Source organism: Manihot esculenta, chromosome 7 (assembly GCF_001659605.2).
Source record: "Manihot esculenta cultivar AM560-2 chromosome 7, M.esculenta_v8, whole genome shotgun sequence".
In the NCBI taxonomy this organism is placed as follows: Eukaryota; Viridiplantae; Streptophyta; class Magnoliopsida; order Malpighiales; family Euphorbiaceae; genus Manihot; species Manihot esculenta.
Genome location: NC_035167.2, coordinates 25,958,056 through 26,098,466, shown reverse-complemented (window position 1 = coordinate 26,098,466; position 140,411 = coordinate 25,958,056). Strand labels below are relative to the sequence as shown.

Below are 140,411 nucleotides of genomic sequence, written 5' to 3'. Positions count from 1 at the left end.
GTTAGTGAAGATTGCCAGGACTGTTCAGTCAGGCAATGACAGTGAGTTCAGATTTGACGGTAAGGGGACCCTCCGCTATGGGAGCAGACTATGTGTACCAGATGACATAGGGCTAAAAGGAGACATTATGAGAGAGGCTCATAATGCAAGATACAGCATTCACCCCGGAGCCACCAAGATGTACCAAGATCTGAAGAAGGTTTATTGGTGGCCAGCTATGAAGAAAGAAGTGGCACAGTTCGTGTCAGCCTGCGAAGTGTGTCAGAGGGTGAAGCTGGAACATCAGAAGCCGGCTGGAATGCTTAACCCGCTACCTATTCCAGAATGGAAATGGGAAAATATAGCTATGGACTTCGTAGTGGGGTTACCGGCAACGTCCAACAGAGTGGACTCCATATGGGTGATTGTGGACAGACTCACCAAATCTGCTCACTTCATTCCTGTCAGGAGTGGCTACTCTGTGGACAAGTTGGCGCAGGTATATGTGGATGAGATCGTCAGGCTGCATGGGGTTCCTGTTTCGATAGTGTCAGATAGAGGGCCCCAGTTCACCTCCAGGTTTTGGCGGAGTCTGCAGAATGCCATGGGTACTAGGTTAGATTTCAGTACTGCCTTCCACCCCCAGACTGACGGACAGTCAGAGAGGACCATCCAGACCATAGAGGATATGCTAAGAATGTGTGTGCTGGACTTTGGCGGTTCTTGGAGGCAGCATCTACCTTTGGTGGAGTTTGCCTACAACAACAGCCATCATGCTAGCATCAGGATGGCTCCATATGAAGCTTTATACGGGAGGAAGTGCAGATCACCTGTTTGCTGGGAAGAGGTTGGAGAAAAGGCCTTAGCAGGGCCTGAGCTAGTAGAGATCACCAGCAGGGTAGTACCTATAATCAGAGAGAGAATCAAGACTGCTGTCAGCAGACAGAAGAGCTATGCAGACGTCCGTAGGAGACAGTTAGAGTTTCAGGAGGGGGATCTGGTATTGCTCAAGGTGTCTCCAATGAAGGGAGTGGTTCGCTTTGGGAAGAAAGGTAAACTAGCCCCATGATACATCGGACCCTTTGAAATCTTGCAAAAGATTGGGAATGTGTCGTACAAGCTGGACTTACCTGCTTCAATGGCAAGAATCCATCCGGTTTTCCATGTTTCCATGTTAAGAAAGTTTGTGTCGGATCCGAGCAAGGTTCTTAGTGAGACTGATGTGGAGGTCCAAGAGGATCTCACCTATGTTGAGCAGCCAGTACGAATCATAGACACCCAGATCAGAAAGCTAAGAAACAAGGAAATCCCGATGGTGAAAGTCCTGTGGAACCACCACAATATGGAAGAGTGCACTTGGGAGACACGGGAGTCCATGCTCCAGCAATACCCTTATCTTTTCTGAGGTTAGTTCCCTGTGAGTTTTATGTGCTATGTATGTATGTTATGTTGTTTTGCTATGCATGTACTAGTTGAGGAACATTCGGGGATGAATGTTCTTAAGGGGGGGAGAATGTAATACCCGGCTAGACTCCGGTATCGGAATTCCTACCGTCCGGTGGAATCTCGGATGTCGGAAGCCTCTAGTAGGGTAGATACATGTTTTCATAAAATGTTTTAAAGCATTTCATGGTTTTAAGTATGTTTTTAAATGAGTTTTTGCATGAAAAGTCTTTGGAGGAAAACCCAGGTTCGGCCGCCGAAAGGCAAGTTCGGCCGCCGAACATGCATGCGTTTTGGAGGCACATTAGGCCCCCGAAAGCATGAGTGAGGGAAGTTCAGGTTCGGCCGCCGAAAGTCAAGTTCGGCCGCCGAACATGGCATGCATGCGGAGGCACTTTCGGCCCCCGAACGTGGCCTGGCCAGCCACCTATAAAAGGGTCCCTTAGGTCCGCACGGGCGAGCTTTTTCTCCCCCGTTGTCGGCCAAGGTGAGTCTCCGCCACCCCTCCCTCGATCTTGAGTGTTTTCCTTAGATCTTCCATGATTTTCACGGGTTTTAACTTCTGTTTTGAAGATCTGTGAGTAAAGAGCAAGTTTTGGGTACTTGGAGGTTCAAAGAGCTCAATCTCTCCATCTCCAAGCTAGGATCGCCTTTCCTCTCGTTTCTTCAAGAGGTAAGCTCGGATCCACCCTTGTTATGTGTTTTAAACAAGCATTAAGTTGTTTTATGGGTAGAGATGCATGTTTAGGCTTGTTGATGAGTTTATGGGTTTTGATGTTTTGATGAACAATGTATGTTGATTTTTGTGTGTTTGAAGTGTTGTAGTTGGGGTATATGATAGTTTGAGACCCCTAGGTGTGATGTATGGTGTGTATGCATGTTTTAGAACAAGTTTATGCATGATTTGAGAGTTGGGAGGCAAATGTGCATAAAGGGGCCAAGTTTCTGCCCTTTGGCAGAAACCAGGTTCGGCAGCCGAAGGAGCTTTCGGCCGCCGAACGTGGCTGGGGAGGCAGGCCTTTCGGCTGCCGAAGTTGCCCCCGAAAAGAGACTTTCGTCTCTGTCTGGGACTTTCGGCCGCCGAAGGTGCCGCCGAACATGCATGAGTTTCGCCTCTGTCTAGGAGTTTCGGTCGCCGAAGGTGCCGCCGAACCTGCCTGACTTTCGGCTCTGGAGGGACTTTCGACCGCCGAACCTGCCGCCGAAAGTGCCCTGCTCAGCCATTCCTTGCATGTTTTTATGTGATGATTTCATGATGTTTTAGGGGGTTTTTGGGGAGTATATTAGAGTTATGTTTATGTATGTTTGGTCCTTCATTGGAGTCCACCTGTGTAGGTTTGGACCCGAGGAACCGAGGACCCCAGCAGTGAGATAGCTGCTACAGAGTTTGTCAGAGCTAGCCAGAGGTGAGTGGAATAAACCTTAAGTTTTAAAATAAATGATATATGAATTTTGAGCATGATCCATGCATCATGAATGCCATGAGATATAGTAGGTTGTTGCATTAGTACTCACGAATATGTTGCATTGCATTTATGATGATGATGTGGATTGGTTATTGGATGATCCTTTAGTCCTCATATGATATGATGATGTTATGGCATGATATGGTATGGAAGTCCAGGTTGTACCCATTCTACGTCCCTGGCACGATGTAAGAGGAAGTCCAGGTTGTACCCATTCTACGTCCCTGGCACAGTTGGACTGTATGATATGTTATGATAAGAGAAAGACCGGTTGTACCCATTCTACGTCCCGGCACAGTTGGACTATGTAGAGGACTATTGGTGACAATACCATCCGAGATGTGATTTGTTGTGATGTGTTGCATTTCATGAAAGCATGAAATTTTAATATATGATTTCACTATTCTGCTCACTGGGCTTTGTAGCTCACCCCTCTCCCCTAACCCCAGATGTGCAGGTACAGGGTAGACCAGGAGGTTAGCCAGAGTTTTGAAGTATGTGTATGAAATAGTTAGATGGTGGACATGACAGTTGTACTATAATGTAATGTAAGAGATTACAGTATGTTATGTAATGAGGTATATTGAGGTTATAGATGTGCTTGACCCTATGAGTATTGTAATCCCTTGTTGATGCATGATCTTAGATATTTGATGATACAGATGTAAGCCAACTCATCTCATGTTGTATCGCCCGTTGGGGCATTGATGAGATCCCACAGAGGGATCATGATTATGATCAGGACTATGTACTTTTATGTTCAGGTTGAGTTGGATGAATGAAAGAAAAGTTTTAAATTTTTATGTATGATTGTTGATCATGTATGGGATTATACAGGTTTTCAGGTTATATGTTTGGCTTGCTACGGGTCCCGGCGGCCTTAAGTCGACCCGGATCCTAGCGCCGGTAACGGTCCGATTTTCGGGTCGTTACAATCATATTTACTTTAGCCGGATGACGGCCCCTTCTTTGAAGCAAGAGATTTTGCAGCTTTTTTATATGCAGGAAATTCACCAAGGTGATAAGTAGTTGGGCTTACCTATCCTTTTGGGCATATCTAAACAACAGGCTTTGAATTGGATTGAGGATCATATTCGTTCTAAAACTCAAGCTTGGAAACAGATGCTTTTATCTCAAGTTGGTTGAGGTATTTTGATTCAGTCAATCCTTATGGTTGTTTCATCTTATTTCTATGTCTCTTTTTTGATATCCTAAACAGTTAATACCAATTTGAATGGAATTTTAGCCAACTTCTAATGGGGAGGAGATGAGGAGACCCGAAAAATGCATTGACTTAACTGGAAATGATCTTGTTTATCTAAATTTCATGGAGGTATGGGGTTCAAGGACTTTGAAAATTTTAATCTTGCATGCTTAGTTAAGCAATGTTGGCGCCTTCTCTTGAATCCATCTAGCTTGTGGGCTTGACTTCTTAAGGGTTTATACTTTCCTCGCTCTTGTATGTGGGATGCACAAGTTAGGAGGCAAAGTTCTTGGATCTGGCAAGGGATTTTGGCTGGTAAGAATGTGTTCAAGGATGGTGTTCGAATGAATATTGGCGATGGTCGTAGTACTCTTATTTGGCATGATCCATGGGTTCTTGATATTGCTAATTTTCATGTAGTCAGACCGCTTCATTGCCTTCTTCATATTAATTTGGTGAATCAAAGTGGTATTTACTGGAATCATCACTTGGTGCATCACCTTTTCCCTTCATCTCTTGCTAGGGCTATTCTCTCTATTCTGGTGACTTCTGTGGATTCTTCAGATTCCTTGGTTTGTCATTTTGAGCAGAATGAACAATATAATGTCAAATCAGGCTATAAGTATCTCATCTAGCAATCCTTTATACAAGCTTCCATCTCATCCCCTTCTCTTCGACTATCCTCACGAAGTCGACTTAGTAAATGACATGGGCTCTTCAAGTGTAGCCTAAGCTTAAGGCTTTTATCTGGCATTTACTTCATAATACGATTCCTGTCATTCATAATTTAGTTTTACATGGCATACAAGCTTCTCCCATGTGTCCCCTTTGTTTTACATAAGTTAAAATGCTAAAGCATGTTTTTTTTTATCCTCATACTAGAGCCACCTAGTTTTTGTACCCTTATACATATAAACCTATGCTTGCTGATTATGCAACTTTTATCTCTTACTCCGTAGCATATATGGAAGGCATGAAACAAGGGAGTCTTTGAATTTATCCTTCTAGATCTTTTACCTACTCCATCTCGCATTACTCTTAGCACTATGGAGCTTAGACAACATAGAGTTTTTGATACTTTTTCATCGAGCAGCTCTTTACGCCAATTTCGAAATAGGGTTTGGTTACCTCCTTCTTATGAGACTCTAAAATATAATATTGATGTTACTTGAAAATATCAGTTTTCTCCAACTGCTAATGCTGTAGTGGTTCGAAATAGTAATGGTATTTTAATAGATGTGGTAGCTAAACGTCTTTGGAGTTATTCTCCATTAGCAACAGTGACTCGTGCCATACATGAAACTGTTCGATTAGGCTTGGTTTGAGGTTCATGATCTATTATTGTGCCATTGAGTCAAAAATTTTATTTATAGATTTAATTAATATAAATTCCTTTATACCTTTTGATATTATGGCTAATATTGTAACTATTTAATTTTTGGGCTTTTAATGAAGTGATATTTCTTTTGAGCATGTCCATCAAAAAGGTAATAGAACTGTTGACGTAATTACTAAATTTTATTTAAAGAATGTTTTGTTGTCTACTCTGCTTGTGACTAGCCATTCAGAACTAAATCTCGATTTTGTAAATTTTACTGCATTTGCAGCCATATAACACATAACTATGCAGGTCAAAAAAGAAAAAAAAAAAAAAAAAAAAAGAAAGAAAGAAAATGAAATATGATTTCTGACCAGTGAGCGACCTTAAATGAGGTGGGAGCGAGTTGGACTTTAATGCAGTCAACAAGAAAACCAAATATGAGACACTGACTGAAGTGGAGCGTAAATGGGTAGGATGTTTATGAAAGTTATTCTATTCAAATCCAAATTCAGTTAATATTGTAAATATTAAATTTATTATAAACTACGTGGAATTTCAAATCTGATTATTATTATTATTAAATAATACTTTGATTTATTTAATTTTATGTATTTTAATTAATAATTTATATAAAATAACTTTCATTAGTAATTCTTATTTTAAAAATTAATATTTTTACAAAAATTTAAAAATTTAAAATATAATTTTTTAAATGAAAATATATAAAAAATTATAAATATTATTATAAAATATAAATATTATATATTAAATTAATTATTTATGTTAATAAATTTAAATAATGGATACTCAACGTATAAAATTCAAATTTAATCTAAATATATCTCAAATATTAATTATGTATTTTAAATTTGTTATAAATCTAATAATATATTATATAAATTATTTTTACTAGAATTCGATTAGAGTGTAAAAATACTCGGTCCGTTGACATTCCAACTCATCAAACTTTTAAAATCATAAGCAACTTATTAGTTTAACCCACTTTGATGCAAGATGTCCAATAGATTGCTCCAAAAAATTGAATCATCTGACTTTCCTTTATCTTCCCTTAGCATAAATACCTTATGAGAGAGACTAGAGGAGAACTAACATAAGAGAACATAAAACCTTGACTTAAATCGGAGAAGGGAGAAGGGAGAAAGGAGAGAAAGAGAGAAAAAGAGAAAGAGGAAGAAGAGTGATGGCTAACACATGTTAGGAAAAAAATTAAAATAACTATAGAAATATAATTGCTTTGTGTTGTGGCTGGATAATGGCAAATTCCTTTCAAATTTAATTAGTTTGGCTATAAACTCAAAATATTTTTCATAAACGTTAGATATCACATTAGATAATTTTTCATTTCATTAAATATTATTTTAGGGTAAATTATTATGGGACCTTGAGTTTTAGTAAAATTAACCGATTAGTCTTTATAATTTTTAGGATCAATTAAAATATCTCTCATTATTTTAAAACATAATTATTTGCTCCTTCTGTTAATAATTATTAACAAATTTCGTTAGTCTTAAATAAAAAGTATAAATTCATTCTTAATTAAGAAATTCAATCAGGATCGAGTAGTTAAATAAAAAATTAAACTGAATGATCAAACCAAATCAAATTGACTCTCTCTATATAGTCTTAAAGAACCCCCATCTCTATTCTACCTCCCAACTTCATACTCATCTCTCTCTCACCCTTCAATTCTTCCTGTCCCTTTCTTCTTCCTAAACCCTTAGTCATGACATGTTTGAAATGCCTCTAGAGTATCGTCTTTATGTTCTCTGCTCTCGATCAACTCTCTTGGATCTCTGATGATCACTCTCTTTACCAATTCTCTCAATCTAATTAACGGTTGATATTCATCCTTGTTGCTATTTTAAATATAAGGTTCTGGGTTTTATAGAGATTTAGGGATGTGGATTTCTTAGCTCGATTGTTTGAATGTGCAGTTTATAAGTTTGTTGTTTGTGGAGATTTCTATATTGATAGATTACTGCTTGAATGGGAGAGATTTTATTATAATTGTTTCTACCTTTAATGTTTGTATGAGTTTATGGATTTAATTTATATTTAATTTATTTATAAAATGAGTTTAATTTTTTAGATTATTATTGGTATTGATATTTAATGCTTGGTTTCTAGACTTGACTTATATCTTTAATTTAAATTTAGATCATTTTCCACCTTTGCATGGCCAAATATTCGTTTGCTTTTGAAGTTCAATTTTCTACACTTAATGTTTATGATTTTGTTTTACCCTTAATATTTATGATTTTTTTTATAATCACAGATATTCAATTTAGTAGAATAGACTGTTTAGTTTAGTTTATAAAATTTAATTTATAAGCATCAAGTTCTTATAAGTTAATTTGAACTTATAAATATTTTTAAATTTTAAACTGTTACGTGTTTGGTATAAGTACTTATAAGGTATAGATAAAAGTTGATGTGTTGAGTTAGAAATAACTTATAAACATGTTTATTATGAAAATGGCTAAAAAGAGTACATGTAATTCTAAATTTTTAATAAGGATATTATAGTAATTTAATTGATCAAATTCTCTTATAAGCAGGGTGCTTATAAGTATCAAAATAAAAAGTTAGGTTGCTTATAAGCTTGTTATTTTGATATAAATAAACTGAGTCATTGAAGTTTTAGCGCTTATAAACCGGTTTGATCAGCTTATAAGTTAGACCAAGCTGTACCCTTTAAATCTTGTTCGCATTGGGTCAGCCACTAAAGGATAAAGTACTCCTAGATTCGCCTATGAAAATTAAAATCTTGATCTTACATAATGGAGAAAAATGTCAAACTATTCATTCCTACCTCATTGACAATTTTTTTTGGATTTTTGTTATTTATTCATGAGATTAATTTTAGTGATTTGAATCCATCCAAATCAAATGGCATAAAGTATAAAGTTATCCTTTATGTTATTTTTAGAATTAATAATTACTCTATTTTGATTACTTTCTCCTTTGATTAGTGAAATTATTAACAGAAAAATTAAATAATTATATTTTAAGATAATGACGGCTATTTTAATTTACTCTCAAAATTATAAGAAATAATTAGTTAAATTTATTAAAATTCATGGGATCCATAATAATTTTTCCTTATCTTTATGCAGTAAAATTAGTATTATTTTAAAATAAACTTAATGTTATGAAAAATTACAAATATACTGAAAAATATAAAATAAAATTATATGTACATATGTAATAAATATTTATTTATATTTTATAATTTATCTTATAATTTTTTTATTTCAATTAGATTGAACGCAATGAAAAAAATTAAAAAATAAAATTTTTTACCAATTACATTTAAACGAAAAAAGCATTATTTAAAGAAAAAATAAATATTCTTTATTTTTCTTGCAGCAAAATATGAGATCGCTCATTTTAGTTAGATTGTTGCAAATCACAAACCGTCCAAATGTCCAGTCTCTAATAATATTCATGCAAAATAGCAATCGAAAAACCTTAAAACAGTTCTAAGGAATTGAGAAAGAGAGAAGTTTTGAGTGTTAGTTTTATACATTTCCTATAAAATTAAGAGGTTCTCAGAAGAGTTTTTCAAAATTTTCGTCAAACTCTCATTAGATGTTCTTTTATACTAAAATCCTAGGATTTCAATATAATAGTATTTATTAGAGAAGAAAATAAATAAAGAAAAATAATAAAAAAAATTATAGATAGAAAAAAAAAGATAGAAGAAAATAAAATGTAAGAAACTAATAGGAATAGAAGTTATAAAGAAATCCAGGAAACGGAAGAAAAATGATGGAAGAAAATAAAATAGAGAAAGTAATAAAAAGGAAAATTATAGAGAAAATAAAGTAAATAAAATAAGGAAAGAATGAAAAGAAAAGGATAATAGAAGAAAAAAATGATAAAAATAATTATGAGATAAGAAAGATAAAAGAAAAAATAATAAAAAATGAGAAAAAGAAAAAGAAAATAGAAGAAAGGAAAATATTAGAATGAATGAATAATAAAAAGAGCTCTTATCCAGCGGGAATAGGAGGTTAAGGTCGTGCAAATATATAGGAAAGCTAATATGATAGCTGATTATCTTGCGAATAGTACGCATGGTGGAGTTTTTAGTATGAGTTTTATTGATTTGCCTTCATCTAGTATTAAGCTCCTCTTGGATGCTGACTGTATGAATATTTTTCATGATCGTATAATAAATTAAAGGGTTCTATCCCTCCTTTTCAAAAAAAAAAAAAGGAGAGAATGTAATGTTATATTTATAAACGTGAATTACTAACTGATTCACAATCTATTACTAATTTTTTTTAAAAAAAAAAAGCTTTTTTTTTCATACAAAAATTATTAACGAATTAGAAATCGGTTAGTAAATCCGTTATAAGTGAAAAATGCGAGTTTTAAAAAAGAAACGTGAGAATTTTACGCGGAATTTTATTCTAAATTTAATAACTAATGAAATATGTTAGTAAAATTTTAATTTTTTTTACTTATTAATTTGATGATGAACTTTAGTAACGGATTTTCAAATCCATTGTGATCTGTTGGTAAATTACTAATGAATTTAGAATTCATTAGTAAATTCAACACTTTTCTAAATTTATCAACGGATTGAATTCCGTTGATGAATTACGAACTGACTTACAACATATTTGGAATTTGTTAGTAAAATTCAATATTAATTATTTTATAAATTATAAATTACCAACCGATTTTGAAACTCATTAATAATACCAACGGATTTCAAAATCCATTAGTAAATCCATTGATATTCATGTTAAGATTTGAGGTTATCTAGCCCACACTAAATGACTGAAGGCTGATAGTAAATTGGAAGCGAAGTTAGTGGTGAGCGATTCATTGGATATCAAAAGAGAGTTTTAGATATTATTTCTATCTTTCTCATGAACAAAGAGTTGTCATTAGCAAAAATATCACTTTCCTAGAGATAGAGATTCTAGAGGAAGGAGGCAAAGGAAGTAAGATAGAATTAGATGGAAAGGTTGAGACCTTTAAGACAAGGCTTGTAGTGAATGGGTTTTGCAAAAGACAAGAAATCGACTATGAAGAGATTTTCTCATCTACAGCTATGCTGAAATCCATTAAGATTCTTCTAGCTATAACTGCACACTACGATTGTGAGATTTGGCAAATGCATGTCAAAACTGTTGTTCTAAACAATCATATTTAGGAAGAAATTTTCATGGAATAACTTAAGAGTTTTGAATCCAAGAAACGTTCCAAAGTGTGTAAGCTTAAGAGATTAATTTATGGACCTAAGCAAGCTTCAAAGAGTTGAAATATAAGATTTGATAAGGCGACTCAATGTTTTGGTTTCATTAAGAATATTGATGAGCCGTGTGTGTACAAGAAGGTTGGTGGAGCATAACCACTTTTCTTATCTTATATGTGGATGATGTACTTTTACTAGAAAATGACACGAGGATGCTCATGAATGTAAAGTATGGTTATCAAATATATTCTCCATGGAAGACTTGAGAGAGGCAATTTATATTCTTGGACTTCGTCTTTATAGAGATAGAGCGAAAAGAGTTACAGGTCTTTCCCAAAGTCTATATTTGAAAAAGGTGTTGAAACGGTTCAACATTATTAGTTCCAAGAAAGAATTATTGCCTATTAGATATGGTATCCATCTCTCTAAAAAAAATGTCTCCAAAGACGTTCGAGGATAGACAGAAAATGGCTAAGATTCCATATGCTTCAGCTATTGAAAGTTTTATGTATGCCCTATTGTGTACATGGCTGGATATTGCCTATGCTATTAGTGTGACTAGTAAATTTCAATCTAATCTCAGTATGGAAATCTAATCTCATTATGGAACAATAGGGTGCAGTTAAGACTATCCTAAAGTACTTGAAAATATTTAAGAATTTGGTTTTGACTTATGGAGGAGGTGCTTTGATAGTTAAAGATTTTACAAATTATAAATTCCAATCAGATGTGAATAATAAAAAGTCTATCTCTAGTTTTATGTTCACTTGTAACAGAGGAGTTGTCCATTGGAAGAGTTCTAAGAAAACAACGATAACAGACTCCATTATAAAAGCTGAATATGTTGCTACATCGGATGCTACAAAGGAAGTAGTTTAGACAAAAAAGTTCATTGTTGAATTGGGTGTGGTTCTTGACACTGAGTCATCTATACCTCTCTTCTATAATAACAATGGTGCTATAGCTCAAGCGAAGAAACCAAAATCTCACCAAAAGTCCAAAAATATTGAGAGGCACTTTCACATTATCAGAAAAATAGTTGGAAGAAGCAATGTAGACATGCAGAAAGTAGCTTCAGCAGACAATGTTGTTGATCCACTTACTGAAGCTATGAACAAGCAATAGCTTGATGGGCAACTACAAAGAATGGGCCTTAGGTAATGTAGAGATTTTCTCTAGTGCAAGTGGGAAATTGTTAGATGTATCTGCAATAGAACTATATATTGCATCATATTTTATAATTTTAGTATTCCTTAAAGGGAATAAAATAATTCCTTTGTTTTAATATTAAATGTGTTTAATTAAATATAAAGTTTTATTCCATTAGTATTTGGCAGATGCTCCATTCCTAAAGAGTTAGGAATAAGTATGACAGAACACCCTTATTCGAATGACAATAAAATAGGATGTCTCACTAGTCATGACTCATCTAGATTGGACTGCCACCTCCGTCTATCTCCATTGATGAGCATGATGATGCTAATAATAGTAGAATGGCGAGTCACTTACTATAGGATAATAGGATATCTAGACAAACGTGTGAGTACTTATGGTGATAAGTAGTCTAAGCGCATGACGATATGATGAGGAACACACGGAGTTTGCTCTTGTCAATATCTGCTTATCAAAATCATAATAGAGCATATCATCCTTAAACCTGAGATAACGCTTATTTATATATAGGTGATTTGAATTTGATATCAATTACATATTTGTACTATATTTGAGTATATGGTGAGTATTGGCTCATATTAATTACATGTAGAGACAAGAGTTAGTCAAGATGACATTCATTACCTTAGGTAAGCATGAGGAATTATAACTAGATTAATTGTTCTTGATAAACAAAGTTACTGGGCAAGACAATTAGACTTGATTTGAAAAGTATTTTCTTATGTAAGTCTTATTAATCAATAACTGAAATTATATATTGGTCATATGATTCAGAGTATTGGGGTTTAACTTAACCGTGACCCTATCTTGAATCAAGATTTTATAACAAAAGTATATGAGTGTATGATAATTTATGATTGAGATCCTAAAAGAATAGCTTATATATATTCATTGTTAATTGGATAGTCATGACATATTATACTAGATACTAACTATGGTTTGTGGGAGATTGGAATTTCTAAGAATGCCATTCCAGATTAATAGAAAATGATTTTCTATATCCATTGTCAATTAGTTAATAAATCCAAGCAGGCCACACACAGAATGGTTAACTTCCACAAGTTAAATTAATTTATTGATCGATTACAGAGTTAATTAGAGATAGTTTAGGGGTTAGGAAACCCTAAAACATGGGTGAGTGACAACTCAAGAGTTAAAGAGTTAAAGTGCACATTTAAGTTGGAACAATGGGAGGAAGACAACTAAAAAAAAATGCCAATGGGTGAGTGACAACTCAAAAGTTAGAATAATGAGTTTTACTTCTCTGTCTTAAAAGTAAGTGGTCTTCTTCTTCCATCCTAAGAGTCTCTTTCATCTTCCATTTTGAAAGAAAGAAAAAGTTCATTGGAGAAATATTTCCACCTTTTGTATTCTATATTAATCTCTCCTAGAAGCAAAAGTGTTTTGGTGATTTGGCCAAAAGTTGATGGAATTTTGAAGATTTGACTTGTTGATCTAAAGCTTGTGGATTATTTTATCGTACAGACCAGATGGAGGACTGACATTTGGAGGTCTAAAAGAATCCATAGAGTTTTCGGGAGCTCCAAAGTAACTATGCCTAAACTTGCTTTAGGATAAATTTGATTGCTTTTTTAATTTCTACCAAATGGTTAATGGGTTTTGATTGAACTAAAAATATATAGAATATATTTAGGTAATAATTTTGTTTTTTTTGTTGGTTGTTCAAATAAAAAATTAGAACATTTGACATTAGTTTAATTATAATAAAATTTTAAAAGAAAAAATAACTATACGGTCTTTATAGTATAAAGAAATTTATAAATTAGTCTCTCAATTTTAAAAAAATATTAAAACGTTAATTTCTTGATTTTAAAAATATATTAAAACGTAGAGTCTATTAACCAGTCTTTTTATTAATTTTATTATTAAATATTTTACTATTTAATCCCTATAATTTTGATAATCTTATTAGTTGATCTCTCAAATTTTTAAAAAATTACTTATTAGTTGATCATTCAAATTTTTAAAAAATTTATTAATTAGTCTCTTCATATTAAAGGTATTTTAGACTTTTTTGCAATATTTTATAGCTAAAACTAACGAGAAAAATTAACTAGTAGACTTTTTAAAAAATTATGGATGTTTTAATGCATTTTTCAAAACTGATAAACCAACTAGTAAATTTCGCCATATTATAGGACTAAGCAGTAATTTTTCTAATTTTAAAAATGTATAATTTTACCCTACACGCGTGGATGAAATTATGTTTGCTTTCAAAGGGCATCCAACACGCAAAGGAGAAGACTGCATGCAGAGGGCAAATGAAAGAGAACACTGTTCTCAATTTCCCCTGATCATAAACTGTTCCAATTGAATCCAGCTTTTATTATATAATACATATATCGGACACCTTCCAATCACAGGGAAAATGAATTATGAACCCAAAATTTTTCCCTCATATTTTCTGGTCTCAAGACAAAAGCTGTCACACACATTTAAAGAGATTTCTAAATGTGTCAAGCCATCTTGAACTTCATCAAGACTTCCCAAATATAATGATGAAAAATAAAATTAAAAAAAAAAAGAGACAAAAGGAGAGAGAAAAACAAAGTGCAACAGTTGTTAATCACAGGGAAATCTCATAACAAATAATTAACTGATCATTAAAACAACTAGGCCATACAAGTTAAGCAGTAAAAAGTTCAGATACTAGATGTGCTAGTTTAACCATCCACATAAGCAGACATGGTTCAGAAGATATGGCACTTTACAAATCAAAACTTCTCCTTGAAGAGATAATGGCGACATAAGAAGAGTTTTGAGTTGATAACTTCACCAGTAATCTCCACAAGAGCAACTGCCATCCTTGAAATGATGAAATCTTTTGTTATCCCTAACAATCAATTCCCTCCCAACAATCCTGGACATGATCTTGATAGCATTGTGACAATCACCACACACACGAAGGTTCTTAATGATCCTCAAGGGTGTTCTTGCAGGCGTACTGATGAGACCATATGCAATTGCCAAACGCTCACTGTGATATAACAGGGCTTGCTCCTTGGCTTCTTGATCAATGTCATGAAGAACATATCTAGTATCTGGCACATAACTCACAGCCTTACTCATTGCCTTCAATTTCTCATCATCTTTGTAAAGGGTAGGATTCCGAAACTCAGGAATTCTATTCTTTCCTTCAAGCATGCTGATTGCAGAATATTTCTTTGGCAGCGGTGTAGGGATCTTGTTAGCAACAGACTTTGATGGGTCAAGAGCAACCATCAACTCCTCAGCACGGTCTTCAAGATCAATATCTCCATGAATTCGAGCATAATTCCTGAATGCATCCCAGATTTCCACTGTGGGCGCAAATGGCAGTTTCTCAATGTACTCTTCAATTTCATTAACATAGCCAGACTTTCCAAGAATATCTATAACCCCCAAATAATGTTGCATCCCTGGATTAATTCCATACTCATTCTTCATTGACTCAAAATGTAAAAATCCTTCCTCCACTGCATCTGCACTGGCACATGCAGACAAAACTGCAAGGAACGTATCCTCAGTAGGCTTCAACCCCAATTTCCTCATCTGCTCAAACAATTGCAACCCTTCATCTCCCAGATTATTATTTGCATACCCGTTTATCATCAGATGCCATGAATCCATATTCCTATCCGGCATATGATCAAAAACTCTCCTAGCATCAGTCATACTTGCACATTTTCCATACATTTCAATCACCTTATTGTTAAACTTGAGATCACCTCTATATGTTGATTGCAAAAAGTAATCATGTACCTTTTTGGCATCCTCAAATTTGCTGCACAACTCGAACAAAGCATAAAAACAATCAGCATCAGCTTTAACCCCTTTATCCATCAACTCTATAGCATCCTTAACCTTTCCCTCCTGACACAAATGCATCAAATCCAACGTTGAAGGGGCTGGAGCTGGAGCCGGAGATGCTCGAGTCTCCAAGGCCCCACGTCCTTCATTTGGATTTTGACCCTGAGGAGCCCACTGAACAGGGTTTCTTGCTTGAGGGTGCCCCTGATTTTGATTGTTCCACCGAGTTGGTTGCCGATAATCCTGTACATTAGGGCGCACCTGACCAGGATTTGGGTATTGAGGATAGTTTTGGGTACCGGAATTCCACTGATTAGGATTTTGTTGTGGTTGCCGCTGCTGATGGGCAAAGTTGTGAGTAGGATAATTCAACCGATTAGGGTTCGCCTGATTTGGGTTTTGGTATTGGGTATAGTTTTGAGCTTCAGGACTCCATTGAGTAAGAGACCGTACCTTGAAGAGTGAAGAAGATGGAGGAGAAGTCAAGTTTCGCAATCCCCGAATAGCCATGAGAGACTCAATTGGTATTTTCCGGCAGAGCTAAAAACCCTAACCTCTTCGCTATGCCCGCCTCGTTTTAATAGGGAGTTTTTTTGGTATGAATTTTTCTTTATATATATAAATAAGATAAGTCGAATCAAACTTTTATAGTTTTACTTAGAGCTGAATACATTTAATTTAAAATTTTTTATTCATTTTTTATTAAATATTAATTAAATTTTAATATAATATAATATTTCTTAATAATAAAATATTTTTTTTATAATTTGAAATATCAAAAATTTAATATTTTAATTAATATAAAAATTAGAAAAAACATAAAACTTTTAAATATTTTTAAAATTACAAAAATGTAATTTATTATATAAAAATAATATTTTATTATTAAAAATTAATATTATATTACATTAAAACTTATTTATTCTTAATAAAAATATATTAACTTAATTAGTAAAAAATTTTGAATTGGACTTATTTTAACCGTGGAGTAAGAGTATGTAAATTTAATTTGACTTATATTTATTATTTTTTTTAGGATGAGTTTCTATTTTTTACTTCACTTAAAATACCTTTGTTATACTTTAAAAATGAACAAAAGTCCAAATCGACCCTTGAAGTATTTGTGGAGGGTTAAATAAGTCCAAAAATCAACTTTCATGCTATATAAGTATTGGAATTTCTAGTAAAGACCAAATAAAATCCTACTCTGACAGAATTAATGTGTGTGGAATATTCACATCATGAGAACAATAAAAAATAAAAATAACTTCCCTCCTTTTAGGTTAATCTCACAATCACATTTTCCATGAGTGAGGCCTCAAATGGAGGCATCCTCTCCAAGAGCATTAATCTCACTTCTCTCTTTATCTACATCTTTTCTTAAAAGTATGTGCTTTGGATCCATTTAGTTAAAAATTCTTAGCAAATGAAGGATTCTACTCTATATCCAAGCTCCAGAATTGAAATCCTTCATAATTGTCCAGTGTTCATAAATAAATATGACTGTGTATATTACTAGAGTTGAAAGCAAAATTGCACTAGTAATCAAGAACGATCCCCATAAACTATCAATACCAAGAATACTACAAAAAACCAATTGAGTTGCTACTATAAAGAGTATTTGCTCTCATCTCTAAATGACACATCTTTAATCCTTCACATTTCATTATCCTCTTGCACTTTCAAAATCACCTTTGAAACATCATCCACTGGTGGAGAGCCTCTACTAAAGACCTGAAAGTTGCAAACCAAAATTCAAACCCATAAGAGAAAATCGATACTAATATTTATTATTACAAATTAAAGCCTTGTGTTAGTTAACAAGAAAAAAGTACTTATAAAGCCATATCTATCGGTACACTTCCTACTCGGCATTTTCAGCTTCAATAGTGGTATAGTTTGAGTAACTCTTTTGTTTTTTAAATAGGGAATAAGGAAATACTCATATGCACTTACTTACCACCAGATTAAACCTTGAGTGTTGAGTAACTCCATTTTAATAATTAAGTTGAGCAAAACTCCATATCTTTAGTACTAATTTAGTCTAATTTTTGAATGCTCTCTTCTCTTCAATTCATTAATAATTAATAAATCTATTAACAACTAAATAGGTCAAGTTTACCTTCTAGAGTTTAGGAATAAGGAAATTATGATGGGTAAAAACCAAGATGGTGAAGGCAAACAATACACTAGTTGCTAGCTTGATGGAAAGGAGGTCCTTAAAGGTCATAATTTATTTTGTGTTCATATGACTGTTGTAGTAGAGTAAACAAGGTCAGACAGAGTAATATTTTAGTAGTTATAGAGCACTAGGGCCCTTTTCTCTCAATAAGAATTTCTAAATAAATATTTGTACTAAAGACACTTTGACTAAGAGTTGAAGCTCCAATTTTATAACCATCTTCATGCTCTAAAAAAAAAATCAAAAAGAGCGAAAGCAATGAAGAAATCAAATGTCCTAAAATATCTCCATTTGAAAGTTAATAAACATAGGCTAAACAAACTAGCTCAAAAAGAATGCTTACTAATTACTTGAGAAAGACAACATCAAACTTGAAAGGGATGAAACTAAGCTCATCATTGACTTTTAAAGGTAAAAGTGTTAGAATTAAGATTTTTCCCATGGCCATAACTTCTTCTAAAAGGTTTTAAGTATGTAATATTTATTAGATATCTAAAAGTCATATTGGATATCTGAAAGTCTTTTTTATTTTCTAAGTATTTTCTTCATTTTGCAAGCCTATAATTAATGTTATACTTCTTCATGAAGTTTTCTATATATATAAATATAGTTTCTATCAATAAAAGTTTAAGAGATTTTCTAGTAAATTTTCTGCAATTCTCTTCATCTTTCATCTATTCTCTATCTATTTTCTATCTATCAAGCTCTATCAATTTGTATTAGAGCATTAATCTTAAAGGATTTGTGAAGGTTATTCAATCAAGGGTTAAAAGTTTTAAAGATTAAAGGAGTACAAGATGTTTTCAAGCAACATCTTTGGACCAGGTCCTCAATTTTCTAAGAAAAATTATCACGTATGGTTAATCAAGATGAAGACCAATCTTTAATCGTTGAATTTATGGGAAGTTGTTGAAATAAGTAATGATGCAGCCACTCTTAGCAGTAATACCACTACTACTCAAAGGAAGAAATTTGAAGAGAACAAGGCAAAGAAACTAAAAACTCTTGATTCTCTCCATTTGGCTTTGTTCAATGTAATTTCCACAAGAATCATGACTTGTGAATCACCAAAGGAGATATAGGATAAGTTAAAAGAAGAATTTGAAGGGAATGTTAGAGTAAAATATGTCAAAGTTTTGAATTTAAAAAGACAATTTGAGGCTTTGAAAATGAATGAAGGGGAAATTGTAAAGGATTTCTCCTCTAAGCTTCTCAAATGTTGTTAATAAAATGAGATTGCTTAGAGAAGATTTTTCAGATGAGAAAGTGACAGAAAATATCTTGATAAGTCTTCCTAAGAGGTTTAAGTCAAAGATTTCTGCAATTAAAGAATCTTGTGACCTTAAAACTATGAGTGTCTCTAAGCTTTTTGAGCAAGATGCAAGTTTAAGAGCAAAGGGTTATTATGAGGGAAGGAGATGTCTCTGAAGGTGCTTTTCAAACAAGGCACAAATGAAAACAGAGCAAGAAAGAAGTAAAGAAGGAAAGCACTGACAAGGGTGATAAAAGCAAAGGCATAACAATAGCTTCAGATTCAAATAGAAAGGGGAACTTGACGTTGTGTGTTCCTTTTTTTAATGCTTCACATACTATCTCATTGTTTAATTCCTCCACTCTATTGCTTCTATATTAAACCGTGAGATAAAACTTCTTAAAGACTCGCTCTCTCCTTGGTGGATCTTCTGCAATCATAGGAGAGCTTTTTAGGAGGTATACAACTAATAAACCTGGATTTAAATAATATAGCAAATTGCATAAAGCTCTTTATTAAACCTAGGCTCAGATATTGGTACTTTCTCTAAGCCAAACCTGTGAGTGTTGATGGAAACACTCGGCATAACACAAAATCGTTAACATTCTGAAACTGCATGGTCACCTAAAGATCGCCAATTGACTTATGGGATCTTCTATTCCTTCATATTTGTCTAAACTTGACAGGTTGAACTTATTTGGAAAAGTTTCTACTAGGATCTCTTCTGATAGGGACGAGGCATTGTCTAGGCCATAATCCTCCTCCTGTTGTTCCTTCTGGTACCTTTGGACAACTCGTACTAGCTTCCAATTAACGTCTTTCAGAGCATCATCTGTTGATTCTTCTTCTTTGAATTTGGCCTTCCCTTTGGATCGCGTCTGGACCGCCTCTGTCTGGATCATTGGGGTATCTACGGAAGCTTCCTTCCTTCTCTTAGGAGCCATGAATGATGTAATACCCGGCTAGACTCCGGTATCGGAATTCCTACCGTCCGGTGGAATCTCGGATGTCGGAGATCTCTAGAAGGGTAGAATCATGTTTTATAAAATGTTTTCATGTTTTGAATAAGTTTAAGTATGTTTTTAAATGAGTTTTTGCATGAAAAGTCTTTGGAGGAAGACCCAGGTTCGGCCGCCGAAAGTCAAGTTCGGCCGCCGAACATGCATGCGTTTTGGAGGCACGTTAGGCCCCCGAAAGCATGAGTGAGGGAAGTTTAGGTTCGGCCGCCGAAAGTCAAGTTCGGCCGCCGAACATGGCAAGCATGCGGAGGCAAGTTCGGCCCCCGAACGTGGTCTGGCCAGCCACTATAAAAGGGGCACTTAGCCGAAATGGGCGAGCTTTCTCCCATTTTCGGCCACAGCTAGTTTCCGACCTCCCTCTTCCAAATCTAGTGTTCTTCCTTCAAATCCCCACCATTTTTCTTGAGTTTTAAGCTTGCATTGAAGGTTTTGAACTTTTGAAACGAGTTTTGGAGCTTTGGGAACTCAGGAGCTCATTTTCTTGGATCTCCAAGTTTAGGTCGTCTCTCTCTCGATCTTCAAGAGGTAAGAGCCGATCTTAAGCTCAATGCATGTTTTAAGTAAGTTTTAAGTGATTTTATGGGGTAGAATGGCATGTATAGGGTTGTATGAGTTTTTAAGTAAAAGTTAAGTTTTATGTGATCTTTGAGCAATGTGGCATGTTTGAGTATGCTTGAAGTGTTGTAGTTGGGGTATTTGTTTGTTTGAGGCCCCTAGGAGCTTGTATGCATGTTTTGGTTGAGTTTATGCATGATTTGAGAGTTGGGAGGCGAAAATGCACAAAGGAGCCAAGTTTCTGCCCTTTGGCAGAAACCAGGTTCGGCAGCCGAAGGCACTTTCGGCCGCCGAACATGGCTGGGGAGGCAGGCCTTTCGGCTGCTGAAGTTGCCCCCGAAAGGAGACTTTCGTCTCTGTCTGGGACTTTCGGCCGCCGAAGGTGCCGCCGAACATGCATGAGTTTCGCCTCTGTCTGGGACTTTCGGCCGCCGAAGGTGCCGCCGAAAGTGCCCTGTTCAGCCATTTCTTGCATGTTTTCATGTGATGATTTCTTGATGTTTTGGGGGGTTTTTGGGGAGTATACTAGAGTTATGTTTATGTGTGTTTGGTCCCTCATTGGAGTCCACCCGTGTAGGTTTGGACCCGAGGAACCGAGGACCCCAGCAGTGAGCCAGCTGCTACAGAGTTTGTCAGAGCTAGCCAGAGGTGAGTGGAATAAACCTTAAGTTTTAAAATGAATGAAATATGAATTTTGAGCATGATCCATGCATCATGAATGCCATGAGATATAGTAGGTTGTTTGCATTAGTATTCACGAATATGTTGCATTGCATTTATGATGTTGATGTGGATTGGTCATTGGATGATCCTTAGTCCTCATATGATATGATGATGCTACGGCATGAGATATGGTATGGAAGTCCAGGTTGTACCCATTCTACGTCCCTGGCACGATGTAAGAGGAAGTCCAGGTTGTACCCATTCTACGTCCCTGGCACAGTTGGACTGTATGATATGTTATGTTAAGGGAAAGACCGGTTGTACCCATTCTACGTCCCGGCACAGTTGGACTATGTAGAGGACTATTGGTGACAATACCATCCGAGATGTGATTTGTTGTGATGTGTTGCATTTCATAATGGCATGAAATTTTAATATATGTTTTTCTCTATTCTGCTCACTGGGCTTTGTAGCTCACCCCTCTCCCCTAACCCCAGATGTGCAGGTACAGGGTAGACCAGGAGGTTAGCCAGAGATATGAAGTATGTTCATGTAATAGTTAGATTGTGGACATGACAATTGTACTATGATGTAATGTAAAGGATTACAGTATGTTGTAATGAGGTATATTGAGGTTATAGATGTGCTTGACCCTATGAGTATTGTTATCCCTTGTTGATACATGATCTTGATGTCTATTGATGTTTATGTTTAAGCCAACTCATCTCATGTTGTATCGCCCGTTGGGGCATTGAGGAGATCCCACAGAGGGATCATGATTATGATCATGACTATGTTCATGTATGTTCAGGTTGAGTTGGATGAATGAAAGAAAAGTTTTAATTTTTATGTATGATTGTCGATCATGTATGGGATTATACAGGTTTACAGGTTATATGTTTGGCTTGCTACGGGTCCCGGCGGCCTTAAGTCGACCCGGATCCTAGCGCCGGTAGCGGTCCGATTTTCGGGTCGTTACAGAATGGTATCAGAGCCCTAGGTTCATAGGATCGGACCTAGAGTGTCGAGCTCATAGATGTTATAGAAGGTCAAGCACAATAGGAAAGGTCATGTCCACTAGGATAGGATGTGGAGTCCTGTCTTACAAGATGATGTGAAATGCCATGATTATATACATGTGCATTGATGCTATGATATGCTATGATATGTTTATGTGATGAGGGTTCATGTGTGCCCACATGAACCATATGATGCTAATGTTTGTATGATGTGTACTGTTTTTCAGAAAATAGGATGAGGGGAACTCGTCGATCGGCAAGATTGACTGGAGTGCCACCTGAGGATGAGGGCACGAGCGCCCGTCCTCCTACATTGCCTAGGGCAATGTCTTGTAGAGCCAACAGAGAAAGAGTGTCAAGGGACCCTAGAAGGTCTTTTGATGCTAGCAGAAGGGGGACAGATAGAGGATGAAGTTCTTCGGATGTGAGGGAGGTTATGGAAGAGGATCAGAGGAGGGATGGGAACCTGGATGTGAGCATGCAGGAAGAAGGGACAGGGGAGTCTCAGGGAGGCGTTCAGGCCTCGGGGTATGGTTTTCCACCCCATTATCCACCCTTTTCCACAGGGTTCAGGGTATCCGATGGGAGGTACATCGGATTACTCCAGCTTTAATCCCTACCCTACCTACATGCCTTATCCACCTTTCTATCCACCCTATACACAGTACCCAGCTTATCCACCCTCACCCTTCTATCCAAACCCGGCAAACCCCACCTCGGGGAATGCTGCACCTCCACCTCCACCTTCACCACCTACAGAACCAGCAGCCCCAGTTACTCAACCTCCTAGACCTAGCTCAGCTGATGGGAGCAAGGTAAAGATGACAGATTACCTCAAGCTAGATGCTCCCAAATACAAGTCAGGGGATGACCCCTTTGAGTATCTGAGAGTAGTGAAGACTATAACTGATGAGCTAGGGACAAGTGACAGCAGGGCCATTCAGATGGCAGGGTTCACTTTAAAGTGCAAGAAGGCACGGGAATGGTTCAAGTGTTATGTGGACCCGAGACTAGACGGTATGACATGGGAGGAATTTGCGAATGAGTTCGCTGGATGGGCTTTTCCAGACAGTTCTAGAGAACTGAAAATGATTGAGTTTGAGCAACTGAGGCAGTCAGAGCACATGAGTGTAGAGGAGTTCACGGATAAATTCTTGGAGCTATTGCCTTTTTCAGGGCAAGCTCTAGATTCAGATACGAAGAAAGCCAAGAAATATGTTATGAAGCTGCATTCCAGGTACTCCTCGTTAGTTCAGTCAGCTGAGAGAGAAAGTTTCCACACTGTGGTGGATATGGCTCGAAGAATGGAGGCAAGTGCTATAGTTGAGGGGTCAGTGAAGCAGTCAGTGACCCAGTCTTCAGGGGTTAAGACCCCAGGTAGAGGAGGACCAGGGTTCTCTTCTCAGAGTTCAGGTAAGAAGAGGTGGGATAACACCACCAGGAAGTCGAAGAAGAATAAGTTTTGGAGCAAGCTGAAATCCGGTCTGGGATTTGGCGGTGGCTCGAGCTCAGGCTCAGATGGTACAGAATGCCAGAGATGTGGAAGACCACACAGGGGAGTGTGTCGAGCTGGGACTAACACATGTTTCAGATGTGGACAGGAGGGACACATGGCTCGGGATTGTCCTAGAGCGCCTTTCATGGGCCAGCCCCAGCAGACAGCTTCTGGTAGTGTGGCACAGCCAGCAGTTCCAGCCACGACTCAGGGCAGTGGCAGAGGTAGAGGGAGAGGGGCAGCCTCTTCTTCTGGTTCCCGAGGTGAAGGTCCATCAGCTCCAGCCAGGATCTTCACCATGACTCAGCAGGAGGCTAACACATCCAACACCGTGGTGTCAGGTAATCTCGTCATTGGGTGTTCTGATGTGTATGCATTAATGGACCCAGGTGCATCTCATTCATTTATTGCTCCGAGAGCCGTTGAGAGGTTGGGTCTGATAGCCTCTAGGTTAGAGTGTCCCCTATGGGTCAGTGGACCCAAGTGTGACCCGTCGGTGGCAGTGTCAGTCTGCCAGTACAGTCCAGTTTTTATTGAGGGAAGATGCCTCTCCGCCGACCTTGTGGTTCTAGATTTGACAGACTTTGACGTCATTCTAGGGATGGATTGGCTATCTACCCATGGTGCTACCTTGGACTGCAGGGACAAGGTAGTCAGGTTCAGAGATCAGAACGGGTCAGAGGTCGTCTTCAGGGGAGACAAGAGGGGCACACCTAGAGGTCTGATATCAGCTCTTCAGGCTCGTAGGTTGCTTAGGAAGGGATGTCAGGGGTACTTAGCTCATGTGAGAGAGCTAGACAGTCAGGTCAGGGAGCCGGCCTCGGTGCCAGTTGTCAGAGAGTTTCAGGATGTCTTTCCTGATGAGCTTCCAGGTTTACCACCTGCTAGGGAGATAGAGTTCGGGATAGAGTTGATGCCTGGAACTAGACCGATCTCTATCCCTCCCTACAGGATGGCTCCAGCCGAGTTAAAGGAGTTGAAAGAGCAATTGCAAGAGCTGGTAGAAAAGGGTTTCATCCGACAGAGTACCTCACCTTGGGGTGCTCCGGTCTTGTTTGTGAGGAAGATGGATGGATCCCTTAGACTTTGTATCGACTACAGGCAGTTGAACAAAGTCACTACCAAGAATAGGTACCCTTTGCCAAGGATCGATGATCTATTCGACCAGCTAGCAGGAGCGAGTTGTTTCTCCAAAATAGATCTGAGATCGGGGTACCATCAGCTAAGGATAAGAGATGAAGATGTACCGAAGACAGCTTTCAGGACCAGATATGGGCATTTTGAGTTCCTTGTAATGCCGTTCGGGTTGACCAACGCCCCTGCAGCATTCATGGATCTCATGAACAGAGTATTTAGCCAATACCTGGATCACTTTGTTATTGTCTTCATAGATGATATCTTAGTGTATTCCAGGAATGCAGAGGAGCATGCCCATCATCTGCGGTTGGTCTTGCAGACTTTGAGGGAACATGGCTTGTATGCCAAGTTCTCCAAATGTGAGTTCTGGCTGAGGAGCATTTCGTTCTTGGGGCATGTAGTGTCAGAGAATGGTATAGAGGTAGACCCCAAGAAGACAGAAACTGTGGCTAACTGGCCTAGACCCACTTCAGTGACAGAGATTAGAAGTTTCTTGGGTTTGGCAGGTTACTACAGGAGGTTCGTTCAGGACTTCTCAAAGATAGCAGCTCCTCTGACCAGGTTAACCAGGAAGAATCAGAAGTTTGTGTGGACCGACCAGTGCGAAGAGAGTTTTGAAGAGCTTAAGAAGAGGTTGACTTCAGCACCAGTTTTAGCTCTGCCATCTAGTGAGGAGGACTTTACAGTCTTTTGTGATGCGTCCCGTGTGGGACTGGGTTGTGTACTGATGCAGAATGAGAGGGTGATTGCTTATGCTTCTAGGCAGCTGAAGAAGCATGAGTTAAATTACCCCACACATGACCTTGAGATGGCAGCAGTAATCTTTGCACTCAAGATGTGGAGGCACTACCTCTATGGGGTAAAATGTGAGATCTTCACAGATCATAAAAGCCTGCAGTACATCCTGAGTCAAAGAGATTTGAACTTGAGACAGAGGAGATGGGTAGAGCTGCTGAGTGACTATGATTGCAAGATTCAGTATCATCCGGGTAAGGCGAATGTCGTGGCAGACGCCCTAAGCCGGAAGTCACTAGGCAGTCTATCCCACATCACGGCAGAAAGAAGACCAGTAGTGAAGGAGTTTTTCAAGCTCATTGAGGAAGGTCTACAGTTGGAGTTGTCTGGTACAGGTGCCTTGGTCGCTCAGATGAAAGTGACACCCGTGTTTCTGGAGCAGGTGGCTCAGAAACAGCATGAGGACCCGGAGTTAGTGAAGATTGCCAGGAATGTTCAGTCAGGCAATGGTAGTGAGTTCAGATTCGACAGCAAGGGGATCCTCCGCTATGGGAGTCGACTTTGTGTACCAGATGACATTGGGCTAAAAGGGGACATTATGAGAGAGGCTCATAATGCAAGATACAGCATTCACCCTGGAGCCACCAAGATGTATCAAGATCTAAAGAAGGTTTATTGGTGGCCAGCGATGAAGAAAGAAGTGGCACAGTTTGTGTCCGCCTGCGAAGTATGTCAGAGGGTGAAGCTGGAACATCAGAAGCCGGCTGGAATGCTTAACCCGCTACCTATTCCAGAGTGGAAATGGGAAAATATAGCTATGGACTTCGTAGTGGGGTTACCGGCGGCGTCCAACAGATTGGACTCCATATGGGTGATTGTGGACAGACTCACCAAATCTGCTCACTTCATTCCTGTTAGGAGTGGCTACTCTGTGGACAAGTTAGCGCAGGTGTATGTAGACGAGATCGTCAGACTGCATGGGGTTCCTGTTTCCATAGTGTCAGATAGAGGGCCCCAGTTCACCTCCAGGTTTTGGCGGAGTCTGCAGAATGCCATGGGTACTAGGTTGGATTTCAGCACTGCCTTCCACCCCCAGACTGATGGACAGTCAGAAAGGACCATCCAGACTATCGAGGATATGCTCAGAATGTGTGTGCTGGACTTTGGCGGTTCTTGGAGGCAGCATCTACCTTTGGTGGAGTTTGCCTACAACAACAGCCATCATGCTAGCATCGGGATGGCTCCATATGAAGCTTTGTATGGAAGGAAGTGCAGATCACCTGTTTGCTGGGAGGAAGTTGGAGAAAAGGCCTTGGCAGGGCCTGAGCTAGTAGAGATTACCAGCAGGGTGGTACCTATAATCAGAGAGAGAATCAAGACTGCTGCAAGCAGACAGAAGAGCTATGCAGACGTCCGCAGAAGACAGTTAGAGTTTCAGGAGGGGGATCTGGTATTGCTCAAGGTGTCTCCAATGAAGGGAGTGGTTCGCTTCGGAAAGAAAGGTAAACTAGCCCCACGATACATCGGACCCTTTGAAATCTTGCAAAAGATTGGGAATGTGTCGTACAAGCTGGATTTACCTGCTTCGATGGAAAGAATCCATCCGGTTTTCCATGTTTCAATGTTGAGGAAATTTGTGTCAGATCCAAGCAAGGTTCTTAGTGAGCCTGATGTGGAGGTCCAAGAGGATCTCACTTATGTTGAACAGCCAGTGCGGATCATAGACACCCAGATCAGAAAGTTAAGAAACAAGGAAATCCCGATGGTGAAAGTCCTGTGGAACCACCACAACTTGGAAGAATGCACTTGGGAGACACGGGAGTCTATGCTCCAGCAGTACCCTCATCTCTTTTAAGGTTAGATCCCTATGTGTTGATGTGTTTATGTGTTATGTTCTTTGCCATGCTATGTGTGCTAGTGAGGAACATTCGGGGACGAATGTTCTTAAGGGGGGGAGAATGTAATACCCGGCTAGACTCCGGTATCGGAATTCCTACCGTCCGGTGGAATCTCGGATGTCGGAGATCTCTAGAAGGGTAGAATCATGTTTTATAAAATGTTTTCATGTTTTGAATAAGTTTAAGTATGTTTTTAAATGAGTTTTTGCATGAAAAGTCTTTGGAGGAAGACCCAGGTTCGGCCGCCGAAAGTCAAGTTCGGCCGCCGAACATGCATGCGTTTTGGAGGCACGTTAGGCCCCCGAAAGCATGAGTGAGGGAAGTTCAGGTTCGGCCGCCGAAAGTCAAGTTCGGCCGCCGAACATGGCATGCATGCGGAGGCAAGTTCGGCCCCCGAACGTGGTCTGGCCAGCCACTATAAAAGGGGCACTTAGCCGAAATGGGCGAGCTTTCTCCCATTTTCGGCCACAGCTAGTTTCCGACCTCCCTCTTCCAAATCTAGTGTTCTTCCTTCAAATCCCCACCATTTTTCTTGAGTTTTAAGCTTGCATTGAAGGTTTTGAACTTTTGAAACGAGTTTTGGAGCTTTGGGAACTCAGGAGCTCATTTTCTTGGATCTCCAAGTTTAGGTCGTCTCTCTCTCGATCTTCAAGAGGTAAGAGCCGATCTTAAGCTCAATGCATGTTTTAAGTAAGTTTTAAGTGATTTTATGGGGTAGAATGGCATGTATAGGGTTGTATGAGTTTTTAAGTAAAAGTTAAGTTTTATGTGATCTTTGAGCAATGTGGCATGTTTGAGTATGCTTGAAGTGTTGTAGTTGGGGTATTTGTTTGTTTGAGGCCCCTAGGAGCTTGTATGCATGTTTTGGTTGAGTTTATGCATGATTTGAGAGTTGGGAGGCGAAAATGCACAAAGGAGCCAAGTTTCTGCCCTTTGGCAGAAACCAGGTTCGGCAGCCGAAGGCACTTTCGGCCGCCGAACATGGCTGGGGAGGCAGGCCTTTCGGCTGCCGAAGTTGCCCCCGAAAGGAGACTTTCGTCTCTGTCTGGGACTTTCGGCCGCCGAAGGTGCCGCCGAACATGCATGAGTTTCGCCTCTGTCTGGGACTTTCGGCCGCCGAAGGTGCCGCCGAAAGTGCCCTGTTCAGCCATTTCTTGCATGTTTTCATGTGATGATTTCTTGATGTTTTGGGGGGTTTTTGGGGAGTATACTAGAGTTATGTTTATGTGTGTTTGGTCCCTCATTGGAGTCCACCCGTGTAGGTTTGGACCCGAGGAACCGAGGACCCCAGCAGTGAGCCAGCTGCTACAGAGTTTGTCAGAGCTAGCCAGAGGTGAGTGGAATAAACCTTAAGTTTTAAAATGAATGAAATATGAATTTTGAGCATGATCCATGCATCATGAATGCCATGAGATATAGTAGGTTGTTTGCATTAGTATTCACGAATATGTTGCATTGCATTTATGATGTTGATGTGGATTGGTCATTGGATGATCCTTAGTCCTCATATGATATGATGATGCTACGGCATGAGATATGGTATGGAAGTCCAGGTTGTACCCATTCTACGTCCCTGGCACGATGTAAGAGGAAGTCCAGGTTGTACCCATTCTACGTCCCTGGCACAGTTGGACTGTATGATATGTTATGTTAAGGGAAAGACCGGTTGTACCCATTCTACGTCCCGGCACAGTTGGACTATGTAGAGGACTATTGGTGACAATACCATCCGAGATGTGATTTGTTGTGATGTGTTGCATTTCATAATGGCATGAAATTTTAATATATGTTTTTCTCTATTCTGCTCACTGGGCTTTGTAGCTCACCCCTCTCCCCTAACCCCAGATGTGCAGGTACAGGGTAGACCAGGAGGTTAGCCAGAGATATGAAGTATGTTCATGTAATAGTTAGATTGTGGACATGACAATTGTACTATGATGTAATGTAAAGGATTACAGTATGTTGTAATGAGGTATATTGAGGTTATAGATGTGCTTGACCCTATGAGTATTGTTATCCCTTGTTGATACATGATCTTGATGTCTATTGATGTTTATGTTTAAGCCAACTCATCTCATGTTGTATTGCCCGTTGGGGCATTGAGGAGATCCCACAGAGGGATCATGATTATGATCATGACTATGTTCATGTATGTTCAGGTTGAGTTGGATGAATGAAAGAAAAGTTTTAATTTTTATGTATGATTGTCGATCATGTATGGGATTATACAGGTTTACAGGTTATATGTTTGGCTTGCTACGGGTCCCGGCGGCCTTAAGTCGACCCGGATCCTAGCGCCGGTAGCGGTCCGATTTTCGGGTCGTTACAAATGATGCCTACTGCCGTGCTTTGTATTGATCAAGAGTAACTTACAACCTTTTGATGTATTGGAGCATTTGCTCATTGTTCAGATTGTTAAGATCTGCTTCGTTTACTATAGGGGATGTGTTTTGTCCATTGCCCAAGAGTGGAAGAGATGATAGCACCCTCATTAGTAACAATCTTAGTAGCAACTTATGAATTGCCGGCCATTTCAAGAGAAAGAAAGAGTTTATTTTGAAGAGAAAGAAAATAAGAGATCGGTTTTAATCCAAATGAACAAAGAGAATTCAATGGAATTCTTAGCAATGGAACCAAATGATATGGTCGAAATAGAGTTGTGCTGCGATTGGTCAACCCTACATAAAAGAGAATGTGAGGTGGTTGGCGTCTACGGTAGCCACTCTAATGCTCAAGTTAGTAAACTAAAGAATAGGACAGGTATAAGGAATTGCTTAGAACTTGAGTAGTCGTGTAAGAATTGCGTACCTCTATCTCTGTGATCATTAGTTTTTTTATTGTAAGAAGATGGAATTAATTATAGTATCCTTTGGAAATCTAGCTAGTGCCGACTAATTGATGGGAGATCCCATTGGCTGACTGATCGGTAATTTCGTAATTATAGGCGTAACGGAAATCTGCTGGATTGTATCTGGTAACAGTAACAGTAACTTTATGTGAAAACTCGACCCTTTCAGGAGAGAGCAAGTCTTAATAAAGAACTGGGTGTCTCGGTGTACGAGTTTTCCTTTTTACGAGTAGGACCACATATTGGCTTATCAAACTCCTGCCACATAACTCTGTCTTATAATAACAGATTGTGACTTATTTTGAGATTATTATATCATATCAATATGATATGTACCAACAATAAAAATAACAGATGTAAATTTTTAAAATAGCATAAAAAAGTATTTGAACATATTTATTTTTAAATCTATTTTTATTATAAAAAATTAAACTAATATGTAATAAAAACTAGTTTTTTATACATGTATTTTGTACGTTGTTTATCCTCGTTGTTTAATTTATAATTTAATTAATTTACATATTCATTATTAACTTTTATATAAAATATAATATTACAAAGTATTTGTGTTATTAAAAATTTGAGAAGAAAATTTTAATTATCAGTATAAAATTACCGAATGTTACATTTAATTTTATATGATTTGTAAAATTTTTTAACATTATTGTTGATTCAGTATTTATATTCACTATACTGTTTAAATTATTGACATTGTTTTTTTACAATATAATTATATCATCAGAAATTTAATAAAGTTTTAGATAATAAAATATTTTATAATAAAATATTATTATATATTATTACTTTTATTTTTTAATTGTTTCAATTTATTTTTTATTAATAATAAATAGTTTTCGTATTTTTCTAATAAATTAATTAAAATAAATTAATTTTATTAAAAATAACTCATAATTAATCTAATCATAAAAAATATAAAAGGAAAAAAAATAAAAAGATAACTTTATTCTTTTTAAGAGAGAAAATATGTAATTTGAATTGTTTTAATTTGTGTATATGCTATTGTAAGAAATAGTGATTTTTTTCTAAAACTTGAGTAGCGAAATTCAACTGAATATTGTAAATTTTTATTAATAATGTATTTAGGGTTGGAAACGAATCGAGTTGAGTTGAGTTTTGAAAAATTTAAATTTAGTTTGTTAAAATTTTTTTAAATTCAAGTCGAATTTGAATTTTATTTATTTTAAACTCAAACTTAATTATTAATAAATTCAAATTTACCTAGTTTAACAAATGAATTTAAATAAATTGAGTTTTTATCGAATTTTTATAAATAATTTAATTTATTTATATTTATGTAAATTTTCATTTAAAATAAAATAATTTTAATTAAATAAATATATATATAAATTAACGTGAATTTTTATCAAATTTAATTTTAAATAATTGAGCTTAATTTATTTATATGTATAATAAATTTTAGTTTAAAATTAAATAATTTTAACTAAATAAATATATATATAAATTAATTCGTAAACTTATAAAGGTGAAGACTTAAATCTTAACCATCTAAATAAATGTAAGTTTTAAAAAAGTAATTAAATTATATAAAACTGAATTTTAAAAATTTTAAATTTGGCTTATAAAATTAAATACACTATTTAAATTTATTTCTCAAGCGATATTAATTAGAGGTGTGGAGTATTCGATTCAAATTGAAAAAACTGACCGAACTAAATTAATTTAAAAATTCGATTCAGTTTTTTATTCAATTCGATTCGGTTTGATTTTTAATTTTATAAATTTCAGTTATTTCAGTTCGATTCGATTTGAATAAAAAAAATTCAAAAACCAAACCGAACCGATTAGTAATAATAATATGTTATTTTCCATAATATTGAGAAATTAAATCATATTAAGATTAAATATTTTAAATAAATTTTAAAATACTAAAATAAAGTATAAAAAATAAAAAATTTATTAAAAATCCAAACCGATTAAACCAAATCGAATCAAACTGAATCAGACCGGTTTGGTTTGATTTAATTTCTGACCAAAGTCGGTTTGATTCGGTTTTTATAAATATTAAAATTTCAAATTTCAATTTATTTGATTCGATTCGATTTTAAACCGAACCGACCGAATACTTACCCTAATATTAATTTCAGTATGTTTGAAAAGTTGAATATGAATGTATTCGTAAATTTTTTTATAAATTTAAAAACGAATTAAACCCACAAATCAAATACTATAATATTTAAATTTGATACATTTACTAAATAAATTTAAAAATTAAATTTAAATTTAACTCATTTGGAATTAAAGTCGTGTTCATCACTGTTCAGTTCAACTTTTATAAAGAGAAAAGTGGTTTGATTCATTTACAGAGGTTTATTGTAAAATAAATAAATAAATAAATAAAAAAGGCCAACTATATTTTCTCTGTATTTACCCGCCAAACACTGGGGTTTTAAAAACGAGCCTCTACTGTCTGAGAATGGCAGTGGCAGTCCCTGAACAGTGAACTACTAAAATGTCTTCATTTGAAAACGGGGAAGAAGAAGAAGAAGAACTAGAAGAGGAAATTCTCTCACCGTCCAATTCGAGCGATTCTGGTGACGATTATGCACTTGATCGCGAAGAAGATTTAGAAGTCGACGACGGGCAACGGCCGGTGGCGCGAAATCCGTCAGATGAAGATCGCAAATCAAAGAATGTGGACGCCCTTGTGAGGTACTTCTAATGATAAATTAGGCAAGTTACCTTAATAATCCTTTTTGAAAATTAGGGCTTGACACATTAGCTGATTTAGGGTTCCTGTTCTTTTTTATAGTTCAATGATTGCGAGTTTTTGTTCTTTTTTTTGATTATTTGTTAATTGCCATTGGACTGGAAGCTTAGCTTTGCTAAAATGGAGGAAATTAGAAGGATTTGATAATTCTCACTGGGTGGATGTTTTGATTTCTCAGCTTGCATATGCTCGAATTTTTATCAATAAACAAGCAACTTAGCACATATGATTGGCTGTGCTGACCTGTATTGATTCATGCAATGCAACTTAGGGATTTTAGGGGATTGTCGTTTGAAGTATTGTTCTTACAGTAATATGGGGTTCTCAAATTTTGGTTTTCATCCAAGTAAAATAGTTTACCCGAATGGAATTTTTATCATTATTCTGAAATTTGTGACTGATTTACCAGAGGCAACCTTATTGTAAGGAGGCAGGCACTGCTTCCTCGGGTTCTTTCAGTAACAGAAGGGGCATCCATTTGTAGGAAACCCTTTAAACCTCCATGTTCTAATGGCTATAAAGATGGAAATGAAAAGCTCACGCGTCGACTTTGTGCACGGAAACGATTTGTTCCATGGGGTTCTTCGAGGCCAGTTTTGGTGGCAATAACTGACAGAATAAATGTGTCAAGTACTGTTGAGAAAGATAAAGTGGAGGAAAGTGTGATTTTGCCACCTGGAATTGATCCTCTGTTGTTGTGGCAACCTGAAGACTCTGAGGATGCAGCTAGTAACTCAGCACCAATAGTGGTGGATCCGTTGCTTGTTCAGTTCCTTCGACCCCATCAAAGGTGTTGATAAAATGAAAGTTTAAAACTGGTTCCAGTATTGTGGATGTGTTGTCTAAAAATTTTCTCAATAGAATTGGAAGTGATCATTTCCAATTTATTTTGGTTTTCCAATTTATCGGTGCTGGCTAATTTGAATAAACTTTCTATCTTTTCCCTCTGTTAATTTGAGTTGTTAAAGTTGTTAGTCTTCTATGCAGAGAGGGAGTTCAGTTCATGTTCGAATGTGTTTCAGGATTACATAGTGCAGCCAATATCAATGGCTGTATTTTGGCTGATGATATGGGGTAAATATCTTTTTTATTGGCTTTCATTGTGAGTTGTGTTTGTTGTTTTATGTAAAGTTTGGTGTTCTTGATCTCCTTGACAGTTTGGGAAAGACATTGCAGTCAATCACATTGCTATACACTCTTCTTGGTCAAGGGTTTGATGGGAAGCCCATGGTTAAAAAAGCCATCATTGTCACTCCAACCAGCCTAGTAAGCAATTGGGAGGCTGAAATAAAAAAATGGGTTGGAGAAAGAGTTAAGCTTATAGCTCTCTGTGAGAACAGTAGAGATGATGTTGTCTCTGGACTTGATAGTTTCACAGGTCCTCGAAGCACTTTGCAGGTAAAAAACATGCGGACTGCTAATCTGAAATTGTCTGGGAAAATATGTATTAATTCAATGAGTTTCTCCCCAGGTCCTGATTGTTTCATATGAGACTTTCCGGATGCATTCATCAAAATTTAGCCATAGTGAGTCGTGTGACCTCCTCATATGTGATGAGGCACACAGGTTGAAAAATGATCAGACATTAACAAACCGGGTATGACATGAATATATTCTCTTTTCTAGCACATTCTGTTTTATGGTTCTCTTTATGAATAAATTAATGAACATTTCACTGGCATAGGCATTGGCTGCTCTCTCATGCAAGCGCCGCATTTTGCTGTCAGGAACTCCAATGCAGGTGAGAGGCATTCATTCAAGATATATTTCCCTTTAGTTTCAATTTTGAAGTTTTTGTTTCCTATATTTGTACTGTCTCCATTTCTACCTTGCAGAATGACCTAGAAGAGTTCTTTGCAATGGTAAACTTTACTAATCCAGGGATTTTGGGTGATGCCATGTATTTTCGTCGTCATTACGAGGTGAGTTTTATTTATACTATCATATTTACAGTTTGTCATTTTGATTTACATTTAATATTGACATTGTCAGAGTCACTTTTTTCTTTACAAAACTAATTTTACTATCATAGATAAAGTCACAAGGTGCAAAAGGGGATTGGGGTCTAGGGACAGTGTTTTGACGTAGGCATAGGCGCTTGCCTAAATGAGGTGAGGTGCAAAAGTAAATAAAATTTTAATAAACAATTAAAACCAAAACAAAGTAATAATAAATATAGCTATATTTAACCAAACTTATCAAAATGACCAATTTACAAAGCATTAATAAGCATAGAAAATATATAAAATTAAAATATAGCTATATTTCAGCATTAGGATCTTGTTTTTTTTCCCTCTTTAAGAGAACACTATAAAATCTTGTTAATAAAGTGAAGGTTTGTGAAATTTGTATTGCTGGAGCTCTTGTGGAATCATTAGGTGGAAAGCTTACTTTTCCTAGTCCAGTTTCAGGAACTACTGTGAATTTAAGTTATAAATTAAAATAAGGAAGAGAGGTTTCTAGGAAGGCATTCACTCACACTGTTTTCCTTCCCCATTTTTTTTCCTAAAAAGCATTGCAGATTATATCTTTTCTTTTCTTTTCTTTTATTTGTTTTTATTTTTATTTTTTTATACATGAAAACTGCTATGCTTGCCATATGCTCCATCTTGCCATCAATGCTTATTAGTATCTTCTTTTTCTCTGCATTTCTATCCTTTAATTGGCAGCCATGGTGAATCTTTGTCCTCCTTTAGTCCTCCCTTCACAATTTTCTTTCTAATTGCAAACCTATAATAGGAAAAAACTGACTAAAAAGAAATCTATTAGGGTTTTGATCCCTAATAGAAGAATTATAGAAGAAAATAAAAGTAAACTAGAGTGAGAATAGGAAGAATATAGATAGAGAAGAGAGAAGGGAGATAAAAGTAGAGAGAAGATGTTATTTCTTGATTGATATGGAATAATCTATCCTCACTCATGCTAATACACTGCCAACCCATCAATCCCAATTCCCAAATCTCTTGTTATTATCAGCTTTGTAGCTTTCGTGATAGGAGAGTAGTGAAGGTGAGAAAAGAATTTAGAGAGGAGATGAGGGGAGAATTGGAGAAAGAATGGGAATGAGGAACAAAGAAAGAGATGGGAAGGTAGGGAGAGATATTATTGTTTATTCTTGAATGAGTAGACAAGTCAAAGTTCTCTCCTTTATGCATGAGTAACTACCTTCTAACTAAAATTTGTTTCCCTCGAATTCTCAATTTAGTTAGAATAGTTATATTCTTTAGCTTGCCCTCCAATTTTCTCTACTTAATCTCTTTTTCTTCCATCTATGATACGTGACATCTCTCAACATAATCATATCTCTTTCTAAATCTGCTTCTATTATATGTAATAATACCCCCTCCACTAACAAATTCTTTTCCCAAGAATGTGAAAAGTCTAGAAATTAAGCTTCAGTCATCATTGTGAAAGGCGTGCCTGAGGTGGAAGGTGCGCCATTCTCAAAGGGTAGCGCCTAAAAGCCCTCCAGGCGGGTGATGTTGCAAAGGCGACGGCAGGCGAACCAAGTGCACCAGGCACACGAAGATCTTCTTAGCCTCCTGTGTTCGATTAGGGTGATTGCTACTGCATATTCTTGCTTCAAATTCTGATGGGTGTCGAAATCACAAAAAATAACCTATTAAAAATCAATAAATATGAATTGTGCACAGAGTGAATAGGTCAAATTCACATGAAATTGATACTAAGAATTTTCAAACAATGAACTAGAAAAATGAACAATAAAAGTAAAGAGGGGGTTTTGATGATGAGTAAAAAACAAAAATCAAAGCAACTAAAGGAAGCGATAATTAAGGGAGAAATAAATCAATGTAAACAAATTCTAGTTAAAGTTTAGGATCCATTTCAGTTTTGGAAATTAATCATAAAAACCAAAATACATTTATTCATTCCAATAAATTAGTTCTAATTATGGAAGACGCTTCTCATAACCAATCTCTCCTTAGGTGTAAATTAATTAGGAAACGTTCGCTAATTAACCTTAATCAACAAAGCGCCTAAAGAACATTTTTAGGATTTTAATTTATCAACTTCCTTAAGAATTAGAGAGACTCAATTCTAATCAGCAAACCAAATCGCGTGGTGAGTTTAAACTAGATCATGCAATTTCTTAGTGGGTTACACTAATTATTACTTGTTGAATAATTTAAGCAATTACGGATTTGAAGCAGTCAAACTAATGGTATATCACTTTAAAAATATAAACAGTGGGTCCTGTTGATCAAATAATAAAGCAATAATAATATTAAGAACTGAAATTGCATAAATGTTGAAAAAATAAAAGATGAACAATTATGTTTAGATCTCACAGTTCATGTATAAACTGAAATTTCAACCTAAATCCAATAGAAATAAAGAGTTTAGCCACTCATGGTTTTGAAAGAAAATACAAAAGGAGAAAAGAGAATCGGTTGAAGAGAGAGATAGATGATGAAAGATGTTGCGGCTGTTCACAAAGATGGGTTAAATAGGTGCTCAATCTTAGTAGAGTCCTTTTGGGAATAAGAAATCTTATTTGTTTCAAATTAGGAATCCTTCTTTTAATATGTTTCCATTCAGGAGGGAACTTCTTGATTTGAGGAGGATATCGTGTCGCACTGAAGGAGAGAAAATCGAGTAGGTCTTGTGGCTTTTGAGCCTCAACTCGAGACTCGGCTTGTGCCACCCTGGCCTCGTTCTGTGCTTGTACCTCCTGCAGAAGTAATTTCAAGTTGTTCCGTGAATGTGTGGAGTCTCCCGTAAAAGTTGGCTCTCATACCAAGTTGTTAAGTTCCCTAGTAATGGATCATGTCATAGGTCTATGGATTAGGGTGTCTTCCTCGACAGCCTTCCCCTTCCCTCTATTTCTTCCCTTACGTACTGAACCTATAGTGACAGAAAAATAGAGCTCGAAGGGAAGTACTGCTTATCTTTATTGTTGTAGATTGTCTATTTAAATAAGAGCTTACAATGAGAAAATTGGATCCAATTGTAAGGCAAATTCCTACTGATAGTAATCCTAATAATAACAACTAAGTTGAAATAATAAATAATAAAATAGCATATCTGTTCTATATTGAAGATAACTCCTAATTAAGGATAATAACTAGCCTTTGCTGAGAGTCCACCATTGCTGAGAGTCCTATCAGTTGCTGGATTCCTTCTTACCTCCACTTCTTCGGTGCTGGTATGGTTTGCCTATAAAGGCATCTATAACACTTATCTTTTAATGCCTTTCTGTAAATGTGCATAAAGACTCAATAGTTTCTTTTTTTGACAAGGTTGTAGTTTCATGGTTTGCTGACTTGATTGTATTTCATATTCTAGTTCTAGTGGAAGAAAAAAAATTTCAAGCATTCCAAGAAACAGGTTCTTGCTGGAAGTGTGGAATTAAAGAAAAAAATAGAAGAAAAACAAAAAGACAAAAGAAAAAGAAAGAATTTGATTCTGGAATTTAACAGCAGAAAGGGCTCAGAGGGAAAAAAGGAGTGCAATAAAACTTGGAATTGATAAGACTCCCATTCATCTGATCATCATTGCAAATACAATAAGAAGGTTTGGAAGTGTAGAAATATAATATTTGTTATTATCTCACAATAGAGATTACAAACTATTTATACATGAGAGACAGTATCTAAACAGGAAGGAAAATCAAACCTATGATTATACAATCCCTAAGATTAAGCAACTGACCCATCTATCAATATTTACTTCCTATATTAACATATTTACTTTCTATAACTTATAACACTCCCCCTTAAGTTGTATTATAAATGTTAATCATGCCCAACTTGTTACATATATAATCAACTCGAGTCCCATTCAGAGCTTTAGTGAAAATATCTCCTAATTGTTCTCCAGTTCGGATGTGTTTAGTCCTCTTGTGAAATACTGGGTTGGAGGCAATGTGGATAGCTGCTTGATTATCACACCACAACTTAGCAGGCACCGAATTTGTGAACCCAACTTCTTCCAACAGTTGACGTACCCACAAGATTTCACAAACGCCTTGTGCCATGGCTCGATATTCAAATTCAGCACTAGAACGGGAGACCACATTTTGCTTCTTACTTTTCCATGAGACCATGTTACCTCCCACAAAAACACAATACCCAGTAGTTGACCTCCTATCAACTTTCGAGCCTGCCCAATCAGCATTAGAAAAGCATTCAATATTTGAGTGCCCATGGTTACCATAGAATAGGCTTCGCCCTGGGGCCCCTTTAAGGTAACAAAGAATCTGTCCCAGAGCATCCCACTGGGCAACAGTAGGAGAAGACATAAACTGACTTACCACACTCACTGAATATGCAATATCAAGACGAGTCACCGTCAAATAATTTAGCTTGCCAACTAATCTTCTATACCTTCCAGGATCTGCAAATGGCTCACTGTCTTCTGTGGTAAGTTGAAGGTTAGGGGTCATTGGGGCACTACAAGGCTTAGCACCCAATTTTCCTGTTTCTGCCAACAAATCAAGAACATATTTTCTTTGAGATAAGAAGATGCCTTTCTTACACCGCATAACTTCGATTCCTAAGAAGTATTTCAAGGAACCCAAATCCTTTGTATGAAATTGTGTTTTAAGAAATTCTTTTAGGGATGTGATGCCAGCAATGTCACTTCCTGTAATAACGATATCATCCACATATACTACAAGCAGAATTATTCCACTATCAGAATTTCTATAAAACACTGAGTGATCACACTTACTCATCTTCATTCCAAACTGTTGAACCACCTCACTAAACCTGCCAAACCATGCCCGAGGACTCTGTTTCAAGCCATAAAGGGATTTTCGAAGTCTACAAACCTTACCTGACTCCCCTTGAGCAACAAAACCAGGTGGTTGCTCAATATAAACCTCCTCCTGAAGATCACCATGAAGAAAAGCATTTTTAATATCCAATTGATGCAAAGGCCAATTATGAGTAGCCGTCAAGGAAATAAACAATCGGACAGATGCGAGATTGGCAACTAGGGAGAATGTATCAGAATAGTCAACTCCATAAGTTTGTGCATAACCTTTGGCCACTAAACGGGTCTTGAGGCGAGCAATAGATCCATCAGGGTTTACTTTCACTGCAAACACCCATTTGCACCCAATAGCCTGCTTTCCTGAGGGCAAGGACATCAACTCCCAAGTACCATTAGTGTCAAGGGCCATCATTTCCTCTTCCATTGCAGCACGCCAACCAGGATGGGACAAAGCCTCAATAACAGTTTTGGGAATTGAAATAGAATCTAAAGCAGTGACAAAACAACGAGAAGAGGATAATTGATCATAAGAGACACAAGATGAAATAGGATAAGTGCAAGTACGTTTACCTTTGCGAAGAGCAATAGGCAAATCCAAATCAGACAGTGAAGGATCAGTGGGAGCAGGATCAGTGGGAGCAGGATCAGTGGGAGCAGGATCGGTCGACGAAGAAGCGGGTAGCGGAACGGAGTCAGAGTCCTCTAAGCGTCTGGAATACACATGAAAGATGGGAGAGCGACCTAGCACATGAGCGAAAGGTGTAGGAGTAGTCTGAGGAGACATAGAGCGAACAGTGTATAACAAGAGGTCATCTTCCTCCTCCTGGGTGTTATAAATAGATGATGGCGGAAAAAACGGAGTGGACTCAAAGAATGTTACATCCGCAGACACAAGATATCGATTCAGATCAGGAGAAAAACAATGATACCCTTTCTGATGTCGAGAGTAGCCAAGGAAGGTACATTTGAGTGATTTGGGATCCAATTTAGTAACCTGTGGACGAACATCACGAACAAAACAAGTATAACCAAAGATACGTGGCTCAATAGGAAACAAAGATTTAGTGGGAAACAAAATGTTATAAGGGATATCACCATGAAGGATGGAGGAAGGCATGCGATTGATAAAAAAACAAGCAGTGGATACAGCATCAGCCCAAAAACATTTAGGTACCTTCATTTGGAATAAGAGGCTCTGGCTACTTCAAGAAGATGTCGATTTTTTCTTTCAGCAACTCCATTTTGTGAAGGAGCGGCAACACAAGTGGACTGATGAAGAATCCCTTTTTATAACAAATAAGATTGAAATTCCCCAGAGAGATACTCTTTAGCATTATCACTTTGCAATATACAGATGGAAGTATTGAATTGGGTTTGGATTTCAGCATAAAATGCACAAAAAATAGAAAATAATTCTGAACGACTCTTCATTAAAAATAACCAAGTAGTGCGAGAGAAATCATCAACAAAAGTAACAAAATACTTAAAGCCAGACTTAGACACAACAGGACAAAGACCCCAAACATCTGAATGGACTAACTCAAAGGGGGACGAAGCCCGTTTATTGACTCGAGACAGTGTAGGTAAACGATGATGTTTGGCAAATTGACAAGACTCACAATCTAGAATAGACAAAGAATGAAACTGTGGGTATAACTTCTTCAAAGCCGAGAGAGAAGGATGCCCCAAACGACAATGAACATCAAAAGGTGTTAAACGCGTGGAGCATACCAGAGATCGAGGAGATCGAGATAGTTGCTGATCCAAGACGTAAAGACCCTCTGACTCACTCCCTTTACCAATATCTGGTTCGTCGAAAGATCCTGAAAAACACAGTGATCAGGAAAGAATGAGACACAACAATTCAATGCACGAGTGAGTTTACTCACGGAAAACAAATTAAATGCGAACTTAGGGAGACATAACACAGAGGATACAGAAAGAGAAGGGGTTAAGTTAACATGACCAGAATCCATGACAGAAGATTTAGTGCCATCAGCAAGAGTAACATAAGAAGGCGATGTATGAGACTCAAGATTGGACAAAAGGGTAGAATTACCTGACATATGATCGGTAGCACCAGAATCAATAACCCATTTGGAGGATGAAGACACAAGACATGCAGTAGAGTTACCTGACTCGGTAATTGCAGCGATAGAGGAGGAATTAGAGGATTTTAGAGATGCCTGGTATTGGATGAATTGTGCATACTCATCTGCAGATATCAAAATTCCCTGATCGGAAGATCCATTCAATTTGTGTTCCGTGATTTTAGTCATCATAGGAATCACATCAGTTACGGTGGTGGTTTTAACTTCAGCCATAAGGACAACCAACCCAAAACGATAGCAACAAAAGAAACACAGAATCAGAAAACAGTACCCGGCGTGAACAGTACCGATGAACAGTACCACGTGAATAGTACCCCGTGAACAGTACCCATAAACAGTACCGATGAACAGTGCCGATGAACAGTACCCGAATATGAATAGTACCTAAAACACCTCCACCCAATACCCGAACGGCAAACAAACTTCAGATCTGACAAGGGGACGGTGTGGCGACTCTAACGACGGTGAGATCCAAATGTTACCCTTTATGGGTAACCCAAATGAACAGAGCCCTAAGTCTCAAAAAAAAAAAAATAAAACTTGACGAGAGAGAGAAAAAATTAAATCTCTACGAGAAAGGCTCTGATACCATGTAGAAATATAATATTTGTTATTATCTCACAATAGAGATTACAAACTATTTATACATGAGAGACAGTATCTAAACAGGAAGGAAAATCAAGCCTATGATTATACAATCCCTAAGATTAAGCAACTGACCCATCTATCAATATTTACTTCCTATATTAACATATTTACTTTCTATAACTTATAATAGGAAGCAATCCCACATCGAAATCAAGCTCTGGTACCAAATATTAGGGTTTTGATATCTAACAGAAGAATTATAGAAGAAATAAAAGATATCTAGAGAGAGATAGGATAATAGAGATAGAGAAAAGAGAAGGCAGATATAAAGAAGATAGAAGTAGAAAGAAGACATTAATTCTTGATTGAGTCTGGAATGATCAGATAAGAGATACCCTCAGGGTTGTATAGTGAACTCAATAAATTCCCTGTAACTACTACAGCTATTATTTAGTATTTTTCTAACAACTCAATGACAGAACTAACTAACTCCTTCTCACCAAATTATTGCCATCTCATTAATCTTATGTATACCAATACACTACCAGCTCATCATCCCAAGTATCTCAACATACTCCATCAGATATTTTTTTCTAAATCTTCTCCTTTTATAAGTAAAAAAATCAAACTAATAATAATTTTTTATTTAATAAAATCTAATTAGGTACTTAGAATAATTAAACCAAGAACTTATAAGATTTGAAAGCCCCAATGAGTCAAATTTGGTTGGTGGTTAGTGAGAAGGAAGAATGAATAACTAGGAGGGTGTTAAAAAGTGAGAATGAGTAGTGAATAAATGAAATAAAAAAGGAGAGAAAATCACACTGGGGAGAGGAGATAGAAAGCTGCTGTAAATGATATTTTGAAAACCATTAAGATGGCTTTTGAAATCTATTTCACATTTCTCACGACGCTGTGAGGAAAGATGGAATAAGTAAAATAAAAAAATCTTTTACTGAACACAGTTTTTGGATTCTAACCTTGACAAAGGCAAAAAACGCAAAACAATACTGATACTGAAAATAGCAATTTTCTTTTTTCCGTCTTAGATATGAAAATAAAACTAAAAGGTGAAAACCAGTCGACTGCAGCAACACAATGAGAAATGAATCACATTGAACTTATTGCATGTTAATTTTAGAAAACATCATAATAACACGTTAAATTCTTCTTGATATTGTGCTTTAACATCTAATATATCATTTTAACTTTAAATTAGTGAGCCATCATTCACAGGACACAGGAGGCTTATTTTTCACTATGGAATCTACCCTAGGAATAGGAAGCCCTTTCATCTTTATTATAAAACATAACAACCCCGCAATAAAATGGTGCAATTTTCTTTAGGGTGCTTGAAGGAATGCATGTTTCTTAGAAATGACTTGTTTGTGAGGTTAATATTGGAATTTTATTAAAAAGAATTATATGCATATTTTGTTGCTAAAATTTGTCACTTGTGAAAAATGAAGACACCAATTATTTCTGGAAGAGAACCAACTGCCACAGAAGAAGAGAAGAGGTTAGGTGTTGAGCGCGCTGGAGAATTAAGTGCAAAAGTGAATCAGGTAATTATAAATTATTTTAATATTTGTGCAATTACAGAAGGTAACATTTTGCAGAATAATGTCACTGTTGTCTGCTAATTGTAAATTCTGATTATGTTCTAGTAATGTTTCCACCCTATAAAACATGTATGGCTAGTTTGTTCTAATGAGAAAGAATTGCTTTTACCATTTCTCATATCTTGCTAAAAAAATGTGCAGTTCATCTTGAGAAGGACTAATGCATTGTTATCCAATCACCTGCCACCAAAGGTAAAACCCTTAATTCTTGATCATGATCTCATAATGCCTTTTGTCAAATGTCATGATAGCTTGATGTGCTGGGCATAGTTGCACACCACTATCTCTAACATTATGAGCATACCTATATTTTAATTATCTCTTTTAACATTCTTAGGCTTCTCATTCTCTTTCAATTAGTTCTTTTGTGGTAGGTATTAGGAAGGGAGATAGGGGTTGGGCTTACTAATGTACAAGAAGCTTTCACATTAGAATACACTATAAAAATGTAATATAATTGTAATTTTGTTAAACCAACTTTCACCTGATTCTACTCCACTTCTTTAGATTCTTGTCCTAATTGTGAGTTATAGTTTTATGGTTTCTCATATAATTTATTGTTAATTTATTTTTAAAATTGTGTGCCTTGCCTTGCTCAGATGTAATGTGAACTTTGGCCTTGTGATTTGCACCTAGGCTCCAAAAGTGTACATGCTGGTTTGAGTTATGCTTAAATATACTTTAAAAGGTCATACATTTTATAATTTGAGATACCATTTGGCAAGCTCCATACTTAGGGCAATGGACAATAAGTTTCTTAAAGAGAACCATATTTCTTAGTGTTCATTTCTAGATAATGGACTTCTACTTAGCCTGTGCTCATATTTTTTCCTATGCACTCATAGATTGTTCTTGCATTACTTTCTAGCAGATTATTTTGCTGATCTCAGATATAATCTTTTAGATTTCTATCACTTTCTAGTTAGTTTGAACATATAAACTAGTGCTTAAAAGTAAAGTTATTATCATATTGTAATGATGCCTCCCTTGCAGATTATTGAAGTTGTTTGTTGCAAATTGACTCCTCTACAGTCAGAGCTATACAACCATTTCATACACTCCAAAAATGTGGGTTTGCATTTTTCATTTAGATAACGTATTTTATTTATACATTAAAAATTTGGTGGTTTTTGACATGAATGTTAGCAACCATCCCATTTGTTTGTGCCATTCCATACAGGTTAAAAGAGCAATCAATGAAGACACGAAGCAGTCAAAGATTTTGGCTTATATTACAGCTCTTAAGAAGCTATGCAATCATCCAAAGGTAAAAAAAGAATTTACAAGCATCAATTGTCTTTGGACATTGCTTTGACATAGGTTGCCCTTATCCATGTCAAGTTTAATACTATTGTTGCAATAGTCAAAGTTTGTGTCATTGTATATATAATATATGTTGCGTATATGTATGTGTTCTATGTTTGAAAACTGAAATAAGTTTTGGTCAGCAGCACCCTTCATTTTGGAATGAAAATTGTTAGCGCATATCTCCTAAATGCTAAAATTTCATTTGGAATCCAATGTTAATGTTTTGACATACATTTTTTTCTCTAAGAATATTTGTCATGAAGAGTGGTCTTTTCTTTTTCTTTTTTCCTTTATAGATATAGAAAAATATTGAGCTCAATGGTGGGATTTCCCATTAATAAAAGAATAAGTCCTGAGTTAATGTCTAATCTAACCCCCACCCGCCCATAGAAAGCCTTAATGGAAGAGTTTTTTTTTAGAAAGTTTGAAGGCCCATTTTAGCACCTTAAAAATACCTTAATAGTCAATTGAGCCCTTCAACAAATTTTGGGATCAGTTGAGGCCTTCGAGTTTTCAAACGAGCTATTTAGGCCCAAAATTGACAGACTTTAGCTTTGGTAAGTCTCTTATTCAGTTGATATCTAAACCCCCAATTTGAAGACAAATAGTGAACACCTTATATGCTTTATCTTTTCCCAAAATTGCCAAAGTAGTCAAGGGAAACCTCTGATGTCACCCTAATTCTGTTGCAATTTGAAACCTTTGATGAAAAGAAGAAAAAGAGAGCAGAAGATTTGAGACTTGATTATTCCCCTCAAGCCAATTAGGGTATATGTACTACTTACAAGTGTACATTCTAGGTAAGAAAATAAATTAATTTCCTAATTATAGCCTAATCATATCCCAATCATATCATACAATCATATCCCTAATTATCAATACAAATCTAGGCTATTTACAGAAATAATCTCAACACTCCCCCTCAAGCTGGAGCGTACATATCATATGCTCCAAGCTTGTTATAAATATACTCGATTCGTGGTCCTCGAAGTGATTTTGTGAAAACATCAGCTAGCTGATCATTTGAGTTGACAAAACTAGTAGAAATGCATCCGGACTCAATCTTTTGCCTAATAAAATGGCAATCCACCTCTATATGCTTCGTCTTCTCATGAAAAACTGGATTTGATGCAATATGGAGGGCAGCTTGATTATCACATATCAACTTCATTTGGCCAGTATCGCTATATTTCAATTCCTGAAGGAGTTGCTTCAACCAGATGAGTTCGCATGTTGATAAAGCCATAGCTCGATACTCTGCTTCTGCATTTGATCTTGCAACCACACTCTGTTTTTTATTTTTCCAGGATATGAGATTCCTTCCAATCATAATACAATATCCTGAAGTAGATCGTCTATCTGAAGGGAACCTGCCCAATCTGCATCAGAATAGCCAACAATTTGTGAGTGACCCTTGTTCTCATAGAGTAGACCTTATCCTGGAGCTCCTTTGATACATCTAAGAATGTGAATGACTGCATCCCAGTGACTACTGTATGGAGTCTAAAGAAATTGACTAACCACAGTTACAGCAAAGGAAATATCTGGTCGTGTGATAGTGAGATAATTGAGTTTGCCGACTAATCTTCTATATCTAGCAGGATCTTTAAGTGACTCCCACTGTTTAGGAACAAGCTTAACATTTGGATCCATGGGAGTGTCCACATGTCTACAGTCTAACCTATCTGTTTCTTCCAATATATCCAAAGCATATTTCCGTTTAGAAATTGCAATACTTGTTTTAGACTGTGCCACTTTAATTCCCAAGAAATATTTCAGTTTCCCCAGATCTTTAGTTTGGAAATGACTAAACAAATGTTGCTTAAGCTGAGAGATTCCATCATGATTGTTGAATCCCACATCGGTTGTGGAAAGGGGTAATGTGCCCCTTATATGGGCTATAGGCACTCCCTTTTGAGCTAGCTTTTGGGGTGAGTTAGGCCTGACCCAAATTTAACATGGTATCAGAGCCTGGGCCTCATGAGTACGGTGTGCTGAGCGAGGACGCTCAGGCCTTATGGGGGGAAGGAATCCCATGTAGGTGGATCAAAGGTATCCCACACCGGAAAGAGGTTAAAAGGGAGAGGGCCTTATAAGCCTATGCCCAAGAGACCCCAGTGGACGTGTTTTGGGAAGACAGGGTAGTAAATCCCTTGACCTAGAAACAAACCCGTGAGGGAAGACAGGGTTTCAATCCCTTGACCCAAAGCGGACAATATTCACTGGTGTGGGCCTAGAGGATGTTACAATTGGTATCAGAGCCTCCCCATCCGATGTTGGGCGCCCCATAAATGTGCCACGCACCAGTAAAAATTCTGGGTGTGAGGGGGTGTGTTGAATCCCACATCGGTTGTGGAAAGGGGTAATGTGCCCTTTATATGGGCTATAGACACTCCTCCCTCTTGAGCTAGCTTTTAGGGTGAGTTAGGCCTGACCCAAATTTAACAATGATCATTTCCTGTAATGACAATATCATCAACATAGACCACCAAGTAGATGCATCTATCACCATTATAACGAAAAAATACGGAATGATCAGAATTACTTCGAGACATTCCAAATTGTTGAACTGCAGTGCTAAATCGTCCAAACCATGCTCTTGGAGACTGTTTTAGCCCATACAAAGAGCGCCGAAGATGACATACTAAGCCTGACTCCCCCTGAGCAACAAACCCTGGAGGTTGCTCCATATAAACTTCTTCAGCGAGCTCTCCATGAAGAAAGGTATTTTTAATGTCCAATTGATGCAGGGTCCAGTGATTAATTGCGGCCAATGAGATAAGGAGGCGAACAAAAGCTATTTTGGCTATGGGAGAGAAAGTATCACTGTAATCAAGCCCAAAAATCTGTGTGTAACCTTTAGCTATAAGGCGAGCTTTAAGGCGATCAATTTTGCCATTAGGTCCCACCTTAACTGTGTAAACCCATCGACAACCAACAATAGACTTACCAGGTGGTAAGGATACCAGTTCCCAAGTTCCATTGTTATGCAGAGCAGTCATTTCCTCAACCATGGCATTACACCAACCAGGATGAACCAATGCTTCTCTAACTGTCTTGGGTATGGAGACAGCAGACATAACAGAGACAAAAGTATAATATGAAGGAGACAAACAATTGTAACTCTCAAAATTATAAATGGGATGAGGATTTCGGGAAGAGCGAATACCTTTTCGAAGAGCAAGAGGAGTAACTGCTGTTGTTGAAGGCATGACCGAAGTAGGTGATGACGGAATGGGAGGTGAGTCATTAGAAGTACCTGCATTAGGGAGAGAAATGTCATTGTTATTAGCAGATGGGTGAGACCGACGTGTATAGACCTGAAGAGGTGGCATAGGAGTGGGAGATGGACACACTTGCGGTAAAGAAGAAATAGGAGTCGGCGGTACAAGCAAAGTGCTAGGGACAAAAGTTGTGTGTTGGACTAGAGGAAAAGTAAGGAGAGGTTTCAAAAAAGGTGACATCTGCAGAAACAAAATATATGTTAGTAGTATGATCATAGCATTTATAATCTTTTTAAAGCCGTGAATAGCCAAGAAAGACACTTTTAACTAATTTGGGTTGGAGTTTGTCTTTGCCAGGAGTATGATAATGAACAAAGCATATACATTCAAAAACACGCAGAGACAACTGGGTGAAATTCTAGTAAGGAAATAGGATAGAATGAGGAATTTGATGCTGCAGAACAGAGGAAGGCATTCGGTTAATCAAGTAACAGGCGGTGAGGACAACTTCCCCCCAAAAACGCAACAGAACATTGTGATGTAGGAGTAAAGTGCGGCTGTTTCAATTAAATGCCGATTTTTCCGCTCGGCAACTCCATTTTGTTGTGGGGTATAAAAGCAAGAAGTTTGGTGAGTAATACCCTGAGTAGACAAGAAATGAGTGAATTAGGAAGACAAATATTCTCTTGCATTATCATTTCACAGTATCTTAATGCGAACACCAAATTAATTATGGATTTCAGCATAAAACTTTTGAAAAATAGGGAATAAATCAGAACAATTCTTCATCAGAAAAAGCCAAGTGCAACGAGAATTGTCATCAATAAAGGTAACAAAATATTGAAATCTCAGAGTTGTACTAACCTGATTTGGACCCCAAATATCTGAATGAACAATGTCAAACATAGAACTGGCTCTATTATTAATTCGCTTGGAAAAAGAAGCTCGAGTTTGCCTTCCGAGTTGACAAGACTCACATTTTAAAGAAGGTAAGGAAGAGAGACTAGGAACCAGTTTTTGTAACTTGTTCAGACTTGGATGTCCCCAACGACTATGAATGAGTTCAGCGGAGGTAGAAGACACAAAAGCAATTGGAGAGTTAGAAGTGGAAAAATAGTACAATCCTTGTGACTCATATCCTGCTCCAATCATCTTTAGTCAATTTGCTAACAGAGATTAGGTTGTATGGACAGTTAGGAGTTTGTGAACCATTAGCTAATGTGACTTTAGATGGTGTGGAAGGTGAAACAAGAGTAGAGAAAAGAGAGGGATTACCAGAGATATGATCAGAAGCACTAGAGTCGAGAATCCATGAACCAATGGGTAAAGATTTGGTTAGATAAGTAAAAGAATTACCAGAATGGGCAATATTTGATTGGGCCATAAGGATCTGCGCTTGTGAACAGTAAATTTGATGTTAGACGGGTTGGGCAAGCGATCGGGCCTACTGGGCTAGAGTCGCCGGTGTCGGGCGATGTTGGAGGAAGAGTTGCCGGCGTGAAACGGTCGTCGGAAGATGGTGCACGCGTCTGTGCGTGGCCGGATGGCGTGTGAAGGCAAGCAGAATAGGCGACCGGACCTGCTGGGATGGAGTCGCCGGCGCCGGGCGATGCTGGAGGAAGAATCGCCGGCGTGAAACGGTCACCGGAAGATGGTGCACGCGCCGGTGCGTGGCTGGAGACAGGATGCTTGGGGTGGCGCGTGCGGGGGGATCTGGAGGTGGTGCTTCACCGGAAAGCAGATCGGAAGCCGGCGTGGGGAATGGAATGGGTGGTGAGACTAACTGATTTCCAGAAAGTCACCAAAGCAAGGTGGGAGATCTGCCACTCAAAGGTGAACCAAGTTTCTTGGCTCTGATACCATGAAACCTCTTATGAAAGAAGAAAAAGAGAGTAGAAGATTTGAGAGAAAATACTTGATTATTCCCTTCAAGCCAATTAGGGTATATATACTACTTACGAGAGTACATACTAGGTAACAAAATAAATTAATTCCCTAATTATAGCCTAATCCTATCCCAATCATATCACACAATCATATCCCTAATTATTAGTACAAATCTAAGCTATTTACAGAAATAATCTCAACACAATTTTTGCCATTAATTGTTATAGTATTATAACAAAGTGGAGATAGTTGTTTTTCATAACTCACCCATAGTATACCAATACACCTTACTAAAAGGATTTTAAACCTTTGGACCCAATTGAGCAAGTGGAATTCATCCATGTTGGCTTATTTAGTTACTGATTTAGAGCTGATTTATTTGCACAAATTAGGGGCTTAATTGTGGGAATTTATCTTGTAATTATGTTTTTTGTCTTTTTTGGGTGCAATTCTTTGTATATAAATAGTTATGTAAATTATTTATAAATATTAAGAGAGAATTACAAATATACACTTTGATATTCTTCAAAAACTTCATGGTATCAAAGCTCTAAACTTGATTATAGGGTTTAAATTTGAATCAATTTTAATTTTAGGGTTTTAGGAACCCTAACCCTTAAAATTGGTACTACCACACCTAAGGGTCTCCTTTCTTCTCATTGGCAGTCCCAACAGTGTCATTGACCCCATGCTGGCTAGCCCTAAAGTTCCGGAAGCCATCCTCCAAACGCGTGGCCCTCACGCGTCACTTGTACCAGCACGTCCCCTTCTGTCTCGGCAGATTTTGCTTGCCTGGACACCGACGACCTCCTCCTCAGCTTATTTCCGGCCTGTTACTGCTTCTTCTTGATCGGATTGGTGTTGGATTGAGTTTCTCCTTGTTGGGAAACCATTTTTTTCCCTCATTCTTCATTGTGTCGATTCCCTTTTACCATGGCAGTAGAAAAGAAAGTCTCTGTTCCAAGTAGTGATAAACCTTCATTGCAAATTAGTCTTATAAAAATTTGATGAAAATAATTATCTTATTTGGTCGAGGTTGTGTTTGTTACTTATCAAGGCTAGAGGATTGCAGGGTTATATCATTAGTAATAAGAGACAACCAAACGTCAAATATCCATGTTATGCTCAATGGGACTCGGAAAATTGTCTAGTTATGACTTGGTTACTTAATTCGATGCAACCCTAGATCTTCAAGTCATGTTTATTGCTCGATATTGCTACAAAAATATGGTGGGCACTGTATTTGACTTATTCCAAGATTGGGAATGATGCCCAAATTTATGATATTCAAAAACAATATTTATGGTATTAAGCAAGAAGAAATGACAGTCTCTCAATTTTATTTCGAGTTATGTGGCTAATGGCATGAGCTTGATTACTATCAATACTTCCCGGTAGATTGTACTGGGGATGCAGACATACAGTCAAATTCCCGAAAATGATTGGGAAGGAGCACGTCTATAATTTTCTTGCAGGCTTGAATAATGAATATGGTTTAATTAGGGTTGAATATGATTTAATTAGGGTTCAAGCATGGTTTGACAGATTTAGCAGTGCTAGGATTTTTTTTTGTTACCAATTGAGCAATGCTGACTTATACCCTATTCATTAAGCATCATGAAAGTAAAATCACTATATTTATTGTGTATATTGATGATACAGTTGTGACAAGAGATGACAGAGGAAATGGCTCAACTAAAAAAGTTATTGGTTCAAAATTTGAAATCAAAGATTTAGAAAAGCTACAATATTTTGTAGGAATTGAGGTTGCTAGATCAGCAAAAGGGATCTTTTATCTCTCAAAGGAAGTACATTCTGGATCTTTTGAAAGAGATTGATGTGTTCAGCTATAAACCAATAGAATCCCCTTTTAGGAGCAATTATAGGATATAAGCAAGAACTGATGAGTTGGTAGATATTAACAGATATAAGAGGTTGGTAGAGAGATTGATTTATCTCTTACATACTCGACCAAACATGGCCTATGCTGTTAGCTTGGTCAGCCAATTCATGCATGATCCCCGTGAATCTCACATGCAAGTGCATTCTAAGATACCTAAAATCTGCACCAGGAAAAGGTCTCCTTACTTCATACATGGTCACTTTCGAGTAGAAGCCTTTGCAAATGCAGATTGGCAGGATCTCCTAAAAACAGAAGATCAACCTCTGGCTATTGCATAAATCTTGTCGCTTGGAAAAGCAAAGTATTGTTGCTCGATCAAGTGTTAAGACTGAATACAGAGTAATAGCTCAAGGTGTGCATGAACTTTTGCAGTTGCAGAAGTTATTAGAGAAACTGAAGTTATTAGAGAAGGACAATAATTTTGTATTGTGACAATAAAACTACCATCAGTTCAGTAAAGCACAAAATCCTGTTTAACATGACTAAACAAAGGACATTGAGATTGATCAACACTTCATTAAAGAAAAACTAACAAATGGTGTCTTGAGCTGAGTTCATGTGACTTCTAACGGGCAGCCAGCTGATGTGTTTATCAAAGGGCTTAACAATATAACCCACCACAATTTGGTTTGCAACTCGAGGTGGAGTGTTGACTTATTTAGTTGCTGATTTAGGGTTGATTTGTTTGCACAAATTAGGGGCTTAATTATGGAAATTTATCTTGTAACTATTTTGTTCCTTTTTCGTGTGCAATTCTTTGTGTATAAATAGACATGTAAATTATTTGTAAAAATTAAGAGAGAAATACAAATATACACTCTGAAATTCTTCAAAATCTTTGATCCATTAGAATTAGAAGAAAAAGAAAAGAGGAACTCATCTTCCATAGTTATCACAAATGCAAAAATAATTCGACATCAAACAAGAAATTGAAGTAAAATTTAAATGACCTATTTTCTCATCTTGAACCCAACATAGGGGTCATTGCCTCATCCATCTTTGACAACAAGATCCATTTTTATGTGGACATAAATTCTAAGAAAATCCAACAACTTTTCCACATCAAGAAATGTTAGGAGATTATGATAAGTTGTAGAAAGAAGAATATATGGACCGGAAAAGAAAAAGGCCTAGAAAACAAGAAATTAGTGGATGATCAAGAACTTATATTCAACAAGAGATCAAAAGAGAACTATAGTTTTTTTTTTCTTGGCCTCTTGTTTAGCTGTGCTGCGAGCTTGGAAAGGAAATTGGCACTTTACTTTCAGGTTTGTATATGTGAATAAAATTTACATTTAACAGAAGTAGTTAATTAAGAAGTCAATAATCACTTGTTGTAAATTTACATATAACAGAAGTAGTTAATTAAGAAGTCAATAATCACTTGTTGCTTGGACTCCTCTGCAATAATTTTCAAACCTATGCCTTGATTACTAGGAAAGAAACTTCAATCTCCTTAGAGAGGAAAGGCTTCTGCTCTCCTTGTGTTTTAGAAATGGTGAAATATCAATTACAGGGAATTTGTTGGCCATTTGGTCACATGCTCATGTATCCTAAAATTAGTTTCAATTGTATTATTTTAGGGGCTTACATAGCAAATTTTCAAAAAATCTTAGAGGGTTATTAATCCCAAAATATTTGTCTGAAGGTTTAATTGACTATTGAGTGTTGATGCATACTTAAGGGTTAAAATAAGCCTTTCGTATTTTATAAAAAAAAGCATACAGGCAGTGAGAGAAGGTTTCAGACGTTTGACTTTCCCAAGAACATTATAGGAATACTTGTGCAGTTGGACATATTTTCTACTATAGTCATAGTGAATATTGAGGCTGCAAAGACAAAACTTAATTTTTGTTTGCCTTCTGTAGTATGGAAGTGTATCATATGATGAGTTTTTCAATACAAATTACCTTGTGCATATGAATGAGTTCTGTTAAATTTGGGTAAGACCTAACTCACCCCAAAAGCTAGCTCAAGGGGGAGGAGTGCCTATGGCCCATATAAGGGGCACATTACCCCTTTCCACAACCGATGTGGGATTCAACACACCCCATCACGCCCAGAATTTTTACTGGTGCGTGACATATTTATGGGAGGCCCAATATCGGATGGGGAGGCTCTGATACCATGTTAAATTTGGGCCCAATATCGGATGGGGAGGCTCTGATACCATGTTAAATTTGGACCAGGCCTAACTCACCCTAAAAGCTAGGTCAAGGGGAAGAGTGCCTATGGCTTATATAAGGGGCACATTACCCTTTTCCATAACCGATGTGGGATTCAACAAGTTCTAAAGAGCTTACGACCTATGTTAATAACAATGCTTAAAAAGTGACATGTGGCATGACTTTTTTAGTTCTTATTGTTAAATTTGGGTCAGACCTAACTCACCCTAAAAGTTAGCTTAAAGGGGAGCAGTGCCTATGGCCCATATAAGGGGCACATTACCCCTTTCCACAACCGATGTGGGATTTAACATACCCCCTCACGTTCAGAATTTTATTGATGCGTGACATATTTATGGGAGACCCAATATCAAATGGGGAGACTCTGATACCATATTAAATTTGGGCCAAGCCTAACTCACCTCAAAAGCTAACTCAAGTGGGAGGAGTGCCTATGGCCCATATAAGGGGCACATTACCCCTCTCCACAACCAATGTTGGATTCAACACCTATTTTCATATTTTATATATAAAAATTAATGTGTCAACTGTTTTCTAAATATTTTTAGATTTTAAATACTAAAATTTTTACCTTACACAAAAATATAATAATATAATTATCTAAAAGTCCTATAAATATATATAAAATTATAAAAATTACTATTTAAAAATTATTCATGAACATTTGAAATAAAACTATAATTAATTAAGAACTTTATAATTAATAAAATTTTATAGTGTGCTTTAAAATACAAAATATACAAAAATATTAAATTATATTATTAAAATAAAATAATAAATAATCCGCACAATGTGCGTGAGTGAAGTCTCCATTCCACAGGAAGTAACTTGTTAAATTGAAGCTATTGAATATCATGACAGTGCATTACATAATCTTCAAACTCTTAACTCAATAATTAAGCTATTTCAACTAAGATCATCACAACTTTAGTTTTTTCTTTGTTAGTTGCTATATTGGCTTCATAAGGCTCTTAGTAAATCTAATTTACTTGCTATAGGATATTATCATGTTCCTTTTGATTCTAATTTGTTCACTGAGTTCTGAACCCATTCTTGCTTAAAGAAGTTAAGTTGCCTATGCAGCTCATATATGATACCATAAGAAGTGGAAGTCCAGGAACTTCGGGTTTTGAGGACTGTATTCGATTTTTCCCTTCAGAGATGTTCTCTGGGAGGTAAGAATTCATTGTGTTTTATATACTACTTCTTTCCTGTTTTCTTTTTAAGTAATTACATTTTTTCCTTTTCCTTGAGTGATGAGTGATTGCTTTCTTTTCTACCTCAACTAGATCTGGTACATGGAGTGGTGGTGATGGGGCATGGGTTGAACTTTCTGGTAAAATGCATGTTTTGGCTCGATTATTGGCCCATTTACGTAGGCAAACTGATGATCGAATTGTTCTCGTCTCAAACTATACTCAGGTAGATTTACATGGTGATTCTTACCAATTAAGGTTTAGAAATGAATCTATTACTTGCAATTTTATTTGTATGTAACCCTTATATTTCCTTTTTGATATAGAGATGGTATGCTTGCTATAATCATGTAAAATTTGATGTTTAATGAATGAAATAGTTAATGACTCCAACATCTTGCCATTATAATCCTGTTAACCAATATAAAAGCTTCCTAATTAGGAGGATTCAGGTCTTTGGAATTCTAATTAGACTTGATTATAGGAATTTTATTCTTATTGTAAATATTCTTAATTTAGATTGATTCTTTGTGTATAAATATTCAAACCTTGTAAAAATCAATTCAATTAGAATAGAATTAAAAATTTCTCTCAAAATTCTTTATGGTATCATAGTCTTGCCACTTTAATTGGCATAGATTCAAGACACTTTAATTGGCATAGATTTCAAATCTGGCACAAAAAGTTAAGGTTAATTAATAGGTCAAGCTTCTAGGCGGCTATATCAAGGGACACCAACCCTCCCGAAGGGAAGCCCATCAAATTTCCGGCCGATCCCCGGTGACGTGACCTCGCTTCGAGCACGCACATGCCCTCACGCGCTGCCACAACATTCTGCGTCTTCTTCCACATGTCAGCACATAAGCCTTTCTCCAAGTCCTTTTTCGTCGACGCTCCTTTCCGGCCCTCTTTCCAGCATGTCGCACCTCTAGTCGGCCTTGTTCCATGACCGGATTCTCCTTTGAGCTTTTCAAGGTGTTTCAACAGTAACTTGGTTGTTCCTGCCTCTTTGTGTTGCTGGCCCCTTTTTACCTTTAAAATGTTAGATAAGAAGGTATTAATGAAAGTGATGTACGTGTTTTTGATACTACTCTATAGATTATTGATTATGGTGTAAATAGATACATAATGGGTTCCTCTAAATGCTTCCTTAATTACTTTCCATGTCTACAAAAGGATACAATCAGGATAACCGATGGTTTTTTTTTGTTTCTGTCTTTGGAACCGGATCGATTGTTTGTACTTCTAATATTAAACTATCTTTTGTTCTCCATATTTCTCATTTCCCTTTTAATCTTTTATCTGTCAAAACTCTTACCAAAGCTCTTAACTGTAAAATTGAGTTTTTTCTTGACCATTGTGTTATTCAGAACTTTCAAACTGAGAATAAGATTGACTATGGTAGACTGCATAATGGCTTATATATGTTGGAAGGGAATCTGAGTTTGAATTCACCTCGGACTCTTTTTGAAAGAAATCAGGATGTCAACAAGGAAACGTATAGTGGCATTGATGGTTAGGACACTCATTCTTCTTTGTTTTAGAGAAATTTTATCATGATTTATTTTCCAAGACTCAATATGGTTTTTTTTAGTTTGTAATACTTGTGAGTGTGCTAAGCATACAAAAACCTCTTATCCCTCCAATAATGATAGAAGTATGATCCCTTTTGTGACCATCCATTTTGAAGTTTGGGGATCTACTCAAACGGTCCCACTATCTGGTAATCGTTGGTTTGTTACTTTTTTTTATTGCTGCACTAAATAGTGATGTGGTTTCTTGCTTTCAATCTTTTTACAAGATTTATACTTGTTAAATTTGGAGTGCCTATGGTCCATATAAGGGGCACATTACCCCCTTCCACAACCGATGTGGGATTCAACCCAGAAGGGATACAAGTGTTATCACCCTCCCTCTAGGAAATACTTAGTCAGTATGGATGTTACCTTCCGAGAAATTGAACCCTACTTCAGTACTACCCACTCACCTCTTCATGGGGAGAATAATGAATAATAAGAGGTGATCCCGAATTCTGTGATTCTGGATGATATGGTTTAACTAGAGAGTTTGAGTTCTAGTAGGTAGGGGGAGATGTCCAATCACGGAGAGAGAATTAGTCGTTTGGACAAGCCAGATTTGAGAAGGTATTCTAGGAGAGATAAGGCAGAAAAAGCCATTATGCAGTCTACTCAGAGTCAAAAATCTTCTTCTGGTGAGTTACCCACGACTCTTTCTTCTGGTGAGTTACCCACAACTCTTTCTTCTGGTGAGTTACTCACAACTCTTAAATACTCCAATGACTTAGATAAATCTATTGCACAAAGAAAAGAGGTTAGATCTTGCACTAAACACACTATTTCTAACTTTGTTTCTTATGAATCCTTGTCTCCTTCCTATAAAGCCTTTGCCTTGCCTATTTCCTATAACACCCCTTATCCTATCAAAGTGTAGACAGAACAAGAAATGTCACAAACTATACCTTTTTAGATATTTTAAAACTAAACAATTTCCTTTAACTGTAATTATCAAGTAAATTTCATTAAGTGGTTAAAGTAAATGTGAGATTTTAAATAAATATTTTGGCAAAGTTTCCTCTATTTCGTCAGCATTTTAACCTGTAGTACATATGAAAATCACACTTATAATTATACTATCAAGTGTCATTTGATATCTTACTATTCTTTAATTTAGCACACATTTCATAACATCACCCTTTATTTTTCCATGGATAGCATCACATGCAAACGCTTAGCTCTTTTTCTTTATCCATACATAATTACATTATTTGTTTTGCATAACCTTCATAACCCACTCTATTTAATATATACATGCCAAAATATAACTGTACAGTGACTCGGAGACTCAAAACAACCAACTATGATAATGACCTTGATGTCTGATGTAGATCTCTGATGACCTCCACTGTGCCTACTTTATCTACAACCTACGTGAGGTAAACCAATAGGCTGAGCTAATGCTCAGTGGGTGATTACAAACAAATAATAAAATAGAGCAAACAAATAATCATGTATATAGATAAACTACTAGGAACCTTTTCACCTCTCACCGCCGCCACTAGGAAGATCGCTGGACCATCGCCGGTCAAACCGTCCAGCTCCAACACCGAAAAGGTAGATCTAGGGGTTTTATAAACCCTAAAGAAAAAAAATAGAATTTAAACCCTAAAATTAGAAAAAAGCTCTGATTCCATGGGGAATTTTGGAGAATTTTAGAGTATTCTTATATTCCACTCTTATATGTACAAGTGATTTACATGATTAGTTATACATGAAGATTTTTGGGAGAATTTAGAAAATTCTTGTATTTCACTCTTAATCTTTACAATTGGTTTATATGACTATTTATAGACAAAGAATTATATCTAAATAGGAAGCAAATAATCAAATAATAATTACAGAGATAATTAAGGATCCTAATCAAATCAAATCAAATCATATCCCTAGAATCAGTTAGGGTTAGCAAATAAGTCAACACTCCCCCTCAAGTTGGTGCAAAGATGTCGCACATGCCCAACTTGCAAATCAGATTATGGTAGATCTTGTTGTTGAGCCCTTTAGTAAACACATCTGCAAGTTGCCCAGTAGAAGTCACATGAACTAGGCTCAAGACGGTCTGTTAATTTTTCTTTAATGAAGTGCCGATCAATTTCAATGTGCTTCGTCCGGTCATGTTGGACTGGATTTTATGCTATACTTATAGCAGCTTTATTGTCACAATATAAAGTTATCTTGTCTCTCTCGAGCAATCTCAACTCCTCCAATAACTTCTGTAACCATAAGAGTTCACACACACCTTGGGCCATTGCTCTGTATTCTGCTTCAGCACTTGATCGAGCAACAACACTTTGTTTTTTGCTCCTCCAAGTGACAAGGTTCTCTCCCATAACTGTGCAGTAGCCAGAGGTGGATCTCCTGTCATCGAGAGATCCTGCCCAATCTGCATCTGTAAAAGTTTCAACTTGGAGGTGACCATGTTTGGAGTAAAGAAGTCCTTTCCCTGAAGCAGACTTTAGGTATCTTAAGATGCGAAGTATAGCTTGCATATGAGTCTCGGGAGGGTCATGCATGAATTGGTTGACTAAGCTAACAGCATAGGCTATATCCGGTCGAGTGTGTGAGAGATAAATCAACCTTTCTACCAATCTTTGGTATCTTCCAATATCCACGGACTCACTAGTTCCTGCTTCCAGCTTGTGATTACTTTCAATGGGAGATTCTGCTGGTTTACACCCCATCATACCAGTTTCTTCCAACAGATCCAGAATGTACTTTCTTTGGGAGATGAAAATTCCTTTTTCTGATCTAGCCACCTCGATACCTAGGAAATATTGCAGTTTTCCTAGATCTTTGATTTCAAATTCCTGGGCTAACAACCTCTTTAGTTGAGTCATTTCCTCTTTGTCATTGCCTGTCACCACTATATCATCAACATAAACAATAAGAAGGGTGATCTTACTCTTGTGATGTTTGATAAACAGAGTGTGATCAGCATTGCTTTGTTGGTAACCAAAGGACATCATGGCTCTGCTAAACCTGTCAAACCAAGCTCTAGGAGATTGTTTTAGCCCATACAAAGCCTTTTTAACCTGCACGCCTTTTTCCTTGTGTCTTCTCATCAGCGAACCCAGGAGGAATTTCCATGAACACTTCTTCCTCTAAATCTCCATGGAGGAAAGCATTCTTCACATCAAACTGTTGCAAGTCCCAGTCCAGGTTGGCTGAGCAGGATAACAAAACTCTGATTGGGTTCATTTTTGCAACTGGGGCAAATGTCTCTTGGTAATCCACTCCATAGGTTTGGGCGAATCCTTTAGCAACCAATCTGGCCTTAAATCGTTCAATTGTACCATCAGCTTTGTGTTTCACTGTGAACACCTATTTACAGCCAACGAGTTTCTTCTCAGGTGGGAGAGTGACAAGCTCCCAAGTCTCATTTTTAGCCAATGCTTTCATCTCTTCAATCATTGCTTTCTTCCATTTAGGATCTGCAAGAGCTTTCTTCCAATCCTGTGGAATAGACACAGAGGAAATAGACAAGGCAAATGCTCTATAGGAAGGAGATAAAGATTCATAAGAAACAAAGTTAGAAATAGGGTGTTTAGTACAAGATCTGACCCCTTTTCTTTGTGTAATAGGTTTATCTAAGTCATTGAAACATTCAAGAGTTATGGGTAACTCACCAGAAGAAAGAGTTATGGGTAACTCACTAGAAGAAGATTCATGACTGGGTAACTCACCAGGAGAAGATTCTTGACTCTGAGTAGACTGCATAATGGCTTCTTCTGCCTTGTCTCTCCTCGAATATCTTCTCAAATCTGGCTTGTCCAAACGACCAGTTCTCTCTCCCTGATTGGACATCTCCCCCTGTCTACTAGAACTCAAACTTTCTAGTTGAACCATATCATTTAGAATCACAGAATTCGGGATCACCTCTTCTTGCTCATTATTCTCCCCCTGAAGAGGTGAGTGGGTGGTACTGAAGTAAGGTTCAGTTTCTCGGAAGGTAACATCCATACTAACTAAGTATTTCCTAGAGGGAGGATGATAACACTTGTATCATTTCTGTGTTGGAGAATACCCAACAAACGCACATTTAAGGGCCTTGGGATCCAGTTTTCCTGCCGTCCTAGTATGGACAAAGCAAACACACCTAAATACTTTTGGTGGAACAACATATGAATTCTTCCCTTGTAGAACCGCCAAAGGACTCATAAAGTCAAGGGTCTTGAGAGGCATTCTATTGATAAGGTAAGCAGATGCAAGAATTGCATCTCCCCAATATGCTTTGGGTAGATTCATGGTGAACATAAGAGATCGAGCTACCTCCAATAGATGCCTATTTTTCCTCTCAGCAATGCCATTCTGAGCACTAGTATAAGGACAACTAGTCTGGTGTATTATCCCATTACTCTCCAAATAAGCAGAAAAGCTACTATCCATGTATTCTCTTCCATTGTCAGTTCTCAAAATTTTCACCTTAGTATCAAATTGAGTACAAACCATCTTATGAAAGGATTGAAAACAAGAAAAGACATCACTTTTAGCTTTAATCAAATAGACCCAAGTCATTCGAGTGCAACAATCAATAAAGGTGACAAACCATCGATTACCAAACAAGGAGACAGTTTGAGTAAGTCCCCAAACATCAGAATAAATAGTCGCAAAAGGAATTTGACTTTTATTATGACTTAAAGGATAGGATGTTCTAGTGTGTTTAGCATACTCACAAGCATCACAAAATAGAGAATCAAACTGAGTTCTAGCAAACAAATTAGGATAAAGTTTTTCTAAGGCAAAAAATGATGGATGCCCTAACCGTCTGTGCCACTATATTATTTCCTGATTGACATCTTTATTTTCTCCAAAACAGGCTTGAGATATCGAAGAACCTGGATCACCTTCCAACATATATAAGCCATCATGCAGCCTACCATTGCCAATCCTCTTTCCTGTGTGAAGATCCTGAATAACACAATGATCAGGAAAGAATTCAATTTTACAATTAAGGGCATTGGTAATAGCACTGACAGATAAAAAGTTGACAGGAAAGTGGGGAACATGAAGGACAGATGATAATTTAATGTTGGATGTGCAAATAACAGAACCTGTTCCGGATATGGGAGCAAAAGAGCCATCAGCAATTCTGACACTATCTTTGGTTAGAGAAGGAAAATAATTGAGAAAGCTTTTAGAAGAGCCTGTCATGTGTCTATTCACACCAGAATCGATAATTCATGGAATATTATTAAGAGAGGAAGCATTACTTGATTTTACAAAGTTAGATGTGACACCAGAGGACGAGGAATCAGAGTTAGGAATCGAGATCCTTTTACCTTCTGCCATGGTAAAGATTTGTGAACCGTGAAAGAATAGGAGGTATCCAAGGTTGTACACACAAGAGAGCCCAATCGATTCACCAAAGGACCGGGTAGTGGCACGGGAAGGCCGGAAAGATGGTCGGAATCATCGCCGAAGTGATCGGAGCCACGAAGCAGCGTCAGGCGATTGGTCACGCGCTGGGAAAGGGAGGCGCGTGAGCCTCACGTGCGGCTTTTTCGGCGTCGGAGCTGGGCGATCGGCCGGCGACAGTTTTGGTGCCGGCGGTGAGAGGAGAAAAGGCTCCTAGATGGGTTAGTACCAAAAAAGGTAGTGTTATAAGTTATAGAAAGTAAATATGTTAATATAGGAAGTAAATATTGATAGATGGGTCAGTTGCTTAATCTTAGGGATTGTATAATCATAGGCTTGATTTTCCTTCCTGTTTAGTTACCGTCTCTCATGTATAAATAGGTTGTAATCTCTATTGTGATATACAATAAATATTATCCTACTACATGGTATCAGAGCCTTTTTCATAGAGATTTTTTTTCTCTTTTTTCTCTCGTAAAATTTTAAAATTTTTTTTTGGAGACTTAGGGCTCCGTTCATTTGGGTTATCCATAAAGGGTAACATTTGGATCTCACCATCGCTGGAGTCACCACACCGACTCCTTGTCAGATTTGAGGTTTGTTTGTCGTTCGAGTGTTGGGTGGAGGTGTTTTAGTTGGTACTGTTCACCGGCACTGTTCACGGTACTGTTCATCGGCACTGTTCACGTGGTACTGTTCATGCCGGGTACTGTTTTCTGATTCTGTGTTTCTTTTGTTGCTATCGTTTTTGGGTTGGTTGTCCTTATGGCTGAAGTTAAAACCACCACTGTAACTGATGTGATTCCTATGATGACTAAAATCACGGAACACAAATTGAATGGATCTTCCGATCAGGGAATTTTGATATCTGCAGATGAGTGTGCACAATTCATCCAATACCAGGCATCTATAAAATCTTCTAATTACTCCTCTATCACTGCAATTGCCGAGTCAGGTAACTCTACTGCATGTCTTGTATCTTCATCCTCCAAATGGGTTATTGATTCTGGTGCTACCGATCATATGTCAGGTAATTCTACCCTTTTGTCCAATCTTGAGTCTCATACATCGCCTTCTTATGTTACTCTTGCTGATGGCACTAAATCGTCTGTCATGGGTTCTGGTCATGTCAACTTAACCCCTTCTCTTTCTGTATCCTCTGTGTTATGTCTCCCTAAGTTCGTATTTAATTTGCTTTCCGTGAGTAAACTCACTCGTGCATTGAATTGTTGTGTCTCATTCTTTCCTGATCACTGTGTTTTTCAAGATCTTTCGACGAAGCAGATTATTGGTAGAGGAAGTGAGTCAGAGGGTCTTTACGTCTTGGATCAGCAACTACCTCGATCTCCTCGATCTCTGGTATGCTCCACGCGTTTAACACCTTTTGATGTTCATTGTCGTTTAAGGCATCCTTCTCTCTCGGTTTTGAAGAAGTTATATCCACAGTTTCATTCTTTGTCTATTCTAGATTGTGAGTCTTGTCAATTTGCCAAACATCATTGTTTATCTACTCTGTCTCGAGTCAATAAACGGGCTTCGTCTCCCTTTGAGTTAGTCCATTCAGATGTTTGGGGTCCTTGTCCTGTTGTGTCTAAGTCTGACTTTAAGTATTTTGTTACCTTTGTTGATGATTTCTCTCGTACTACTTGGTTATTTTTAATGAAGAGTCGTTCAAAATTATTTTCTATTTTTTGTGCATTTTATGCTGAAATCCAAACCCAATTCAATACTTCCATCCGTATATTGCAAAGTGATAATGCTAAAGAGTATCTCTCTGGGGAATTTCAATCTTATTTGTTACAAAAAGGGATTCTTCATCAGTCCTCTTGTGTTGCCACTCCTTCACAAAATGGAGTTGCTGAAAAAAAAATCGACATTTTCTTGAAGTAGCCAGAGCCCTCTTATTCCAAATGAAGGTACCTAAATGTTTTTGGGCTGATGCTGTATCCACTGCTTGTTTTTTTATCAATCGCATGCCTTCCTCCGTCCTTCATGGTGATATCCCTTATAACATTTTATTTCCCACTAAATCTTTGTTTCCTATTGAGCCGCGTCTCTTTGGTTGTACTTGTTTTGTTCGTGATGTTCGTCCACAGGTTACTAAATTGGATCCCAAATCACTCAAATGTGTCTTCCTTGGCTACTCTCGACGTCAGAAAGGGTATCGTTGTTTTTCTCCTGATCTGAATCGGTATCTTGTGTCTGCGGATGTAACATTCTTTGAGTCCACTCCGTTTTTTCCGCCATCATCTGTTTATAACACCCAGGAGGAGGAAGATGACCTCTTGTTATACACTGTTCGCTCTTCGTCTCCTCAGCCTACTCCTACACCTTTTGCTCATGTGCCAGGTCGCCCTCCCATCTTTCATGTGTATTCCAGACGCTTAGAGGAATCTGACTCCGTTCCGCTACCCGCTTCTTCGTCGACCGATCCTGCTCCTACTGATCCTTCATTGTTTGATTTGGATTTGCCCATTGCTCTTCGCAAAGGTAAACGTACTTGCACTTATCCTATTTCATCTTGTGTCTCTTATGATCAATTATCCTCCTCTTCTCGTTGTTTTGTCACTGCTTTAGATTCTATTTCAATTCCCAAAACTGTTATTGAGGCTTTGTCCCATCCTGGTTGGCGTGCTGCAATGGAAGAGGAAATGATGGCCCTTGACACTAATAGTACTTGGGAGTTGATGTCCTTGCCCCCAGGAAAGCGGGCTATTGGGTGCAAATGGGTGTTTGCAGTGAAAGTAAATCCTGATGGATCTATTGCTCGCCTCAAGGCCCGTTTAGTGGCCAAAGGTTATGCACAAACTTATGGAGTTGACTATTCTGATACATTCTCCCCAGTTGCCAAGCTCGCATCTGTCCGATTGTTTATTTCCTTGGCGGCTACTCATGATTGGCCTTTGCATCAACTGGATATTAAAAATGCTTTTCTTCATGGTGATCTTCAAGAGGAGGTTTATATTGAGCAACCACCTGGTTTTGTTGCTCAGGGGGAGTCAGGTAAAGTTTGTAGACTTCGAAAATCGCTTTATGGCTTGAAACAGAGTCCTCGGGCATGGTTTGGCAGGTTTAGTGAGGTGGTCCAACAGTTTGGAATGAAGATGAGTAAGTGTGATCACTCAGTGTTTTATAGAAATTCTGATAGTGGAGTAATTCTGCTTGTAGTATATGTGGATGATATCGTTATCACAGGAAGTGACATTGCTGGCATCACATCCTTAAAAGAATTTCTTAAAACACAGTTTCATACAAAGGATTTGGGTTCCTTGAAATATTTCTTGGGAATCGAAGTTATGCGGTGTAAGAAAGGCATCTTCTTGTCTCAAAGAAAATATGTTCTTGATTTGTTGGCAGAAACAGGAAAATTGGGTGCTAAGCCTTATAGTGCCCCAATGACCCCTAACCTTCAACTTACCACAGAAGACAGTGAGCCATTTGCAGATCCTGGAAGGTATAGAAGATTAGTTGGCAAGCTAAATTATTTGACGGTGACTCGTCTTGATATTGCATATTCAGTGAGTGTGGTAAGTCAGTTTATGTCTTCTCCTACTGTTGCCCAGTGGGATGCTCTGGGACAGATTCTTTGTTACCTTAAAGGGGCCCCAGGGAGAGGCCTATTCTATGGTAACCATGGGCACTCAAATATTTAATGCTTTTGTGATGCTGATTGGGCAGGCTCGAAAGTTGATAGGAGGTCAATTACTGGATATTGTGTTTTTGTGGGAGGTAACTTGGTCTCATGGAAAAGTAAGAAGCAAAATGTGGTCTCCCGTTCTAGTGCTGAATCTGAATATCGAGCTATGGCACAAGCCGTTTGTGAAATCTTGTGGGTACGTCAACTGTTGGAAGAAGTTGGGTTCACAAATTCGGTGCCTGCTAAGTTGTGGTGTGATAATCAAGCAGCTATCCACATTGCCTCCAATCCAGTATTTCACGAGAGGACTAAACACATCGAGATTGATTGTCATTTTGTTCGTGAAAAGGTCCAACAAAAGATAATATCAACATGACATATCCGAACTAGAGAACAATTAGGAGATATTTTCACTAAAGCTCTAAATGGGACTCGAGTTGATTATATATGTAACAAGTTGGGCATGATTAACATTTATGATCCAACTTGAGGGGGAGTGTTATAAGTTATAGAAAGTAAATATGTTAACATAGGAAGTAAATATTGATAGATGGGTCAGTTGCTTAATCTTAGGGATTGTATAATCATAGGCTTGATTTTCCTTCCTGTTTAGTTACCGTCTCTCATGTATAAATAGGTTGTAATCTCTATTGTGATATACAATAAATATTATCCTACTACAGGTAGATTTAGGGTTTTGAAACCCTAAAGAGGAAAAAATTAAATTTGAACTCTAAAATCAGGAAAAGGCTCTGATACCATGATGATTTTTGGGAGAATTCTTGTATTTCACTCTTAATCTTTACAATTGGTTTATATGACTATTTATAAACAAAGAATTATATCTAAACAGGAAGCAAATAATCAAATAATAATTACAGAGATAATTAAGGATCCTAATCAAATCAAATCATATCCCTAGAATCAGTTAGGGTTAGCAAATAAGTCAACAATACACAAAGAAATACAACTAAACAGGAAGCAAATAATCAAAGAATAATTATAGAGATAATTAAGGATCCTAATTTATTCCTAGAATCCGTAATCAAATCATTTCACCAGAATCAGCAAATAAATCAACACTCTACTATACCATTACAATTGCATGGTTAATAGTATAATTCTATTACAAAGGACACAATACAACTTCTTCCTATTTGCTTCTAGTGCTAATAAAATTTGTAATAAATCTCATATCTATTGATTTATTCCGTTCTAAATATCTTGTCAGGTATCTATCGCGATAAATTTCACTATATTCATTATAACAACATTATCAGAAATAATAATTGTGGTATTAATCTTATAAATTTTAGCCCTCCTAATACTGCTCAATAGTATAAGCCACCGCTTGGTGACACAAATATAAATATTGTGTCAAGAGCATACATAGTTAAAATCTAAAGAAATTAAGAGACCCAGAACTATAAAATAGAAAAAAGCCTTGTTGTGATCCCTTACACCACACTAGATGTGGAAGAAAAATAGAAATGGGGTTTTTGGAATTTAGTGGTGAATGATGATAAATTTAGGGATTTTGAATTGAATTATCTCAATTTTTAAAGATTTGGATTAAATTGTAAAATAATAAAAAGTTTTGCATTTTTTTGTATCAATGGTTTTTATCCACGTACCATTGAGTATAATAAAATAATACATGTGGCATTGCCAACTCAGCAAGACAACGCTTCCTCCAATTTAAGTTTTAAAATTGGACGCAATTGCAATAAAATTTATAATTTTGGACAATTTTACTAACTTTTAAGATTTAGATTAAATCGGAAAAACAATGAAAAGTTTTGGATCTTTTATACCAATTGGCCTAAATTATATTTAACTAGTTTTCAATGTTGCAACTTAGTAATATATTATATAGCATTGTTAAATCCCTTAAAAGGGGCACATTACCTCTATGATGTGAGATTCTAACATGCCTCTTCATGTTCAGAACTATATTGGAGTATAAAATATTTACGAGAGATCCAACATCGATGGGAACTCTGAAACCATGTTAAATTTGGGACAGATTTAACTGACCCCAAAAACTAGTTTAAGGAGGAGTGTTTAAAACGTGTATAAGGGGCACATTACCTCTGTGATGTGAGATTCTAACACGCCCCTTTATGTTCAGAACTATATTGGAGCATAAAATATTTACGGGAGATCCAACATTGATGGGAACTCTGAAACTATGTTAAATTTGGGCCAGATTTAACTGACCCCAATAACTAGTTTAAGGAGGAGTGTTTAAAATGTTTATAAGGGGTACATTACCCCTATTCCAAACCGATGTGAGATTCAATAATAATTTTATCTAAAAGTTTTTTTTTTTGGAAAGGTTTTTCATTAACAAGTTATTTTGTAAACACATGGAGCCCAAGTGATGCTGTCTGTGATCTAAAAATCATTGGTAATGAAATATTTCATTAGGCATTTATAACAACTGTTTTAGTGGAAGGGATTCGCTTTTCATTTCACACTTCAAAATGTCTTCCACTCATCAGACCCTGGACCTTTTTGCTCAATTATGCCGGGAAAGAAGGTATCCGTACGTAAGGCTTGATGGAACAACATCAATTGGTAAAAGACAAAAGCTAGTTAATCGCTTCAATGATCCAGCAAAGGTATTATCTCTCCTTATTTGAAATATGTCAGACTTTATTGTCTGTTCAAAGGGAGCCAGGGTGTGAATCAGCTGAATTACTGACAAAGCCATTTCAACTCATCCTACAGGATGAATTTGTATTTCTCTTGAGCAGCAAGGCTGGTGGTTGCGGCCTTAATCTGATAGGTGGTAATCGGCTTGTCTTGTTTGATCCTGACTGGAATCCTGCCAATGACAAACAGGTAGTTTCTTATAATAACCCCTCATATATGGCTTTTTTGACTTTAGGAGGCATGTATATCTCCATTTCTTTATGTCTTGCATAATTATGTCCTTCCCTAATTAGGCTGCTGCAAGAGTTTGGCGGGACGGACAGAAGAAAAGAGTCTACATCTATAGGTTTCTGAGTACTGGAACAATTGAAGAAAAGGTTTGATTAGCAGAAACTTAGTTGATGTGGTTACAATATTCCATTTTCCTTGTCTTTGATTTCAATAAGTGAGGTGACAACATTGTAAGTCTTGCAGGTTTACCAGCGCCAAATGTCAAAAGAAGGGCTTCAAAAAGTTATTCAGCATGAGCAAAATGATAGCCTTGTTTCGCAGGTTCTTTCATCTTGCTGTTTTTCATGCCATGCGATTGAAGTTCTGCATTCATGATATTGATGTGCTTGAATTGCAGGGAAACTTTCTTTCAACTGAAGATTTACGAGATCTGTTCTCATTTCATGAGAATGTCAGGTAATTATCTCCCTATCATAAGTATAAATTCCATTAATTAGCCTGTTGGAACTTTGAAAAATTCCATTTTTTTGTGACCACCAGTCTTGTGGTAAAACTATAGTACGCTGCTAATACAAGACTGGTACATTGTGAAACTATAGTCTGGCCTGCATAATTTTTGGCTTAAGCTCAGGTTATATATTAGGGCGTGTGCCTTTATGGTTGAATTTATGTTAGGACTAGAGCAGGAAGTAAAAATTGACAATGAAAAGGAAAGGTCACCTTGTCATCTGCAGCAAATCAAGCATAAGTGAAGAAGCATGTGAATTATCACATTTAAGTTGTCCTTTTGTATTGAGCATTGGATATGCCATAAAAAATGTGCTTGCCATCATCAAAGAAGGTAAGATAAGAATAGTAATTACAAGTTTCTTCCAAGTGTCAATTTCAGTTGTATGAAAGAGATATAGCTATGGTTGTTCTGTTTTTCCTTAAATAAACTCCAAATAGTTACTTCTTGGAATGGTAATAATGTGTCTTTTAGATATTGCAGTTAAGCTGCTTACTGTCGCAAACATGGAATTTTTTTTATTTGTTTCTTTTTCCAAATTATCTACCTAGGTCTGAAATACATGAAAACATGGACTGTGCTCGCTGCCTTTTTCATGATGATGGCCCTAGGAACATAATAGAGGGAGAAGGGTCAATAAGTCGGTGTCAGTCAGAACAAGATGTCTCTGATATTGGTGGATTTGCTGGAATTGCTGGAGTATTGCGTAAGTTAAGGAGTTCAGAGAAGCAGGTTAGTCATGAGCTAGTCATAATATATCTGTTGCCTTTTCAAGCGTGTGATTGGTTTCCTATCATATCTGTCATGCTCAATTTTCAGGTAGGAACTCCTCTAGAAGAGGATTTGGTCAGTTGGGGTCATCATTTTAATGCATCATCAGTGCCAGATGCTATACTACAAGTTTCAGCTGGTGATGAGGTGCTAATGTTTGAACTTCTATATTTAATTGATTGTCTCCGTGGAGAGAGAATCAAGTAGCACTGCAGTGCCTTTTTTTTTTGGGCTTGCTAAATTTCTTCATCCGTAAAATCTTGGTTTAACTAAAATGGATAAACCAACTGGAGAAAAAAAAAAACTGAATACTTAAAAGACTCTGTTTGTTTCAGGGAAAATATTTTGGGCCAAAATATTTTCCGCTTTCATTGACTTTTGGTGTGCTCAGGGAAATTGGTCATGAAAAATATGTTATGGAGCAAAAGGAAAATTAAGGCATTTTTCAAATGAAAATGTTATTTTGTGAATTTTGAGAATTTTATTAGTACTAAAACTTTTTAGATATTAATGTATAACATGCTTTAATTTTTAGAATCACAACCAAACATAAGTTATTTTTCTTGAAAAGTATTTTTCTATCAAAATAAATTTTTGTACAAAGGTTATTTTTCACAAGACAAATGGAGTCTAAGTCAAGTATCTCCTTGAAATGATGGTGAAAATTTTCAGAGTTTTAAGAGCCACACTGAAGTTATAAAAGTTTGTATTTGATTTTCTTTATTTTTGCTCATTTGTCCAAAAAATAAAAAAAAAAAAAAAAAAAAAGAATGAATACAAACTATTCTGTAGTGTGAATCTACCCGTTTCAATGGAAAGGGTCCAAGGTTTAGGAGTTCAATTTTCCATAATGCAATAGTTATGTTTTGGTTCCTTGCGCTTGCTTCACAAGACCCTAAGAGAATCAAATTAACTATCTTGCCAAATCTGTTGAAGTTTCAACTATAGATTCACACAGAAGCTGACAGAAAGCCATGATCTGCAACTAATTCAGTTCATGCTTTGACTTGCATTTTGCATGTAAATTACTGTAATTTTCATTATCCTCTTTTGGGAAGTCTTATATGTGCTAATATATATATTCTTTTAACATTGCAGGTCACGTTTGTATTCACAAACCAGGTAGATGGGAAGCTTGTACCAATTGAATCAACACCAACTCCAAAGATGCAGGAGATAGAAGGAAATCAGAAGGAGCATGATAATAAGGAAAATCTGGACAGAAATTTGAATTTGTTTCAACACCAGAAATCACCACAACCTCCTCTTCCCAATGGAGATTCTGTGAGAGTTCCATTGTCTGCCTCTTTAAAGCCTTTGCTAAGAACAACTGTGAAACGAATGAGAACTCCTTTAAAAGAAGCAGAGAATGCTGCCCTTAAATCCAAACGAACTTTAGGAAATCAATTACCATTGAAAAGGTTATCCCCTTACACTGTAGAATTTGACAACGATTTTGAGTGAAATTAGTAAAGTTTTGGCAGCTGAAATAGATTTCATTTTATTTAACTATTATCAGCTTTTTCAACCATTTTTGTGGTAAAAACTTTTGAGTGACTATTTTAGAATTGAAAAAATATCAAATAAGTTTTTAATCGGTAAACTTTTTCCAGAATTACGAAATTGGTAAACTTTAACGTCATTTCAAAAATATAAATTTAGGACCAAAATAATTAGACTAAAGTAAAATCGTAAGCCTTTTGGTGCATGCATTGGTAAAACGATTTGATAAAATTAAAATTGTCAGAGACAAGTGATTATCCTTTTAAGGCTGGAAGGGTAGCTTTTGATTTGTTGTTATATCTTACAATGCCTTCACATTTCTACAGTCTAGGTTTTTTTTTTTATGTTTTAAAAATATACGGGAAACTATTTTTTAGCCCATTTTTATGCGAAATTTTAAATTTATTTTATTTCAAAATGAAAATTTTAGTTAAATTTTAATTAGAGAATGTAAAAAGGAATAAAATATGATGACATGGCCGCTTAAGGAGCAAAGGAAATATTTTTTAATGTGAGATCCACATTTCTAAAAATAAATTATATATTTTAACCAATTTTTTTATGGGATTTCATAATTTTATGTAAATTATTCTTTCAATCTTAACTAAAATTTTCAGAATCATTTGAATCAACCCATATTTACACAACAATTTACTTTAAAAAAAAATTAGCTCAATGAAACTATTTTTGGGTGACACTATAATGTTAAAAGGCTAAAATTGATAGGTACTTATTTATAAATTAAGAGAAGTTCAAGAAGGGGTAAAAAAAAAGATAAAAATTACTCTTACACTAAAATATTTTGTAATAGAAGACTTGTTTATAATATCTGTAAGTAGTCAATTTTAAATAGGAGAATTATTTATAAAAATAATTTATAAAGTTTTGTCAATTTTAGTTTAGGGTGAAAAGAGAGTTTGTTTAAAGTTTCGAAAAATATTTTTTTATATTTTTTAATCTTTGAAACACTTGAAAAATTTAAGTAACAAAAAAATATTTTTCTTGTTAAAGAAAAAATTAAGTAATTTTAAAGAAAATAACTTTCCCTCATAAATAGATTGAAGTCATTTTCTGCACCTTTAGATCTACCTTTATATATTAATGTATTTTATTTTTTAAATTAAAATTAAGAAAAAAAATAAATTATTTTAAAATATAAAAAATATTTTTTAAATACAGGTTATTGTCTGTATACAAATAGAGTATTAATATAATAATAAAATACTCCCTATCATATTTTTGGATGTAAAATTAGTGTAAATTGTTGTGAGTAAATTATGGAAAGAGGCAGAGATTAGATATTCCAATATTGAAAAAGTCGCGCTAGCACTATTCCTAGTGGTCCAAAAGTTTAAAGTATACTTAGAAAACCACCAAAAAATCATAGTAATAAATCAGGACGAATGTTAGCTTGGTCAAATGAAATGAGACCTTATTGCTTGCAATATAAACCTCACATGCGATGAAGACTCAGGTGTTAATAGATTTCATAGCCAAATGCTCGTTTAGCAAGAAAAGAACCTCGGAGAGCTGAATTAGTGTATAGAGAAGAATGAAGGACGGGCGAAAGGAAAGGATAAAGATGGCTGAATATGAAGCTCTACAAGGGCCAAATGGCTTGATCATCTCGTACGCGCTACGTTTCGACTTTTTAGTGACCAATAACATGGTCGAATATGAAACTCTAATCAATTGGATGTAATTGGCGATGGAAATTAGAGTAAGCAACCTAAAGGTCCTCAGCGACTCACAGTTGGTCGTCAATTAGATCCAAGGCATGTACAAAGCATGGGATAAAATGATGAAATTGTACCTGGCTAGGGTACGAGAGATCCAACATGAGTTCAAGCCAAAAGACGTCCCTCTTCGAGTGGACCTCATTTCACGACCTCAAAATGAGAAGTCAACCTAACGAGTCGGTTGACCCAAGAAGAGCTAGGGCAATTACTATTAGGAAATCCAGAGATTATCGCAACCCAAAACACGTAGCAGAAAATAAAAATCTATGTTTTTCTTCCAGGATCCAAGTGCTTCGTTTATTTCGAAAGGAAGGATAAGAGACTAACCTTTTTAACTTGAAGATAAAAGACAGCTCTGGACTGATGGTGCTGCTTCTGAAATGAACACCCTCAATGGTATCCATACGAACGCTTTCGTCTAGAGTGCTAGCTCTCTCAACAGATGGATAAGCTATGTGCTCTCCAATCTGCAGCCCAGAAAAACGATTACTCCAAAAACCCTCTTCCAGCAATTCGCAAAAGATGTTTTATTCGTTTTTCAGTCTTTTTGTTTTTCCACACTTCTTTTCGTAAAAGAGTTGTGTTCATAACCAACTATCACAATCTCGCAGATACTCAAATATCTATGTGATAAGTCCATCTTGAAAATCGCAGAAGATATTTTATTCATTTTTCAGTCTTTTTGTTTTTCCACACTTCTTTTTGTAAAAAAGTTGTGTTCATAACCAATTATCACAATCTCGCAGATACTCAAATATCTATGTGATAAGTCTATCTTGAAAATCGCAGAAGATATTTTATTTGTTTTTCAGTCAGAAGATATTTTATTCGTTTTTCAGTCTTTTTGTTTTTCCACACTTCTTTTCGTAAAAGAATTGTGTTCATAACCAATTATCACAATCTCGCAGATACTCAAATATCTATGTGAGGTCACCCATCTTAGTACTGCTCTCGCACAAGCACGTTTAGCTTCAGAGTTCTGATGGGATCCGGTGCATTAGCGCTGGTATGATCACACACGTTGTGTCCCTCGCCATCAAATCACACATACCTTCCCCCCACCTCGGCGCGGCGCGGCGCCCCTCCCCTCTCCATCCGGCGCGTAGGCCCCACGTCTCGTACCGTACCTTCCCCCTGTCCCCTCTTCGCCTCCCGTCCCGGTGCCTTCTCCCCTCCCCACACTACTCCGTCATTGCGGGACTCCCTCCCCCGCCTATTTTTCTGTCTCGTGGCCCTATCTTCTTGCTCGTTCCCCCGCTTTCGGCGATCTTCATTTTTCTTTTTTCATTCCCATTTAACTTTTTGAGATGCACATGTATTTAAATCGATAGCCATACAGAGGGAGAAAAATAGAAACCCAAAATAGCACCGCCGACGGTGAGGAGCGCTGCGGAGGAAAAGAAAAAAGTCACCCATCTTAGTACTGCTCTTGCCCAAGCACGTTTAACTTCGGAGTTCTGATGGGATCCGGTGCATTAGTGCTGGTATGATCACACCCGTTGTGTCCCTCGCCATCAACTCACGGATACCTTCCCCCCACCTCGGCGGGGCGCGGCGCCCCTCCCCTCTCCATCCGGTGCGTGGGCTCTGCGTCCCGTACCGTGCCTTCCCCCTGCCCCCTCTTCGTCTCCTGTCCTGGTGCCTTCTCCCCTCCCAGCGCTGCTCCGTCGCTGTGAGACTCCCTCCCCCACCTGTCTTTCTGTCTCGTGGCCATATCTTCTTGCTCGTTCCCCCGCTTTCAGCGATCTTCATTTTTCTTTTTTCATTCCCATTTAACTTTTCGAGATGCACATGTATTTAAATCGATAGCGATACAGAGGGAGAGAATAAAAACCCAAAATAGCACCGCCGACGGTGAGGAGCGCTGTGGAGGAAAAGAAAAAGAAAAAGAAAAAGAAAAGGGGTGTAGTAACATGAGGACTTCCTAAGAGGTCACCCATCTTAGTACTGCTCTCATCCAAGCACGTTTAATTTTGGAGTTCTGATGGGATCCGGTGCATTAGTGCTAGTATGATCGCACCTGTTGTGTCCCTCGCCATCAAATCACACATGCCTTCCCCCCACCTCGGCGCGGCACAACACTCCTTGACTGTGCGGTTGTCGAAGCCGGTCAAAAATAACCTTTCTGGTTATCAACAATCTTACAACTGCAGATAGTGGTGAAAGGATCGAATCCACAGTAAATTGATACTTACCTATCTTTCTTATCAAGACCAAGAAAATAAACTGAAAGCAAGTGAATAGAAAGTAAATTAAACTGAAAGCAAAGTAAAAAAGGAAGGGGGTTTTGAGATTGATTCAGTTAAACTAATGATGATAGTAATAAAGTAAAGCGAATAATTAAAGTAAAAGAATTCAAATATGAGAAAGGTCTAGTTGAAGAATTGGATGCACTTCAGTTGTTGGGATTGATCATTGATACTTAGGTTCTTTTGTTTGATTCAATAAATTAGTTATGGAGATGGAAGACGCTTCTCACCACCATGTCTCTCCTTAAGCATAAATTAATTAGGGAACGTCCTCTAACCAATCACTAATCAACAAGTTGCCAAGGAATGTTTGTAACGACCCGAAATCGGACCGCTACCAGCGCTAGGATCCAGATCGACTTAAGATCACCGGGACCCGTAGCAAGCCTAACATACAACTTGTCATACCTGATAAATCCCATACATGATCATACATTTACATAAAAATTTTAAACTTTTCATCTACCAAGCTTGACCTGTGCATACACTGATACTGAATACATAAAAACCCCACACTAGAGCCCTCATCAAATGCTCTAGTTGGGTCAACATTACATACATCAAGCTTGGTTTACATTTCTCAACATTAAAACATTTCATAATGATCATGAACAAAAGGGATTAACCAAACATTCTAGGGTCAAGCACAATACTAATCCTCAATACAAAACTGTACAATATCTTACATTACATTACATTATCTTTCATGTCCACAACTAACTATTACATACATAAAACTTTTACTCTTGCTGACTTCCTGGTCTATCCCGAATCTGCAAACCTGGGGGTTAAGGGAAAGGGGTGAGCTACTAGAGCCCAGTGAGCAGAATTGTAAAACAATATATTAAAATCTATACTTTCATGAAATGCATCACATCATAGACAAATCACATCAAGGATGGACTTGTCACCAATAGCCCTCTACACATTCCAATGGTGCCAGGGGCGTAGAATGGGCCTCGCTGGTCTTTCTTTTAACATAACATAACATTCCAATGTGTCAGGGGCGTAGAATGGGCCTCACTGGTCTTTCTCTTACTCTGTGCCAGGGGCATAGAATGGGCCTCACTGGACTTCCGTACCGTATCATCGTCATCATATCATATCGAGGGCCAATGGGTCATCCAACATCCATCCATATCAACATCATAGCATGCAATGCAATATATTCGTGAATTCTAATGCAAACAACCTAGTATATATAATGGCATTCGTGATGCATGAACATGCTCAAAATTTATTTACTTTGAAACATAAAGATCCATTCTACTCACCTCAGGCTGACTCTGAACAGACTCTGTAGTAGCTATCTCACTGCTGAGGTCCTCGGTTTCACGGGTCCGAACCTACACAGGTGGACTCAAATAAGGGACCAAACATACTCTAATATAACTCTAAACATCTCCCCAAAAACCCCATAAAACATCATAAAACATTCATAGAAAACATGCAAAGGAAGGCTGAACAGGGCACTTTCGGCGGCCGAAAGTCCCTCCAGAGCCGAAAGTCATGCACTTTCGGGGGCAGGGTTCGGCGGTCGAAAGTCTGTCCAGAGCCGAAAGTCACCAACCTTCGGCGGCAGGTTCGGCGGCCGAAACTTTCCTCCAGAGCCAAAAGTCCAAACTTTCGGAGGTGAGTTTATGCGGCCAAACTGCCTCCACAGGCAGGTTCGGCGGCCGAACATGGCTTCGGCAGCCGAACCTGAGTCTGAGAGGTTTTTAATAAGTTCATTAAGGGCATTTTTGGAAAAAATTTTCACCTCTCACCTTTGACTCTTTGACCAAACGGCTATTTTGGACGGAAGGACTACGAATTTGGACGGAAGAGAAAGTGAGGGACTTAAGTGTTGGGTCGCCCAAATAGAGGGACAGAAGTGTTAATTACGTTAAACCTCAATAACTAAAAAGTAATTTTCCCATAAGAATTACACTCCACTGAATCACTCACCTCCCCCGCCTGTCTTTCCGTCTCGTGGCCCTATCTTCTTGCTCGTTCCCCTGCTTTCGGCGATTTTCATTTTTCTTTTTTCATTTCCATTTAACTTTTCGACATGCACATGTATCTAAATCGATAGCAATAAAGAGCGAGAAAATAAAAACCCAAAATGGCACCCCCGGCGGTGAGGAGCGCTGCGGAGGAAAAGAAAAAGAAAAAGAAAAGGGGTGCAACACGAGGACTTCCCAAGAAGTTACCCATCTTAGTACTGCTCTCGCCCAACCACGTTTAACTTCGGAGTTTTGATGGGATCCGGTGCACTAGTGCTGGTATGATCGCACCCGTTGTGTCCCTCGCCATCAAATCACACATACCTTTCCCCCACCTCGGCGCGGCGCGGCGCCCCTCCCCTCTCCATCCGGCGCGTGGGCCCCACGTCCCGTACCGTGCCTTCCCCCTGCCCCCTCTTCGTCTCCCATCCCGGTTCCTTCTCCCCTCCCCGCGCTGCTCTGTCGCTGCGGGACTCCCTCCCTCGCCTGTCTTTCCGTCTCGAGGCCCTATCTTCTTGCTCGTTCCCCCGCTTTCGGCGATCTTCATTTTTCTTTTTTCATTCCCATTTAACTTTTCGACATGCACATGTATCTAAACCGATAGCGATACAGAGCCAGAAAATAAAAACCCGAAATGGCACCGCCAGCGGTGAGGAGCGCTGCGGAGGAAAAGAAAAAGAAAAGGGGTGCAACACGAGGACTTCCCAAGAGGTCGCCCATCTTAGTACTGCTCTCGCCCAAGCACGTTTAGCTTCTGAGTTTTGTTGGGATCCGGTGCATTAGTGCTGGTATGATCGCACCCGTTGTGTCCCTCGCCATCAAATCACACATACCTTTCCCCCACCTCCGCGCGGCACCCCTCTCCTCTCCCTCCAGCGCGTGGGCCCCGCGTCCCGTACCTTGCCTTCCCCCTGCCCCCTCTTCGCCTCCCGTCCCGGTTCCTTCTCCCCTCCCCGCGCTGCTCCGTCGCTGCGGAACTCCCTCCCCCGCCTGTCTTTCCGTCTCGTGGCCCTATCTTCTTGCACGTTCCCCCGCTTTCGGCGATCTTCATTTTTCTTTTTTCATTCCCATTTAACTTTTCGACATGCACATGTATCTAAACCGATAGCGATACAGAGCGAGAAAATAAAAACCCGAAATGGCACCGCCGGCGGTGAGGAGCGCTGCAGAGGAAAAGAAAAAGAAAAGGGGTGCAACACGAGGACTTCTGAAGAGGTCACCCATCTTAGTACTGCTCTCGCCCAAGCACGTTTAACTTCGGAGTTCAGATGGGATCCAGTGCATTAGTGCTGGTATGATCGCACCCCTTGTGTCCCTCGCCATCAAATCACACATACCTTTCCCCCACCTCCGCGCGGCGCCCCTCCCCTCTCCATCCGGCGCGTGGGCCCCGCGTCCCGTACCGTGCCTTCCCCCTACCCCCTCTTCGCCTCCCGTCCCGGTTCCTTCTCTCCTCCCCGCGCTGCTCCGTCGCTGCGGGACTCCCTCCCCCGCCTGTCTTTTCGTCTCGTGGCCCTATCTTCTTGCTCGTTCCCCCGCTTTTCGGCCATCTTCATTTTTCTTTTTTCATTCCCATTTAACTTTTCGACATTCACATGTATCTAAACCGATAGCGATACGAGGAGTTCCCAAGAGGTCACCCATCTTAGTACTGCTCTCGCCCAAGCACGTTTAACTTCGGAGTTCTGATGGGATCCGGTGCATTAGTGCTGGTATGATCGCACCCGTTGTGTCCCTCGCCATGAAATCACACATACCTTTCCCCCACCTCCGCGCGGCGCCCCTCCCCTCTCCATCCGGCGCGTGGGCTCCGCGTCCCATACCGTGCCTTCCCCCTGCCCCCTCTTCACCTCCCGTCCCGGTTCCTTCTCCCCTCCCCGCGCTGCTCCGTCGCTGCGGGACTCCCTCCCCCGCCTGTCTTTCCGTCTCGTGGCCCTATCTTCTTGCTCGTTCCCCCGCTTTCGGCGATCTTCATTTTTCTTTTTTCATTCCCATTTAAATTTTCGACATGCACATGTATCTAAATCGATAGCGATACAGAGCGAGAAAATAAAAACCCGAAATGGCACCGCCGGCGGTGAGGAGCGCTGCGGAGGAAAAGAAAAAGAAAAGGGGTGCAACACGAGGACTTCCCAAGAGGTCATCCATCTTAGTACTGCTCTCGCCCAAGCACGTTAAACTTCGGAGTTCTGATGGGATCCGGTGCATTAGTGCCGGTATGATCGCACCCGTTGTGTCCCTCGCCATCAAATCACAAATACCTTTCCCCCACCTCCGCGTGGCGCCCTTCCCCTCTCCATCCGGCGTGTGGGCCCCGCGTCCCGTACCGTGCCTTCCTCCTGCCCCCTCTTCGCCTCCTGTCCCGGTTCCTTCTCAACTCCCCGCGCTGCTCCGTCCCTGCGGAACTCCCTCCCCCGCCTGTCTTTTCGTCTCGTGGCCCTATCTTCTTGCTCGTTCCCCCGCTTTCGGCGATCTTCATTTTTCTTTTTTCATTCCCATTTAACTTTTCGACATTCACATGTATCTAAACCGATAGCGATACGAGGAGTTCCCAAGAGGTCACCCATCTTAGTACTGCTCTCGCCCAAGCACGTTTAACTTCGGAGTTCTGATGGGATCCGGTGCATTAGTGCTGGTATGATCGCACCCGTTGTGTCCCTCGCCATCAAATCACACATACCTTTCCCCCACCTCCGCGCGGCGCCCCTCCCCTCTCCATTCCGCGCGTGGGCCCCCGTCCCGTACCGTGCCTTCCCCCTGCCCCCTCTTCGCCTCCCGTCCCGGTTCCTTCTCCCCTCCCCGCGCTGCTCCGTCGCTGCGGGACTCCCTCCCCTGCCTGTCTTTCCGTCTCGTGGCCCTATCTGCTTGCTCGTTCCCCTGCTTTCGGCGATCTTCATTTTTCTTTTTTCATTCCCATTTAACTTTTCGACATGCACATGTATCTAAACCGATAGCGATACAGAGCGAGAAAATAAAAACCCGAAATGGCACCGCCGGCGGTGAGGAGCGCTGCGGAGGAAAAGAAAAAGAAAAGGGGTGCAACACGAGGACTTCCCAAGAGGTCACCCATCTTAGTACTGCTCTCGCCCAAGCACGTTTAACTTCGGAGTTCTGATGGGATCCGGTGCATTAGTGCTGGTATGATCGCACCCGTTGTGTCCCTCGCCATCAAATCACACATACCTTTCCCCCACCTCCGCGCGGCGCCCCTCCCCTCTCCATCCGGCGCATGGGCCCCGCGTCCCATACCGTGCCTTCCCCCTGCCCCCTCTTCGCCTCCCGTCCCGGTTCCTTCTCCCCTCCCCGCGCTGCTCCGTCGCTGCGGGACTCCCTCCCCCGCCTGTCTTTCCGTCTCGTGGCCCTATCTTCTTGCTCGTTCCCCCGCTTTCAGCGATCTTCATTTTTCTTTTTTCATTCCCATTTAACTTTTCGACATGCACATGTATCTAAATCGATAGCGATACAGAGCGAGAAAATAAAAACCCGAAATGGCACCGCCGGCGGTGAGGAGCGCTGCGGAGGAAAAGAAAAAGAAAAGGGGTGCAACACGAGGACTTCCCAAGAGGTCACCCATCTTAGTACTGCTCTCGCCCAAGCACTTTTAACTTCCGAGTTCTGATGGGATCCGGTGGATTAGTGCTGGTATGATCGCACCCGTTGTGTCCCTCGCCATCAAATCACACATACCTTTCCCCCACATCCGCGCGGCGCCCCTCCCCTCTCCATCCGGCGCGTGGGACCCGCGTCCCGTACCGTGCCTTCCCCCTGCCCCCTCTTCGCCTCCCGTCTCAGTTCCTTCTCCCCTCCCCGCGCTGCTCCGTCGCTGCGGGACTCCCTCCCCCGCCTGTCTTTCCGTCTCGTGGCCCTATCTTCTTGCTCGTTCCCCCGCTTTCGGCGATCTTCATTTTTCTTTTTTCATTCCCATTTAACTTTTCGACATGCACATGTATCTAAATCGATAGCGATACAGAGCGAGAAAATAAAAACCCGAAATGTCACCGCCGGCGGTGAGGAGCGCTGTGGAGGAAAAGAAAAAGAAAATGGGTGCAACACGAGGACTTCCCAAGAGGTCACCCATCTTAGTACTGTTCTCACCCAAGCACGTTTAACTTCCGAGTTCTGATGGGATTCGGTGCATTAGTGCTGGTATGATCGCACCCGTTGTGTCCCTCGCCATCAAATCACACATACCTTTCCCCCACCTCCGCGCGGCGCCCCTGCCCTCTCCATCCGGCGCGTGGGCCCCGCGTCCCGTACCGTGCCTTCCCCATGCCCCCTCTTCGCCTCCCGTCCCGGTTCCTTCTCCCCTCCCCGCGCTACTCTGTCGCTGCGGGACTCCCTCCCCCGCCTGTCTTTCCGTCTCGTGGCCCTATCTTCTTGCTCGTTCCCCTGCTTTCGGCGATCTTCATTTTTCTTTTTTCATTCCCATTTAACTTTTTGACATGCACATGTATCTAAACCGATAGCGATACAGAGCGAGAAAATAAAAACCCGAAATGGCACCGCCAGCGGTGAGGAGCGCTGCAGAGGAAAAGAAAAAGAAAAGGGGTGCAACACGAGGACTTCCCAAGAGGTCACCCATCTTAGTACTGCTCTCGCCCAAGCAAGTTTAACTTCGGAGTTCTGATGGGATCCGGTGCATTAGTGCTGGTATGATCGCATCCGTTGTGTCCCTCGCCATGAAATCACACATACCGTTCCCCCACCTCCTCGCGGCGCCCCTCCCCTATCCATCCGGCGCGTGGGCCCCGCGTCCCGTTCCGTGCCTTCCCCCTGCCCCCTCTTCGCCTTCCGTCCCGGTTCCTTCTCCCCTCCCCGCGCTGCTCCGTCGCTGCGGGACTCCCTCCCCCGCCTGTCTTTCCATCTCGTGGCCCTATCTTCTTGCTCGTTCCCCCGCTTTCGGCGATCTTCATTTTTCTTTTTTCATTCCCATTTAACTTTTCGACATGCACATGTATCTAAATCTATAGCGATACAGAGCGAGAAAATAAAAACCTGAAATGGCACCGCCAGCGGTGAGAAGCGCTGCGGAGGAAAAGAAAAAGAAAAGGGGTGGAACACGAGGACTTCCCAAAAGGTCACCCATCTTAGTACTGCTCTCGCCCAAGCACGTTTAACTTCGGAGTTCTGATGGTATCCTGTGCATTAGTGCTGGTATGATAGCACCTGTTGTGTCCCTCGCCATCAAATCACACATACCTTTCCCCCACCTCTGCGCGGCGCCCCTACCCTCTCTATCCGGCGCGTGGGCACCGCGTCCCGTACCGTGCCTTCCCCCTGCCCCCTCTTCGCCTCCCGTCCCGGTTCCTTCTCCCCTCCCTGCGCTGCTCCGTCGCTGCGGGACTCCCTCCCCCGCCTGTCTTTCCGTCTCGTGGCCCTATCTTCTTGCTCGTTCCCACGCTTTCGGCGATCTTCATTTTTCTTTTTTCATTCCCATTTAACTTTTCGACATGCACATGTATCTAAATTGATAGCGATACAGAGCGAGAAAATAAAAACCCGAAACGTCACCGCCGGCGGTGAGGAGCGCTGCGGAGGAAAAGAAAAAGAAAAGGGGTGCAATACGAGGACTTCCCAAGAGGTCACCCATCTTAGTACTGCTCTCGCCCAAGCACGTTTAACTTCGGCGTTCTGATGGGATACGATTCTTTAGTGCTGGTATGATCGCACCCGTTGTGTCCCTCGCCATCAAATCACACATACCTTTCCCCCACCTCTGCGCGGCGCCCCTCCCCTCTATATCCGGCGCGTGGGCCTCGCGTCCCGTACCGTGCCTTCCCCCTGCCCCCTCTTCGCCTCCCGTCCCGGTTCCTTGTCCCCTCCCCGCGCTGCTCCGTCGCTGCGGGACTCTCTCGTGGCCCTATCTTCTTGCTCGTTCCCCTGCTTTCGGCGATCTTCATTTTTGTTTTTTCATTCCCATTTAACTTTTCAACATGCACATGTATCTAAACCGATAGCGATACAGAGCGAGAAAATAAAAACCCGAAATGGCACCGCCGGCGGTGAGGAGCGCTGCGGAGGAAAAGAAAAAGAAAATGGGTGCAACACGAGGACTTCCCAAGAGGTCACCCATCTTAGTACTGCTCTCGCCCAAGCACGTTTAACTTCGGAGTTCTGATAGGATCCGGTGCATTAGTGCTGTTATGATCGCACCCGTTTTGTCCCTCGCCATCAAATCACACAAACCTTTCCCCCACCTCCGCGCGGCGCCCCTCCCCTCTCTATCCGGCGCGTGGGCCCCGCATCCCGTACCGTGCCTTGCCCCTGCCCCCTCTTCTCCTCCCGTCCCGGTTCCTTCTCCCCTCCCCGCGCTGCTCCGTCGCTGCGGGACTCCCTCCCCCGCCTGCTTTCCGTCTCGTGGCCCTATCTTCTTGCTCGTTCCCCCGCTTTCGGCGATCTTCATTTTTATTTTTTCTTTCCCATTTAACTTTTCGACATGCACATGTATCTAAACCACTTTTCGACATGCACATGTATCTAAACCGATAGCGATACGAGGACTTTCCAAGAGGTCACCCATCTTAGTACTGCTCTCGCCCAAGCACGTTTAACTTCGGAGTTCTAATGGGATCCGGTGCATTAGTGCTGGTATGATCGCACCCGTTGTGTCCCCCGCCATCAAATCACACATACCTTTCCCCCACCTCCGCGCGGCGCCCCTCCCCTCTCCATCCGGCGCGTGGGCCCCGCGTCCCGTACCGTGCTTTCCCCTTGCCCCCTCTTCGCCTTCAGTCCCGGTTCCTTCTCCCTTCCCCGCGCTGCTCCGTCGCTGCGGGACTCCTTCCCCCGCCTGTCTTTCCGTCTCGTGGCCCTATCTTTTTGCTCGTTCCCCCGCTTTCGGCGATCTTCATTTTTCTTTTTTCATTCCCATTTAACTTTTCGACATTCACATGTATCTAAACCGATAGCGAGACGAGGAGTTCCCAAGAGGTCACCCATCTTAGTACTGCTCTCGCCCAAGCACGTTTAACTTCGGAGTTCTGATGGGATCCGGTGCATTAGTGCTGGTATGATCGTGTCCTCTGAACCTGACTACCTTGTCCCTGCAGTCCAAGGTAGCACCATGGGTAGATAGCCAGTCCATCCCTAGAATGAAGACGAAATCTGTCAAATCTAGAACCACTAGGTCGGCGGACATGCATCTCCCCTCAACAAACACAGGACTACACTGGCAGACTGACTCTGCCACAGATGGATCACACTTGGGTCCACTGACCCAGAGAGGACACTCTAACCCAGAAGTCATCAGACCTAACCTCCCCATGGCTCTCGGAGCGATAAAAGAATGAGATGCACCAGGGTCCATCAAGGCATATACATCTGAACAACCAATAATTAGGTTACCTGCCACCACGGTGTTAGATGCATCTGCCTCCTGCTGAGTCATTGTGAAGATCCGTGCTGGAGCTGATGGACCTTCACCTCTGAAACCCGCTGAGGAAGAGGCTGCCCCTCTCCCTCTGCCCCTGCCACTGGCCTGAGTCATGGCTGGAGCTGCTGGTTGCGCTACACTGCCTGAAGCTGTCTGCTGGGACTGAGCCATCGGGGCCGCTCTTGGACAATCTCTAGCTATATGCCCCTCCTGACCACATCTGAAACAGACGTTCGCCCCAAACCGACATACTCCCTTGTGTGGTCTACCACACCTCGCACAAACTGCATTATCCGCACCAGAGCTTGAGCCACTCCCAAATCCCAGACTAGACTTGACTTTGTTCCAGAACTTGTTCTTCTTACCCTTGGGTTTACTCCATCTCTTACTGCCTGAAGTTGCCGCACTCAAGGTAGAGGGATCTACCCTTCCCCCACCCGGAGTTTTAGAACCAGAAGCTTGTGCCACTGTCTGCTTAACTGTCCCCTGAATGATGGCACTAGCCTCCATTCTCCTAGCCATGTCTACTATGGCGTGAAAACTCTCTCTATCTGCTGACTGTACCAAGGAGGAATACCTGGGATGGAGCTTCATGATATACCTCCTCGACTTCTTCTGGTCTGTGCTAAGGTCCTGCCCAGCAAATGGCAGCAACTCCATAAACCTGTCAGTATATTCGTCTACACTCATGTCATCAGTCTGTCTCAACTGCTCGAATTCTATCATCTTCAATTCCCTTGAACTATCAGGGAAAGCCCATCCTGCAAACTCGTTTGCAAACTCTTCCCAAGTCATGCTGTCCACTCTCGGGTTCACATAATTCTTGTACCACTCCCGTGCCTTCTTGCACTTAAGCGTGAACCCGGCCATCTGAATGGCTCTACTGTCATCCGCCCCTATCTCATCTGTAATTGCCTTGACCCGCTCCAAGTACACGAACGGATCATCACCGGTCTCAAACTGGGGAGCACCCAGCTTCATATAGTCTGTCATCTTGACCTTGCTCCCACTGGCTGAGCTAGGTCTAGATGGCTGAGCAACTGGGGCTGCTGGTTCTGTAGGTGGTGGAGGTGGTGCAACATTTTCTGAGGTAGGGTTTGCTGGACTTGGATAGTAGGGTGGAGGTGGATACATTGGGTACTGGGAGTACGGTGGGTAGTATGGTGGGTATGGCATCTGTGTGGGATAAGGGGTGAAACTAGGGTAATCCGATGTACCTCCCATCGAATACCCGGGATGTTGTGAGAAATGTGGGTAGTGAGGTGGCTGTACAAATCCCGAGGCCTGAGTGCCTCCTTGGGACTCTCCCACTCCTTCTTCTGACATACTGACCCCCAAACTGCCATCCCTCCTCTGTTCCACGTCCATATCATCCCCCATATCCTCTGACGCTCCTCCCTGAACTGTCCCTCTGACTGATCTGCTCCTACCCAGATCCAGAGACCTTCTAGGGTCTCTTGCTACTCTGTCCCTGTTGGACCTGCTAGACATTGCCCTAGGCAATGCTGGAGGACGGGCGCTCATGCCCTCATCCTCAGGTGGTACTCCTGTCAATCTTGCTGATCGACGAGTTCCTCTCATCCTGTTTTCTGAAAAACAGTACACATAGCACAAACATTAGCATCATATGGTTCATGTGGGCACACATGAACCCGCATCACATACATCACATATCATAGCATATCATTAATGCACATGCATAAAATCATGGCATTTCACATCATCATGTAAGACAGGACTCCACATCCTATCCTAGTGGACATGATCTTTTCCTATTGTGCTTGACCTTCTATAACATCTATGAGCCCGACACTCTAGGTCCGACCATATGAACCTAGGGCTCTGATATCAGCTCTTCAGGCTCGTAGGTTGCTCAGGAGGGGATGTCAGGGGTATTTGGCTCATGTGAGAGAGCTAAATAGTCAGGTTAGAGAGCCCGCCTCGGTGCCAGTGGTTAGAGAGTTCTTAGATGTGTTCCCAGACGAACTGCCAGGTTTACCACCTGCTAGGGAGATAGAGTTCGAGATAGAACTAATGCCTGGAACCCGGCCGATCTCTATCCCTCCCTACAGGATGGCGCCAGCAGAATTGAAAGAGTTGAAGGAGCAGTTGCAGGAGCTAGTAGACAAGGGCTTCATCCGACCGAGTACCTCACCCTGGGGTGCTCCAGTTTTGTTTGTGAGAAAGAAGGATGGATCCCTTAGACTTTGTATCGACTACAGACAGTTGAACAAAGTCACTACTAAGAACAAGTACCCATTGCCAAGGATCGACGATCTATTCGACCAGCTAGCAGGAGCAGGTTGTTTCTCCAAAATAGATCTGAGATCGGGGTACCATCAGTTGAGGATCAGGGAAGAGGACGTACCTAAGACAGCTTTCAGGACCAGATATGGGCATTTTGAGTTCCTTGTAATGCCGTTCGGGTTAACTAACGCCCCTGCAGCATTCATGGACCTCATGAACAGAGTGTTTAGCCAGTACCTGGATCACTTCGTTATTGTCTTCATAGATGATATCTTGGTGTATTCCAGGAATGCAGAGGAGCATGCCCATCATCTGAGGTTGGTTCTACAGACCTTGAGGGAACATGGCTTGTATGCCAAGTTCTCCAAATGTGAGTTCTAGCTAAGGAGCATTTCGTTCTTAGGGCATGTAGTGTCAGAGAATGGTATAGAGGTAGACCCCAAGAAGATAGAAACTGTGGCTAACTGGCCTCGACCCACTTCAGTGACAGAGATCAGGAGTTTCTTGGGTTTGGCGGGTTACTACAGGAGGTTCGTTCAGGACTTCTCAAAGATAGCAGCTCCTCTGACCAGACTAACCAGGAAGAATCAGAAGTTTCTGTGGACCGACCAGTGCGAGGAGAGTTTTGAAGAGCTCAAGAAGAGGTTGACTTCAGCACCAGTTTTAGCTCTGCCATCTAGTGGAGAGGACTTTACAGTCTTTTGTGATGCGTCCCGTGTGGGACTGGGTTGTGTGCTTATGCAGAATGAGAAGGTGATTGCTTATGCTTCTAGGCAGCTAAAGAAGCATGAGTTGAATTACCCCACACATGACCTTGAGATGGCAGCAGTAATCTTTGCACTCAAGATGTGGAGGCATTACCTCTATGGGGTAAAATGTGAGATCTTCACAGATCATAAAAGCTTACAGTACATCTTGAGTCAGAGGGATTTGAATTTGAGGCAGAGGAGATGGGTAGAGCTGCTGAGTGACTATGATTGCAAGATTCAGTATCATCCGGGTAAGGCGAATGTCGTGGCAGACGCCCTAAGCCGGAAGTCACTAGGCAGTCTATCCCACATCACGGCAGAAAGAAGACCAGTAGTGAAGGAGTTTTTCAAGCTCATTGAGGAAGGTCTACAGTTGGAGTTGTCTGGTACAGGTGCCTTGGTCGCTCAGATGAAAGTGACACCCGTGTTTCTGGAGCAGGTGGCTCAGAAACAACATGAGGACCCAGAGTTAGTGAAGATTGCCAGGACTGTTCAGTCAGGCAAGGACAGTGAGTTCAGATTCGACAATAAGGGGATCCTCCGCTATGGGAGTCGACTTTGTGTACCAGATGACATTGGGCTAAAAGGAGACATTATGAGAGAGGCTCATAATGCAAGATACAGCATTCACCCCGGAGCTACCAAGATGTATCAAGATCTGAAGAAAGTTTATTGGTGGCCAGCTATGAAGAGAGAAGTGGCACAGTTTGTGTCAGCCTGCGACGTATGTCAGAGGGTGAAGCTGGAACATCAGAAGCCGGCTGGAATGCTTAACCCGCTACCTATCCCAGAGTGGAAATGGGAGAATATAGCTATGGACTTCGTAGTGGGGTTACCGGCGACGTCAAATAGATTGGACTCCATATGGGTGATTGTGGACAGACTCACCAAATCTGCTCACTTTATCCCTGTCAGGAGTGGCTACTCTGTGGACAAGTTGGCGCAGGTGTATGTAGATGAGATAGTCAGACTGCATGGGGTTCCTGTTTCTATAGTGTCAGATAGAGGGCCCCAGTTCACCTCCAGGTTTTGGCGGAGTCTGCAGAATGCCATGGGTACTAGGTTGGATTTCAGCACTGCCTTCCACCCCCAGACGGACGGACAGTCGGAGAGGACCATCCAGACTATCGAGGATATGCTTAGAATGTGTGTGCTGGACTTTGGCGGTTCTTGGAGGCAACACCTACCTTTGGTGGAGTTTGCCTACAATAACAGCCATCATGCTAGCATTGGGATGGCTCCATATGAAGCTTTATATGGAAGGAAGTGCAGGTCACCTGTTTGCTGGGAGGAAGTTGGAGAAAAGGCCTTGGCAGGGCCTGAACTAGTAGAGATCACCAGCAGGGTGGTACCCTTAATCAGAGAAAGAATCAAGACAGCTGCAAGCAGACAGAAGAGTTATGCAGACATCCGCAGAAAACTAGTAGAGTTTCAGGAGGGGGATCTGGTATTGCTTAAGGTGTCTCCAATGAAAGGAGTGGTTCGGTTCGGGAAGAAGGGTAAGCTGGCTCCACGGTACATCGGACCCTTTGAGGTCTTGCAAAAGATTGGGAATGTATCGTACAAGCTGGACTTACCTGCTTCTATGGCAAGAATCCATCCGGTCTTCCATGTTTCTATGTTGAGAAAATTCGTGTCAGATCCGGGCAAGGTTCTTAGTGAGCCTGATGTAGAGATCCAAGAGGATCTAACCTATGTAGAGCAGCCAGTACGGATTCTTGACACACAGATCAGAAAGTTGAGGAACAAGGAAATCCCGATGGTGAAAGTCCTTTGGAACCACCACAATATGGAAGAGTGCACCTGGGAGACACGGGAGTCCATGCTCCAGCAATATCCCCATCTCTTTTAGAGGTTGGTATCTATGTGTTCTATGTGTTTAGTATGTATGTTACGTTTCATGATATGTACGTACTAGTTGAGGAACATTCGGGGACGAATGTTCTTAAGGGGGGGAGAATGTAATACCCGGCTAGACTCCGATATCGGAATTCCTACCGTCCGGTGGAATTTGGATGTCGGAAACCTCTAGAAAGGGAAAAGCATGTCTTTATGAAATGTTTTCATGTTTTTAATGATTTTAAGTATGATTTTAAATGAGTTTTTGCATGAAAAGTCCTTGGAGGAAAACCCAGGTTCGGCCGCCGAAAGTCAAGTTCGGCCGCCGAACATGCATGCATTTTGGAGGCACGTTAGGCCCCCGAAAGCTCGAGTGAGGGAAGTGCAGGTTCGGCTGCCGAACCTCATGTTCGGCCGCCGAACATTGCATGGATGCGGAGGCACATTCGGCCCCCGAACGTGGCCTGGCCAGCCACCTATAAATGGGGCACTTAGCCGAAATGGGCGAGCTTTCTCCCATTTTCGGCCACAGCAGGCTTCTGACCTTCCCTTTTGCAACTCTAGTGTTCATCCTCCAAATCTCTTCCATTTTTCTTGAGTTTTAAGCTTGCATTGAAAGTTTTGAGCATTTAAACCAAGTTTTGGAGCTTTAGGAACTCAGGAGCTCATTTTCGTGGATCTCCAAGTTTAGGTCGTCTCCCTCTCGATCTTCAAGAGGTAAGGGCCGATCTTAAGCTCCTTATGTGTTTTAAGTAAGTTTTATGCAAGATCTATGGGTAGAAATGCATGTTAGGGTATATGTTGATGTTATGGGTATATATTGATGTTTTGAACAATGTGGCTTGTTTGAATATGTTTGAAGTGTTGTAGTTGGGGTATTTGATGTTTTGAGGCCCCTAGGAACTTGTATGCATGTGATGGTTGAGATGTATGCATGATTGGAGGTTTTGGGAGGCAAGAGGTTCATGTGAACCAAGTTTTTGCCCTTCTGGCAGAAACCAGGTTCGGCCGCCGAAGGGAGTTTCGGCCGCCGAACCCCCTTTGTGGAGGCAGCATTCGGCTGCCGAAGTTGCCCCCGAAAAGAGACTTTCGTCTCTGTCTGGGACTTTCGGCCGCCGAAGGTGCCGCCGAAAGTGCCCTGTTCAGCCACTTCATGCATATCTCTATGTGATATTTTCAGGATGTTTTAGGGGGTTTTTGGGGAATACTTTAGAGTTATGTTCAAGTATGTTTGGTCCCTCATTTGAGTCCACCTGTGTAGGTTCGGACCCGAGGAACCGAGGACCCCAGCAGTGAGTTCAGCTGCTTCGGTATTGTCAGAGTCAGCCAAAGGAGAGTGGAACTAAACTCAATCTTTTAAATTAAATGTTTTATCATGTTTCATGCATCATGATTATGCAATAGGATGATTGCATTAGTTTTCACGAATATGCCGCATTGCATAAATTGTTGTTGATGTGGGTGAATGTCGGATGACCCAATTAGTCCAAGACAGGAAGACCAGGACCCCATGCTACGGCCTGGCACAGAGTAAGGAAAGACCAGGACCCCATTCTACGGCCTGGCACAGAGTAAGGTACGGTTATGGGACTCGAAGACCAGGAGCCCAGAGGAGGCCCTGGGAAAATGGTGAGTAATGTATGTATGACAGGAAGACCAGGACCCCATGCTACGGCCTGGCACAGAGTTAACTTGGACTTTTTGGTGACAAGTTCACCCAACCCTTATGTGAATTGTTTGTGTTATGATGCATTTCATAGAGCATAGTGTTAATGTGTTTTAATAGCTCTACTCACTGGGCTTTTAGCTCACCCCTCTCCCTTTACCCCCCAGGCTTGCAGGTACAGTATAGAGCGGGAGTCCGGATAGAGTAAAGAAGTCATGTTATGTAATAGCTAGTAATGGACATGATCAAATTGTAATGTAAAAGTACAGTATAGTTATGTAATGAGTTTTATGGATGTTAGTGTGTGCTTGACCATAGAATGTTGTATCCCTTTTTATACATGATCTTAGAGATTTTGATGATGTTTATGTAAACCAGCTCAACACAGGTTATGTTACCCCTTGAGGGCACAGATGAGATCCCACAGAGGGATCAAAGTTATGTTCATATTTACGCACAGGTTGAGTTTGGTTGATGTTTATGAAAAGAAAAGTTTTAATTTTTACGCATGTTGTTGATCATGTATGGGATTATACAGGTTCACAGGTTTTATGTCAGGCTTCCTACGGGTCCCGGCGGCCTTAAGTCGACCCGGATCCTAGCGCCGGTAGCGGTCCGATTTTCGGGTCGTTACAATCGCACCCGTTTTGTCCCTCGCCATCAAATCACACATACCTTTCCCCCACCTCCGCGCGGTGCCCCTCCCCACTCCATCCGGCGCGTGGGCCCCGCGTCCCGTACCGTGCCTTTCCCCTGCCCCCTCTTTGCCTCCCGTCCCGGTTCCTTCTCCCCTCCCCGCGCTGCTCCGTCGCTGCGGGACTCCCTCCCCTGCCTGTCTTTCCGTCTCGTGGACCTATCTTCTTGCTCATTCCCCTGCTTTCGGCGATCTTCATTTTTCTTTTTTCATTCCCATTTAACTTTTCGACATGCACATGTATCTAAACCGATAGTGATACAGAGCGAGAAAATAAAAACCCGAAATGGCACCGCCGGCGGTGAGGAGCGCTGCGGAGGAAAAGAAAAAGAAAAGGGGTGCAACACGAGGACTTCCCAAGAGGTCACCCATCTTAGTACTGCTCTCGCCTAACCACGTTTAACTTCGGAGTTCTGATGGGATCCGGTGCATTAGTGATGGTATGATCGCATCCGTTGTGTCCCTCGCCATCAAATCACACATACCTTTCCCCCACCTCCGCGCGGCGCCCCTCCCCTCTCCATCCGGCGCGTGGGCCTCGCGTCCCGTACCCTGCCTTCCCCCTGCCCCCTCTTCGCCTCCCGTCCCGGTTCCTTCTCCCCTCCCCGCGCTGCTCCGTCGCTGCGGGACTCCCTCCCCCGCCTGTCTTTCCGTCTCGTGGCCCTATCTTCTTGCTCGTTCCCCCGCTTTCGGCGATCTTCATTTTTCTTTTTTCATTCCCATTTAACTTTTCGACATGCACATGTATCTAAATCTATAGCGATACAGAGCGAGAAAATAAAAACCTGAAATGGCACCGCCGGCGGTGAGAAGCGCTGCGGAGGAAAAGAAAAAGAAAAGGGGTGGAACACGAGGACTTCCCAAGAGGTCACCCATCTTAGTACTGCTCTCGCCCAAGCACGTTTAACTTCGGAGTTCTAATGTGATCCAGTGCATTAGAGCTGGTATGATCGCACCCGTTGTGTCCCTCGCCATCAAATCACACAAACCTTTCCCCCACCTCCGCGCGGCGCCCCTACCCTCTCTATCCGGCGCGTGGGCCCCGCGTCCCGTACCGTGCCTTCCCCCTGCCCCCTCTTCGCCTCCCGTCCCGGTTCCTTCTCCCCTCCCCGCGCTGCTCCGTCGCTGCGGGACTCCCTCCACCGCCTGTCTTTCCGTCTCGTGGCCCTATCTTCTTGCTCGTTCCCCCGCTGCTCCGTCGTTGCGGGACTCCCTCCCCCGCCTGTCTTTCCGTCTCGTGGCCCTATCTTCTTGCTCGTTCCCCCGCTTTCGGCGATCTTCATTTTTCTTTTTTCATTCCCATTTAACTTTTCGACATGCACATGTATCTAAACCACTTTTCGACATGCACATGTATCTAAACCAATAGCGATACGAGGACTTCCCAAGAGGTCACCCATCTTAGTACTGCTCTCGCCCAAGCACGTTTAACTTCGGAGTTCTGATGGGATCCGGTGCATTAGTGCAGGTATGATCGCTCCCGTTGTGTCCCTCGCCATCAAATCACACATACCTTTCCCCCACCTCCGCGCGGCGTCCCTCCCCTCTCCGTCCGGCGCGTGGGCCCTGCGTCCCGTACCGTGCCTTCCCCTTGCCCCCTCTTCGCCTCCCATCCCGGTTCCTTCTCCTCTCCCCGCGCTGCTCCATCGCCGCGGGACTCCCTCCCCCGCCTGTCTTTCCGTCTCGTGGCCCTATCTTCTTGCTCGTTCCCCCGCTTTCGGCGATCCTCATTTTTCTTTTTTCATTCCCATTTAACTTTTTGACATGCACATGTATCTAAACCGATAGCGATACAGAGCGAGAAAATAAAAACCCGAAATGGCACCGCCGGCGGTGAGGAGCGCTGCAGAGGAAAAGAAAAAGAAAAGGGGTGCAACACGAGGACTTCCCAAGAGGTCACCCGTCTTAGTACTGCTCTCGCCCAAGCAAGTTTAACTTCGGAGTTCTGATGGGATCCGGTGCATTAGTGCTGGTATGATCGCATCCGTTGTGTCCTTCGCCATGAAATCACACATACCGTTCCCCCACCTCCTCGCGGTGCCCCTCCCCTATCCATCCGGCGCGTGGGCCCCGCGTCCCGTACCGTGCCTTCCCCCTGCCCCCTCTTCGCCTCCCGTCCCGGTTCCTTCTCCCCTCCCCGCGCTGCTCCGTCGCTGCGGGACTCCCTCCCCCGCCTGTCTTTCCATCTCGTGGCCCTATCTTCTTGCTCGTTCCCCCGCTTTCGGCGATCTTCATTTTTCTTTTTTCATTCCCATTTAACTTTTCGACATGCACATGTATCTAAATCTATAGCGATACAGAGCGAGAAAATAAAAACCTGAAATGGCACCGCCAGCGGTGAGAAGCGCAGCGGAGGAAAAGAAAAAGAAAAGGGGTGGAACACGAGGACTTCCCAAAAGGTCACCCATCTTAGTACTGCTCTCGCCCAAGCACGTTTAACTTCGGAGTTCAGATGGGATCCAGTGCATTAGTGCTGGTATGATCGCACCCGTTGTGTCCCTCGCCATCAAATCACACATACCTTTCCCCCACCTCCGCGCGGCGCCCCTCCCCTCTCCATCCGGCGCGTGGGCCCCGCGTTCCGTTCCGTGCCTTCCCCCTGCCCCCTCTTCGCCTCCCGTCCCGGTTCCTTCTACCCTCCCCGCGCTGCTCCGTCGCTGCGGGACTCCTTCCCCCGCCTGTCTTTCCGTCTCGTGGCCCTATCTTCTTGCTCGTTCCCCCGCTTTCGGCGATCTTCATTTTTCTTTTTTCATTCCCATTTAACTTTTCGACATGCACATGTATCTAAATCTATAGCGATACAGAGCGAGAAAATAAAAACCCGAAATGTCACCGCCGGCGGTGAGGAGCGCTGCGGAGGAAAAGAAAAGGAAAAGGGGTGCAATACGAGGACTTCCCAAGAGGTCACGCATCTTAGTACTGCTCTCGCCCAAGCACGTTTAACTTCGGAGTTCTGATGGGATCCGGTGCATTAGTGCTGGTATGATCGCACCCGTTGTGTCCCTCGCCATCAAATCACACATACCTTTCCCCCATCTCCGCACGGCGCCCCTCCCCTCTCCATCCGGCGCATGGGCCCCGCGTCCCGTACCGTGCCTTCCCCCTGCCCCCTCTTCGCCTCCCGTTCCGGTTCCTTCTCCCCTCCTCGCGCTGCTCCGTCGCTGCGGGACTCCCTCCCCCGCCTGTCTTTCCGTCTCGTGGCCCTATCTTCTTGCTTGTTCCCCCGCTTTCGGCGATCTTCATTTTTCTTTTTTCATTCCCATTTAACTTTTCGACATGCACATGTATCTAAATCGATAGCGATACAGAGCGAGAAAATAAAAACCCGAAATGTCACCGCCGGCGGTGAGGAGCGATGCGGAGGAAAAGAAAAAGAAAAGGGGTGCAATACGAGGACTTCCCAAGAGGTCACCCATTTTAGTACTGCTCTCGCCAAAGCACGTTTAACTTCGGAGTTCTGATGGGATCCGGTGCATTAGTGCTGGTATGATCGCACCCGTTGTGTCCCTCGCCATCAAATCACACATACCTTTCCCCCACCTCCGCGCGGCGCCCCTCTCCTCTCCATCCGGCGCGTGGGCCCCACGTCCCGTACCGTGCCTTCCCCCTGCCCCCTCTTCGCTTCCCGTCCCGATTCCTTGTCCCCTCTCCGCGCTGCTCCGTCGCTGCGGGACTCTCTCGTGGCCCTATCTTCTTGCTCGTTCCCCGGCTTTCGGCGATCTTCATTTTTCTTTTTTCATTCCCATTTAACTTTTCAACATGCACATGTATCTAAACCGATAGCGATACAGAGCAAGAAAATAAAAACCCGAAATGGCACCGCCGGCGGTGAGGAGCGCTGCGGAGGAAAAGAAAAAGAAAATGGGTGCAACACGAGGACTTCCCAAGAGGTCACCCATCTTAGTACTGCTCTCGCCCAAGCACGTTTAACTTCAGAGTTCTGATAGGATCTGGTTTCCCCTGCTTTCGGCGATCTTCATTTTTCTTTTTTCATTCCCATTTAACTTTTCAACATGCACATGTATCTAAACCGATAGCGATACAGAGCGAGAAAATAAAAACCCGAAATGGCACCGCCGGCGGTGAGGAGCGCTGCGGAGGAAAAGAAAAAGAAAATGGGTGCAACACGAGGACTTCCCAAGAGGTAACCCATCTTAGTACTGCTCTCGCCCAAGCACGTTTAACTTCGGAGTTCTGATAGGATCTGGGGCATTAGTGCTGGTATGATCGCACCCGTTTTGTCCATCGCCATCAAATCACACAAACCTTTCCCCACCTCCGCGCGGCGCTCCTCTCCTCTCTATCCGGCACGTGGGCCCCGCGTCCCGTACCGTGCCTCCCCCCTGCCCCCTCTTCGCCCCCCGTCCCGGTTCCTTCTCCCCTCCCCGCGCTGCTCCGTCGCTGCGGGACTCCCTCCCCCGCCTGTCTTTCCGTCTCGTGGCCCTATCTTCTTGCTCGTTCCCCCGCTGCTCCGTCGCTGCGGGACTCCCTCCCCCGCCTGTCTTTCCGTCTCGTGGCCCTATCTTCTTGCTCGTTCCCCCGCTTTCGGCGATCTTCATTTTTCTTTTTTCATTCCCATTTAACTTTTCGACATGCACATGTATCTAAACCACTTTTCGACATGCACATGTATCTAAACTGATAGCGATACGAGGACTTCCCAAGAGGTCACCCATCTTAGTACTGCTCTCGCCAAAGCACGTTTAACTTCGGAGTTCTGATGGGATCCGGTGCATTAGTGCTGGTATGATCGCACCCGTTGTGTCCCTCGCCATCAAATCACACATACCTTTCCCCCACCTCCGCGCGGCGCCCCTCCCCTCTCCATCCGGCGCGTGGGCCCCACGTCCCGTACCGTGCCTTCCCCCTGCCCCCTCTTCGCTTCCCGTCCCGGTTCCTTGTCCCCTCTCCGCGCTGCTCCGTCGCTGCGGGACTCTCTCGTGGCCCTATCTTCTTGCTCGTTCCCCGGCTTTCGGCGATCTTCATTTTTCTTTTTTCATTCCCATTTAACTTTTCAACATGCACATGTATATAAACCGATTGCGATACAGAGCAAGAAAATAAAAACCCGAAATGGCACCGCCGGCGGTGAGGAGCGCTGCGGAGGAAAAGAAAAAGAAAATGGGTGCAACACGAGGACTTCCCAAGAGGTCACCCATCTTAGTACTGCTCTCGCCCAAGCACGTTTAACTTCAGAGTTCTGATAGGATCTGGTTTCCCCTGCTTTCGGCGATCTTCATTTTTCTTTTTTCATTCCCATTTAACTTTTCAACATGCACATGTATCTAAACCGATAGCGATACAGAGCGAGAAAATAAAAACCCGAAATGGCACCGCCGGCGGTGAGGAGCGCTGCGGAGGAAAAGAAAAAGAAAATGGGTGCAACACGAGGACTTCCCAAGAGGTAACCCATCTTAGTACTGCTCTCGCCCAAGCACGTTTAACTTCGGAGTTCTGATAGGATCTGGGGCATTAGTGCTGGTATGATCGCACCCGTTTTGTCCATCGCCATCAAATCACACAAACCTTTCCCCCACCTCCGTGCGGCGCCCCTCCCCTCTCTATCCGGCACGTGGGCCCCGCGTCCCGTACCGTGCCTTCCCCCTGCCCCCTCTTCGCCCCCCGTCCCGGTTCCTTCTCCCCTCCCCGCGCTGCTCCGTCGCAGCGGGACTCCCTCCCCCGCCTGTCTTTCCGTCTCGTGGCCCTATCTTCTTGCTCGTTCCCCCGCTGCTCCGTCGCTGCGGGACTCCCTCCCCCGCCTGTCTTTCCGTCTCGTGGCCCTATCTTCTTGCTCGTTCCCCCGCTTTCGGCGATCTTCATTTTTCTTTTTTCATTCCCATTTAACTTTTCGACATGCACATGTATCTAAACCACTTTTCGACATGCACATGTATCTAAACTGATAGCGATACGAGGACTTCCCAAGAGGTCACCCATCTTAGTACTGCTCTCGCCCAAGCACGTTTAACTTCGGAGTTCTGACGGGATCCGGTGCATTAGTGCTGGTGTGATCGCTCCCGTTGTGACCCTCGCCATCAAATCACACATACCTTTCCCCCACCTCCGCGCGGCGTCCCTCCCCTCTCCGTCCGGCGCGTGGGCCCCGCGTCCCGTACCGTGCCTTCCCCTTGCCCCCTCTTCGCCTCCCATCCCGGTTCCTTCTCCCCTCCCCGCGCTGGTCCATCGCTGCGGGACTCCCTCCCCCGCCTGTCTTTCCGTCTCGTGGCCCTATCTTCTTGCTCGTTCCCCTGCTTTCGGCGATCCTCATTTTTCTTTTTTCATTCCCATTTAACTTTTCGACATGCACATGTATCTAAACCGATAGCGATACTGAGCGAGAAAATAAAAACCCGAAATGGCACCGCCGGCGGTGAGGAGCGCTGCGGAGGAAAAGAAAAAGAAAAGGGGTACAACACGAGGACTTCCCAAGAGGTCCCATCTTAGTACTGCTCTCGCCCAAGCACGTTTAACTTCGGAGTTCTGATGGGATCCGGTGCATTAGTGCTGGTATGATCGCACCCGTTGTGTCCCTCGCCATCAAATCACACATACCTTTCCCCCACCTCCGCGCGGCGCCCCTCCCCTCTCCATCCGGCGCGTGGGCCCCGCGTCCCGTACCGTGCCTTCCCCCTGCCCCCTCTTCGCCTCCCGTCCCGGTTCTTTGTCCCCTCCCCGCACTGCTCCGTCGTTGCGGGACTCTCTCGTGGCCCTATCTTCTTGCTCGTTCCCCTGCTTTCGGCGATCTTCATTGTTCTTTTTTCATTCCCATTTAACTTTTCAACATGCACATGTATCAAAACCGATAGCGATACAGAGCGAGAAAATAAAAACCCGAAATGGCACCACCGGCGGTGAGGAGCGCTGCGGAGGAAAAGAAAAAGAAAATGGGTGCAACACGAGGACTTCCCAAGAGGTCACCCATCTTAGTACTGCTCTCGTCCAAGCACGTGTAACTTCGTAGTTCTGATGGGATCTGGTGCATTAGTGCTGGTATGATCGCACCCGTTTTGTCCCTCGCCATCAAATCACACATACCTTTCCCCCACCTCCGCGCGGCGCCCCTCCCCTCTCTATCCGGCGCGTGGGCCCCGCGACCCGTACCGTGCCTTCCCCCTGCCCCCTCTTTGCCTCCCGTCCCGGTTCCTTCTCCCCTCCCTGCGCTGCTCCGTCGCTGCGGGACTCCCTCCCCCGCCTGTCTTTCTGTCTCGTGGCCCTATCTTCTTGCTCGTTCCCCCGCTTTCGGCGATCTTCATTTTTCTTTTTTCATTCCCATTTAACTTTTCGACATGCACATGTATCTAAACCACTTTTCGACATGCACATGTATCTAAACCGATAGCGATACGAGGACTTCCCAAGATGGGTGTAACCACTTTTCGACATGCACATGTATCTAAACCGATAGCGATACGAGGACTTCCCAAGAGGTCATCCATCTTAGTACTGCTCTCGCCCAAGCACGTTTAATTTCGGAGTTCTGATGGGATCCGGTGCATTAGTGCTGGTATGATCGCACCCGTTGTGTCCCTCGCCATCAAATCACACATACCTTTCCCCCACCTCCGCGCGGCGCCCCTCCCCTCTCCATCCGGCGCGTGGGCCCCGCGTCCCGTACCGTGCCTTCCCCCTGCCCCCTCTTCGCCTCCTGTCCCGGTTCCTTCTCGCCTCCCCGCGCTGCTCCGTCGCTGCGGGACTCCCTCCCCCGCCTGTCTTTCCGTCTCGTGGCCCTATCTTCTTGCTCGTTCCCCCGCTTTCGGCGATCTTCATTTTTCTTTTTTCATTCCCATTTAACTTTTCGAAATGCACATGTATCTAAATCGATTGCGATACAGAGCGAGAAAATAAAAACCCGAAATGGCACCGCCGGCGGTGAGGAGCGCTGCGGAGGAAAAGAAAAAGAAAAGGGGTGCAACACGAGGACTTCCCAAGAGGTCACCCATGTTAGTACTGCTCTCGCCCAAGCACGTTTAGCTTCGGAGTTCTGATGGGATCCAGTGCATTAGTGCTGGTATTGTAACGACCCGAAAACCGGACCGCTACCGGCGCTAGGGTTCAGGTCGGCTTAAGGCCGCCAGAACCCGTAGCAAGCCAAACATACATCCTGTGAACCTGTTTAATCCCATACATGGTCAACAACATACATAAAAATTTAAAACTTTTCTTTCATTCAAACATTTCTTTGCCAAGCCTAGCATGTGCATGCACAAACATAACATAAATCTCTCATTGGAGTCCTCATCAAATGCTCCAATGGGATAACGTAACATAACATAGGCTTGGATTACATAGGCATCATAAAAACATCATATCTCATACAAGACCATGTGTACAGGGAATACAACAGACTCTAGTCAAGCACATAATCAAACTTATATTACATTACATCTCATACTTTTACATTACCAACAAACCATGTCCACAGCTAAGCTATTACATAAACTTCTCTTACTCTGCTGACTTCTCTATCTACTCTGCACCTGCAAGACTGGGGTTAGGGGAGAGGGGGTGAGCTATAAAGCCCAATGAGCAGAAACTAAAAACATTTGCTTTAATTCCTCCATTTTTAGGTATATTATTATTCATTTTATTATTATTATTATTATTATTATTATTTTATCATATTATTTAACTTTTTCTTTCTTTCTCTTATTCATGCTTTCATGAAATGCAACACATCACAGCTAATCACATAAAGGATGGTATTGTCACCATTAGTCCTCAACATCTCCAAATGCCAGGGGCGTAGAATGGGCCTCACTGGTCTTTCTCTTACATAACATAACATTCTAAAGTGCCAGGGGCATAGAATTGGCCTCGCTGGTCTTTCTCTTACATAGTGCCAGGGGCGTAGAATGGGCCTCGCTGGTCTTCCATAACATATCATCATAACATAACATCAGAGGACTATGGATCACCCAACAACCATCCACATCAACATCAATTTATGCAATGCAGCATATTCGTGAATTCTAATGCAAACATCCTGAAATATTGCATGGCATAATGATGCATGGGCAATGCTTTATGATTCATTCATTTATTCATTTATTTTACTTTAAAACTTAAGGGGATTGTTCCACTCACCTGGTGACTGAAGCTTTAACAACGAACTCTGAACGACTATCTCACAACCGGGGGTCTCGGTTCCTCGGGTCCGAACCTACACAGGTGGACTCAAATGAGGCACCAAACAACAAGAACATAACTCTAAACATACCCCCAAAAACCTCCTAGGAAGCATGCAAGAAAAGGCTGGACAGGGCACTTTCGGCGGCACCTTCGGCGGCCGGAAGTCCCTCCAGATCCGAAAGTCAGGCAGGTTCGGCGGCACCTTCGGCGGCCGAAACTCCCAGACAGAGGCGAAACTCATGCATGTTCGGCGGCACCTTCGGCGGCCGAAAGTCTCGGACAGAGCCGAAACTCCAACTTTCGGGGGCAAGCTTCGGCAGCCTAAAGCTGCCTCTCAAGCCATGTTCGGCGGCCGAAACTTCCTTCGGCTGCCGAACCTGGTTTCTGCCAAAGGGCAGAAACTTGGCTCCCTTAAGCATTTTTGCCTTTAAACTCACCAATCATGCATAAACTCAACCAAAACATGCATACAAGCTCCTAGGGGCCTCAAACAAACAAATACCCCAACTACAACACTTCAAGCATACTCAACCAACATACATTGTTCATCAAAACATAAAAACCCATAAACTCATCAACAAGCCTAAACATGCATCTCTACCCATAAAACAACTTAAAACTTACTTAAAACACATGAGGAGCTTAAGATCGGCTCTTACCTCTTGAAGATCGAGAGGGAGACGACCTAAACTTGGAGATCCACGAAAATGAGCTCTTGAGTTTCCAAAGCTCCAAAACTTGGTTTAAATGCTCAAAACTTGCAATGTGAGTTTAAAACTCAAGGAAAATGGAAGAGGTTTGGAGGAAGAACACAAGATTTGCAAAGGGAAGGTCAGAAGCTTGCTGTGGCCGAAAATGGGAGAAAGCTCGCCCATTTCGGCTAAGTGCCCCTTTTATAGGTGGCTGGCCAGGCCACGTTCGGGGGCCGAATGTGCCTCCGCATCCATGCAATGTTCGGCGGCCGAACTTGACTTTCGGCGGCCGAACCTGAACTTCCCTAACTCATGCTTTCGGGGGCCTAACGTGCCTCCAAAGCGCATGCATGTTCGGCGGCCGAACCTGACTTTCGGCGGCCGAACCTGGGTTTTCCTCCAAAGACTTTTCATGCAAAACTCATTTAAATTTTTATACTTAAAATCATGAAACATCTTAAAACATTTTATGAAAACATGTTTCTACCCTACTAGAGGCTTCCGACATCTGAGATTCCACCGGACGGTAGGAATTCCGATACCGGAGTCTAGTCGGGTATTACATTCTCCCCCCCTTAAGAACATTCGTCCCCGAATGTTCCTCACTAGCACACATAGCATGGCAAAGAACATAACACACATACAAGGCACATAAACACATAGGGATCTAACCTTAAAAGAGATGAGGGTACTGCTGGAGCATAGACTCCCGTGTCTCCCAAGTGCATTCTTCCAAGTTGTGGTGGTTCCACAGGACTTTCACCATCGGGATTTCCTTGTTTCTTAACTTTCTGATCTGGGTGTCTATGATCCGCACTGGCTGTTCAACATAGGTGAGATCCTCTTGGACCTCCACATCAGGCTCACTAAGAACCTTGCTCGGATCTGACACAAACTTCCTCAACATTGAAACATGGAAAACCGGATGGATTCTCTCCATCGAAGCAGGTAAATCCAGCTTGTACGACACATTCCCAATCTTTTGCAAGATTTCAAAGGGTCCAATGTATCGTGGGGCTAGTTTACCTTTCTTCCCGAAGCGAACCACTCCCTTCATTGGAGACACCTTGAGCAATACCAGGTCCCCCTCCTGAAACTCTAACTGCCTTCTGCGGATGTCTGCATAACTCTTCTGTCTGCTTGCAGCAGTCTTGATTCTCTCTCTGATTATGGGTACCACCCTGCTGGTAATCTCTACTAGCTCAGGCCCTGCCAAGGCCTTCTCTCCAACTTCTTCCCAGCAAACAGGTGACCTGCACTTCCTCCCATATAAAGCTTCATATGGAGCCATCCCGATGCTAGCATGATGGCTGTTGTTGTAGGCAAACTCCACCAAAGGTAGATGCTGCCTCCAAGAACCGCCAAAGTCCAGCACACACATCCTAAGCATATCCTCTATAGTCTGGATGGTCCTTTCTGACTGTCCATCAGTCTGGGGGTGGAAGGCAGTACTGAAATCCAACCTAGTACCCATGGCATTCTGCAGACTCCGCCAGAACCTGGAGGTGAACTGGGGCCCTCTATCAGACACTATAGACACTGGAACCCCGTGCAGCCTGACAATCTCATCCACATACACCTGCGCCAACTTGTCCACAGAGTAGCCACTCCTGACAGGGATGAAGTGAGCAGATTTGGTGAGTCTGTCCACAATCACCCATATGGAGTCCACTCTGTTGGACGTCGCCGGTAACCCTACTACGAAGTCCATAGCTATGTTTTCCCATTTCCATTCTGGAATCGGTAGCGGGTTAAGCATTCCAGCTGGCTTCTGATGTTCCAGCTTCACCCTCTGACACACTTCGCAGGCTGACACGAACTGTGCCACTTCTTTCTTCATCGCTGGCCACCAATAAACTTTCTTCAAATCTTGATACATCTTGGTGGCTCCGGGGTGAATGCTGTATCTTGCATTATGAGCCTCTCTCATAATGTCTCCTTTTAGCCCTATGTCATCTGGTACACATAATCGACTCCCATAGCGGAGGATCCCCTTGTTGTCAAATCTGAACTCATCATTCTGGCCTGACTGAACAGTCCTGGCAATCTTCACTAACTCGGGGTCCTCATGCTATTTTTGAGCGACTTGCTCAAGGAACACGGGTGTCACTTTCATCTGAGCCAACAAGACACCTGTACCCGACAACTCTAACTGTAGCCCTTCTTCGATGAGCTTGTAGAACTCCTTTACTACTGGTCTTCGTTCTGCTGTGATGTGGGATAGACTGCCGAGTGATTTCCGGCTTAAGGCATCAGCTACAACATTAGCCTTACCCGGATGATACTGGATTTTGCAATCGTAGTCACTGAGCAGTTCTACCCATCTTCTCTGTCTCAAATTCAAATCTCTTTGACTCAGGATGTACTGCAGGCTCTTATGATCTGTAAAGATCTCACATTTTACCCCATAGAGGTAGTGCCTCCACATCTTGAGTGCAAAGATTACTGCTGCCATCTCCAGGTCGTGTGTGGGGTAATTCAACTCATGCTTCTTCAGCTGCCTAGAAGCATAAGCAATCACCCTCTCATTCTGCATCAGTACACAACCCAGTCCCACACGGGACGCATCACAAAAGACTGTAAAGTCCTCATCACTAGATGGCAGAGCTAAAACTGGTGCTGAAGTCAACCTCTTCTTAATCTCTTCAAAACTCTCTTCGCACTGGTCGGTCCACAGGAACTTCTGATCCTTCCTGGTTAACCTGGTTAGAGGAGCTGCTATCTTTGAGAAGTCCTGAACGAACCTCCTGTAGTAACCTGCCAAACCCAAGAAACTTCTAATCTCTGTCACTGAAGTGGGTCTAGGCCAGTTAGCCACAGTTTCTGTCTTCTTGGGGTCCACCTCAATACCATTCTCTGACACTACATGCCCCAAGAACGAAATGCTCCTCAGCCAGAATTCACATTTAGAGAACTTGGCATACAAGCCATGTTCCCTCAAAGTCTGCAAGACCAACCGCAGATGATGGGCATGCTCTTCTGCATTCCTGGAATACACTAAGATATCATCTATGAAGACAATAACGAAGTGATCCAGGTATTGGCTAAATACTCTATTCATGAGATCCATGAATGCTGCAGGGGCGTTTGTTAACCCGAACGGCATCACTAGGAATTCAAAATGCCCATATCTGGTCCTGAATGCTGTCTTTGGCACATCTTCATCTCTGATCCTCAGCTGATGATACCCAGATCTCAGATCTATTTTGGAGAAACAACCTGCTCCTGCTAGCTGGTCGAATAGATCATCGATCCTAGGCAACGGGTACTTGTTCTTGGTAGTAACCTTGTTCAACTGTCTATAGTCGATACAAAGTCTGAGGGATCCATCCTTCTTTCTCACGAACAACACTGGAGCACCCCAAGGCGAGGCACTCGGTCGGATGAAACCCTTGTCTACCAGCTCTTGCAACTGTTCTTTAAGCTCTTTCAGCTCTGCTGGCGCCATCCTGTAGGGAGGGATAGAGATCGGTCTGGTTCCTGGCATCAATTCTATTTCGAACTCTATCTCCCTAGGAGGCGGTAAACCTGGCAGCTCGTCTGGGAAAACATCTAAGAACTCTCTAACCACAGGCACCGAGGCGGGCTCTCTGACATCTCTGTCTAGCTCTCTCACATGAGCTAGATAACCCTGACAACCCCTCCTGAGCAGCCTACGAGCCTGTAGGGCTGATATCAAACCTCTAGGTGTACTCCCCCTGTCTCCTCTAAAGACAACCTCTGACCCATCCTGACATCTGAACTTAACTACCTTGTCTCTGCAATCCAAGGTAGCACCATGGGTAGATAGCCAATCCATCCCTAGAATGACGTCAAAATCTGTCAAGTCTAGAACCACCAGGTCGGCGGATAGGCATCTTCCCTCTATGAAAACCGGACTGTACTGGCAGACTGACTCTGCCACTGACGGGTCACATTTGGGTCCACTGACCCATAGGGGACACTCTAACCCAGAGACCATCAAACCCAACCTCTCGACCGCTCTCGGAGAAACAAAAGAATGGGATGCACCCGGGTCCATTAAGGCATAAACATCTGAACAACCAATGATGATATTACCTGACACCACGGTGTTGGATGCGTTTGCCTCCTGCTGCGTCATTGTGAAGATCCGTGCTGGAGCCGACGGACCTTCCCCTCTGTAAACTGATGAAGAAGAGGCTGACCCTCTCCCTCGGCCTCTGCCACTAGCCTGTGTTGCGGCTGAAGCTGCTGGCTGTGCTACGCTACCCGAAGTTGTCTGCTGGGGCTGTGCCGTAGGAACTGCTCTCGGACATTCCCATGACATGTGTCCCTCTTGCCCACACCTGTAGCAGGCTGTCGTCCCAAACCGGCATACCCCCCTGTGTAGCTTACCACACCTTGCACACACTGCATTATCAGCACCAGAGCTTGAGCCACCTCCTAATCCCAAACCTGATTTGATCTTGCTCCAGAATTTATTCTTCTTTGGTTTCTTAGTGGTACTGCCCCACTTCTTACTAGCTGAACTCAAGGATGAAGGGTCTATCCTTCCCCCACCTGGGGTCTTTGAACCAGAAGGCTGTGCCACTTACTGCTTGACTTTTCCCTCTATTACGGCACTAGCCTCCATTCTCCTGGCCATATCTATAATGGCATGGAAACTTTCTCTATCAGCTGACTGAATCAAAGAGGAATACCTGGAATTGAGCCTCATGATATACCTCCTCGACTTCTTCGGATCTGTGTCCAGATGTTGCCCAGCAAACGGCAACAACTCTAAGAATCTATCGGTGTACTCATCGACACCCATCTCATCTGTCTGCTTCAGCTGTTCAAACTCAATCACCTTCAGCTCCCTGGAACTGTCAGGGAAAGCCCATCCTGCGAACTCATTCGCAAACTCCTCCCATGACAAACTGTCCACCCTTGGTTTCACGTAGTTCTTGAACCACTCTCGAGCCTTCTTGCATTTCAGAGTGAAACCAGCCATCTGAATGGCTCTACTGTCATCAGCCCCTATCTCATCTGTAATTGTTTTGACCTTTTCCAGGTACACAAACGGATCATCACCGGTATCAAACTGGGGAGCACCCAACTTCATATAGTCGGTCATCTTGGCCTTGCTCCCTCCAGATGAGGTAGGTTGAGGTCTTTGGGTTTCTGTAACTGCGGTTTCTGCTGGTGGTGGAGGTGCGGCATCCCCTGGGATAGGGTTTGCTGTGCCTGGATGGAAGGATGAAGGTGGGTACATAGGGTACTGTGGATACTGTGGGTAGAAAGGTGGGTATGGCATGTGAGAAGGGTAAGGATTAAAACTGGGGAAATCCGATGTACCTCCCATCGAATACCCGGGGTATGGTGAAAAAGGTGGGTACTGGGGTGGCGAAACAAACCCCGAGGCCTGAGTGCCTCCCTGAGACTCACCCATGCCCTCTTCTGGCATGCTCACACCAAGACTACTATCCCTTCTCTGGTCCACATCCATCTCTTCTCCCACATCCACTGACCTGCCTCCTTGAACCGTTCCTCTTACTGATCTGTTTCTACCCAGATCCAGAGATCTTCTAGGGTCTCCCACTGCTCTGTCCCTGTTGGACCTACTTGACATTGCCCTTGGCAATGCTGGAGGACGGACGCTCGTGCCCTTATCCTCCGGTGGTACTCTAGTCAATCTAGCTGATCGACGAGTTCCTCGCATTCTGTTTACTGAAAAACAGCACAGATAACAAAACATTAGCATCCAATGGTTCATGTGGAAACACATGAACCCACATCATATACATAGCATATCTCATGGCATATCATACTTTCATTCTAGACAGGACTCTACATCCTATCCTAGTGGACATGATTTCCTATTGTGCTTGACTTTCTATCACATCTATGAGCCCGACACTCTAGGTCCGACCATATGAACCTAGGGCTTTGATACCACTCTGTAACGACCCGAAAACCGGACCGCTACCGGCGCTAGGGTTCAGGTCGGCTTAAGGCCGCCAGAACCCGTAGCAAGCCAAACATACATCCTGTGAACCTGTTTAATCCCATACATGGTCAACAACATACATAAAAATTTAAAACTTTTCTTTCATTCAAACATTTCTTTGCCAAGCCTAGCATGTGCATGCACAAACATAACATAAATCTCTCATTGGAGTCCTCATCAAATGCTCCAATGGGATAACGTAACATAACATAGGCTTGGATTACATAGGCATCATAAAAACATCATATCTCATACAAGACCATGTGTACAGGGAATACAACAGACTCTAGTCAAGCACATAATCAAACTTATATTACATTACATCTCATACTTTTACATTACCAACAAACCATGTCCACAGCTAAGCTATTACATAAACTTCTCTTACTCTGCTGACTTCTCTATCTACTCTGCACCTGCAAGACTGGGGTTAGGGGAGAGGGGGTGAGCTATAAAGCCCAATGAGCAGAAACTAAAAACATTTGCTTTAATTCCTCCATTTTTAGGTATATTATTATTCATTTTATTATTATTATTATTATTATTATTATTTTATCATATTATTTAACTTTTTCTTTCTTTCTCTTATTCATGCTTTCATGAAATGCAACACATCACAGCTAATCACATAAAGGATGGTATTGTCACCATTAGTCCTCAACATCTCCAAATGCCAGGGGCGTAGAATGGGCCTCACTGGTCTTTCTCTTACATAACATAACATTCTAAAGTGCCAGGGGCGTAGAATGGGCCTCGCTGGTCTTTCTCTTACATAGTGCCAGGGGCGTAGAATGGGCCTCGCTGGTCTTCCATAACATATCATCATAACATAACATCAGAGGACTATGGATCACCCAACAACCATCCACATCAACATCAATTTATGCAATGCAGCATATTCGTGAATTCTAATGCAAACATCCTGAAATATTGCATGGCATAATGATGCATGGGCAATGCTTTATGATTCATTCATTTATTTTACTTTAAAACTTAAGGGGATTGTTCCACTCACCTGGTGACTGAAACTTTAACAACGAACTCTGAACGACTATCTCACAACCGGGGGTCTCGGTTCCTCGGGTCCGAACCTACACAGGTGGACTCAAATGAGGCACCAAACAACAAGAACATAACTCTAAACATACCCCCAAAAACCTCCTAGGAAGCATGCAAGAAAAGGCTGGACAGGGCACTTTCGGCGGCACCTTCGGCGGCCGGAAGTCCCTCCAGATCCGAAAGTCAGGCAGGTTCGGCGGCACCTTCGGCGGCCGAAACTCCCAGACAGAGGCGAAACTCATGCATGTTCGGCGGCACCTTCGGCGGCCGAAAGTCTCGGACAGAGCCGAAACTCCAACTTTCGGGGGCAAGCTTCGGCAGCCTAAAGCTGCCTCTCAAGCCATGTTCGGCGGCCGAAACTTCCTTCGGCTGCCGAACCTGGTTTCTGCCAAAGGGCAGAAACTTGGCTCCCTTAAGCATTTTTGCCTTTAAACTCACCAATCATGCATAAACTCAACCAAAACATGCATACAAGCTCCTAGGGGCCTCAAACAAACAAATACCCCAACTACAACACTTCAAGCATACTCAACCAACATACATTATTCATCAAAACATAAAAACCCATAAACTCATCAACAAGCCTAAACATGCATCTCTACCCATAAAACAACTTAAAACTTACTTAAAACACATGAGGAGCTTAAGATCGGCTCTTACCTCTTGAAGATCGAGAGGGAGACGACCTAAACTTGGAGATCCACGAAAATGAGCTCCTGAGTTCCCAAAGCTCCAAAACTTGGTTTAAATGCTCAAAACTTGCAATGTGAGTTTAAAACTCAAGGAAAATGGAAGAGGTTTGGAGGAAGAACACAAGATTTGCAAAGGGAAGGTCGGAAGCTTGCTGTGGCCGAAAATGGGAGAAAGCTCGCCCATTTCGGCTAAGTGCCCCTTTTATAGGTGGCTGGCCAGGCCACGTTCGGGGGCCGAATGTGCCTCCGCATCCATGCAATGTTCGGCGGTCGAACTTGACTTTCGGCGGCCGAACCTAAACTTCCCTAACTCATGCTTTCGGGGGCCTAACGTGCCTCCAAAGCGCATGCATGTTCGGCGGCCGAACCTGACTTTCGGCAGCCGAACCTGGGTTTTCCTCCAAAGACTTTTCATGCAAAACTCATTTAAATTTTTATACTTAAAATCATGAAACATCTTAAAACATTTTATGAAAACATGTTTCTACCCTACTAGAGGCTTCCGACATCTGAGATTCCACCGGACGGTAGGAATTCCGATACCGGAGTCTAGTCGGGTATTACAGGTATGATCGCACCCGTTGTGTCCCTCGCCATCAAATCACACATACCTTTCCCCCACCTCCGCGCGGCGCCCCTCCCCTCTCAATCCGGCGCGTGGGCCCCGCGTCCCGTACCGTGACTTCCCCCTGCCCCTTCTTCGCCTCCCGTCCCGGTTCCTTCTCCCCTCCCCGCGCTGCTCCGTCGCTGCGGGACTCCCTCCCCCGCCTGTCTTTCCGTCTCGTGGCCCTATCTTCTTGCTCGTTCCCCCGCATTCGGCGATTTTCATTTTTCTTTTTTCATTCCCATTTAACTTTTCGACATGCACATGTATCTAAATCGATAGCGATACAGAGCGAGAAAATAAAAACTTGAAATGGCACCGCCGGCGGCGAGGAGCGCTGCGGAGGAAAAGAAAAAGAAAATGGGTGCAACACGAGGACTTCCCAAGAGGTCACCCATCTTAGTACTGCTCTCGCCCACGCACGTTTAACTTTTGAGTTCTGATGGGATCCGATGCATTAGTGCTGGTACGATCGCACCCGTTGTGTCCCTCGCCATCAAATCACACATACCTTTCCCCCACCTCCGCGCGACGCCCCTCCCCTCTCCATCCGGCGCGTGGACCCCGCGTGACGCCCCTCCCCTCTCCATCCGGCGCGTGGGCCCCGCGTCCCGTAGCGTGCCTTCCCCCTGCCCCCTCTTCGTCTCCTGTCCCGGTTCCTTCTACCCTCCCCGCGCTGCTCCGTCGATGCGGGACACCCTTTCCCGCCTGTCTTTCCGTCTCGTGGCCCTATCTTCTTGCTCGTTCCCCCGCTTTCGGCGATCTTCATTTTTCTTTTTTCATTCCCATTTAACTTTTCGACATGCACATGTATCTAAATCGAAAGCGATACAGAGCGAGAAAATAAAAACCCGAAATGGCACCGTCGGCGGCGAGGAGCGCTGCGGAGGAAAAGAAAAAGAAAAGGGGTGCAACACGAGGACTTCCCAAGAGGTCACCCATCTTAGTACTGCTCTCGCCCAAGCATGTTTAACTTCGGAGTTCTGATGGGATCCGGTGCATCAGTGCTGGTATGATCGCACCCGTTGTGTCCCTCGCCATCAAATCACACATACCTTTCCCCCACCTCCGCGCGGCGCCCCACCCCTCTCCATCCGGCGCGTGAGCCCCGCGTCCCGTATCGTGCCTTCCCTCTGCCCCCTCTTCGCCTCCCGTCCCGGTTCCTTCTCCCCTCCCCGCGCTGCTCCGTCGCTGCGGGACTCCCTCCCCCGCCTGTCTTTCCGTCTCGTGGCCCTATCTTCTTGCTCGTTCCCCCGCATTCGGCGATTTTCATTTTTCTTTTTTCATTCCCATTTAACTTTTCGACATGCACATGTATCTAAATCGATAGCGATACAGAGCGAGAAAATAAAAACCTGAAATGGCACCGCCGGCGGCGAGGAGCGCTGCGGAGGAAAAGAAAAAGAAAAGGGGTGCAACACGAGGACTTCCCAAGAGGTCACCCATCTTAGTACTGCTCTCGCCCACGCACGTTTAACTTTTGAGTTCTGATGGGATCCGATGCATTAGTGCTGGTATGATCGCACCCGTTGTGTCCCTCGCCATCAAATCACACATACCTTTCCCCCACCTCCGCGCGACGCCCCTCCCCTCTCCATCCGGCGCGTGGGCCCCGCGTGACGCCCCTCCCCTCTCCATCCGGCGCGTGGGCCCCGCGTCCCGTACCGTGCCTTCCCCCTGCCCCCTCTTCGCCTCCTGTCCCGGTTCCTTCTACCCTCCCCGCGCTGCTCCGTCGCTGCGGGACACCCTCCCCCGCCTGTCTTTCCGTCTCGTGGCCCTATCTTCTTGCTCGTTCCCCCGCTTTCAGCGATCTTCATTTTTCTTTTTTCATTCCCATTTAACTTTTCGACATGCACATGTATCTAAATCGAAAGCGATACAGAGCGAGAAAATAAAAACCCGAAATGGCACCGTCGGCGGCGAGGAGCGCTGCGGAGGAAAAGAAAAAGAAAAGGGGTGCAACACGAGGACTTCCCAAGAGGTCACCCATCTTAGTACTGCTCTCGCCCAAGCATGTTTAACTTCGGAGTTCTGATGGGATCCGGTGCATCAGTGCTGGTATGATCGCACCCGTTGTGTCCCTCGCCATCAAATCACACATACCTTTCCCCCACCTCCGCGCGGCGCCCCTCCCCTCTCCATCCGGCGCGTGGGCCCCGCGTCCCGTATCGTGCCTTCCCTCTGCCCCCTCTTCGCCTCCCGTCCCGGTTCCTTCTCCCCTCCCCGCGCTGCTCCGTCGCTGCGGGACACCCTCCCCCGCCTGTCTTTCCGTCTCGTGGCCCTATCTTCTTGCTCGTTCCCCCGCATTCGGCGATTTTCATTTTTCTTTTTTCATTCCCATTTAACTTTTCGACATACACATGTATCTAAATCGATAGCGATACAGAGCGAGAAAATAAAAACCTGAAATGGCACCGCCGGCGGCGAGGAGCGCTGCGGAGGAAAAGAAAAAGAAAAGGGGTGCAACACGAGGACTTCCCAAGAGGTCACCCATCTTAGTACTGCTCTCGCCCACGCACGTTTAACTTTTGAGTTCTGATGGGATCCGATGCATTAGTGCTGGTATGATCGCACCCATTGTGTCCCTCGCCATCAAATCACACATACCTTTCCCCCACCTCCGCGCGACGCCCCTCCCCTCTCCATCCGGCGCGTGGGCCCTGCGTGACGCCCTTCCCCTCTCCATCCGGTGCGTGGGCCCCGCGTCCCGTACCGTGCCTTCCCCCTGCCCCCTCTTCGCCTCCTGTCCCGGTTCCTTCTACCCTGCCCGCGCTGCTCCGTCGCTGCGGGACACCCTCCCCCGCCTGTCTTTCCGTCTCGTGGCCCTATCTTCTTGCTCGTTCCCCCGCTTTCGGCGATCTTCATTTTTCTTTTTTCATTCCCATTTAACTTTTCGACATGCACATGTATCTAAATCGAAAGCGATACAGAACGAGAAAATAAAAACCCGAAATGGCACCGTCAGCGGCGAGGAGCGCTGCGGAGGAAAAGAAAAAGAAAAGGGGTGCAACACGAGGACTTCCCAAGAGGTCACCTATCTTAGTACTGCTCTCGCCCAAGCATGTTTAACTTCGGAGTTCTGATAAGATCCGGTGCATCAGTGCTTGTATGATCGCACCCGTTGTGTCCCTCGCCATCAAATCACACATACCTTTCCCCCACCTCCGCGCGGCGCCCCTCAATCCGGCGCGTGGGCCCCGCGTCCCGTACCGTGCCTTCCCCCTGCCCCCTCTTCGCCTCCCGTCCCGGTTCCTTCTCCCCTCCCCGCGCTGCTCCGTCGCTGCGGGACTCCCTCCCCTGCCTGTCTTTCCGTCTCGTGGCCCTATCTTCTTGCTCGTTCCCCCGCATTCGGCGATTTTCATTTTTCTTTTTTCATTCCCATTTAACTTTTCGACATGCACATGTATCTAAATCGATAGCGATACAGAGCGAGAAAATAAAAACCCGAAATGGCACCGCCGGCGGCGAGGAGCGCTGCGGAGGAAAAGAAAAAGAAAAGGGGTGCAACACGAGGACTTCCCAAGAGGTCACCCATCTTAGTACTGCTCTCGCCCAAGCACGTTTAACTTTTGAGTTCTGATGGGATCCGATGCATTAGTGTTGGTATGATCGCACCCGTTGTGTCCCTCGCCATCAAATTGCACATACCTTTCCCCCACCTCCGCGCGACGCCCCTCCCCTCTTTATCCGGCGCGTGGGCCCCGCGTCCCGTACCGTGCCTTCCCCCTGCCCCCTCTTCGCCTCCTGTCCCGGTTCCTTCTCCCCTCCCCGCGCTGCTCCGTCGCTGCGGGACACCATCCCCCGCCTGTCTTTCCGTCTCGTGGCCCTATCTTCTTGCTCGTTCCCCCGCTTTCGGCGATCTTCATTTTCTTTTTTCATTCCCATTTAACTTTTCGACATGCACATGTATCTAAATCGAAAGCGATACAGAGCGAGAAAATAAAAACGCGAAATGGCACCGTCGGCGGCGAGGAGCGCTGCGGAGGAAAAGAAAGAGAAAAGGGGTGCAACACGAGGACTTCCCAAGAGGTCACCCATCTTAGTATTGCTCTCGCCTAAGCACATTTAACTTCGGAGTTCTGATGGGATCCGGTGCATCAGTGCTGGTATGATCGCACCCGTTTTGTCCCTCGCCATCAAATGACACATACCTTTCCCCCACCTCCGCGCCGCGCCCCTCCCCTCTCCATCCGGCGCGTGGGCCCCGCGTCCCGTACCGTACCTTCCCTCTGCCCCCTCTTCGCCTCCCGTCCCAGTTCCTTCTCCCCTCCCTGCGCTGCTCCGTCGCTGCGGGACTCCCTTCCCCGCCTGTCTTTCCGTCTCGTGGCCCTATCTTCTTGCTCGTTCCCCCGCTTTCGGCTATCTTCATTTTTCTTTTTTCATTCCCATTTAACTTTTCGACATGCACATGTATCTAAATCGATAGCGATACAGAGCGAGAAAATAAAAACTCGAAATGGCACTGCCGACGGCGAGGAGCGCTGCGGAGGAAAAGAAAAAGAAAAGGGGTGCAACACGAGGACTTCCCAAGAGGTCACCCATCTTAGTACTGCTCTCGCCCAAGCACGTTTAACTTTGGAGTTCTAATGGGATCCGGTGCATTAGTGCTCGTATAATCGCACCCGTTGTGTCCCTCGTCATCAAATCACACATACCTTTCCCCCACCTCCGCACGGCGCCTCTCCCCTCTCCATCCCGCGCGTGGGCCCCGCGTCCCGTACCGTGCCTTCCCCCTGCCCCCTCTTCGCCTCCCGTCCCGGTTCCTTCTCCCCTCCCCGCGCTGCTCCGTCGCTGCGGGACTCCCTCCCCCGCCTGTCTTTCCGTCTCGTGGCCCTATCTTCTTGCTCGTTCCCCCGCTTTTGGCGATCTTCATTTTTCTTTTTTCATTCCCATTTAACTTTTCGACATGCACATGTATCTAAATCGATAGCGATACAGAGCGAGAAGATAAAAATCCGAAACGGCACCGCCGGCGGCGAGGAGCGCTGCGGAGGAAAAGAAAAAGAAAAGGGGTGCAACACGAGGACTTTCCAAGAGGTCACCCATCTTAGTACTGCTCTCGCCCAAGCATGTTTAACTTTGGAGTTCTGATGGGATCCGGTGCATTAGTGCTGGTATGATCGCACCCGTTGTGTCCCTTGCATCAAATAACACATACCTTTCCCCCACCTCCGCGCGGCGCCCCTCCCCTCTTTATCCGGCGCGTGGGCCCCGCGTCCCGTACCGTGCCTTCCCCCTGCCCCCTCTTCGCCTCCCGTCCCGGTTCCTTCTTCCCTCCCCGCGCTGCTCCGTCGCTGCGGGACTCCCTCCCCCGCCTGTCTTTCCGTCTCGTGGCCCTATCTTCTTGCTCGTTCCCCCGCTTTCGGCGATCTTCATTTTTCTTTTTTCATTCCCATTTAACTTTTCGACATACACATGTGATGACCGCTGGATTTCCCTACCCCCACTCCTGGGCCTAGATTAAGGCCATGGCCCATGAAAGGAAGGCCCGCAGGCTCTCTTAAGTAAAACAGGCCCGGATCTTCAGACCCCTGAGGCCGGACTCCACCAGATTCTTCCTAATCGAGATCGGCCCGGCCCGTATAACCTCCCCACAGATTCTTTCTCCTCCTGGGTTCCGCGTCCAGCCCAGTTCTCGGCCCAGCCCAGGATCCAGAACGAGACTCGTCATACAGCCTGGCAGATCCGCTCGAACGTAAGCACGGGGAAGAATTAGAAGCTGTTACGCATGGAGCAGGCGCCTGATATCCTCGTACGTCCATATCTGAATGGCAGAGACGCGTGGCCCTATCATAGGAGAGCCGTAGTACGTCATCAGCAAGCAAACAGAAAGCATAAAAGGGATACCCCTCGAGAAAGATAAAAAAAGCTTTATTCTTCTATACCAAAACCCTTGTAAAACCCTATTCTATTGGATCTCAGATCATCAATTGGCGCCGTCTGTGGGAAAACGACGGAGGTCTTCTCATCACCGGAGTTTTCACTCTTAACGAAACCCACTGAGATCCACGATGGCTAATCACCAAGAAAGTAACCTTAACGTCCCGAATGACCTAAGCTCTGCCCAAGAGGGGCAACAATTCTCTTTTTCTAGCCCTACGACATTAAACAACCAAACACCTGTTCCTCTTAATCCCTCGCCAAGTTTGGCAGGGAATACTCCCGCCGTTACCTTATCTAACCAGGATCTCCAAAACATGGCCTTCCAGTTACAAAATACCGCCCACTGGTTGGGGCAGATAATGCAACACAGAGGCATCAACACCCCAGTAAATACACTCCCAGTTGTAGAGGAACCTCAAACCAATGACCCCCGACCTGCACCTGACCACCTTCCAACTAGCAGCCACGATACTGAAGAAAGAGGAAGAAAGGCCGGCGAAGAGGAAGGACCGGAGGCCCGAATCCATGCGAGGAGGGCGAGAGAGATGATAGAAAATGAGGAGGTGGATAACTATTCCGCCGAAATAACCGGGTGGACGGGAACTGAAGTAGAGGAGGAGGAGTACCACCTGGAGAAAAAACCCAGTCCAGAAGACGAGAAGGTGGACCAAAAGTTGAAGAAATTGAGAGAACAGCTCCTCGTCGAGCTAGGTAAGAAAGACCAAAGCCAAACCTCTTTGCCTACTTCTTCCCCTTTCTCAAAGTGGGTGCAGCAAGAAACCGTCCCTAAGAAGTTCATGATGCCATCAATGGTGGCTTATGATGGAACTGGTAACCCAAGGGAGCACGTCATGAACTATAAGACTTTCATGGAGTTGCAAACTCTGTCTGATGCCTTAATGTGTAAAGTATTTCCAACAACGCTCTCGGGACCAGCGCGGGCGTGGTTCAACAGCCTTGAGGCCGGAAGTATCAGGAGTTTCGGAGACCTAGCCATTCGCTTCATCAGTCGATTCATAGCAGGGGTGCCAGCAGAAAGGAAGACGAGCTACTTGGAGACAGTAAGGCAGAGAGAGGGTGAATCACTCAGAGAGTATGTCGCTCGTTTTAATACGGAGGCCCTGCAGATTCCTGATCTTGATGAAGGAAGGGCGGTAGAAGTGATGCAAAAGGGAACGACCTCTGCCGAGTTCTTCGGTTCCTTAAGCAGGAAGCCTCCGACCTCCCTGGCCGAGCTGATGTAGAGAGCGGAGAAGTATATAAGGCAGGACGACGCCTTAGTAACAAGCCGATTTGCCAAAAGGATGACAGGAAAAGAAAAAGCCTCAGAAGAAAGGAGGCCGGAGAAACATGAAAAGAAACACAGCAAAAGACCCGAGCCGTACAAGCAGGCCTGGGAGCGGAGGGACCAAAGGCCTCCCCCTCCACGGGCCCCTGAATCAAGATTGCCTCCCCCTTGGGTCCCCGAGAAGCCAACCCCACTAAATGCGTCCAGAGCCGAGGTGCTCATGGCTGTCCAAGATAAGGAATTCTTCCAGTGGCCCAAACCTATGAAGTCGGAAGCAGACCAACGGAATCCTGACAAATATTGTCAGTATCATCGGACGCATGGCCACGATACTAACAACTGCTTCCAGTTGATAGCAGAGATCGAGAGGTTAATAAAGAGGGGGCACCTCAAGAACTTTATAAAGAAATCAGAGGGACAAAGGTGTAATACCCGGCTAGAGTCCGGCACCGGAATTCTTGTCGTCCGGTGGACTCCGGGATGTCGGAATCCTCTAGAGGGTAGGAGATATGAGTTTCTCACGAATGTTGTGTGGTTTATTGTGTTACAGGTAAATGGAACCAAGTTTTGAGTTGAAATGAACCAAGGCAGAGGAGCCAAGTTCGGCCGCCGAAGGTAAGTTCGGCCGCCGAAAGTGCCCAATGTTCGGCTTTCGAATTCAGGTTCGGCCCCCGAATGTTGCATGGTTTTGCATGCGATTCGGCAGCCGAAGCTGAGTTGCTTAGCCAGCAGTTTTGTATCCCTTAGTCAGCATTTTGGACAGGTGTTATCACCATATCATGTCCAGAAGTTGGTCACATCTCCCATGCTTTATCTGCATGCTTTTAGCTGCTCAGGCTAAGGGTTTCACAGGTGTGGAAAGTGTTGAAGTGAAAACAAACTTAGTTTTGAATGTTTTGAAGCAAAAAGCTCCGTTTGTGCGAGTTTGAGAGTGTGAGGAGAGTTGGTCCGTTTTCCTTAGTTCAGAGTGGTCAGCTTCTTGTTACAGGAGGTACGTAATGCTCTTGAACCTGTTTATGTGTTTTCTGAAGGTTTTATGGAAGTTCAGGGAGAGAGATGCATGTTTAAGTGAGAAGTAGTGGTTTTGATGAGTTATGCATGTATACATGTTTCTGTGTTATGTGTGATTTGTTGTTTGGGGTTATTCGATAGTTTTGGACCCCTGTGATCATATACGTGAGTATATGTGTGTTGAGGAGTTGGAGTATATATGGTTTGAGTGGTTGAAGGGAAGGAGAAGATGGTTTGCCGTTGAAGCTGAGTTCTGGATGAACTCAGGTTCGGCAGCCGAAGGTTCATTCGGCCGCCGAACCTCTTGCATGGTGGCTTAGGCTGCCACAGCTTGCCCCCGCGAGTTTTGCATGTTCGGCTCTATTTGGGGGATTCGGCCGTCGAAGGTGCCGCCGAAGGTGCTTGAGTTTCGTCTCTGGAGAGGACATTCGGCCGCCGAACCTGCCGCCGAAAGTGTCCTGTCCAGCTTTCTTTTGCATGCTTTGCATGGATAGTTGAGTGAGTTTTCTTGGGGAGTTTAAGAGAGTTATTTCTACGCTTGTTTGGTCCCTCATTTGAGTCCATCTGTATAGGTACAGACCAAAGGAACCAGAGAGAGCAGCAGTGAGTACTGCTCCAGAGGTTCAGAGCCTGCAGAGTCAGTCAGTCCAGATAGCCAGAGGTGAGTGGAATTAAACTTATGACTTTTAATTGAACCACAAACTGCTTTTAGCATATCTCATGCATCATGTTTATGCCATAGGTTGATTGCATTAGTATTCACGAATATGTTGCATTGCATCGTTATTTGGTGATGTGAGTGAATACTGAATGATCCAATAGTCTCAGACAGGAAGTCCAGGAGCCTTTGACTACGCCCTGGCAGGTATAGCGAAGTCCAGGAGCCTTTGACTATGCCCTGGCAGGTATAGCAAAGTCCAGGAGCCTTTGACTACGCCCTGGCAATGGTAAGTACAGAGGTGTTATATACACATATACATATATAACAGGAAGACCAGGTGCTCGATTCTACGCCCTGGCACAGAGTTACTGGGACTATGTGGTGACAGGTTTACTCTTGATGTGGCTTGTCTGTGATATGGTGCATTCCATGAGATCATATTTTACTAAGATGTTTTACTGTTCTACTCACTGGGCTATAGAGCTCATCCCACTCCCTTAACCCCAGTTTTGCAGGTGCAGTGTACAGTGTACAGGGACAGTCCAGCAGAGTACAGGAAAAGTAAAGAGATCTGTAATAGCTTAGAGTGGACATGTAATATTAAAGAGATGTAATAGTTGTTGCTTGACCTAGTGATGTATGTTTTGTACATGATCTGTATATGTATATATGTTTTCCTGTATGTGAAAACCAGGCTTAACAGGTATGAGTTAACCCATCTAGAGCAAGCTCTAGTCAGGGATACAGAGTACAGAGTACATGAGTACAGAGTACAGAGATAGTGCATGCACAGGTTAAGCCTTGGTTCAGAAAAGAGTTTTATTTTCACAGAATATGTATGATCATGTATGAGGTTTACAGGTACACAGAGAGTATAGCAGGCTTGCTACGGGTTCTGGCGGCCTTAAGCCGACCTGAATCCTAGCGCCGGTGACGGTCCATTTTGGGGTCGTTACAGATTGGTATCAGAGCCCTAGGTTCACATGATCGGACCTATAGAGACAGTATTGGGCTCAGACAGGTTAGAAGTGGTCAAGCACAATAGGAAATCATGTCCACTAGGATAGGGTCTTGAGTCCTATCTGAGCAGATATGCCATGAGTGTTGTATGTGTATGCTTGATATGTGATGTTTATGTGCTAAAGTGGTCTGTTATATGTTGTGTTTCCAGAGTAAAGATGCGAGGAACTCGTCGATCAGCTCGATTGACTGGAGTCCCACTAGAAAATGAGAGACCAGCTGCTCGTCCTCCTGCATTGCCAAGGGCAAGGTCTCAGAGATCTAGCAGGGAAGGTACGTCAATAGACCCTAGAAGGTCTGTCGACGAGAGCAGAAGAGGAACAGCTAGGGGAGGAAGATCAGAGGAAAGGAGGGAAGCTATGGAGATTGATCAGTCTAGAGATGACAGTATGGGTATAGGCAGTTTTGAGGAAGGTATGGGAGAGTCGCAGGGAGGTGCTCAGACTGGCTATCCAGAGTATCCGATGGGAGATATGTCGGAGTACTCGAGTTTTGTGCCATATCCTCCTTATATGCCTTATATGCCTTATCCTTACTATCCACCATATCCTATGTATCCCTCTTCCCCTATCCATCCAAGTGCAGCACACCTAGAGCCAAATGAACCAGTACTACCACCAGAACCAGTAGCCCCTGTTGTTGACAGACATGAACCTAGTTCATCTGGAGGTAAAGTCCAAATGACGGAGTACTTGAAATTGGATTCTCCTAAATACAACACGGGAGATGATCCATTTGATTATCTCAGAGCAGTTAGGATGATAACCAGTGAATTGGGAGCAGATGATAGGAGAGCCATTGAGATGGCAGGTTTCACAGTAAAATGCAAGAAAGCCAGAGAATGGTTTAAGAATTATGTGGAGCCTAGAATGGACCGCATATCATGGGGAGAGTTCGCCAATGAGTTTGCAGGGTGGGCTTTTCCTGACAGTTCGAGGGAGATGAAAGTAATTGAATTTGAACAGTTGCGACAGACAGATGAGATGAGTGTTGATGAATTCACAGATAAGTTCCTGGATCTGCTTCAGTACGTGGGTCAAGCCTATGATACTGATCAGAAGAAAGCAAGGAGATATACTATGAGACTGCATCCCAGGTATGCTTCCTTGATTCTTCCAGCAGAAAAGGAGAGTTTCCATACCATAGTAGACGCAGCCAGGAAAATGGAAGCTAGTGCCAATATTCAGAAACAGTCAAAGGCACAGGCTTCGGGTTCTAAAGCCCCCACACCAAGCAGTAAAAGATGGGATAGAGCAAAAGGAACAAAGAGTAAGTTCTGGAGTAAAGTCAAGTCAGGTCTGGGAATAGGTAGTGGCTCAAGCTCTGGCACAGCTCCAGTCTGCAGAAGATGCGGAAAACCACATGGAGGAGTTTGTCGGTTGGGATCTACAGCTTGTTTTCGATGTGGACAGGAAGGGCATATTGCTCGGGATTGTCCGCAGATGACTTTTGCACCATCCCAGCAGATGAGTTCAGGCAGTGTGGTACAGCCAGTTGTACGGCCAGCAGCTCCAGTCATGCCTCAGACTAGTGGTAGAGGTAGAGGGAGAGGGGTAGCCTCTACTTCAGCAGCAGGTTCCCGAGGTGGAAATCCGGTAGCCCCAGCACGGATTTTCACAGTGACACAGGAGGAGGCTAACACGTCGAACACAGTGGTATCAGGTAAGCTCATCATTGGGTGTTCAGATGTGTATGCTTTGATGGACCCCGGTGCTTCTCATTCCTTTATTGCTTCGAGAGCCATAGAGCGATTGGGTTTGATCAGTTCTGAGTTAGAGTATCCTCTCTGGGCCAGTGGACCCAAATGTGACCCATCAGTGGCAGTGTCAGTCTGTCGTTTCAGTCCAGTGTTTATAGAGGGTAGATACCTTCCAGCTGACCTTGTGGTTCTAGATTTGACGGATTTTGATGTCATTCTAGGGATGGATTGGTTATCTACATATAGTGCTACGTTGGACTGTCGAGAGAAGCTAGTGAGTCTCAGAGACCAGGATGGGTCAGAGTGTGTCTTCAGAGGAGACAGGAGAGGTACACCCAGAGGTATGATTTCAGCCCTTCAGGCTCGTCGTTTGCTTAGGAGGGGTTGTCAGGGGTTTCTAGCTCATGTGAGAGAGCTAGACAGTCAGGTGAGGGAACCAGCCACAGTACCAGTAGTCAGAGAGTTTCTCGATGTGTTCCCAGACGATTTGCCAGGACTACCACCTGATAGGGAGATAGGGTTTGAAATTGAATTACTACCAGGTACCAGACCTATCTCTATTCCTCCCTACAGGATGGCGCCAGCTGAGTTAACAGAGTTGAAAGAACAGTTGCAGGACTTGGTAGATAAGGGTTTCATCCGCCCTAGTACCTCACCTTGGGGTGCTCCAGTGCTCTTTGTCAGAAAGAAGGATGGATCCCTCAGACTTTGTATCGACTACAGACAGTTGAACAAGGTCACTATCAAGAATAGGTATCCTTTACCTCGGATTGATGATCTATTTGACCAGCTAGCTGGAGCAGGTTGTTTCTCGAAAATAGATCTGAGATCTGGGTATCATCAGTTGAGAGTCAGAGAGGCCGATGTGCCTAAGACAGCTTTCCGGACCAGATATGGGCATTATGAGTTCTTAGTGATGCCGTTCGGGTTGACTAACGCCCCTGCAGCATTTATGGATCTCATGAACAGGGTATTCAGTGAGTTTCTGGATCACTTTGTCATTGTGTTTATCGATGATATCTTAGTGTATTCCAGAGATGCAGAGGAGCATGCCCAGCATCTGAGGATCGTTCTGCAGACACTGAGAGAGCATGGTTTATATGCCAAGTTCTCGAAGTGTGAGTTTTGGTTACGGAGCATTGCCTTCTTGGGACATGTGGTATCAGCAGAGGGTATTGAGGTAGACCCCAAGAAGATAGAGGCTGTAGCTAACTGGCCCAGACCCACGACAGTGACTGAGATTAAAAGCTTTCTGGGACTGGCAGGTTACTACAGGAGGTTCGTTCAGAACTTCTCAAAGATAGCAGCTCCTATGACCAAATTGACTCAGAAGAACCAGAAGTTTATCTGGTCAGACCAGTGTGACGAGAGCTTTGAGGAGCTCAAGAGGAGATTGACAACAGCACCAGTGTTAGCTCTGCCTGTCAGTAATGAAGAGTTCACAGTGTTCTGTTGTAACGACCCCAAAAAGGACTGTCACCGGCGCTAGGATTCAGGTCGGCTTAAGGCCGCCAGAACCCATAGCAAGCCTGCTATACTCTCTGTGTACCTGTAAACCTCATACATGATCATACATTTTCTGTGAAAATAAAACTCTTTTCTGAACCAAGGCTTAACCTGTGCATGCACTATCTCTGTACTCTGTACTCGTGTACTCTGTACTCTGTATCCCTGACTAGAGCTTGCTCTAGATGGGTTATCTCATACCTGTTAAGCCTGGTTGTCACATACAGGAAAACATATATACATATACAGATCATGTATAAAACATACATCACTAGGTCAAGCTACAACTATTACATCTCTTTAATATTACATGTCCACTCTAAGCTATTACAGATCTCTTTTCTTTTCCTGTACTCTGCTGGACTGTCCCTGTACACTGACCACTGAACCTGCAAAACTGGGGTTAAGGGAGTGGGATGAGCTCTATAGCCCAGTGAGTAGAACAGTAAAACATCTCAGTAAAATATGATCTCATGGAATGCATCATATCACAGACAAGCCACATCAAGAGTAAACCTGTCACCACATAGTCCCAGTAACTCTGTGCCAGGGCGTAGAATCGAGCACCTGGTCTTCCTGTTATATATGTATATGTGTATATAACACCTCTGTACTTACCATTGCCAGGGCGTAGTCAAAGGCTCCTGGACTTTGCTATACCTGCCAGGGCGTAGTCAAAGGCTCCTGGACTTCCTGTCTGAGACTATTGGATCATTCAGCATTCACTCACATCACCAAATAACGATGCAATGCAACATATTCGTGAATACTAATGCAATCAACCTATGGCATAAACATGATGCATGAGATATGCTAAAAGCAGTTATGGTTCAATTAAAAGTCATACGTTTAGTTCCACTCACCTTTGGCTATCTGGACTGACTGACTCTGCAGGCTCTGAACCTCTGGAGCAGTACTCACTGCTGCTCTCTCTGGTTCCTCTGGTCTGTACCTAAACAGATGGACTCAAATGAGGGACCAAACAAGCGTAGCAATAACTCTCTTAAACTCCCCAAGAATCCCCTTAAACTCACTCAACTATCCATGCAAAGCATGCAAAAGAAAGCTGGACAGGACACTTTCGGCGGCAGGTTCGGCGGCCGAAAGTCCTCTCCAGAGACGAAACTCAAGCACCTTCGGCGGCACCTTCGGCGGCCGAATCCCCCAAACAGAGCCGAACATGCAAAACAGGCTGTGGCAGCCAAGCCACCATGCAAGAGGTTCGGCGGCCGAATGAGCCTTCGGCTGCCGAACCTGAGTTCATCCAGAACTCAGCTTTAACGGCAAACCATCTCCTTCTTCCCTTCAACTTCTCCAGCCATGCCTACTTCAACTAGCCAACACACATATACTCACGTATATGGTCACAGGGGTCCAAAACTGTCTAATACCCCCAAACAACAAATCAAACATAACACATAATCATGTATACATGCATAACTCATCAAAACTCCCATTTAAAACCTAAACATGCATCTCTCTCTCCACAACTCCCATAAAACCTTCAGAAAACACATAAACAAGTTCAAGAGCATTACTTACCTCCTGTAACAAGAAGCTGAACACTCTGAACTAAGGAAAACGGACCAACTTTCCTCAACTCTCAAACTCGCACAAACGGAGCTTTTGCTTCAAAACATTCAAAACCTTGTGAACTATCAAAACACTCTGCATGAGCTGCTCAAACTCAGCAAATAAACCAGGGGAGACGTGGCCAACTTCTGGACATGATCTGGTGATCACACCTGTCCAAAACGCTGACTCAGGGATACCAAACTGCTGGCTAAGCAACTCAGCTTCGGCTGCCGAATCGCATGCAAAACCATGCAACATTCGGGGGCCGAAACCTGAATTCGGAAGCCGCATCTTGAACACTTTCGGCGGCCGAACTTATCTTCGGCGGCCGAACTTGGCTCCTCTGCCTTGGTTCATTTCAACTCAAAACTCCCTTCCATTAACCTTAACACAAAACTATACACCATAAACACATCATAACACTTAGAAAACATAACTCCTACCCTTATAAGAATCCCAACACCCCGGATTCCACCAGACAACAGGAATTCCGGTGCCGGATTCTAGCCGGGTATTACATTCTCCCCTCCTTAAGAACATTCGTCCTCGGATGTTCCTAAAACACACAATTAACACATGAAATGGAGAAAACTAACCTCAAAACAAATATGGATACTGCTGGAGTATAGACTCCCGCGTCTCCCAGGTGCACTCTTCTAGATTATGGTGGTTCCATAGAACTTTCACCATCGGAATTTCCTTGTTCCTTAGCTGTCTGATCTGCGTGTCCAGAATCCGCACTGGCTGCTCTATATAGGTGAGATCTGTATGAATTTCCACCTCAGGCTCACTCAGAACCTGATTCGGATCTGACACAAACTGTCGTAGCATAGAAACATGAAATACCGGGTGAATTCTCTCTGTAGAAACAGGTAAATCCAGCTTATACGACACATTTCCGATCCTCTGCAACACCTCAAAGGGTCCAATGTACCGTGGAGCCAATTTACCTTTCTTTCCAAAACGAACCACGCCTTTCATTGGAGACACTTTCAGCAATACCCAAGTACCCTCCTGGAACTCTAATTGCTTTCTGCGAACGTCTGCATAACTTTTCTGTCTACTCTAAGCTGTTCTAATTCTCTCTCTGATCATGGGCACCATTCTACTGGTAATGTCTACTAACTCTGGCCCTGCAAGAGCCTTCTCTCCTACCTCTTCCCAGCAAACAGGGGATCTGCACTTCCTCCCATACAAAGCTTCATAAGGAGCCATCCCGATGCTCGCATGATGGCTGTTATTGTAGGCAAACTCCACCAAAGGTAGATGCTGCCTCCAAGAACCGCCAAAGTCTAACACACATAGTCGAAGCATATCCTCTATGGTCTGGATGGTCCTTTCTGATTGTCCATCAGTCTGTGGGTGGAAAGCAGTACTAAAATCCAATCTCGTGCCCATTGCACTTTGCAGACTCCTCCAAAAGCGGGAGGTAAACTGAGGTCCTCTGTCTGAAACTATAGACACTGGAACTCCATGTAATCGCACTATCTCATCCAAATAGACCTGTGCCAACTTATCCACAGAATAGTTACTCCGTACTGGAAGAAAATGAGCAGATTTCGTGAGTCTGTCCACAATCACCCATATCGAGTCTATCCTATTGGACGCTACTGGTAAACCCACTACAAAATCCATGGCGATGTTCTCCCATTTCCACTCTGGAATCGGTAATGGGTTAAGCATTCCGGCTGGTTTCTGATGCTCTAATTTCACCTTCTGACAAACCTCACAGGCTGTCACGAACTGCGCCACTTCCTTCTTCATGGCTGGCCACCAATAGACCCTTTTCAGATCCTGATACATCTTGGTGGCTCCTGGGTGAACACTATACCTTGCATTATGAGCGTCCCTCATAATGTCTTCCTTCACACTGCCCCTATCTGGTACACAAAGTCGACTCCCATAGCGAAGGATCCCTTTGCTGTCAAAACGAAACTCTGCACTGTTGCCTGACTGAACAGTCCTGGCAATTTTCATCAACTCAGGGTCCTCATGCTGTCTCTGAGCTATCTGCTCCAGAAACACAGGTGTCACTCTCATCTGTGCTATCAACGCACCTGTACCAGACAACTCTAGCTGTAATCCCTCGTCAAAGAGCTTATAAAGCTCCATCACAACTGGTCTCCGCTCTGCTGCTATATGGGATAAACTGCCTAGTGACTTCCGGCTTAGGGCGTCTGCGACAACATTCGCCTTACCCGGATGATACTGGATCTTACAATCATAATCACTGAGCAATTCTACCCATCTCCTCTGCCTCAAATTCAGCTCTCTCTGACTTAAGATGTACTGTAAACTCTTGTGATCAGTGAAGATCTCGCATTTAACCCCGTAGAGGTAATGCCGCCACATCTTAAGTGCAAAGATAACTGCTGCCATCTCTAGGTCATGGGTAGGGTAATTCAACTCGTGCTTCTTCAACTGTCTAGAAGCATAAGCTATGACTCTATCACTCTGCATCAATACACAACCCAATCCCACCCGAGATGCATCACAAAACACTGTGAACTCTTCATTACTGACAGGCAGAGCTAACACTGGTGCTGATGTCAATCTCCTCTTGAGCTCCTCAAAGCTCTCTTTACACTGGTCTGACCAGATAAACTTCTGGTTCTTCTGAGTCAATTTGGTCATAGGAGCTGCTATCTTTGAGAAGTTCTGAACGAACCTCCTGTAGTAACCTGCCAGTCCCAGAAAGCTTTTAATCTCAGTCACTGTCGTGGGTCTGGGCCAGTTAGCTACAGCCTCTATCTTCTTGGGGTCTACCTCAATACCCTCTGCTGTTACCACATGTCCCAAGAAGGCAATGCTCCGTAACCAAAACTCACACTTCGAGAACTTGGCATATAAACCATGCTCTCTCAGTGTCTGCAGTACTATCCTCAGATGCTGGGCATGCTCCTCTGCATCTCTGGAATACACTAAGATATCATCGATAAACACAATGACAAAGTGATCCAGAAACTCACTGAATACCCTGTTCATGAGATCCATAAATGCTGCAGGGGCGTTAGTCAACCCGAACGGCATCACTAAGAACTCATAATGCCCATATCTGGTCCGGAAAGCTGTCTTAGGCACATCTGCCTCTCTGACTCTCAACTGATGATACCCAGATCTCAGATCTATTTTCGAGAAACAACCTGCTCCAGCTAGCTGGTCAAATAGATCATCAATCCGAGGTAAAGGATACCTATTCTTGATAGTGACCTTGTTCAACTGTCTGTAGTCGATACAAAGTCTGAGGGATCCATCCTTCTTTCTGACAAAGAGCACTGGAGCACCCCAAGGTGAGGTACTAGGGCGGATGAAACCCTTATCTACCAAGTCCTGCAACTGTTCTTTCAACTCTGTTAACTCAGCTGGCGCCATCCTGTAGGGAGGAATAGAGATAGGTCTGGTACCTGGTAGCAATTCAATTTCAAACCCTATCTCCCTATCAGGTGGTAGTCCTGGCAAATCGTCTGGGAACACATCGAGAAACTCTCGGACTACTGGTACTGTGGCTGGTTCCCTCACCTGACTGTCTAGCTCTCTCACATGAGCTAGAAACCCCTGACAACCCCTCCTAAGCAAACGACGAGCCTGAAGGGCTGAAATCATACCTCTGAGTGTACCTCTCCTGTCTCCTCTGAAGACACACTTTGACCCATCCTGATCTCTGAGACTCACTAGCTTCTCTCTACAGTCCAAAGTAGCACTATATGCAGATAGCCAATCCATCCCTAGAATGACATCAAAATCTGTCAAATCTAGAACCACAAGGTCAGTTGGAAGGCATCTACCCTCTATGAACACTGGACTGAAACGACAGACTGACACTGCCACTGATGGGTCACATTTGGGTCCACTGACCCAGAGAGGATACTCTAACTCAGAACTGATCAAACCCAATCTCTCTATGGCTCTCGAAGCAATAAAGGAATGAGAAGCACCGGGGTCCATCAAAGCATACACATCTGAACACCCAATGATGAGATTACCTGACACCACTGTGTTCGACGTGTTAGCCTCCTCCTGTGTCACTGTGAAAATCCGTGCTGGGGCTACCGGATTTCCACCTCGGGAACCTGCTGCTGAAGTAGAGGCTACCCCTCTCCCTCTACCTCTGCCACTAGTCTGAGGCATGACTGGAGCTGCTGGCCATACAACTGGCTGTACCACACTGCCTGAACTCATCTGCTGGGATGGTGCAAAAGTCATCTGCGGACAATCCCGAGCAATATGCCCTTCCTGTCCACATCGAAAACAAGCTGTAGATCCCAACCGACAAACTCCTCCATGTGGTTTTCCGCATCGTCTGCAGACTGGAGCTGTGCCAGAGCTTGAGCCACTACCTATTCCCAGACCTGACTTGACTTTACTCCAGAACTTACTCTTTGTTCCTTTTGCTCTATCCCATCTTTTACTGCTTGGTGTGGGGGCTTTAGAACCCGAAGCCTGTGCCTTTGACTATTTCTGAATATTGGCACTAGCTTCCATTTTCCTGGCTGCGTCTACTATGGTATGGAAACTCTCCTTTTCTGCTGGAAGAATCAAGGAAGCATACCTGGGATGCAGTCTCATAGTATATCTCCTTGCTTTCTTCTGATCAGTATCATAGGCTTGACCCACGTACTGAAGCAGATCCAGAACTTATCTGTGAATTCATCAACACTCATCTCATCTGTCTGTCGCAACTGTTCAAATTCAATTACTTTCATCTCCCTCGAACTGTCAGGAAAAGCCCACCCTGCAAACTCATTGGCGAACTCTCCCCATGACATGCTGTCCATTCTAGGCTCCACATAATTCTTAAACCATTCTCTGGCTTTCTTGCATTTGAATGTGAAACCTGCCATCTCAATGGCTCTCCTATCATCTGCTCCCAATTCACTGGTTATCATCCTAACTGCTCTGAGGTAATCAAATGGATCATCTCCCGTGTTGTATTTAGGAGCATCCAATTTCAAGTACTCCGTCATTTGGACTTTACCTCCAGATGAGCTAGGTTCATGTCTGTCAACAACAGGGGCTACTGGTTCTGGTGGTAGTACTGGTTCATTTGGCTCTAGGTGTGTTGCACTTGGATGGATAGGAGAAGAGGGATACATAGGATATGGTGGATATGATGGGTAATAATGAGGATATGGCATATATGGCATGTATGTAGGATATGGGTCAAAGCGAGAGTACTCCGACATACCCTCCATCGGATACTCTGGAAAAACAGCTGGATACTCAAATCCTGAGGCCTGACCACCTCCCAAAGATTCTCCCATACCTTCATCCATAGACGGATCAGTCTCCATAGCCTCCCTCCTTTCCTCTGATCTTCCTCCCCTCGCTGTTCCTCTTCTGCTCTCATCGACAGACCTTCTAGGGTCTATTGACGTACCTTCCCTGCTAGATCTCTGAGACCTTGCCCTTGGCAATGCAGGAGGACGAGCAGCTGGTCTCTCACTCTCTGGTGGGACTCCAGTCAATCGAGCTGATCGACGAGTTCCTCGCATCGTTACTCTGGAAACACAACAGATAACATACCACTTTAGCACATAAACATCACACATCAATCATACACATACAATACTCATGGCATATCATAGCAGATAGGACTCAAGACCCTATCCTAGTGGACATGATTTCCTACTTGTGCTTGACCACGTCTAACCTGTCTGAGCCCAACACTGTCTCTATAGGTCCGATCATGTGAACCTAGGGCTCTGATACCAATCTGTAACGACCCCAAAAAGGACCGTCACCGGCGCTAGGATTCAGGTCGGCTTAAGGCCGCCAGAACCCGTAGCAAGCCTGCTATACTCTCTGTGTACCTGTAAACCTCATACATGATCATACATTTTCTGTGAAAATAAAACTCTTTTCTGAACCAAGGCTTAACCTGTGCATGCACTATCTCTGTACTCTGTACTCGTGTACTCTGTACTCTGTATCCCTGACTAGAGCTTGCTCTAGATGGGTTATCTCATACCTGTTAAGCCTGGTTGTCACATACAGGAAAACATATATACATATACAGATCATGTATAAAACATACATCACTAGGTCAAGCTACAACTATTACATCTCTTTAATATTACATGTCCACTCTAAGCTATTACAGATCTCTTTTCTTTTCCTGTACTCTGCTGGACTGTCCCTGTACACTGACCACTGAACCTGCAAAACTGGGGTTAAGGGAGTGGGATGAGCTCTATAGCCCAGTGAGTAGAACAGTAAAACATCTCAGTAAAATATGATCTCATGGAATGCATCATATCACAGACAAGCCACATCAAGAGTAAACCTGTCACCACATAGTCCCAGTAACTCTGTGCCAGGGCATAGAATCGAGCACCTGGTCTTCCTGTTATATATGTATATGTGTATATAACACCTCTGTACTTACCATTGCCAGGGCGTAGTCAAAGGCTCCTGGACTTTGCTATACCTGCCAGGGCATAGTCAAAGGCTCCTGGACTTCCTGTCTGAGACTATTGGATCATTCAGCATTCACTCACATCACCAAATAACGATGCAATGCAACATATTCGTGAATACTAATGCAATCAACCTATGGCATAAACATGATGCATGAGATATGCTAAAAGCAGTTATGGTTCAATTAAAAGTCATACGTTTAGTTCCACTCACCTCTGGCTATCTGGACTGACTGACTCTGCAGGCTCTGAACCTCTGGAGCAGTACTCACTGCTGCTCTCTCTGGTTCCTCTGGTCTGTACCTAAACAGATGGACTCAAATGAGGGACCAAACAAGCGTAGCAATAACTCTCTTAAACTCCCCAAGAATCCCCTTAAACTCACTCAACTATCCATGCAAAGCATGCAAAAGAAAGCTGGACAGGACACTTTCGGCGGCAGGTTCGGCGGCCGAAAGTCCTCTCCAGAGACGAAACTCAAGCACCTTCGGCGGCCGAATCCCCCAAACAGAGCCGAACATGCAAAACAGGCTGTGGCAGCCAAGCCACCATGCAAGAGGTTCGGCGGCCGAATGAGCCTTCGGCTGCCGAACCTGAGTTCATCCAGAACTCAGCTTTAACGGCAAACCATCTCCTTCTTCCCTTCAACTTCTCCAGCCATGCCTACTTCAACTAGCCAACACACATATACTCACGTATATGGTCACAGGGGTCCAAAACTGTCTAATACCCCCAAACAACAAATCAAACATAACACATAATCATGTATACATGCATAACTCATCAAAACTCCCATTTAAAACCTAAACATGCATCTCTCTCTCCACAACTCCCATAAAACCTTCAGAAAACACATAAACAAGTTCAAGAGCATTACTTACCTCCTGTAACAAGAAGCTGAACACTCTGAACTAAGGAAAACGGACCAACTTTCCTCAACTCTCAAACTCGCACAAACGGAGCTTTTGCTTCAAAACATTCAAAACCTTGTGAACTATCAAAACACTCTGCATGAGCTGCTCAAACTCAGCAAATAAACCAGGGGAGACGTGGCCAACTTCTGGACATGATCTGGTGATCACACCTGTCCAAAACGCTGACTCAGGGATACCAAACTGCTGGCTAAGCAACTCAGCTTCGGCTGCCGAATCGCATGCAAAACCATGCAACATTCGGGGGCCGAACCTGAATTCGGAAGCCGCATCTTGAACACTTTCGGCGGCCGAACTTATCTTCGGCGGCCGAACTTGGCTCCTCTGCCTTGGTTCATTTCAACTCAAAACTCCCTTCCATTAACCTTAACACAAAACTATACACCATAAACACATCATAACACTTAGAAAACATAACTCGTACCCTTATAAGAATCCCAACACCCCGGATTCCACCAGACAACAGGAATTCCGGTGCCGGATTCTAGCCGGGTATTACATCTGTGATGCATCTCGAGTGGGATTGGGTTGTGTATTGATGCAGAGTGATAGAGTAATAGCTTATGCTTCTAGACAGTTGAAGAAGCACGAGTTGAATTACCCTACCCATGACCTAGAGATGGCAGCAGTTATCTTTGCACTTAAGATGTGGCGGCATTACCTCTACGGGGTTAAATGCGAGATCTTCACTGATCACAAGAGTTTACAGTACATCTTGAGTCAGAGAGAGCTAAATTTGAGGCAGAGGAGATGGGTAGAATTGCTCAGTGATTATGATTGTAAAATCCAGTATCATCCGGGTAAGGCGAATGTTGTCGCAGACGCCCTAAGCCGGAAGTCACTAGGCAGTTTATCCCATATAGCAGCAGAGCGGAGACCAGTTGTGATGGAGCTTTATAAGCTCTTTGACGAGGGATTACAGCTAGAGTTGTCTGGTACAGGTGCGTTGATAGCACATATGAGAGTGACACCTGTGTTTCTGGAGCAGATAGCTCAGAGACAGCATGAGGACCCTGAGTTGATGAAAATTGCCAGGACTGTTCAGTCAGGCAATAGTGTAGAGTTCAGATTTGACAGCAAAGGGATCCTTCGCTATGGGAGTCGACTTTGTGTACCAGATAGGGGCAGTGTGAAGGAAGACATTATGAGGGAAGCTCATAATGCGAGGTATAGTGTTCACCCAGGAGCCACCAAGATGTATCAGGATCTGAAAAGGGTCTATTGGTGGCCAGCCATGAAGAAAGAGATGGCGCAGTTCGTGACAGCCTGTGAGGTTTGTCAGAGGGTGAAATTAGAGCATCAGAAACCAGCCGGAATGCTTAACCCATTACCGATTCCAGAGTGGAAATGGGAGAACATAGCCATGGATTTTGTAGTGGGTTTACCAGTAGCGTCCAACAGAATAGACTCGATATGGGTGATTGTGGACAGACTCACGAAATCTGCTCATTTTCTGCCAGTACGGAGTAACTATTCTGTGGATAAGTTGGCACAGGTCTATCTGGATGAGATAGTGAGATTACATGGAGTTCCAGTGTCTATAGTTTCAGACAGAGGACCTCAGTTTACCTCCCGCTTTTGGCAAAGTCTGCAAAGTGCGATGGGCACGAGATTGGATTTTAGTACTGCTTTCCACCCACAGACTGATGGACAGTCAGAAAGGACCATCCAGACCATAGAGGATATGCTTCGACTATGTGTGTTAGACTTTGGCGGTTCTTGGAGGCAGCATCTAACTTTGGTGGAGTTTGCCTACAATAACAGCCATCATGCGAGCATCAGGATGGCTCCTTATGAAGCTTTGTATGGGAGGAAGTGCAGATCCCCTGTTTGCTGGGAAGAGGTAGGCGAGAAGGCTCTTGCAGGGCCAGAGTTAGTAGACATTACCAGTAGAATGGTGCCCATGATCAGAGAGAGAATCAGAATAGCTCAGAGTAGACAGAAAAGTTATGCAGACGTTCGCAGAAAGCAGTTAGAGTTTCAAGAGGGTAATTGGGTATTGCTAAAAGTGTCTCCAATGAAAGGAGTGGTTCGGTTTGGAAAGAAAGGTAAATTGGCTCCACGGTACATTGGACCCTTTGAGGTGTTGCAGAGGATCGGAAATGTGTTGTATAAGCTGGATTTACCTGCTTCTATGGAGAGAATTCACCCGGTATTTCATGTTTCTATGCTCCGACAGTTTGTGTCAGATCCGAATCAGGTTCTGAGTGAGCCTGAGGTGGAGATTCATCCGGATCTCACCTATATCGAGCAGCCAGTGCGGATTCTGGACACGCAGATCAGACAGCTAAGGAACAAGGAGATTCCGATGGTGAAAGTTCTATGGAACCACCATAATCTAGAAGAGTGCACCTGGGAGACGCGGGAATCTATGCTCCAGCAGTATCCATATTTGTTTTGAGGTTAGTTTTCTCCATTTCATGTGTTAATTGTGTGTTTTAGGAACCTTCGAGGACGAATGTTCTTAAGGGGGAGAGAATGTAATACCCGGCTAGAGTCCGGCACCGGAATTCTTGTCGTCCGGTGGACTCCGGGATGTCGGAATCCTCTAGAGGGTAGGAGATATGAGTTTCTCATGAATGTTGTGTGGTTTATTGTGTTACAGGTAAATGGAACCAAGTTTTGAGTTGAAATGAACCAAGGCAGAGGAGCCAAGTTCGGCCGCCGAAGGTAAGTTCGGCCGCCGAAAGTGCCCAATGTTCGGCTTCCGAATTCAGGTTCGGCCCCCGAATGTTGCATGGTTTTGCATGCGATTCGGCAGCCGAAGCTGAGTTGCTTAGCCAGCAGTTTTGTATCCCTTAGTCAGCATTTTGGACAGGTGTTATCACCATATCATGTCCAGAAGTTGGTCACATCTCCCATGCTTTATCTGCATGCTTTTAGCTGCTCAGGCTAAGGGTTTCACAGGTGTGGAAAGTGTTGAAGTGAAAACAAACTTAGTTTTGAATGTTTTGAAGCAAAAAGCTCCGTTTGTGCGAGTTTGAGAGTGTGAGGAGAGTTGGTCCGTTTTCCTTAGTTCAGAGTGGTCAGCTTCTTGTTACAGGAGGTACGTAATGCTCTTGAACCTGTTTATGTGTTTTCTGAAGGTTTTATGGAAGTTCAGGGAGAGAGATGCATGTTTAAGTGAGAAGTAGTGGTTTTGATGAGTTATGCATGTATACATGTTTCTGTGTTATGTGTGATTTGTTGTTTGGGGTTATTCGATAGTTTTGGACCCCTGTGATCATATACGTGAGTATATGTGTGTTGAGGAGTTGGAGTATATATGGTTTGAGTGGTTGAAGGGAAGGAGAAGATGGTTTGCCGTTGAAGCTGAGTTCTGGATGAACTCAGGTTCGGCAGCCGAAGGTTCATTCGGCCGCCGAACCTCTTGCATGGTGGCTTAGGCTGCCACAGCTTGCCCCCGCGAGTTTTGCATGTTCGGCTCTGTTTGGGGGATTCGGCCGCCGAAGGTGCCGCCGAAGGTGCTTGAGTTTCGTCTCTGGAGAGGACATTCGGCCGCCGAACCTGCCGCCGAAAGTGTCCTGTCTAGCTTTCTTTTGCATGCTTTGCATGGATAGTTGAGTGAGTTTTCTTGGGGAGTTTAAGAGAGTTATTTCTACGCTTGTTTGGTCCCTCATTTGAGTCCATCTGTATAGGTACAGACCAGAGGAACCAGAGAGAGCAGCAGTGAGTACTGCTCCAGAGGTTCAGAGCCTGCAGAGTCAGTCAGTCCAGATAGCCAGAGGTGAGTGGAATTAAACTTATGACTTTTAATTGAACCACAAACTGCTTTTAGCATATCTCATGCATCATGTTTATGCCATAGGTTGATTGCATTAGTATTCACGAATATGTTGCATTGCATCGTTATTTGGTGATGTGAGTGAATACTGAATGATCCAATAGTCTCAGACAGGAAGTCCAGGAGCCTTTGACTACGCCCTGGCAGGTATAGCGAAGTCCAGGAGCCTTTGACTACGCCCTGGCAGGTATAGCAAAGTCCAGGAGCCTTTGACTACGCCCTGGCAATGGTAAGTACAGAGGTGTTATATACACATATACATATATAACAGGAAGACCAGGTGCTCGATTCTACGCCCTGGCACAGAGTTACTGGGACTATGTGGTGACAGGTTTACTCTTGATGTGGCTTGTCTGTGATATGGTGCATTCCATGAGATCATATTTTACTGAGATGTTTTACTGTTCTACTCATTGGGCTATAGAGCTCATCCCACTCCCTTAACCCCAGTTTTGCAGGTGCAGTGTACAGTGTACAGGGACAATCCAGCAGAGTACAGGAAAAGTAAAGAGATCTGTAATAGCTTAGAGTGGACATGTAATATTAAAGAGATGTAATAGTTGTTGCTTGACCTAGTGATGTATGTTTTGTACATGATCTGTATATGTATATATGTTTTCCTGTATGTGAAAACCAGGCTTAACAGGTATGAGTTAACCCATCTAGAGCAAGCTCTAGTCAGGGATACAGAGTACAGAGTACATGAGTACAGAGTACAGAGATAGTGCATGCACAGGTTAAGCCTTGGTTCAGAAAAGAGTTTTATTTTCACAGAATATGTATGATCATGTATGAGGTTTACAGGTACACAGAGAGTATAGCAGGCTTGCTACGGGTTCTGGCGGCCTTAAGCCGACCTGAATCCTAGCGCCGGTGACGGTCCATTTTGGGGTTGTTACAAAAGGCCTCAACCCAGTCCGGCGGTCCAGGCGCCAAGGAGAACAGGAACGGGACCAGTGAATGATGGATCTAGTGGGACCATCCACATGATTGTTGGAGGAACCGGAGGTCGGATGAGCCGCCGAGGGAAGAAGAGAAATCGGGAAGGAGAGAGCAGCAGTACCGAGGTCATGCAAATCGTTGACCACTCTCCCATGACCATCACCTTCTCTTCAGAAGATGCTCAGGGTATTCAGATGCCCCATGATGACGCGCTCCTCATTGAGGCCGTCATTCACAATTATCGGGTGAAGAAGGTCTTAGTGGATGACAGGAGTAAAGTCAACTTGCTACCGTACCGGGTATTTCAGCAGATGGGAATTCCGGAACAACAGTTGGTTGGGAGACCGAGCACCAATCAAGGGAATCGGAGGAGTACCAGTGCTCGTAGAAGGGAAGGTGAAGCTGGCTCTCACCTTAGGTGAAGCACCCAGGACTCGCACTCACCACGAGGTATTCTCAGTGGTCAAACTTCCGTTGAGCTATAATGTGATCTTGGGGAGGCCTGCGCTGTTCAATTTCGAAGCTATCACCAGTATCAGGTATTTGGCACTTAAATTTCCAACGGAAGAAGGAGTGGGAATAGTCCGGGGCAGCCAGGAAGAGGCAAGAGCAGTATACTTGGCCACAGTAGCAGAACCGGGCTTCACTGGAGAAGCTCTTGACTCGGAAGTTCTAGAGGTTCGGGATGAGAAAACAGAAGCCAGGACAGAACTGGTGGGGGAGCTGGAGATCTTCCCTTTATCAGAAGCAGAGGCAGAAAAAGTTTTCAGTCTCAATGCTGGCCTCACCAAAGAACAAAAAGCTGAAGTCATGGCCCTGATCCGAGGTCATGCGTCTAGTTTCGCTTGGAAGCCCTCTGACATGCCTGAAATTGACCCTAAGGTCATGACACACAAACTGAATGTACTCCCCGAAGTCAAGCCAGTAAAACAGAAGAAGAGAGTAGTGGGAAGAGAGAAACAGCAGGCCACCAGGGAAGAGGTGCAGAAACTCGAGGAGGCAGGCTTTATTAGGGAGGTTATGTACCCACAGTGGTTAGCAAATCCTGTATTAGTCAAAAAAGCCAATGGAAAATATAGGATGTGCATAGATTTTACCGACCTAAATAAGGCCTGCCCTAAAGATTGTTATCCACTACCTGATATTAATAAAATGGTCGACTCTACGGCCGGTTTTGATTATATGTCTTCTTTGGATGCTATGTCTGGTTATCATCAAATCCCAATGGAAAGGTCGGATGAGGAAAAGACCTCGTTTATAACTGAAGATGGGACTTATTGCTACAGAGCTATGCCATTCGGATTGAGGAATGCCGGGGCAACGTATCAAAGATTGATGAATAAAATCTTCAAAAATCAGATTGGCAGGAATGTAGAGGTTTATGTAGATGATATGGTGGTCAAAAGCCCAAATTTCCAGCAACACATAGCAGACTTGAAGGAGGTATTCGGGGTTTTAGATCAGTACAGAATGAAGTTGAACCCAGCAAAATGTGCCTTCTTCATTAGAGGAGGAAAATTCTTGGGATTCATGGTGAGCGGAAAAGGCATTGAGCCCAACCCGGAGAAAGTGGAAGCCATATTGAATATGCCAGAGCCGACCTGTGTAAGGGACGTCCAGAGACTAACTGGGAGAGTAGTGGCGCTCAACCGATTCATGTCAAGATCGGCGGAAAAGTGCTTACCATTCTTCAAAACGTTGAGGAAGGTACCGAACTTCGAATGGACGGAAGACTGCAAAAAAGCCTTCACAGAGCTTAAGCAATATCTTAGCTCGCCCCATGTACTTAGCAGCCCGGTAAAAGGAGAGGAACTTTTGATATACTTGGCGGCCTCGGAACAAGCAGTCAGCGCAGTGTTAGTAAGGGTGGAAGAGGGGGAGCAGAAACCCGTCTTTTACGTTAGCAAGGTACTTAGAGATACTGAGGTCAGATACTCGAACATTGAAAAAATGGCTTACGCCCTATTGCTAGCAGTTCGGAAATTCAAAGTTTATTTGGAGGGCCACCAAGGAGTTGTGATGACAGACCAGCCCTTAAAGAAGATTCTACACAGGCCGAAAACTTCAGGTCGGATGTTGGCTTGGTCCGTAGAGATCAGCCCCTACTGTCTAGAATATCGACCCAGGACAACTATAAAATCTCAAGCTTTGGCCGACTTCATAGCAGAGTGCTCATTCAATGAGGAGCAGGGAGGATCATCCTCAGGGATAGCAAGACAGCAATGTGAGGAGGAGCCTCATCCAGAATTTAACTGGAAGCTGTATGTAGACGGAGCATCAAGCACTGAGGGCAGTGGTGCCGGAATAATACTTAAGGGGCCAGAGGATTTTAAGGTGTGTTACGCCCTACGTCTAGAGTTCAAAGCCTCGAATAATGTGGCAGAATATGAAGCCCTGATAAATGGGATGTTAGTGGCACTGGAAGTGGGAGTAACTGATCTCGAGGTGAACAACGATTCTCAGCTGGTGATCAACCAAGTAACAGGGATGTATCAGGCTAGAGATCCCCTTATGCAAAGTTACCTGGCTAAAGTAAAAACTTTAGAAGCCGAGCTCACCAGTCGAGGAATAACCATCAAGTTTCAAAGAATACCCCGAGAGGAAAATGAAGAAGCAGATCTGCTTAGCCGATTATCCAAGGAAGAACTGGAACAGCTTCCCGATGAAGTGTACATACAACAGGTCCATACACCTGCTTTTAATAAAACTGACACAATATTGCAGGTGGAACAGAACCCGACTTGGATGACTCCTTACTTAGAGTACCTGGAGAAAGGTAAACTCCCCGAGGATAAAAATGAAGCCAAAAAGATAGCAGCTCGTGCCGCTAACTACCAAGCGATAAGA

At 42.8% G+C, this 140,411-nt stretch overlaps 2 protein-coding genes, 40 non-coding genes and 2 pseudogenes across 44 annotated transcripts; 1 reads left to right on the top strand and 43 right to left on the bottom strand.

Annotated features, from left to right (window-relative positions):
- Positions 1 to 14,419: 14,419 nt before the first annotated feature.
- On the bottom strand, positions 14,420 to 16,228 carry LOC122724075 (pentatricopeptide repeat-containing protein At2g15690, mitochondrial-like). Its single transcript, XM_043958594.1, has one exon. The coding sequence runs from the start codon at positions 16,137 to 16,139 to the stop codon at positions 14,613 to 14,615; it is 1,527 nt and encodes a 508-aa protein (XP_043814529.1). The 5' UTR covers positions 16,140 to 16,228; the 3' UTR covers positions 14,420 to 14,612.
- Positions 16,229 to 32,835: 16,607 nt separating this feature from the next.
- On the top strand, positions 32,836 to 72,204 carry LOC110618504 (protein CHROMATIN REMODELING 25). 3 transcript variants are annotated; one of them, XM_021761643.2, is made up of 21 exons: positions 32,837 to 33,123; positions 33,591 to 33,971; positions 34,169 to 34,255; positions 34,339 to 34,579; positions 34,653 to 34,778; positions 34,866 to 34,922; positions 35,017 to 35,103; positions 44,088 to 44,183; positions 44,382 to 44,432; positions 45,234 to 45,308; positions 45,421 to 45,507; positions 55,832 to 55,923; positions 56,038 to 56,170; positions 69,015 to 69,134; positions 69,244 to 69,357; positions 69,462 to 69,545; positions 69,643 to 69,720; positions 69,797 to 69,855; positions 70,459 to 70,639; positions 70,727 to 70,825; positions 71,777 to 72,204. In XM_021761643.2, exons 1-21 carry the CDS (start codon positions 32,924 to 32,926, stop codon positions 72,140 to 72,142), a joined length of 2,814 nt encoding a protein of 937 aa, XP_021617335.1. In that variant the 5' UTR covers positions 32,837 to 32,923; the 3' UTR covers positions 72,143 to 72,204. The 3 variants fall into 3 exon arrangements, with proteins under 3 accessions (XP_021617337.1, XP_021617335.1, XP_021617338.1); XM_021761646.2 differs by lacking the exon at positions 33,591 to 33,971; XM_021761645.2 differs by lacking the exons at positions 55,832 to 55,923; positions 56,038 to 56,170 and having other exon boundaries at positions 32,836 to 33,123.
- Positions 72,205 to 75,299: 3,095 nt separating this feature from the next.
- On the bottom strand, positions 75,300 to 75,418 carry LOC122724264 (annotated as a pseudogene).
- A 405-nt stretch (positions 75,419 to 75,823) lies between these two features.
- On the bottom strand, positions 75,824 to 75,942 carry LOC122724262 (annotated as a pseudogene).
- Positions 75,943 to 78,328: 2,386 nt separating this feature from the next.
- Positions 78,329 to 78,447, bottom strand: LOC122724257. The gene has a single exon (XR_006351525.1). It is a non-coding gene; the product is annotated as a 5S ribosomal RNA (ribosomal RNA).
- Positions 78,448 to 78,837: 390 nt separating this feature from the next.
- On the bottom strand, positions 78,838 to 78,956 carry LOC122724247. The gene has a single exon (XR_006351515.1). It is a non-coding gene; the product is annotated as a 5S ribosomal RNA (ribosomal RNA).
- A 385-nt stretch (positions 78,957 to 79,341) lies between these two features.
- LOC122724208 lies at positions 79,342 to 79,460 on the bottom strand. Its single transcript, XR_006351477.1, has one exon. It is a non-coding gene; the product is annotated as a 5S ribosomal RNA (ribosomal RNA).
- Positions 79,461 to 79,761: 301 nt separating this feature from the next.
- LOC122724218 lies at positions 79,762 to 79,880 on the bottom strand. The gene has a single exon (XR_006351487.1). It is a non-coding gene; the product is annotated as a 5S ribosomal RNA (ribosomal RNA).
- A 385-nt stretch (positions 79,881 to 80,265) lies between these two features.
- Positions 80,266 to 80,384, bottom strand: LOC122724212. The gene has a single exon (XR_006351481.1). It is a non-coding gene; the product is annotated as a 5S ribosomal RNA (ribosomal RNA).
- Positions 80,385 to 80,684: 300 nt separating this feature from the next.
- LOC122724217 lies at positions 80,685 to 80,803 on the bottom strand. Its single transcript, XR_006351486.1, has one exon. It is a non-coding gene; the product is annotated as a 5S ribosomal RNA (ribosomal RNA).
- Positions 80,804 to 81,187: 384 nt separating this feature from the next.
- LOC122724197 lies at positions 81,188 to 81,306 on the bottom strand. Its single transcript, XR_006351466.1, has one exon. It is a non-coding gene; the product is annotated as a 5S ribosomal RNA (ribosomal RNA).
- A 385-nt stretch (positions 81,307 to 81,691) lies between these two features.
- LOC122724209 lies at positions 81,692 to 81,810 on the bottom strand. The gene has a single exon (XR_006351478.1). It is a non-coding gene; the product is annotated as a 5S ribosomal RNA (ribosomal RNA).
- A 385-nt stretch (positions 81,811 to 82,195) lies between these two features.
- Positions 82,196 to 82,314, bottom strand: LOC122724250. The gene has a single exon (XR_006351518.1). It is a non-coding gene; the product is annotated as a 5S ribosomal RNA (ribosomal RNA).
- Positions 82,315 to 82,699: 385 nt separating this feature from the next.
- Positions 82,700 to 82,818, bottom strand: LOC122724211. The gene has a single exon (XR_006351480.1). It is a non-coding gene; the product is annotated as a 5S ribosomal RNA (ribosomal RNA).
- A 385-nt stretch (positions 82,819 to 83,203) lies between these two features.
- LOC122724260 lies at positions 83,204 to 83,322 on the bottom strand. The gene has a single exon (XR_006351528.1). It is a non-coding gene; the product is annotated as a 5S ribosomal RNA (ribosomal RNA).
- Positions 83,323 to 83,707: 385 nt separating this feature from the next.
- LOC122724256 lies at positions 83,708 to 83,826 on the bottom strand. The gene has a single exon (XR_006351524.1). It is a non-coding gene; the product is annotated as a 5S ribosomal RNA (ribosomal RNA).
- Positions 83,827 to 84,190: 364 nt separating this feature from the next.
- LOC122724230 lies at positions 84,191 to 84,309 on the bottom strand. The gene has a single exon (XR_006351499.1). It is a non-coding gene; the product is annotated as a 5S ribosomal RNA (ribosomal RNA).
- A 328-nt stretch (positions 84,310 to 84,637) lies between these two features.
- On the bottom strand, positions 84,638 to 84,756 carry LOC122724236. Its single transcript, XR_006351504.1, has one exon. It is a non-coding gene; the product is annotated as a 5S ribosomal RNA (ribosomal RNA).
- Positions 84,757 to 85,056: 300 nt separating this feature from the next.
- LOC122724254 lies at positions 85,057 to 85,175 on the bottom strand. Its single transcript, XR_006351522.1, has one exon. It is a non-coding gene; the product is annotated as a 5S ribosomal RNA (ribosomal RNA).
- Positions 85,176 to 93,056: 7,881 nt separating this feature from the next.
- On the bottom strand, positions 93,057 to 93,175 carry LOC122724229. Its single transcript, XR_006351498.1, has one exon. It is a non-coding gene; the product is annotated as a 5S ribosomal RNA (ribosomal RNA).
- A 385-nt stretch (positions 93,176 to 93,560) lies between these two features.
- Positions 93,561 to 93,679, bottom strand: LOC122724246. Its single transcript, XR_006351514.1, has one exon. It is a non-coding gene; the product is annotated as a 5S ribosomal RNA (ribosomal RNA).
- Positions 93,680 to 94,084: 405 nt separating this feature from the next.
- LOC122724216 lies at positions 94,085 to 94,203 on the bottom strand. The gene has a single exon (XR_006351485.1). It is a non-coding gene; the product is annotated as a 5S ribosomal RNA (ribosomal RNA).
- Positions 94,204 to 94,588: 385 nt separating this feature from the next.
- On the bottom strand, positions 94,589 to 94,707 carry LOC122724225. The gene has a single exon (XR_006351494.1). It is a non-coding gene; the product is annotated as a 5S ribosomal RNA (ribosomal RNA).
- A 385-nt stretch (positions 94,708 to 95,092) lies between these two features.
- Positions 95,093 to 95,211, bottom strand: LOC122724222. Its single transcript, XR_006351491.1, has one exon. It is a non-coding gene; the product is annotated as a 5S ribosomal RNA (ribosomal RNA).
- A 385-nt stretch (positions 95,212 to 95,596) lies between these two features.
- Positions 95,597 to 95,715, bottom strand: LOC122724207. Its single transcript, XR_006351476.1, has one exon. It is a non-coding gene; the product is annotated as a 5S ribosomal RNA (ribosomal RNA).
- Positions 95,716 to 96,100: 385 nt separating this feature from the next.
- LOC122724210 lies at positions 96,101 to 96,219 on the bottom strand. Its single transcript, XR_006351479.1, has one exon. It is a non-coding gene; the product is annotated as a 5S ribosomal RNA (ribosomal RNA).
- A 618-nt stretch (positions 96,220 to 96,837) lies between these two features.
- On the bottom strand, positions 96,838 to 96,956 carry LOC122724239. The gene has a single exon (XR_006351507.1). It is a non-coding gene; the product is annotated as a 5S ribosomal RNA (ribosomal RNA).
- Positions 96,957 to 97,360: 404 nt separating this feature from the next.
- On the bottom strand, positions 97,361 to 97,479 carry LOC122724235. Its single transcript, XR_006351503.1, has one exon. It is a non-coding gene; the product is annotated as a 5S ribosomal RNA (ribosomal RNA).
- Positions 97,480 to 98,097: 618 nt separating this feature from the next.
- LOC122724238 lies at positions 98,098 to 98,216 on the bottom strand. The gene has a single exon (XR_006351506.1). It is a non-coding gene; the product is annotated as a 5S ribosomal RNA (ribosomal RNA).
- A 405-nt stretch (positions 98,217 to 98,621) lies between these two features.
- LOC122724219 lies at positions 98,622 to 98,740 on the bottom strand. The gene has a single exon (XR_006351488.1). It is a non-coding gene; the product is annotated as a 5S ribosomal RNA (ribosomal RNA).
- A 385-nt stretch (positions 98,741 to 99,125) lies between these two features.
- On the bottom strand, positions 99,126 to 99,242 carry LOC122724227. Its single transcript, XR_006351496.1, has one exon. It is a non-coding gene; the product is annotated as a 5S ribosomal RNA (ribosomal RNA).
- A 364-nt stretch (positions 99,243 to 99,606) lies between these two features.
- LOC122724252 lies at positions 99,607 to 99,725 on the bottom strand. Its single transcript, XR_006351520.1, has one exon. It is a non-coding gene; the product is annotated as a 5S ribosomal RNA (ribosomal RNA).
- Positions 99,726 to 100,120: 395 nt separating this feature from the next.
- LOC122724245 lies at positions 100,121 to 100,239 on the bottom strand. The gene has a single exon (XR_006351513.1). It is a non-coding gene; the product is annotated as a 5S ribosomal RNA (ribosomal RNA).
- A 385-nt stretch (positions 100,240 to 100,624) lies between these two features.
- On the bottom strand, positions 100,625 to 100,743 carry LOC122724255. Its single transcript, XR_006351523.1, has one exon. It is a non-coding gene; the product is annotated as a 5S ribosomal RNA (ribosomal RNA).
- A 10,465-nt stretch (positions 100,744 to 111,208) lies between these two features.
- On the bottom strand, positions 111,209 to 111,327 carry LOC122724253. The gene has a single exon (XR_006351521.1). It is a non-coding gene; the product is annotated as a 5S ribosomal RNA (ribosomal RNA).
- Positions 111,328 to 111,752: 425 nt separating this feature from the next.
- LOC122724204 lies at positions 111,753 to 111,871 on the bottom strand. The gene has a single exon (XR_006351473.1). It is a non-coding gene; the product is annotated as a 5S ribosomal RNA (ribosomal RNA).
- Positions 111,872 to 112,256: 385 nt separating this feature from the next.
- On the bottom strand, positions 112,257 to 112,375 carry LOC122724243. The gene has a single exon (XR_006351511.1). It is a non-coding gene; the product is annotated as a 5S ribosomal RNA (ribosomal RNA).
- A 425-nt stretch (positions 112,376 to 112,800) lies between these two features.
- LOC122724202 lies at positions 112,801 to 112,919 on the bottom strand. Its single transcript, XR_006351471.1, has one exon. It is a non-coding gene; the product is annotated as a 5S ribosomal RNA (ribosomal RNA).
- Positions 112,920 to 113,304: 385 nt separating this feature from the next.
- On the bottom strand, positions 113,305 to 113,423 carry LOC122724242. The gene has a single exon (XR_006351510.1). It is a non-coding gene; the product is annotated as a 5S ribosomal RNA (ribosomal RNA).
- Positions 113,424 to 113,848: 425 nt separating this feature from the next.
- Positions 113,849 to 113,967, bottom strand: LOC122724258. The gene has a single exon (XR_006351526.1). It is a non-coding gene; the product is annotated as a 5S ribosomal RNA (ribosomal RNA).
- Positions 113,968 to 114,345: 378 nt separating this feature from the next.
- LOC122724249 lies at positions 114,346 to 114,464 on the bottom strand. The gene has a single exon (XR_006351517.1). It is a non-coding gene; the product is annotated as a 5S ribosomal RNA (ribosomal RNA).
- Positions 114,465 to 114,848: 384 nt separating this feature from the next.
- On the bottom strand, positions 114,849 to 114,967 carry LOC122724224. Its single transcript, XR_006351493.1, has one exon. It is a non-coding gene; the product is annotated as a 5S ribosomal RNA (ribosomal RNA).
- A 385-nt stretch (positions 114,968 to 115,352) lies between these two features.
- LOC122724231 lies at positions 115,353 to 115,471 on the bottom strand. The gene has a single exon (XR_006351500.1). It is a non-coding gene; the product is annotated as a 5S ribosomal RNA (ribosomal RNA).
- A 385-nt stretch (positions 115,472 to 115,856) lies between these two features.
- LOC122724228 lies at positions 115,857 to 115,975 on the bottom strand. The gene has a single exon (XR_006351497.1). It is a non-coding gene; the product is annotated as a 5S ribosomal RNA (ribosomal RNA).
- Between the last annotated feature and the right edge of the window lie 24,436 nt (positions 115,976 to 140,411).

What these genes read in the sequence shown, in the direction of transcription:
- LOC122724075 (XM_043958594.1), bottom strand. Translation starts at nt 16,139, where the DNA reads ATGGCTATTCGGGGATTGCGAAACTTGACTTCTCCTCCATCTTCTTCA.
- LOC110618504 (XM_021761643.2), top strand. Translation starts at nt 32,924, where the DNA reads ATGTCTTCATTTGAAAACGGGGAAGAAGAAGAAGAAGAACTAGAAGAG. An exon ending in TTCCTTCGACCCCATCAAAG is followed by an intron (nt 33,972 to 34,168) that starts GTGTTGATAAAA and finishes TCTTCTATGCAG; the next exon opens with AGAGGGAGTTCAGTTCATGT. An exon ending in CCAATCACCTGCCACCAAAG is followed by an intron (nt 44,433 to 45,233) that starts GTAAAACCCTTA and finishes CCTCCCTTGCAG; the next exon opens with ATTATTGAAGTTGTTTGTTG.